The sequence below is a fragment of the Oryzias latipes genome, chromosome 2 (assembly GCF_053564925.1).
Source record: "Oryzias latipes strain Hd-rR chromosome 2, Olatipes_Hd-rR_3.1".
Classification (NCBI taxonomy): domain Eukaryota; kingdom Metazoa; phylum Chordata; class Actinopteri; order Beloniformes; family Adrianichthyidae; genus Oryzias; species Oryzias latipes.
The window spans coordinates 50,218,872-50,336,166 of NC_136238.1; the positions used below are offsets into that span (position 1 = coordinate 50,218,872).

The window sequence follows — 117,295 nt, forward strand, 5'->3', positions numbered from 1 at the left end:
TTAAATAATGACAGTGGGTCTAGTTATATGTGATAACAATGTATAGTGAGCAGTGAAATTACTATTGGTTTCCATTTGTGGCGACTGCTGACTGACATTAGGGATGAGATTAAATAGATCCTGGAATTTAGCCTGGTCTGGAGCAGGCTAGCTCCACAGAATAAATCTCCATGGTAACTTATACCATAACATATCCTCCTGCCCCATATCCAGCTTTAGTGCAACCGGATTGGGGATCAATTGAGCCAGGATCACCAAGATATCCTGGCTTAATCCCTTATCCTACTTTTGTGCAACAGGCCCCAGGTCCTTTCATCTGGCAGGTATGTTGTTTCACCCTTAGTTATTTCTTCCTGTTTACTTCTTTTTAGCACCATGAGTGTGGGAAGGGGAGATGATGATGACACCTGTGCGATGTACAATGTTTTACGTGTCAAAATAACAACTCAGAGTATGTTTAATCCTGTTTTTCTGCCTCTATAGAAGCGTTGTTACAGTATATGTCCGCCACACTGCCTGGACTACTGTATCTCTCTTCTATTTGGTCTCCCACAAAAAACCCTCCTTGAACTTCGACTGGTTCAGAAGTCAGCTGCTCGTATCATCACACACACTCCCTCCATCAACCACATCACACCTATCTTTCAACAGCTTCACTGGCTTCCCATGATGCATTCAATACAAAATCTTGCTCTACTTGTTAAAAATTACACTTTTCCTTCTATAAATCCAGAAACTAAGCAGTCTGAGCTTTCATTACATGAACACAGAACCACAGACTGTTGGCCTCCTTAATACATTCATGCAGTCATTCAATTAAAAGGAGACACAAGTCAGTATTGAACACATAACAATGAACAGTTTTCTAAAGACTGACATGAGCTGAAAACATCCAGTTTTTCATGGGATTAATATGATATTCTGATTTTTTTAAAACAGTCTTTTTATTTTATGTTCTTTAAGCAACAATTTTAAAACCAAAGAAAAAATAAACCAATATATTTAAATCTATGTGTAAAGATACTAGACAATATCAGTTTTACTGCTTGCATGGACAAAAATGTTTAAAAGTTTCACAAAATGAATTCTTTCAAATGTACATTTTAATAGAACTATGTCATTTTGTATTATTAGAGTTAAATCTTGAACAGATTCAATGTGGTTAGTTAATACTTAGATGATGAGTATGTTGTTTATGTGTGTTACCATGACAACACTAGAAAGATTTGTAAACATCTTGTATTCCAACACTTTTTTGTGATCAGTGACAATATGATTATTTTAAACAAAAAGTAGTAACTGCAGTTTATATTTTGTCAGACCAAATTTAGTGAAGAAAAGATTTACCTAAAAACGTATGAAGGAAGAGGCTAAAGGACAAAGAACCAGACTGGTGTTTGTGTCTGGTGTTCTTGTGATTCCTGTTTTCTAGTAGACATTAGAACTGTTCTGTTATGTTTGGTTCTCAGTGTTCTGTTCCAATCTTATCTATGTAGATTTGTCCATGGGTTTTATTGTCCAGCTGTTTATCTCTGTTGGACGTGAACATCAGTCAGATGTGTGGATTCTTTCCCACAGTGTGGGTTCCTGCTGTTTGTTGTACCCGGGTAAGTTTAAGTGTAAATTAGTTGATTTTTAGTGCCACATCTACACTCAAAGAAATGAAACATTAGATTTAAATAAAAAAGTATCGTCAACCGGTCCCACAAAACAATTTTGTTTAAATCTGAGACAGACTGAATGACTAAAATTCAACATACTATCTTGAATAAGCACTACATTACACAGTTATTGTAAGTTTACATAGTGCTATTATGTAAAATTTACTCAACATTGTTGCGTTGGATTTATTAATCATTATATTGAATTTACTCAACATTGTTGCGTTGAATTTAGCAATCATTAGATTGAATTTACTTATTATTAAGTAAAAGTTATTAATTTTTATATTGGATTTACTCAAAATTCTTCCATTCCATTTATTAACTGTTATGTTGACTTTAATAATTTGTTTTATTCATAATCAAGTGTTGATTTTTTAGTTATGTTAAATTTATGAATCATGTTGAGTTTTTTGTTCCATTTACTAAAATCCCTCACGTTAACAATACTAAATTTAATTGTAATCATGTAGGACTTCAATAAGCACAACTTTAATCATTTGACATTCACATTTTTTATTTATAACAAATTTAAGGGCAAACACAAGTCAACTGTCAAACGGACCTAACAAAGTGCCTTTTTGAGTTTGTGTCGTCTTAAGTGCGTGTCCGTCTTTGTTGCCTTTTCCCGTTATTTCCCTTTATGTGTAGACACATGTAAACAACAAAATAATACAAAATACCAAAGTGCATTGGTGAGGTGATAAAACGATTAACAATCAGAAACGGTAACACATTAACTGAACTCCAACTGTGAGAAATCCAAAGCATTATGCTTTAGGAACTTGCTGAACTTTCCTTTACTCGTATAGTTTACCTTTGAGGACCTGTAACTTGGGTGACAGTTTCTGTCCATCCATGTCCATCAATACTTTCGGAATGAATTCAAACGTGTATTTCAGCTTACTGGGGAACTCCAAATTAAGGCAGTAGATGAGCCCCAGGAGGAGAGCGCAACCATACGCCATGTCCTTTACATCCTGCAGCACTTCCAACCCCTCTATGAAAATGTTCACCTCCGCGGGGTCATCTGTGGGCTCAGCTCCTTCATGTTGAATGACGTGAATCACCATGTCGAGTTGCTCATTCGTTGCCTGCTCCGCTTCAAGATCAGCATCCTAAAGCAGGGAATTAAAATAAATTACTTATGAAGATGTGTTGTAGGTGTGTTTCAGATAGTCTTACTGTCACGTTATATATATAAAAAAAAAATTGATTAAAGTTCAAATTTTTTACGGCATTTACCAACAACCCAAATACAAAATCAACTACAATAATAAAAAACAACAACTAGAAAATACTTATATATAAAAAGCTTTACCTACATCATGACTTTTTTCAGCCTAGATAAAAACTCCTGATATTTACCCAAGATCTGGACTAAAAATCTGTAAGAAATATTGTAAATTGCTGGATGATTGACCACCAAACCTTGTAGGCACGCTTTAAATTCCGAGCTTTCTAGGAAAAATTGAGTTTTATTTGTTTATGGAGCTAAATACAAAACCTGTATGAAGATAGTCTTAACATTTCTAAGTGAAGAAATGTTACACCCAAGGATTCATGTCATACAAATTTGACACTTACCAGGGACTCCTTTATCAGGTCATCAGGACTTTTATTGAGGTAAAGACAAACCGCTTTCAGGATGCATTCTCTTCGTTTTTCAACAGATGTGTTCTGTGAAAACACACACAAAAAAGAAACTTTCACAAACTACCGCAATTTCTGGACTATAAGCCGCTACTTTTTTCCTGCGCTTGCAGCCCTGCGGCTTATTCAGTGACGCGGCTAATTTATGGATTTAATTGACGGCCGCCATGAACGTACTTGCGGACTCAGAGCATGGGTTGAATACTCTATCCAACTCCAAGCAATGAGCCATTTATTTTTCAACGCACCTCTAAGCAGCCAAACAGCATGGACTTGACTTCAGGTCTTAGACACTTCAGTCATGGTTCAACTCAAAGAAACACGCATGCCCGGCCGCATCCCAGAGTCCTTTGGTGCCATTAGACCCAACGTGCACGTGATCGCCACTACAATATGATGCAGCTTTCAAGTTCAAAGCAATCGTTAAAAGCAACGTGAAAAAATCCACCGTCACCAACGGGTTTGGAAAAGCCGCTCTGCTGCATGACGGAGAGAACAGCGCATGGAGTGAATTTACATCAGTCACAGTCAGTCACATCAGACACTAGTCCATCTATTAGCAGCTCCGTAATATACGAGATGATCTTTTAAACGTAGGTTTATTATTGCTATGTTATGGCTATTATGAAGCGCCTGTTCGCTCATTTTATTTTTAATCTGTGTTGTCAGTGCTTTTTTCTGCCGGAACGAAGCCGAAAGTATGGTTAGGTGAAGGCTAACATGCACTAACAACATTTAGCCTGGATGAACATGAATCGATGCGGGAAAAGCTGCAATCTGTAGCTTGGCTGAACATAAATATGTGTGATAACATCAGCCTTTATTTTGTCGGGACACGACTGGAAACACAAATTGACGTGATCGTTTGGACTGAGCGGAATTTTGCATTAAAAAGCTCACAGCCTCCGTGTGAGCTGGAGAAATGTTGTCCTGCTGCTCGTTTACATAGAGCTGTGGGGCCGATGGCAGTCTGAAGGCTCCCAACACGTAACAACGCATCCGCCCCTCATCCACAAAACGTACAGTATTAAGTCCGATTGCTCTGCACAGAAACGATTTGCTCCATCCACCGGCGCAATGGGGACGAAGCGCTTCTCCCTGGAGCCGCCCTGGCCAGGGGTGTCGGAGAAGATAGGAAGGGGAGACAAGGAGCCCACTTGGCGAGCGTGGAGCGCAGAGGGCGTCCGCGGAGCAACAGTGTTTGTTATGGAAGGAAACTTCTGACGCACGCTCTTTTCAGTCGCCGCTGCTTTATTTTACTGGTGTGTTTTTTTTAACCAGCCCCGTTACCACCATAACGCTGCCGCGACACAAGTGGAAGGAGAGATGCTCTCCCCCTCCATCCACTGCTGCTCATTCTTTAAACACTGACAACAGTGTGGCGAGCCGGGGGTTAGACCCGCCTTTAGCCCCTAAGACTCATGGGAAATGGGGAATCGCGGATGTAAATTTCCTCATTATAACTGAGGGATGTAATGTTGATTATATGGTTACTGTTTGTAATTTTATGTATGATACCTAGATTGTCAATTAAAATAAATAAAAAAATAAAAAACATAACTGAGGAATTTGTGAACAGAATAGAGGTCCATGCTGTTTGGCAGATGTGGGTGTATTCAAACACATGAGCCAGGGCTCCAGACTGCGACTAAATGGTCGCATTTTGCGACCAAAATTTGAGAGTGTGCGACTGAATTTTTTTTTTTTTTTTTTCTAACATGTCCTGTCCAACAGCTGGGCAGACAGACGAGAGCTGAGGGCCTCTTGTGTTGGACATATTTTGCTTTAACAAGAGGGGTTATTAATCTTCTGACAAACCAAAGGTATGTCTGAATAAACCCCTTTTGTAATTGAGGCCAAACTTTATTCATTTCAATCATGTCTGAAAATCTTTGGTGTTGGACCGGACGGAAAAGGAAAGAGGGGAAGAAGAGAGAGGGATGTTAGAGAGAGGGGGGGGTAGGGGGTGATAATAGGAGGGGAAGGGGGATAAGACCATGAAGCAGCATACAGCAACAAGTTTACTGGTTGTTAATCATTATGGTAAGGTTCAAATGCAGTACAAAAAGGGCGGGGCCCGTCCACACACACACTCAAATGTTATAAACACACCTGCTAGCTGCAAAAATGTCCACCTGTCGACATGTACACAAAACAGATAGTGTTCACACACGCATACTTATGCCTTAAAACCAACTAGTGTGAAATATTTCAGTCATTCAGTCATGCAAACTATTAGTACAAAGGTGAGCTAACACCAGTGCTCAGGTGAGGTTTTATGTTCTTCTAAAATGGATGGTGGAACGTGAAAAGAAGGAAGGAGAGTGCCCAGCCATCCCCACCCCAAGACCCCCACCGCAGCAGCAGCGGCAGCCGGAACCCCCCCAACGCCACACGGGAACCGGCAGGGAACAACCGCCGCCCGGGCGACCAAGCCCGCCACCCAGGCCAGGGCCAGCAGGGCCGCCGCAAGGCCCCCAGAGCCAGAGGCCAGGGAGGCACGGAGGGAAAGAGAGCGCCGCCCCAGCCCAACCAGGAGAGCAGCCCCCCCGCCGCGCCGGGAGAACCCAACGCAGAGCCCCACCGGAGAAGGACGCCCACAGCCCCAAACGAGCACCCCACCACCGCCCAGGAGTTCCGGGCATCCCCCCGCCCCAACCCCAGGTACGAGCCAGGACCCCCCAAGGGAGACCCGCTCCGCACTCCAGGCAGCCATCCGCCCGGCCCACGGTTGGTCCAGGGAGGAGCGAGGCAGGGGGCCCGCCGCCCCCGCCCAGGAGGGGGGAACCCCGGGGAAAAAAAGAGGGCCCACAAAGGGTGTTATAAATATGGCCCGACCAGGCTCGGCCACAGTTGGAAATTTGGCGGGGCCCAGCACTCAGGAGCAAGGACCAGAACCCACCCCCCAGGGACCAGACACCCTCGGCTCAGATGTAATGTGAACTCCCCCACCGCGCGGAGAGAGCACCGCCGGGCCCAGGAAGCCGGCACCCCGGGGACACGGCCGCCGTTGCAAAGGGGGGCCCGCACCCCCCACCAGGGAAGAGGCAGGGGACAGACGGACCCAGGTCCCACCTTCCTTGCAAAATGTGTGTTTGAGATGGTGTGTGTCTGCATGTGTGTGTGTTTATGTTGGGATGTATATATTGAGGGGGGAGGGGTGTGTGTACTAAGGGGGGTGCAGTTAAAATTGGCGGGTAGGGCACTAAGGGGACATCTCCTGATTACTCACAGTGACGTCCCCTCACCCTCCCCACCAAGGGGCCCTAAATGTCTAAGGTGCGGTTAAAATTGGCGGGTGGGGTGCTAGGAGGACATCCGCTGCTTGCTGGCAGTGATGTCCAAGCACCCCCCCTACCAAGGGCCCTACATGTCTAAGGTGCAAATAAAACCGAAAGAGGGGGGGCCCACTCCATACGGCAACCATAGGAGGGGGGACACTGCCTAGTAAACCCCCCCCCAAGGCTCATCGCAGGCTAAGCCCCCCACCCCCTCACCCTATTATGAGGTTATATGAGGAAGGGGGTAAGTTGGGGACAGCTGATAGACTGTCCCCCGGTGGTCAAACAGCTGTCCCCCGCCCCCCCCCCAGCAAGGGGGCCAGGCCCACCCAGCCCAGGGGCCCCACCCCCGAAGGCGCCGACACCCCAGGCCCAGCACCACCCCCCCCCCACACAGAGAGAGAGGAGCCAGAAAGCGCCGCCCCCCCCCGGAGCAAGCCCAGGCCCCCACCCCCAAACGCCGGCCCTAGAAGAGCTCTGGTCAGGCCTCGACGGGACCGAGGCAGCCAACCGGCCGGGGAAACCGCCGATGGCCTCAGCGGAGACCCCGACCCGTCAACCCCCCCTGCCCCGTACCAATAGTGGACCCCCCCCCCCCCCCTCCCCCAGAATGCCCCCCCACAGGCCAGGGCCGATAAGACCCCCCACCCCACCCCCCCCAGACCCCGCAGCCGAAGCGGAGGACACCCAGAGCGACCGGGGGCCCCAAGAGGGTTGTCCCGTCCCGCCCAAGAGCCAGGGAAGGGCCGATCCCAGCCCCAGGCGTAGATGGGAAGCCCATCCAGCGCCGCTGGCCCCCCCCCCCGAGCAGCGCCCCCCGCCAACCCCCCCCAGCACAGGCAAAGGGACCACCCCCCCAAGCCAGGCCAGACCACCACCCCAACCCCCCACCACGCACCCCCACACCCAAGCCCAAAGGACCACGCAGCGCCCCAGCCCGCCCCACCCAGGCGCCGGACCCGATCCCCCGACCAACGGAGCCCCCAACAACCCCCGCCAGGCACCGGAGGCCCCGACCCCCACCCCGGCCCACGGCAGAAGGGCAAGGAGCAGCGACGACCAGGCCCCCCCCCCACCCCCTAAGTCACGGAGTTAGCTATGGGAGACCAGAGAGACCGAATTCTTTCGAAGTTACTTGAACTTTGGGCTGACATTTTTTCCAAGCTGATATGATCAAGCAGCAGATTTCTGTGTTGACTTAAATTTATATTTTTTTTGCTTTTCCAATTTATTAAAATAGTTTTTTTAGCAATGCAAAGAGTTATGAAAATGATAGAGCCTAATCCTCCTTCTACATCGATGGCACTCATGTCACCAAGCACACAAAGTGACTGTGAAGCCGTGATTGAAACCTTTAGCCAGACTGATAGATCGGCACATACCTGCTGCCAGAGAGCCTGGACAGGCGTGCAGAACCATAGTGCATGCATGTAATTGTCGGGTAGATTACTGTCACAGTGCTGACAAATGTCTGAGTTACTGAGACCCATCTTGAACATCCTCTGTCCAGTGTAGTAAATTCTGTGAAGAGTTTTGAAATGAATTAGCTGCAGATTTGGACTTTTTGTCAGTTTAAAGGTGTTTAGACAAAGTTCTGACCAAAAACTTTCATCTGTGCTGATGCTCAAATCCGCATCCCATTTTGTTGTCGGAAGTGAAATATTGTTATCTAAATTGCATAAAAGTTTGTATATTTTGGAGAGAGTTTTATTCATTGAGAAATTGATCAGAGTGGTAACTACATCTGGTAGCTTTAAATCGTTGTCTCTGTATTTAAACTTTTTAGTAATAATTGATTTAAGTTGCTGATATTCCAAGAAGTTATATATTCCATGTTTGTCTTGAAGTTCCTGGGGAGTTATGAATCTTCTATCAATAATTATATGCTCTAGATGTTTTATGCCCCCTGCTTGCCAAGCTGGGAAGTGGATAATTTTTTTGTTTATGAGGATGTCTGGGTTGTTCCAGATGGGTGTCATTTTGCACGGTTGAATTGATGATTTTGATATTTTGAGAAATTCCCACCAGGCTGTTAAAGTGGCATTTATATTAATACTTTTGAAACAATCCTGTTTTTTAACTATTTGGCTAATAAATGGAAGATCTGACAGGTTGATCTTTCCACAAAACGCCTGTTCCAAGTCTAACCATGAGTTAGTTTCTGGATTATTTTTTAACCATTTTAAGATATATTGTAATCTATTTGCAAGAAAGTAATTGTGGAAGTTAGGTAATTCTAATCCTCCACCGCTTTTTGCAGATTTTAAAGTTTTTAGACTAATTCTTGCAGGTTTATTGTTCCATAGAAAGCTTGATATGGATGAGTCTAATGTTTTGAACCATTTTAATGGCGGTTGTGTGGGAATCATTGAGAAGAGATAATTAACTTTGGGTAAGATTTTCATTTTTACCGTGGCTACCTTGCCCATAAGGGACAAAGGCAGGTTGGTCCAGCGTGTTAGATCGTCCTGTATGTTTTTCAGTAATGGGGTGTAGTTTAGCTGCACCAGTTCTGAAATTTTGGGGGAAAAATAAATACCTAGATATTTTATATTGCCTGATTTGACTGGTATTGTGAGTCCTTGCTCTGCATTACTGTTCAGTGGTAATAAAACAGATTTATTCCAATTAATGGAATAGTCTGATATATAAGAGAATTCATTAATGATTGTTGCCGTTTCATTTACAGAATGTATATTACTTAAAAACAGTAATATGTCATCTGCATAAAGACTAATTTTATGATGGCTGTGTTTGGTTTTAATTCCTTTAATACTCTCATTCTGTCTTATTGCTGCAGCTAGAGGCTCGATAAATATTGAAAAAAGAGAGGGGGAGAGTGGGCAACCCTGTCTAGTTCCTCTTCCAAGAAAAAACCTGTTGGAAGTCTGTTTATTAGTTCTAACTGATGCATTGGGGTTGTGATATAATATTTTGATCCAATTGATGAATGATTCTCCAAACCCAAACTTATGGAGGGCAGCAATGAGGAACTTCCAGTTTACTCTATCATAGGCTTTTTCAGCATCCAGTGATAGTATAGTCATTTCCTGGTTTTTGATGGTGGCAAAGTCTATTATGTTAACGAGTCTGCGGACATTGTCATCCGAGTGTCTGCCTTTGATGAATCCAGTTTGATCAAAGTGAATTATGTGAGGAGTGACTTTTTCTATTCTCTGTGCTAGTGCTTTGCAGATCATTTTTACATCTGCATTAATTAAAGAAATGGGGCGATAGCTTGAAGGACTCGTGGGGTCTTTGTCTGGTTTTAGAAGAAGGATAATGTTGGCAGAGTTCATGTTAGGTGGTAGAGATTGGCTTTCGTTGATAAATTTTACCGTTTTATAAAACGTTGGTGCCAGTTGTTCCCAGAATTCCTTATAAAACTCTGCAGGAAAGCCGTCAGGCCCTGGTGCTTTACCATTAGGCATAAGTGACAGAGCTTCATGAAGCTCAGACAACGAGAGCGGAGAGTCTAAGTTTGTTATTTGATCTTCGTTTAACTTGGGCAGGTTTATATTGTTGAGAAATGAGTTGATGCCTTGTTCTGATGGATTGATCTGTGGAGTGTATAAGTTTTGATAAAAGTCTTTAAACGCATTATTAATTTTTACCGGGTCATGGGTGACATTCCCTGTTTGGTCCATAATAGAAGTGATTGTTGATTTTTCTTTATTAATTTTAAGCTGATTAGCTAGAAATTTGCCAGATTTATTTGAGTTTTCGTATCTTTCCAGTCGAAGCCTTTGTATCTGGAATTGTGTTTGTTTATTGATGATGTCATTTAACTGCAGCTTTAAATTTTTCAGGTCGCCCAGTATGTGTTCCTGTGCAGAAGCAGCATAAGCAGTCTCCAGAGTTTTTATTTTATTTTCTAATTCTAATAAATCTGCTTTCTCTTTGCGTTTTTTATGCGTTGAATAAGAGATGATTTTCCCTCTCATGACTGCTTTTGCTGCTTCCCAAAGAATACTTGGTGATATTTCAGAAGTATTGTTGAATTCTAAGAAGGTTGCCCACTCTTTTTTAAAGAATTCAATAAATTCCTGGTCTTTTAACAGAGACGTATTAAACCTCCAGGTTGAACCCGAGGGTCTGGGTACTTCCCTTGAAATAGTAACAGAAACTGGTGCATGGTCACTGATAATAATTGAATGAATGTTGGAACTTTTAATTTCTTTCAAAAGGGAGTTACTGACTAATAAATAATCTAAACGAGAGTGTGAATGATGAACTGGAGAGAAAAAGGTGAACCCCTTAGTGCTTGGATGACATGAGCGCCAAGCGTCGCAGAGACCCAGATCATTCATGTACTGCTTTAGAATACTTGCAGACTGCCATGTACGCTGGTTTGCTGCTGTGCTGAGTCTGTCAAGTTCAGGGTCCAAAACAAGGTTGAAGTCTCCTCCTATAATGATTGTGGAGTCAGAGTGAACTGAGAGTGAGGTGAAGAATCTGTGAAAGAAGGAAGAGTCGTCAAAATTAGGACCATAGATGCTGGCTATGCAAAAGTCCTTGTTCTGAATGGATATATTAATGATTACAAATCTGCCTTCTGGGTCAGTAACTGTATCCTTATGAGTAAATGTAACATTTTTATTAATCAAAACTGCAACCCCTCTTTGTTTGGAATTGAAACTGGCAGAATACATAGCTGGATACTGGGAACAGCACAGGAGATGACCAGCTGATAAAGATAAATGGGTCTCCTGCAGCAGAGCTATATCTGCTTTAAGATCATCCAGGTGATTTAACACTTTCAATCTCTTTGGCCCAGAACCAAGTCCACGCACATTCCAGCTAACGATGTTAAGACTGTTCATAGCTGTTCTAACCGGGAGAGTGCAAGGCTAAATAGTGCGTGTGCCCGTCCGTGTGCGCGTGCCCGCTGTGCGTTCCTGCTACACTGACAAGCGCTGTGCGTTGTGGGTGAACGTGTCTTGGCTATGAGCTGCATGTTACGTGCGTCCTGTGTGAGTCTAAGTGAGGTTTTTGCAGTTTATCAACGTGTGTGTGCGGGATCGCGTGTGCATGCTCTTATGCGCACTAGTATGCGCGCGCGCCCGTTCCGTGCATAAATAAATACTCACCGTGGTTGCGTTGACTTTACCTGATTCACATATGAGGAAATGGGAAGGGGGGGGGACAAGAGAAAAGAGAGAGGGAAAGAGAAAGAACAAAAAACAAAAACAACGAAACAACAACAGAAACATGAATGTGAGAGAAAGAAAAAACACTTTTCCTGAGAGGTGTAGATTATTGATGATCCGATTATTTCCTATTCAATTAAATAAGTTTGCGGGTTTCTTCTGGGCGGCGCAGATGTCAGTGCGCCTCTGAAAGCCTTCAGCACAGCCAGGGTGTTACCTCTGGGTCCCGGAACAGCTTGCCGTTCACAAAAAGTTTATCAACGGCAACCACCGCGCGGGCTCCAGCAGACAGGTGCTTCCTCCTCAGCGGGAAGAGGATTTTCCGCCGGCGGAGGATCTCGCCTGGAAACTGATCATTCACGCTGTAATGTGTGTCTTTCAGCTCTCGCCCTCTGCTTTTTACCTGCACCTTTTGTTTATAATGTTCAAATTTAGCAACAATAGGACGGGGACGCTGATTGTCCGGCCTCTTTCCTCCGAGCCGGTGAACCCTGTGGAAGGAGATCTTCTGGACTTCTTCCTTGGGGAGTTTCAGGTGGACCTCTATGAAGGACTTAACAATGTTCTCCGGGACTTCTCCTGCCTCTTCTGGAATCCCTGCGAACACTAGATTGTCCCTCATGCTCCTCGCCTGAAGATCCAGGAGGGTTTCCTTTATGGATCGGTTTTCCTCAGAGAGACGGGCGGTGTCGTGGCCCAGGGTCTTGACGGTCTCTCTGAGGGCCTGGTTCTCCGCTGCGAGCTCCTGCACCTGCTGTTGGCTGAACTCCAGAGACTCTCGCAGACCTTGGAATTCCTTATGGAGGATCTCCAGCAAATTTAAACGGCAATCAAGGCTGGAGAGCCTTTTATCAATTGAATCCAGGATGTCACTCATGTTGCTGCCTGGAGAGGAGACAGCCCCCGGGGAGTCTTCGGGACGGTTGCGTTTGGTGGAAGGAGTGGCGGTGTTGGATTTCCTCATGACGCAGGTATTGAAACACTCGTCGATGTAATTCTCCAGATCCTCCAGGTCCTCCAGGTCATCCAGGCTGGCAAATGCTTGACAAACTTTTTCAGATTTTTATTTTTTAACTTTCTGGATTATTTAAATATGGCGGTGTAATAAAATAAATCAAAAATGTTTGTTCACAACTTACGCGCCGCCAAGTAAACTCACCACACTCCTCTCGTCGGCTCTCGCGATACTACAGCATCACGTCTCCTTACAGCATCACGTCTCCACATGTGCGACTGAATTTTACATCCAGTCGCACATGTGCGAACAGTAAATTTGCCTCCCCCACCCTCCGTATTTTTTATACATTAAACATGGAAGGGGCACGTCAATGATCAATGAAATAATTAATGAGACGCGAGCACACACGCACGCAAACGAACACACACAAACTTGCACACATACTCATGAAACGCGGGCGCACACACACGCAAACACACACACTCGCATACATACTCATGAAACGCGAGCACACTCGCATGATGCCCGTCTGTGAGGCGGCCACTGCGTGTGAGAAGAATAGGGAAAGTCACTGTAAGTTAACTGGCTAAATGCGTGGAGGGGGAGGGGCCTAGAGATAATCGAGCGCGCGTAAACATCTGTGGAGAGGAAACGGAGACAAATATCATCACAACCTGATATGTGCGTCTGAGCTATGGGTAAGCGAACTATTGATTCATTCTTCCGACCTGCAGCTATTGCCAGAGTGTACAGCAGGGGTCTCAAACTCGCGAAGCAAACCACGGCTCTCATGCACGGCTGTAACGGCAGCACACCGCTCCCGCGAGTCGGGTCAGCTGAGGAGCATAAATGTCCCACACCTACATGCGTGACAGCTAACGGGGCTCTAACATTAAACACGTGCGAGCAACAACACGATTTCGTCTAAAGGCCCGTACACACCGGGACGAATATTCGCCAGGCGTTATTCGCCAGCGTTTTTCGCCACGTTTTTTGTGTTCACACCCAGGCGATTTTCGCTGACGATGAGTGGAGTGAACATGCAATTTCATTCCCTGACATTAGGTGGCGCTTAATGTAAAACAGAAATACTCCTGTACACAAGGTGGCGCTGCGCAACTTTACGCTTCTTAAAGTCGCTTTTCACTCAGAAGAAGAGAGCAAGTATTTACCCGCTTGTCAGAATCATACAAAGAAAACATGAATATTTCAAGCACCAGTAGCTCCAACTGGTGCTTGGTTCGGGGATATTTTAGAATGTCCGTCATTATTGCTTCGCGGCAGTGTAGACGCTACTTGGCGTCTATCTTCTTTGCTGGTATGTGTGCTCAGAAAGGCAGTTTTGTGTTTGAGCGCCCCCAAGTTGTGTTTTACTGTAACTTCAGAAGCTCCAGACACGTGAGCAAAAGCGCCATTCTCATTGGTCGAGTAGATTTCGACGCGACGCGTCGAAAAAAAAAAACGAACCCAAGGCGTTTTTTTTTTGACGCTTTAACGCCTGGCGTTTTTTCGCGTCGGTGTGCACACTCTCGTTGGTGCCCTTTGTTTAGTCACGAGGCGTTAAACGTCGGCGAAAATCGCCGGCGAAATTCGTCCCGGTGTGAACAGGCCTTTAGACACATTTAAAACACGGTCGGAAAATGCAACGATTAGATGAACCAGCGCCGCGCCTGGGACCAAGGGGGGGTGGGGGGGGTGGGGGGGTGAAGGCGAAGCTTCAGCGAGACTTAAGGAGAACAGGAAGTTGTTGTCCTTAACATTCAATTTACTTTTAATATGCCTCTTCCCCTTAGTATGATCTGTGATTTCTGATATAATATCTTTTATAATTATTTTAATTATGTTTTGTAATGTATGTAGCCTTTTTAAATCAGTTGGCATATTAAATTATTTTAATTGATCACTGAACTACAAAAACCATCAAGACACATGTCCCATAATGCATTGTTTTGTAGTCATCTGGGCAGCTTTCAGTCAGTTCAGTAATAAATTTCCAGCTGCGTTCGCTCAGGTTGGGGTCTTGCTCCCACCCCTTTCTCGTGATATTTTTGTTTTGATCGACAGGTGATGTTGGAGCAAAAAAAAAATATACGTCACACACCAGGTGATCTGCGCAGCGTTGCGTCCATCTGGGTGATCTCAAACACGCTTATTGTGCATCTTGGCTGCACCTATTTGGTGTCACAAACATGAATTTCCATCCCCTAATGTTTACATACATTTAAGTATTGTTTGAAACTGTGAAATGATCTAAAGGTTACTACGGTAATCACTTTGTTACTAAAAACCTTTTTTTATTCTAAATGTATGATATTTTGTTTACTATTTGTACCATCATGACAGCGATGGTGCTGTCAGTTTACCTTCTTGTTGCATCTTCAAAAGTGCAGAATAAAATGTGACACTGAATTTGAAAAAGCAGATTGTAATTTCTGCATCTATTATTAAAGTATTTATTAGTAATACAGTGGAAATTAGTAGATTTGGTTAGCATGTTGATTTACGGTATGCGCCCCTAAATTTTCTGGTTGTGCCCCTATAATTTTCAGATGGGGGCCACAGTGCTCCTAGTGAAAAAAACACTTAGGCTAGGGTAGAAATTGATTTTATAATGTAGATAAGTGTAAATGATTTCAGTAAGTACCAAACTTGCCCATGGCTGCCAGGATTCTTGTTATCTTTAGTCCTGATGTTCCCTCCGTCTTCTGGAAGGTCTTTAACAACAGATCTGAATAATGATCTAGCTGGAACATGAAGGTGGACACCAGGTGGCATTTACCTAAAACACGGAGTAATTCAATCTCAAACGGAATACCAGTATACAGATTATCATAGAAGTGTCACAGTGTGATGCTCATGTCCTTAAACAAAATATAGTAGCTCATACCTTTTATATACAATTGCAGAACACTCTTTGCATGTCCACATGATCTAGACAAGAAAAAGACGATAAAAGATTAGTATCTATCTATCTATCTATCTATCTATCTATCTATCTATCTATCTATCTATCTATCTATCTATCTATCTATCTATCTATCTATCTATCTATATCCTCAGTGATGATATATATATATAGCTATAGATATATATCAAGCGATAAAATTTTTAATACATTTTATCTTAGTTATTTTTTGCTGATATCCTGAACTCAAAATATAGGCCACCGCTATGTGCCTGCTTACCATGAGAGAACTAAGCAGGCTTGTTTGAGGAGGGTGAGGGAGGACGGTGGGAGCAGGTGTGGAGAGTTCTTTGAAGTGAGGCAGGAGCCGCCCACCTCCATTTTGCGTTCGGGTTGACGCTGAGCAGAGGAGGAGTTAACCCGCGCGCACAGAAACTGACGTGTTCGCGGTTTTCTTCCGTCAATACGGGGTCAACAAACACTCAGTTCTAACGCGCAATTAACCAGCGTTACAAATAATTTCTGCCGTTACAAACATTTGCGTTAACGCGGTAATGACGCGTAAAAGGCAAAACTCTTAAAACTTACGGTGAACTCAGCAGCACACGCCAAAAGAGCTACACTCACTTGCACTGCTACGGACCTCTGGCTGGGATGGCGGACTGAGCGGACGTCTCTTGTTAAGCTCTCGCCTTTTGCCCCGATTTGCACGGTAAATGCAATTTGAAAACTGAGAGAGAACGGTTTGACTGGAAAACAGTTGCACGTTGATTGCATCTTTGTTTTGGAAGAAAAATCTTTGAGTTTATTTTTTGCTCAAATGGCGTCAAAGAAAACAAGTCCGAAGCAAACTACAATGCAGCCGTCGGCCACGCGCGAGCATGACTATTCCCACATGGACGTTGCTTCTAACATGAAAAGAAAACCACCACCTACTCCCACAAAATCTACGGGACCACCTTTGAAGGTAAAAGCGGGACAGGAGTCAACTTCCAGATCTGAAGATGCTGTTTTGGCTGCAATTGAAAGGCTAACGTCCAAAATAGAAGACTTTGGAAGTCAGCTGCGTGAAAACACCGCAATGGTGGCAAACATCTCCCGGCTCGTTGAGATGAACGCGGCTGAAATAAAAGACTGTAAGACAAAGATTGCAACGATGCAAAGAGAAATCCCACTAATTATGAAGGAGAACCAAGACCTGAAAGAAAAAGTTGCTGATCTGGAAAGATACAAACGAAGATGTAACTTGAAAATTCATGGACTGAAAGAAAAAGATGAGGAGAACATCAGGGAACATGTGGTTGGAATCCTGTCCAAAATCGCACCACAGTGGATAGACGTGATGGACACGACGGTGGACACGGTTCATCGACTGGGGAGGAGGGAGGAAGGAAGACATCGCCAGGTGATCCTGCAGTTCGTCACGAGGCGCCATAGAGATGCTTTCTGGAAGATCACCAAGAACTGCCAGACCTGCAAAGACCTGGGGATCCGCTTCAAGGAGGACTTCAGCAAAGCAGACCGAGAAGCTCGAGCGGCCGTCTGGCCCAAGATGGAGCGGGCCCGAGCAGAAGGGAAGAACGTCTATTACAGGGGCCATGTGGGATACATCAACGGTACTAGAGTGAATATGGAGTGAAATGTTTACAAGGAGGTGACCTACCTATTTTGCGTTGTTGAGTTCATATTGCCTTATTTAAATTGTTTTTTACTGTAATTATTCTAAGTTTTAACATTTAAGTCATTCTGTTTACATAATAGAGCAAATCTAAGTTAAGTATTTCATCTTTTTTTTACATTTACCTTTTATTAACAAAAGTTTTTTTTGCTAAGATGCGAAAGGTTTCAATCAATATGGTTATATAATTTGTAATAACAATTTATTTTGTTTTCCAGTGAAACATTTTAGTGAAAATCATGATATAATAGTAAAATTCTCAGGTTCATATTTAGTAAATATAGGGGTGCAGCTAACTTCTAATTTAAGACACCAGCTTCTTTAATCCTAAATTTTCTCTTTTTTGTTTACATATTTTCCGTGTTTTATTTATGTCCTTAAGTTCTGTGTGGTTTTATTTCACAAAATACTAGGGGTATTAGGGATTCTGTTAAACGAAAACCACTTTCTGTATTACAAAAGCCAGAATGTTATTTAACACATTTCATAAAGAGATTAGTTTATATTCTAAATTTCTGAAATTAATTAATAATAAACAAAAATGTAATAAACCTGTCTATTTTCAATGAAGACTATATGCTAAATGTTGTATGACGTTCCCTAGTATTGTAAACTACAATTTTAATGCTGTTTGTTAATTTTCTGTGTGTTTTTTATTCGTTTTTTTATTTTTTGCTGTAGTTATGTGTATATGTTTGTTTGAAGCTCAATAAAAAAAAAAAAAAACTTCAAAAAAAAAAAAAAGCGTACCAGATGATGTGAATGAATACGATGGATGCTTTTGTGCTTTTTAAAATAAATAAATCTGTTCTCTAAAAAAAAAAAAAAAAAAAAAAAAAAAAAAAACTTGCACTGCTACGCTCTGACCTCCTCCCCTTCCTAAACTGGCGCGAGCGCAGACATGAGCGTATCGGCGGGAACTCGGACTTAACATTAGTTCCGCCTCGGCACAAAGTTTGTGCATTGGGGGACGAGGGGATAAACAAAATAACCTCCAAAACGAAGCAGTACAAAAGTGATCCAAACAGAATTTACCCTACCAAAACGGTTTGATCAACTACGTGTACCGTTAGTATTTAGCTAACGTTTCAAAATGTTCCCGCCCTCGTTTTTTTCCAGAAATCAACAGTGCTTGTCACTATCTTGATTATTAATCACCAATGTAAAAAAATTATACATAGTTTTCATTTGTATGTTTGTTACACTTAAAGTACTTACCAGAAACTCGATGAAAATTCTTGAGCAAACTACTAGATGAGGAGTCGTCGAGAAATGGCGGCCGCTGTCTTCTTGCTGAATTTTATTGCGTTAATGCGCATGCGTCAGATGAACGGAAAGCTTGTTGGGACAACTGTCCTCTTAAAAATTGACTGTGTTAAATAAATTTTATTAAACATTTTTAAATATTACCCAAATTGCTATTGTTATTTAAATGCAATGTAACACCCTTGTTTATATCACTGAAAGTGAATTGATTTAATATTTTCAACATAAATACTTTACATAAATAATACTACAGCACTTTTTCATTTCTCTGAGTGTACACTCTAAATACGACGGACTGCATTTACTATGAAACACGTATTTTTTCAAAGATGTGAGCCTAAAATGACCTTTAGGGAGAATAAATCTTTTAAATATTGAAACTGAAGCATTTTTTTCAACCCAGTCTCATCCCAAAACGTGCAGTAATCTTGTTTGTCCACGTAAAAAAATGTAGTATTTCAACAAAAACGGGGTCTTAAATTGTGAGATGGTTGTTTTTTATTTTCATATTCATTTTCTATGAGCTTTCTCAAGATCACGTGACTCTTGAGTTTTTGCCTGCAAAGAAAATTGAAAAAAACTAAAGATCTAACTAAAACTAAAGAACATTTTTCACCTACAATCTGCAAAGATTTTAATGCTGTTTCTGTGTCTTCTTCAAAGATTTTTTCAATAAAAACTTCGGTAGATTTAAAGAAATTCACAGATTTTTTCAGGTTAAGACAAAAAAAAAACTCTTAACACTATTATTTACAGTACAGACTAAAAGTTTGGACCCACCTTCTCATCTATCTATCTCTCATTTATCGGTAATCCAGTGAGAATGACATTATTCATCCTTACTTCCTGTTCCACATCGTCCAGTCGTTTCTCCAGAATGTCGACCCGGTATTCTCGTTGCTCGTTTTGAGCCCGAAATCTTCGGAACTCTTCCATCATTTCCCAAAGTGGCGTTAGCTTAGCCAACACCTGATCCATAAAAGAATTAAGCGTTTCTTGAATATCATCAAGGGTCTTTTTGAGGTCTTCATATTACTGGGTTTTCTTAGGGGCCATGGCCAGCTCTCTTTTTGGAGAAAATCAACTTATTACGTCATTTGAAGATAGTTGTATCCGCAGAGAGCCGCGACCATGTGTCTTGCCGTGACCCGGAACCAAAGATTTTTTCAAAGATTTTTTCAATAAAAACTGGGAAAGATTTAAATAAATTCACAGATTTTTTCAGGTTAAGACAAAGAAAAAAACACATTTTTATTTACAGTACAGACCAAAAGTTTGGACACACCTTCTCATTCAAAGAGTTTTCTTTATTTTCATGACTATGAAAATTGTAGATTCACACTGAAGGCATCAAAACTATGAATGAACACATGTGGAATTCTATCCATAACAAAAAAGTGTGAAACAACTGAGAATATGTCATATTGTAGGTTCTTCATAGTAGCCACCTTTAGCTTTGATTACTGCTTTGCAGACTTTTGGCATTCTCTGGATGAGCTTCAAAAATGTGGAGAAATGCAGAAATGTGTGCTGCAGATGCCATGTTTGCCACTAGAGGGCAGCACAGCAGCTTCAGTCTTTGTCATTGTTGCTGTGTGAGCCTGAAGGAGCTTCAAAGTGAACTAGCTGCAGCTTGGTTCAGACAAAGCTCCACATTCACACACAGATGTGATCCTGAAGAAGTCTGAACAGAACATTTCAGGAGAACTCTTCAGTCCAGAACATGAGCCTGCATTGTTCCTGAAACTGGGATCAGAGTTCTGCTCTCTGCTCCAACAGAACCACCTTCATGAGCTCCTGGTTTCTTCTGGATCCTCCAACATTCAGACGCTCTCTGACTGAGTTCATGTCTGCACAGAAACCTTCAGGATTCTCTTCTTCCACACGTCTTTCACTCTGAAACTCTCTTCTGAATGTGGATCATCTCAGTCAGACGTTCAGCAGCATCAGAGCCGTGCATGTGCTCCTCCTCATGAGTCCTGAAGCTGCACCGTCAGCTGCAGAGCTTCAGAGCTGCTTCCTTCTCAGACTTTCCACTTTCTTTGGCTCTCTGGCTCTGATGCTGCTGCTGCTGCTGCAGAAAAACCAGCAGCTGCAGAAAAACTCTGCAGAGACTCACAGAGAGAGGATGGAGGCAGCAGATGAAGCTGCTGCAGACTGACAGCTGATGGAACTGAAGCACTTTCTACATTCTAGTTCCAAATGTTCTACAGAATCCATCAGAGCTTGAAAGTCTTCCTCAGTACTCGAGTACTTTAGTTCAGCAGCTCCTCTTTTCCTCTAAGGTGAAGCTTCATGTGGACGACTTCTTCTTCTTCTTCTCTCCTCTTTTCTGGAGCTTGGGCTCCATGCAGTCTGATCAGCTCTGATTTGGGCTTCAGTTGATGTTTGTGATCAGGAACTCTGGATTCTTCTTAGAAGGAGACGTTCTGCCTCTTTAGCAGAGAGCAGAACGTTGATCTGATCTGTTGGAAGCCACTCCATCCTGAAGCTGCACTGCTGAGTTCCTGTCCACCAGGGGGCAGCACTCCTTCCATCCAGCTGCAGGAAACCTTGATGTTCTGCAGAATCTGCAGCTGTTCAGACACGCCCTGTTAATGAGGAACAAGGAAGTCCTTCAGGAATGTGGTTCTGCTGCAGAACATTCTTCCAGACTGAAGCACAGGTCATCTGGAAGATCCACATTCTTTCAGTCAGAGCTGCTCTCAGGCTCTTGTTTCAGTCTGAATGTTGATGTTCCTTTCAGCAGTAAAGAGGTCAGAGGTCAGGGCAGAACTTTGAGGCAACAATGTGAACAGAAAAGTCAGAAAATTCATGGACAATCTAAGAATGTTCCATAAAATCAGAACTTTGTTGATGTTTGCAGATCAATTCCTATTCTGCTTTGAACAGACGACCATGAAGGCATCACAGCTACAAACTTCAACATGTCGGCTGTGATGCAACAACCTGACAGTTGATCTGACAGCAGAGGAATGGATGAGGAAGACAGACGAGAAGGAACGTCTCTGCAGAGAGTTGAAAGACGACAGGAACAGAAAACAGACTCAGGTGGTTGGAGGAAGATCAGCAGGTATGAGGTGGAGAAGAGAAACACCTGAAGATCCTTTGAGGGAAAACAGAGAGTTTGATGTTTGGAAAGGTCAATGGGACTCTTTTTCTGGACTTTTTCTAAACTTTCTGCAGTGATCACAGTGTCAAACCAAAGTGTTTTTCTGCTCCTCACATCTTTCTCTCTGTTGTCAGAGTTTTTCCTGGAAGCTCTGACAGATCTGGAAGATCCACATTCTTTCAGTTTCCCATCAGCTTTGGGATCAAATCTTCCTCCAAATGCTGTTCTGACTTGTTCCCACTCTGACTTCAATCTGCTCCTTTCTCAGCTTCTGCTCCACTTTCAGGATCTTGTGGATTTGAAAGGTTGTGATTCTAACAGACATGGTGTGACGGTGTAGAACCGTCAGCTGCCGCTGCAGGCGCACGCACACCCACACACGTGCGCATTGACGCGCACGCACGGACCCGGTAACACGTCATCTACATCAACGTACCCTTTTCGTTCCGTCCCTATCCCCCTGCAGGTAGCCCTGAGTGCACACTAGGTTGCCGACTCATCATCCCCATGCATACATTAACACGAAGCACACACGACGCCAACATTAGCGTCTGTTTGTTTACCTGGAAGTAACCCGGAAGTGGTCATGGACACCCCGGGTCATGTGACTCATTCTTTGCGATTACTTTTGTCCATGTAAACGCACCAGTGAGGAACAAAGACATCCTTCGGGAATGTGGTTCTGCTGATCTAATCTCTGCTTGTTCTGACTTGTTCCCACTCTGACTTCAATCTGCTCCTTTCTCAGCTTCTGCTTCACTTTCAGGATCTTGTGGATTTGAAAGGTTGTGATTCTAACAGACATGGAAAGAAAAGCTTCTCAGCTTGACTGTCAGCCATTTTCCTGAGCTGCATGTGAACAAACTCTCTGCTCCTCTGAGTCTGACTGATGATCAGAAGGAGCTGTTTCCAGGAAATAGTCAGGCCCCTCCCTTCAGCTCCATCAGAGTTTCTGCTTCAGTGTCAGTAGATGACAGATGAGGGGGGGTCATGCACGTCTGGAAGCAGAAGGTCACATGACCTCACCTTTCTCAGTCACTGAGATCAACAACCTGTCAATCAGCTTGAAGCTCCGCCCCTCCTCTCAGCTGCTGTCAGGTGGTGTCAGGTTTCTTCTTGAACCTGTTTTCTGTCTTTAGTTCAGGAAACAAACATCCTGCAGCTCCTGTCAGTCATTTCACCTCCAACAAGAAGCCCCGCCCCCTTTTTCATGTCAGGACTAAACCTGATCAGATCCTGATCCTCTGACTGTGGGGCAGTGGCTGTTCAACAGGCAGGTTGAGGGTTTGATTCCAGGAAGGCTCACAGTCTGAATCTGACATTAAATTCCACTTCAGCTGCTCCACCTGCTGCCCCGCCCACCTGTGCTGCCCCGCCCCCCTGTGCTGCCCCGCCTCCATCCAGGTGGACTCTTCCTGGTTGTGAGTCAGTGATCAGTGCTGCAGCTGCGTTGACACGGTGAGGGAGACTCTTCCTCCTCTTCATCTCTTTGCAGAAACTGAAGTGAGTTTGTTTCTGGAACTTTGTCTTCACTAACTTGACTGTTTGTTTCTGAATGTTTGGAGAAGATCTTCTTCTTTCTCTGCAAACTCTCCTCCCTCTGCTGTTTCCAAAGCTTCATCATTGTTGGATCAACAACATGGAGGACTCTTCTTCATCACCTCAACAACAATCAGCTGATGCTTGTTGGCTTTTTTCATTTCTGACTCCAAACCTTCCTGTTCTCCTCCATCCAGTCTGTGTGAGAACTCCTTCCTAAAGTAATAGATTACAGTTCCAGGTAACTGAGCTGGAACTCAGTAGAGTCATATTTCCTCATTCCATGTTCAGGAACTCTCAGATTCCATCAGACAAACAACTTAGAATAGAAATGTTTGTAGCAGAGAGACCATGAGGCCTCAGTGGATGAAAACAAAGATTTTTCTGCTTTTCTTCTCCAAATATAAATTCTATTTTTCATTTCATCTTAAATGATTGTGTTCAATCTGTTTCATTGTGTTCAATGGTGTTTCATCTGTTTTTAGCACAGAGTTGTCTGTCTGGTTTTTCTAGTTCAGCAAGTTGAACTTTATGATAATAGAAAAATTAAATACATTTACCAGAATAAAGTAGTACAATTATGTGAAAAAAATGTAATTTTATGAGAATAAACTCATAGGTTTGTGGGTAAAAGAGTTGTTATTATACGATAATAAATGATGGTGACAGACGTAGAGAACATTGTCTTTCATTCAGAATTGGTTTCACTAATAAGGAAATACTTCATCTTTTAGTGAGTCGGCATAGTTTATTATAAGTTAAAGGAAATTCAAAAGAATTTCAGGACACTGGACGTCTTCAACAGAAGATTCTTGACCCACAGGAAGTGGATTTCTGTCAGCACCATTTACTGCAGAGTAGATGCAGAGGTCCAAATGCATTATGCTAACGTTACACAATCGACTTTTTTGAAAAAGCTTGGCTGTTTCCTAGTAAATTATGAGTTTTTCTCATAAATTTTGTTTTATTTTTAAGGAGAACCTGCTTTAATTAAATAGCTTAAATAGGCCTGTAGTTCTGTTTGCACTTTTCTAAGGGTGCATTCAGTCTGGAAAAGTCTGTTGTTGGCCGTATTTTGAGATGTGTTAAAATAAACCGTCTAACAAATAAACAGCTGGACCATCTTTTCTGTTTGAAAACACGACAATCGTTGCTTTACTTTAGTCTGGAGCTCATCGGTTCCTTCATTGCAAATCTGTTTACATCATGTGACCAAAGGACGGATTGCATTCAGACTAAGGAATCTCAGAGTGAACCGGACCTCAGTCCCATTGGAAATGAACTGAAACCACCTCCAGAGATGGTTCCTGGTGCCAGACCTGGATCCACTTGGGTTTATTCAGACTGAAAATGTGTTCAGGATTATCAGGGAAACAAATTCTGCTTCACTTTAAACCAAATGAGTCCAGTCTGAACACACCCTAGTTCTCTTTTATGGACTAAACTCACTGAAGCTGAATTTTGATCCTCCGATTGTGTTTCCATTGTTTTTACTTTACCAGAAATACATTTTATTATTAGAAATCTTTATGAAACCAAATCATCCTCCATAGAAATAAGAACAACTTTTATGGTAAATTTGTCTCTTCTGAGTTTTTCTTCTGCAGCTCTTCTAAAGAAACAAACTAGAAAGGAACTCAGCACTCATGTAACAGTTTTCAGAGATTAGTGTTGTAAGGTAATGGATTACTTTTGAGCAAGTAACCTGTAATGCTTCACAGTTTGGAGGTTCAACAGTGGAAATAAAATTCTCTGTTGGGGCTTTGTGGGGAAGAATTCCTGTTTCCTGAAGTGTAGAAACAGGAAGTTTGTTGTTTCTGTGTCAAAGTGACTGAATGGAAATGTTGCTGCTGCAGCTCCATGTCTCCACCTGGTGGAGGAAGAGCAGAAGTGCAGCAGCTGATGGCAGCTTCCTCTGCCTCCCACTGCTGTCTGACTGCATTCACCTGAACCTGAGAGGAAACACAAGAGAAGAGCCAATCAGTGGAGGAGCAGCTAATCTGTTGGTGAAGGAGGATCAGAGCTGATGATGAGGAGGGTTTCCTCTGCAGGTGAAGGAGGAAGGTGTGTGTGAGCTGATGTGGATGCAGTGAAGCCAGCAGCATGGATCAGTGGGAGGAGCCACAGGAGGGAGCCCCTCCCTCTAAAAGCAGAGATGGTAACCATGACAACCAGAGCAAAGCTCAGAGGTGAGATGAACATCTCCAACTGTCCACGATATTCTCCATGTCAGAGCTCAGGACTCAAACCAGCAACCTTCATTCTCCACAGGAACCAACCTGGATCTGGACCTGGACCAAGACCTAGACGTAGACCCATACCCAAACGTAGACCTGAACCTGAATCCAGCAGCATGGATCAGTGGGAGGACTTACAGGAGGGAGCCCCTCCCTCTAGAAGCAGAGATGGTAACCATGACAACCAGAGCAAAGCTCAGAGGTGAGATGAACATCTCCAACTGTCCATGATCTTCTCCATGTCAGAGCTCAGGACTCACACCAGCAACCTTCATTCTTCACAGGAACCAACCTGGACCTGGACCTGGACCTGGACCCGGATCTGGATCTGGATCCAGGTGGGGGTCCAACTGGAGTGACATATCAGATAATATCTAATATATATGCATCTAATATAATATATATCAGATGCATGTTATGAATTCAAATGAAAAACCTGCTTGCAGTGTCACACAGAAAGGGACGCTTTACCAGACTGTCTCACTACAGAAGAGTCTGTACTGTCCTCACAACATGTGACTTGCTGCTGCTAGGCAACCATTAACAAACAAAAGTATTTCCAAGTTGGTTTGAGTTGCTTTTTAATTTCTCTGCTTCTTGAACAATACTCATATTTATTTGTAACTGAAATAAAACAGAAAAAATGTGTTCACATACATTAGCTTTAGCTTTAAACACAGTTTAAATAGTAGAAATGCTTCTTTTGACAACGTAACTAAAGGTATTACACTGTTCATGATGTAAGTTCAATAGTTCAACATGGAAGACAATCTGATTAACCTCAAGAACAGAAGACATTAGTTTGGAATAAAACAAATATTTTTTTTCTCCATCAGGATTCAACAGAGACCTGGATCTGCATCCAGCTGTGGATCCTTCAAGAGTGACTTTTCAAAGGATTGGCCTCCTGATTTCAAGGACATCCATCCAGCAGTGGACCAGTGAGTGTTTGTCAGAGTTTTTGGAGGCTGGATTCTAGTTCAGATGATCAACAGTTTTCAGATGAAGGACTTGAGGTCTGGTTCAGTTCTGGATCTCTCTGATCAGACTCACTTGGAGCATCATGTGTGTGATGAGATCTTTTCAGTTGAGTCTTCTGAGAGTCTCTGAGAGACATCAGAGATGTTGGAGAAGAAAACATGTTGACTGCTGACTCTGACTGACAGCAGCTCCAGTCTAATGAGAAGAATCACTGCAGACTCCTAGGATTCAGATTTTCATGCTTTCCAAACATCACATTGTTCTAGTTGGACTTTCTGCTCTCAGAATTTCTCCATTTCTACATGGAGAATTGGAATCAGCTTTTCTAGAAAAAAGTCTGGATTGACTGACAGAAAATGCTGAAAGCTGGAAACTGTTGATCCAAACATGTCATGTTATTCCAGACTAAACAGCTCAGTCTGTGTTCATGTCAAAGTCCATCAGCTGTTCATGAAGAAGCAGATCCTCCAACACTCTGATGCTTTGGTGTTTGTAGAGGTCAACAGGTCACACAGAGAGTCCAGTCTGCAGCCTCCAGCTGTGGCTCCATGAAGAGTGACCGGTCCAGAGATCGTCCTCCAGACTTCAGAACTGAACCAGGACCTTCAGACTCACAGTAAGAAGCAGTTTCTAGTGAACAAAGCAGAGTTCAGCTCTCAGCAGGAACAACAATGTTCTCATCAAGAACATCAGCTGATCCATCCAGGAAGGTCAACCATCTGCTGTGAGCGCTTTAGGTCTGAGAGGAAAGAAAAGAGTTGGACAACTCTGGAGGACACAAAGCTCAGTCTGTGAGGATGAAGCAAACAGCTGAACTTTTCTCTGAGCTCAGTCCAGACATGAGCTCCAAACACAGCTAAGGCATCATTTAGACCTTCAGATGGACTAGATCTGCTCTGGTTTCACCTGGAAACACATTTGCTCACATTCAGCACAGTCTGGATCCCAATATCTGAGTCTGAAGATCAGAGAGGATCTGCTCCATGATCAGAGTCAGTCTGGAACTTCCCACTGACTGCTTTGATTGTTGTTCACTAACATTTCTCCTTAGTGTCCACAGAGAGAAGAAGAGGAGCGGACCCCAGTCTGCACAAAGAGCCAGAGCTGGTGAGTCAGAGCCTGATCATCTGCTGATGGATTCTTCTGGAAACATGTGGAACACTCATGAAGGAGCTTTCTTCTCTGCTCTGTCAGCAGATGTTGGTCTGCAGGAGATGTTTGGAGAACATCAGATCAGTCTGAGGAGCAGAAGTCAACATGTGGCTGAAGGAACTGAAGAAGCAGGAAGAGAAACGCTCCTCAACAGGGTCTACACTGAGCTCTACATCACAGAGGGACTGAGACCAGAGACTCACACCCAACATGAGGTGATGCAGCTGGAGACCACCACCAAGACCAACCAGCTCCATGACACTGCAATCAAGAACCCAGACATCTTCAAAGTCCTCCCTGACCAACACAGATCCATCAGAGTGGTTCTGACCAGCGGAGTTGCTGGAGCTGGAAAAAGCTTCTCAGTGCAGAAGTTCACTCTGGACTGGGCCGAGGGCTTGGAGAACCAAGACATCAGTGCTGTGGTTCCTCTGTCCTTCAGGGAGATGAACTTGATCAGAGATGAGCAGCACAGTCTTCTCACTCTGATCCAGCTGTTCCATCCAACACTCCAGAAGATCCCAGCAGAACAGCTGTCTGTCTGCAAACTTCTCTTCATCTTTGATGGTCTGGATGAAAGCAGACTTTCTCTGGACTTCAACAACAGTCCGCTGGTGTCTGATGTCACACACAAGTCCTCAGTCAACGTGCTGCTCACTAACCTCATCCAGGGACGTCTGCTGCCCTCAGCCCTGGTCTGGATCACTTCCAGACCTGCAGCAGCCAATCAGATCCCTCCTTCATGTGTGGACAGACTGACAGATGTCCGAGGCTTCAATGATGCTCAGAAGGAGGAGTACTTCAGGAGGAGGTTCCCAGATGGAGAGCTGTCCAGCAGAATCATCTCCCACATCAAGGGCTCCATGTCCCTCTACATCATGTGTGAAGTTCCAGTCTTCTGCTGGATCACTGCTGTGGTTCTGGAGAACCTGCTGACCACAGAGCAGAGAGGAGAGCTGCCCACCACCCTGACTGACATGTACTCCCACTTCCTGATGGTCCAGACAAAGAGGAAGAAGAACAAGTACCAGCAGGAACATCAGACAAGTCCACCAGAGCTGACAGAGACTGACAGGGAAGTTCTTCTGAAGCTGGGGAGGCTGGCATTTGAACATCTGGAGAAAGGAAACATCATGTTCTACCAAGAAGACCTGCAGCAGTGTGGTCTGGATGTCACAGAGGCCTCAGTGTACTCTGGAGTTTGTACTGAGATCTTCAGAAGAGAGTGTGAGATCTTCCAGAAAGCGGTCTACAGCTTTGTTCATCTGAGCGTTCAGGAGTTTCTGGCTGCAGTCTACGTGTTCCACTGTTACTCCAACAGGAAGGAAAAGGTCATTAAGGACTTCCTGTAGTACATGAACATGGAGAACCCATCCCTGGATGAGTTTCTGAGTAGAGTCATGGAGAAATCCCTGCAGAGTCAAACTGGACACCTGGACCTGCTGGTTCGCTTCCTTCATGGTCTCTCTGTGGAGTCCAACCAGAGACTCTTAGGAGGCCTGCTGGGTCAGACAGAGAAGAGTCCAGAAACCATCCAGAGAGCCATCAACAACCTGAAGAAGATCAACAGTGGAGGAGTCTCTCCTGACAGGAGCATCAACATCTATCACTGTCTGATGGAGATGAAGGACCTCTCAGTTCATCAGGAGATCCAAGAGTTCCTGAAGTCAAAGAACAAATCAGAGAAGGAACTCTCAGAGATCCACTGCTCAGCTCTGGCCTACACTCTGCAGATGTCAGAGGAGGTTCTGGATGAGCTGGACCTGGACCAGTACAAGACATCAGATGAGGGTAAACGGAGACTGATCCCAGCTGTGAGGAACTGCAGAAAGTTCAAGTGAGTCCAGAAGTGATTGTGATGATAAATCAGATCAGTGTTCAGATTGATTTACAAAGAATGAAAGGTTTGAAAATGATTAGAAATAAAAACATGAAAGAAGAAAATCAGTTTGTTTTTAACACTTAATCTTTTAGCTAAAGAGCAAAGAAGGATCATATTTGTCCAAATAAAATCCAATCCAGAACCTTCTGAAAGGTTTGAACACAAAGCAGACGGTCCAGAATGAAAAGATGTCTTCATTTCTACAATGTCAGTCATTCTAGAAGCACATTTCTACAATGTCAGTCATTCTAGAAGCACATTTCTACAATGTCAGTCATTCTAGAAGCACATTTCTACAATGTCAGTCATTCTAGAACACATTTCTACAATGTCAGTCATTCTAGAAGCACATTTCTACAATGTCAGTCATTCTAGAAGCACATTTCTACAATGTCAGTCATTCTAGAAGCACATTTCTACAATGTCAATCATTCTAGAAGCACATTTCTACAATGCTCTTTCTTCTGTTCATCATCTTCTTTCTAGATAAATCATTGATCTGTGAATGAAACAGTTTGACTAAAAGAAGAAACTGAAGCAGAAACTTGATTTCTTAGGTTCTTATAAAAAATTAACGCCCCTCTCACCCTCCGCGGGTGGTTTCTCCTCCAAGCTCAGGTCGTCTACCAGAGGCCTGGGAGCTTGAGGGTCCTGCAGTATCTTAGCTTTTCCTTGCACTGTGCTTTTCTGGACTGAGAGGTCTGAGGTCTTTCCAGGTATCTGTTGTAGCCACTCCTCCAGCTTGGGGGTTACTGCCCCGAGTGCTCCAAATACCACAGGCACCACTGTCACCTTCACTTTCCAGCTTTCTCCAGTTCTTCTCTGAGTCCCTGGTATTTCTCCAGTATCTCATGTTCCTTCTTCCTGATGTTCCCATCGCTTGGCACTGCCACATCCACCACAACGGCTTTCAATTCAATTCAATTCAATTCAATTTTATTTGTATAGCCCAAAATCACAACAACAGTCGTCTCGATGGGCTTCGAAGTAAAACATGAAATCAAAAGGATCATGAATACAAAGAGTTCAATAGGAAAATACTAAAATGAACTAACAAACTGACTTAGCTATACTGGCATCCCTGCCCTTAGACCCCCCTTCTCTGTGAGGAAAAACTCCCAAAAAAACCGGATTCCGGAAAAATGAAGAAACCTCAGGGGTGTCCACATGAAGGAGGGATCCTCCCCCAGGACGGACAGGTGATTTACCAGAACTCATAGAGAAGAATTAACTTATCTAAATCTACAACTACATATATAAAAGTCCAGCAGACGAGCTTCATCCAGCCGTGGTTGTGGGGACAGTCAAAGGCGCGAGTCGAGCCGGAGACAGGATCCACAGCCAGGTGTAGGAGCAGGAGCAGAGACGAGGTACTCGGTCAGGTACAGGAGCACGGATGAGCCAACTGGAGTCTGGAAGCACTCCCACTCCCCAGGAGGGGAGAGGAAAAGAGGGACAATACATGAATCGCACTGCACCAAACAGAGGCATGGAGAACTAAATGATAAATTATGATCAAGAATAGAGGAGAGGAAGGGTAGAAGTAGATGAGAAAAGAGGACAGAACCCCAGTGCACCATAGTTACCCCAGCTTCAACTTCTAGCAGCCTTTTAAAAGAAATAGTTATTAAGTTTAATTTAAACAAACTAACATTAAGTTAAATAATCTCTGAATACTAACTAGTCTGACAATAAGCCTGTCCAAAGAAGAATGTTTTCAGTCTAGCTTTGAATGTAGAAACTGAGTCGGCCTCTCTTTCATGAGCTGGGAGTTTATTCCATAAGACAGGGGCTTGGTGGCTAAACGCTCTACCTCCAACCGTACTTTGACTCATTCTAGGAACCACAAGCAGTCCTGCATTTTGCGAGCGAAGTGTTCTGATTGGTTGATAAGGGACTATGAGGTCCTCAATATAGGACGGGGCCATTCCATGTAAGGCCTTATAGGTTAACAGGAGGATCTTGAACTGGATTCTAGAATCAACTGGGATCCAGTGAAGTGAAACTAACACAGGAGTGATGTGATCTCTTCTGCTGGTTCCAGCTAACAATCGAGCTGCTGCGTTCTGAACAAGCTGGAGACTTCTTAAGGAACTCTTAGGACACGCTGCTAACAAGGAGTTACAGTAATCCAGCCTCGACGTAACAAATGCACGGATGAGTTTTTCAGCATCACTCTTAGAAAGTAGATTTCTGATCTTAGCAATATTCCGCAGGTGAAAAAAGGCAGTTCTACATGCCTGAGATATGTGAGCCTTAAATGATAAATCCTGGTCAAATAAAACCCCAAGGTTTCTAACTGTGGAATTGGGGGCTATACTTATACCATCCAGGGAGACTATCTGAGCAGACAGAGCATCTCTGATGTTTTTAGAACCAAGTATAATGACCTCAGTTTTTTCTGGGTTCAAGAGGAGGTAATTAATTGTCATCCAGGTCTTGATGTCACTGATGCAGGCGTTCAGTTTCTCTATCTGGTCATTCTGGTCAGGCTTCATGGATAAATACAACTGCGTATCGTCGGCATAACAATGAAAATTAATGCTGTGTTTCCTGATTATGTTTCCTAGGGGTAGCATATAAAGCGTAAACAGGATGGGTCCTAAGACTGAGCCCTGTGGGACTCCATAGTTGACTCGAGTGCACTGAGAGGATTGGCCATTTACATTAACGAACTGATACCTATCAGACAGATAGGATTTAAACCACTGGAGGGCAGATCCTCTGATCCCTATGTCCTGCTCTAGTCTATGGAGTAAAATACTGTGGTCGATAGTGTCAAAGGCTGCACTGAGGTCCAACAGGACCAGAATAGAAAGTAGTCCCTTTTCTGAGGCCAATAACAAGTCATTAGAGACTCTAACTAGTGCAGTTTCCGTACTGTGGTGAGGTCTACACCCCGACTGAAAGTCTTCAGAGTGGCTGTTGTCCTGTAGGTGGCAGTAAAGCTGCTTAACTACAACTCTTTCTAGGATTTTAGAAATAAAGGGCAGGTTTGATATCGGTCTATAGTTGGCCAAGATGCTAGGATCCAAACTGGGCTTTTTCAGAAGAGGTTTAACAACTGCATATTTAAAAGACTGTGGCACGTAACCCGTTACCAGAGAGGCATTTATCATTGTTAATATGGGATCATTAATTAGGGGAAAAGTTTCTTTAAAAAGTCTAGTGGGAATTGGGTCTAACAGACACGTTGAGGATTTGGAGGACGTAATAATTGATGTTATTTCCGCTTGATCCACAGCAGTGAAGCAGTCTAATGTTACAGAGGTTTCTATGGATGCCTCCACTTCTACCGCTTCAGCCTGTTCTGGGCTGATAGTAGGAATAACTTGATTTAACTTATGTCTAATATTTGAGATTTTACTGTCGAAAAATGTAAGAAAATCATCAGAGCTGAGAGAAACAGGAACATGTGGTTCTACTGAGCTCTGACTGCGAGTTAATTTAGCTATAGTGCTAAAAAGAAATCTTGGATTGTTTCCATTCTCTGATATTAAGGTTGAATAGTACTGGCTTCTAGCTCTACGCAGAGCTTTTTTATAATTTAATAGGCTATGTTTCCAGATATCCAGAGACTGCTCTGAACCGGAGCGACGCCATTCTCTTTCCAACTTACGGGTTTCTCGTTTAAGAGAACGAGTTTCAGCGTTAAACCACGGTGCTACTCGGTTTTGTCTGACGAACTTAGGTTTCAAGGGGGCAACAACATGGAGTGTACTCCTGAGGGCTTGTAAGGCATCATTAACAAAGTGGTCATTTATACTAGGACTGATACTATGGGAGCTGGACTCAGAGTATTTTCTCAGAATATCACTAAGTACTGGCTGAACTGTGTGTTTAAACTCAGACACAGAACGGTCAGTTAAGGTTCTTCTAAGCTGTTTCTTATTCACTGGGGCAGAAGGATGTTCCAGTGTAAACTGGAAGGTAATCATAAAGTGATTAGAGATGATGGGGTTAAGAGGAAGGACACTCAGCTGGCTGATCTCTATCCCATGGGTTAGAACAAGGTCCAGGGTGTGCTTATGACAGTGAGTGGGTTCATTCACACTTTGGGTGAAACCAACATCATCTAATAAAGCTGCAAAAGCCTTTCCTAGGCAGTCACTGGGGTCATCAACATGAATATTAAAATCCCCTAATATTATAATTTGATCAGAATCTAAGACAATAGTCGATAGGAAGTCGGAAAACTCAGTTAAAAATTCTGAATATGGGCCGGGGGGCGATAAATAATTATGAGTAAAACAGGTTTTGGAGTTTTCCTGTTTGGGTGACTTAAAGACAATATGATGCTTTCAAATGAATTATAAGCATTTTTAACTTTAGGTCTGAGAATTAAGCTAGACTGTGATATTACTGCCAAACCACCTCCTTTCCCTGAAATCCTGGATTTCTGATAGTTAGCATAAGTGGGGGGGGTTGCTTCATTCAATCTAACATAGTCATCCTGATGGAGCCAAGTTTCTGTTAAGGCTAAAAGACTGAGGTTGTTATCAATGATTAACTCATTGACTAAGAGGGACTTGGAGGAAATGGATCGAATGTTTAATAAACCGCATTTAATGACATCATAATTCTGCTTGTGAGAACTGCTGTCTGTCACTTTAAGGTTTCTAAGACGCGCTCCTTTCATTTGTCTTTCAGCACATAAGCTAAAGCTAGGACCTGCTTGACTTTCCCTGCATGGGTTTTGCACCGGCACTAACCCTAAGGGAGGCTCAGAGGAGCGTTTTCCACTGCTGCTCTGCGCCCGGGTCTCGTCTCTGGATTGTCAGGTTAACAGACTAAGGCTAGCAGAAATGTTTCTAGAAAGAAGAGCGGCACCGTCCCGGGTGGGATGGATGCCGTCTCTCCGCATGAGACCGGGCTTCCCCCAAAACACGCTCCAGTTATCCACAAAACCAACGCCGTTTTCTGGGCACCATCTAGAAAGCCAGCGGTTAAATGATGAAAAGCGGCTGTACATTTCATCACTGACTTAGTTCTAAAGAACTTTCCTCTGTTCTTTATCCACCACTACAATGTCTGGTTGGTTCGCCATTACCATCCTATCAGTCTGGATCTGGAAGTCCCACAGGATCTCTGCCCTCTCATTCTCTACCACCTTCGGAGGTGTTTCCCATTTTGACCTTAGGGTTTCCAGTTCATATTCTGCACACATGTTCCTGTATATTATTCCAGCCACTTGATTGTGGCGCTCCATGTATGCTTTCCCTGCCAGCATCTTACAACCTGCAGTTATGTGCTGGATTGTTTCAGGCGCCTCTTTGCACAGCCTACACCTTGGGTCTTGTCTGGTGTGGTAGATCTGAGCCTCTATGGCTCTGGTGCTCAGGGCTTGTTCCTGGGCTGCCAGGATGAGTGCTTCTGTGCTGTCCTGTAGGCCAGCCCTTTCTAGCCATTGGTAGGACTTCTTGATATCAGCCACTTCAGTTATGGTCCGGTGGTACATCCCATGCAGGGGTTTGTCCTCCCATGAGGATCTGTCCTCCAGCACTGTATCCTCTGCTCTCCATTGCCTGAGACATTCACTGAGCACACTGTCAGTTGGGGCCTTGAGCTTGATGTACTCATGGATCTTGGATGTTTCATCCTGGATAGTGGCTTCTACGCTCACTAGTCCTCGGCCTCCTTCCTTGCGGCTAGCATACAGTCTCAGGGTGCTGGATTTGGGATGGAACCCTCCATGCACGGTGAGAATCTTTTGTGTTTTAACATCCATGGTCTGTATCTCTTACTTTGGCCATCTTATTATTCCTGCAGGGTATCTGATAACTATATCATTTTATCACTTTATCATATAGCTTGATGTCATCCATGTAGAGGAGGTGACTGATGTTGGCCCCATTTCTGAGTCGGTATCCATAGCCAGTCTTGGTGATTATTTGACTGAGGGGGTTGAGACCTATGCAGAACAGCAGTGGGGACAGAGCATCACCTTGGTATATCCCACATTTGATGGACACTTGTGCAAGTGGCTTCCCATTGGCTTCAAGGGTGGTTTTCCACAGCTTCATTGAGTTTCCTATGAAGGCTCTTAGAGTCCTGTTGATGTTGTACAGCTCCAAGCATTCAGTGATCCATGTGTGTGGCATCGAGTCATAGGCCTTCTTGTAATCAATCCAGGCTGTGCACAGGTTGGTGTGTCGTGACTTGCAGTCTTGAGCGACTGTTCTGTCAACCAGGAGTTGGTGTTTGGCTCCTCTGGAGTCTCTACCAATGCCCTTCTGTGTGTTACTCATGAATTGATCCATGTGCCTATTTATCTTGGTTGCAATGATGCCTGACATGAGCTTCCATGTTGTGGAGAGACAGGTTATTGGCCAGTAGTTGGATGGGACTGCACCCTTTGAGGGATCCTTCTGGATCAGGATCGTTCGCCCTTCCGTTAGCCATTCGGGGTGAGTCCCATCTCTTAGCAGCTGGTTAATCTGTGCTGCCAGGTGCTTGTGGAGTGCGGTAAGCTTTTTTAGCCAGTAGGCATGCATCAAAGGTGATCAAAGGAGGGGGGAAATCATGAAGCGTCACAGAGCAACAAGCTACAGGGTGTTTATCATTACAGTCAGGTTCAGATGTAATACAAATCTCAAAGGAGCGGGGCCTGTCCACACACACACTCAAATGTTATAAACACACCTGCTAGCTGCAAAAATGTCCACATGTCAACATATACACAAAACAGATAGTGTTCACACGCATACTTATGCCTTCAAACCAACTAGTGTGAAATATTTCATTCATTCAATCATGCAAACTATTAATGCAAAGGTGAGCTAACACCTGTGCTCAGGTGAGTGTTTATGTACTTCTGAAAGGATGGTGGAATGTGAATAGAAGGAGGGGGAGTGACCAGCCATCCCCACACCAAGACCCCCGCCGCAGTAGCCAGAAGCCCCCAACGCAATACAGCAGCAGGTAGAGAACAACCACCCACCGGCTCAGGTGTGATGTGATCCCCGGCTTCTGACCTTGCCAGAAAAGCTCAGGGATCCCTCTTCCTGAGTGGAGAGAGGACTGCCGGGCCCAGAAAACCGGCACCCAGGGGACATGGCCGCCATTGCCAAGGACCCCGTAGCCCCTCCCAGGGATGGGGTGGGGGACAGATAGTCCAAGGTCCCACCTTCCTTGGGAAATGAGTGTGCGTGTGTTTGTGAGGGTGTGTGTGTGCATGTGTTGGAATGTATATTTTGAGGGGGGAAGGGTGTGTGTACTAAGGGGGTGCAGTTAAAATTGGCGGGTAGGGCGCTAAGAGGACATCTGCTGCTTCCTGGCAGTGATGTCCAAGCACCCCTGCTACCAAGGGGCCCTACATGTCTAAGGTGCAAATAAAACCGAGAGAGGGGGGATACATTCCATACGGCAACAATGGGAGGGGGACCACTGCCAAGTAGCCCCCCCTCAAGTTGCATCACAGGCTAAAGCCCCCACCCTAATATGAGATTATATGAGGAAGGGAGAACACAACATACCGGTTTAAAACAGTTAAACATGACGTTTCTGACCGCAGGGGAGATCCTCTCCAGGGCTGAAGGCAGATCTTTCTTCAGGGTTCACTTCCCCGTCCAGGCCCTCAGAGCCTATAGAGTAGGTTAATAATAGAACCAGACTCAGTTTGTTTGGAGGAAAAACAAAATAAAATGGATTATTATTATAGTTGAGGAGGACTCTGAGTCTGCACAATGAAGCTTAGCATCACAGCTAACTTGTGAACCTACACAGGTTTTGGTTCCTCCATATAAAAAGTCACTTTAGTCTCTTTCTACCAAGAAGAGCTTCTGGAAAGTTCTGCCTGAAGGTTGGTGCTGCTGTGGTTCTGTTCATGACGGGAGACGTGGACCTGAGGGGGAAACTGGATCAAAGTTCTGCAACAGAACAGGAAGATGAACTGTTGTTGTTTACAGCTTCAGAGCTGAAAACATGAAAATATCATTTTGGAAATGGAAACAGAAAACTCTCAGAAAACTGGATCAGAACCAACATTTAAAAACTGTCAGCATTCAACCATCATCATCATCATGGTCAGAGTGACAGCTGTCAGTCTCTGTGATCCAGATGTTCTACTGGTAACTTTGGGGTTCAGACCTCAGATCACTGACAGACTGAGGGCAGCATGAAGCTCCATGGAGCTCCACCTTCTCTCCTCCAGCTGCAGATGAAAGAAAGATCTGAGAGAGACTGATGAGGAGGACTGGTTCATGATGAAGACGAAGCTCTGATGAAGAGACAAATGTCCAACTGGAACTTCATCACAGCCTGAACTCATCATAGATCACCTGTTTCTGTCTTTCTTTCTCTTCACAGAATTCCAGCACATTGTGGACTCTCAGAGACTCACTGTGAAATTGTGGCCTCAGCTCTGAAGTCCAACCCGTCCCACCTGACAGAACTGGACCTGAGCTACAGCGTCCTGGAGGGTTCATCCATGGAGGTTCTGTGTTCTGGACTGGAGAGTCCAAACTGCAGACTGCAGACTCTGAGGTCAGAACATTGAAGCTGCTGGTTGATTCATTTCTACATTTGTAGTTCTTCACTGAAGCTGAAAGGTTTGGATTCAAAGATTTTCTGGATTTTCCACAAATTGAACATCTTTGATTCTTTGAAGAGTCTGCAGTGGAAGAAAACAGCTGCTTAGATTTTCTGTAGAACAGAGATGTTTCCATGGCAACAGAAGGTTCAGCTGTTGAAACATTTGACAGATTTCTGAGTTTAAAGAGTCAGAAAACAAACAAGAACTGAAACAAAGATCAAACCTACCTGAAAGCTGACCGAGGTCAAGGTTCAAATCAGACACAACAGAGCATGTGAGCGTGCACGTGCACACACACAAGTGTGAGTCAGACTAGAGAGGAAAATCAGAGAAAGGAGAGTTTTGGTGCAGAAATGAAAGAATTGAGTAAACCTGCAGAGGCAGATCTGTAGCTGCACATCAGTTTCTGGCAAATACATAGGTTATACAGGATAACCCCTCTCCTATCAAAAAATGTCTAGAGATGGTGATTCACACTTTTATTTTTTCCCGTCTGGTCTATTGTAACGCAATCTACACATGCCTTTCACATTTCAGTGTGTATCAACTCCAGTTAGTCCAAAATGTTGCCGCCAGACTCTCAACCAAAACCAGAATGAGAGACCACATCACTCTAGTTTTAGCGTATTTGCACTGGCTCCCACTCCGTTTTAGAATAGATTTAATGTCACTTAAATCACATTTGCTTAATTAAATACAGTGATCATTAACTGAAGTATAAGTAGAGTTTGATTTATTGCTTGAAAAGGAGCGGGAAGAAGCAAACATATATAATCCCACCCCTACTGAGTTCATTCTTCTTTCTCTTTCGGCTTTTCCCATCAGGGGTCGCCACAGCGAATCATCCTTTTCCACCTCACTCTATCATGGACATCTTCTACCCTAACATTAGCCAACTTCATGTCCTCTGTTAAGACATCCATGTATCTCCTCTTTGGCCGTCCTCTTGCCCTCCTGCCAGGCAGCTCCATCTCCAACATCCTTCTACCAATATATCCACTATCCCTCCTCTGAACATGTCCAAACCATCTCAGTCTGGCTTCTCTGACTTTGTCGCTAACACAGGCAACATGAGCCGTCCCTCTGATGTACTCGTTCCTTATCCTGTCTAACCTGGTCACTCCTAAGGAGAACCTCAACATCTTCATCTCCGCTACCTCCATCTCAGCCTCTTGTCTCTGTCTCACTGCTACCGTCTCTAACCCATAGAGCAGAGCTGGTCTCACCACTGTCTTGTACACCTTTCCTTTGAGTCTTGCTGACACTCTTCTGTCACACAACACTCCTGACACTTTCCTCCACCCGCTCCAACCTGCCTGCACTCGCCTCTTCACCTCTTTTCCACACTCCCCATCACACTGAACTGTTGACCCCAAGTACTTAAACTCCTGCACCTTCTTCACCTCAGCCCCCTGTAACCTAACGCTTCTACCTTGATCCCTCTCGTTCAGACACATGTATTCTGTCTTACTACGACTGACCTTCATGCCTCTTCTTTCCAGAGCTAACCTCCACCTCTCTAGCTGTTCCTCCACCTGCTCTCTACTCTCACTGCAAATTACAATGTCATCCGCAAACATCATTGTCCAGGGAGATTCCTGTCTTACCTCGTCTGTCAGCCTGTCCATCAGCATAGCAAACAAAAAAGGACTCAAAGCTGATCCTTGGTGTAGTCCCACCTCCACCTTGAACTCCTCTGTCTGACCTACAGCACATCTCACCACCGTCATACTTCTCTCATACATGTCCTGAACTACTCTGACATACTTCTCTGCCACTCCAGACGACCTCATACAGTACCACAGCTCCTCCCTCGGCACCCTGTCATACGCCTTCTCTAAATCTACGAACACACAATGCAGCTCCTTCTGACCTTCTCTGTACTTTTCCATCAACATTCTCAAAGCAAAAATGGCATCAGTGGTGCTCTTACGGGGCATGAAACCATACTGCTGCTCACAAATCTCCACCTCTTTCCTAAGCCTGGCTTCCACTACTCTTTCCCACAGCTTCATTGTGTGACTCATCAACTTTATTCCTCTATAGTTGCTGCAGTTCTGCGTGTCACCCTTGTTCTTAAAGATCGGAACCAGAACGCTTCTCCTCCATTCCTCAGGCATCTTCTCACTCTCTAAAATCCTATTGAACAACCTTGTTAGAAATTCCACTGCTGACTCTCCTAAGCACTTCCATACCTCCACAGGTACGTCATCAGGACCAACGGCCTTTCCGCTCTTCATCCTTTTCAGAGCCTTCCTAACCTCATCCTTTCCAATCTCTGCTACTTCCTGCTCCACAACAACCACATCTTCCTCCCTTCTTTCCCTGTCATTTTCCACGTTCATCAGCTCCTCAAAATACTCCTTCCATCTTTTCTGTACACTCTCTTGGGTTGTTAGCACCTTTCCATCTCTGTCCTTAATCACCCTTATCTGTTGCACGTCCTTCCCATCTCTGTCTCTCTGTCTGGCTAGCCTGTACAAGTCCTTCTCTCCTTCCTTTGTGTCTAACCTGTCATATAGCTCATCGTAAGCTTTCTGTTTGGCCTTTGCCACCTCTCTCTTCACTCTACGCTGCGCTTCCTTGTACTCCTGTCTACCTTCCTCAGTCCTTTCTACATCCCACTTCCTTTTAGCCAACCTCTTCCTCTGGACGCATTCCTGTACTTCCTCATTCCACCACCAAGTCTCTTTACCGTCTTTCCTCTTTCCAGATGACACACCTAGCACTTTCCTACCTGTTTCCCTGATAATCTCTGCTGTAGTTTCCCAGTCCTCTGGAAGCTCATCCTGACCACCCAGGACCTGTCTCAACTTCTGCCTAAATTCCTCACAAGTTTCTTCATTCTGTAGCTTCCACCACTTGGTCTTCTTTTCTGTTTTCCCTCTCTTCTTCTTCCTGACCTCCAGAGTCATCTTACACACCACCATGCGGTGCTGTTTGGCTACACTCTCTCCTACCACCACTTTGCAGTCATTAACCTCTCTCAAATGACCTCGTCTACATAGGATGTAGTCCACCTGAGTACTCCTACCTCCACTTCTGTATGTCACTCTATGTTCCTCTCTCTTCTGGAAGTAAGTGTTGACTACAGCCATTTCCATCCTCTTCGCAAAGTCCACCACCATCTGTCCCTCCAGATTCCTTTCCTTCACACCAAACCTGCCCATCACCTCCTCATCACCTCTGTTGCCCTCACCAACATGCCCATTAAAGTCTGCTCCAATAACAACTCTCTCTCCTCTGGGAAAACTCTCTATGACCTCATCCAACTCACTCCAGAATCTCTCCTTCACTTCTAACTCACAGCCAACCTGTGGCGCATACCCACTGACTACATTCACCATCACCCCTTCAATTTCTAACTTTAGGCTCATCATCCTGTCTGAGACTCTTTTCACCTCTAGAACACTGTTTACAAACTCCCCCTTCAGAATCACACCTACCCCGTTTCTCTTCCTATCAACACCATGATAGAACAGTTTGTATCCTCCTCCAATACTACGTGCCTTGCTGCCCTTCCACCTTGTCTCCTGCACACACAGTACATCTACCTTCCTTCTCTCCATCATGTCTGCCAGCTCTCTGCCTTTCCCTGTCATTGTGCCAACGTTAAGAGTCCCTATTCTCAAACCTATGTTCCTGCCTTTTCCCTTCTCTCTCTGGCCACGGACCCTTCTGCCTCCCCTCTTTCTTCGACCAACAGTAGTCAAATTTCCACCGACACCCTGTAGGTTAACAGCATCGGTGGCGGTCGTTGTTAACCCGGGCCTCGACCGATCCGGTATGTCAAAAGTGTTGTGGATGATTCGCATGGTTATTTTGGCAATTTTTACGCCGGATGCCCTTCCTGACGCAACCCTCTCTATTTATCCGGGCTTGGGACCGGCACAGAGGCAACTGGCTTGCAACCCCTGTGGCTAGATTCTACTAGCCACAGGGGCTACTGAGTTCATTCATTTGATAGTTTTACAGAGTTTTAAATCCGGTTCTGATCAGATAGATTCTCTTCAAGTAACAAAATCCAGTGCCTAGAAATGATTGATGATCTTCAGAAAACATTCATTCATGATTTCAGTAAACAGTAACGGTACCGATATGTAATAATAATTGATTATCATGAGAACACATGACATTAAACCAGAAATTATTGCTACACATTGCAGATCAAGTAAATAAAATCAATAGCTTATTGATTGTAATTTAAACATTTCAGTAATCATTATTGCACATTACAATGTAACACTTATTGGTTGTAATTAAAACAGCTTTGATTATTTCACCACAGTCAAGTTCACACATGTATTTGGAATTATTCAAGCACCTGTTGATCCTTAAATCCTCTTATCTTCGTATCCTGAAATAAGAGTTTCTTTATATATTTTCTTGAATATTTGAATATTTGAACATTGTTTGAGCTCATTACTTAAACTGTTCCAAAGTTTAGTGCCACACACCGACACACAGAAACTTTTCTTTGTGGTTCTTATCAGTTTGATCTTGAAGTTCCTACATCCCCTCAGTCTGTAGCCTCCTTCATTTTCTAAGAACTGTTTTTGGATTTTGGATGGTAACGATTTCCCACTGACTCTGTATAAAAGTTGTGCAGTGTAAAAATCCACAAGGTCATGCAGTTTTAAAAGTCTTGATTGATAAAATAGATTGTTTGTATGATCAAGATATCCGGCTTTATGTACAACTCTGACGGCTCGTTTTTGAAGTAAACAGAGAGGATGTAGTGAGCTCTTAGAATTATTCCCCCAAATTTCTATACAGTAGGTGAAATATGGTAATATTAAAGAGCAGTACAATAAATATCTACTGTTGTATCCTAATATATGTTTAGATTTATTTATGATTGAAATACTTTTTGAGACTTTAGTTTGTATGTGTCTGATGTGTGGCTTCCAACTTAGTTTGTCATCGATAAAAATCCCTAAGAATTTGATTTCTGTAACACTTTCAATTAAGACATTATTTATTACAATTGAGGGCTCTTTATTTGCATTGAGGTTTCCAAAAAACATCACTTTGGTTTTATTTAGGTTCAAAGATAATTTGTTGTAATCCATCCATAGTTTTATATTATTTAACTCTGTGTTCACCACCTTGATAAGTTCTCTATGATTGTCTGTAGAATAGAATATGTTTTTGTCATCAGCAAATAATATGAGTTTCATAAGCTTTGAAACATTGAATATATCATTTATGTAAATATTGAATAGCAGCGGGCCTAGAATTGATCCTTGTGGGACACCACAACTTATCTCTTTGGTTTCTGATGTATATTCATCAATCTTGACAAATTGTTTTCTTCCCGTTAAATAGCTTTTGATCCAAGTTAACGCTAGTCCTCTTATCCCAGACACTTCCAGTTTGTCAAGTAGGATGTCATGATTGAGTGTCAAATGCTTTTTTTAAGTCAATGAAAACTCCAGCTGCATATTTCTTTTAGTCCAGAGCATTTGTGATTTCCTCCACAGCATCAATGATAGCCAAGGATGTTGATCTATCTTCTCTAAAACCATATTGGTTTTCATTTATAATGTTGTGTTTTTCAATAAATAAAGCTAATTTATCATTTTTTCTAAAAATTTTGAGAATTGTGGAAGAAGAGAAACAGGTCTATAGTTTGTAAATTGGTGTTTGTCTCCACTCTTATAGATAGGAATCACTTTGGCTATTTTCATTTGGTTTGGGAATCTCCCAGTTTGTAATGATAAGTTACATATGTATGTCAGAGGCTTAGATACACTATAAATGACTCTTTTCACCACCTTCATATCTATATCCTCACAATCTTTAGAGTTTTTACTCTTGAAATTATTCACGATTGATATCAGTTCATTTTCGTTCACATCAGAGAGAAAGATTGAGTGTGGGATCCTTTCGATGGGTGGATTATTGTCTTTGCTAGTTTTGCATTTTGGAATTTCCGCTGCCAACTCTGGACCCACGTTTACAAAGTAGTTATTGAGACCGTTTGCTGCTACATTGATGTCATAGCTTTGACCCTTCTCATCTGTAAAGTAATCTGGATAAGTTAGCTTTATTGTCCCTTTTTTTTTTTCCAAATTTTTTTTTTTATTGAAAAAGAACATGATAAATTGTACATTGTTTTGTCGGGTTACAATGTTCATGCTTTCTCAGTTTTTTAATAGAAAAATAAAAAAACAAAATAATAATCAATAAAAAAGGAACATGTGAGGAAGCAGGGACCTTCGAAACATAAATGACATGATTTCAGATAAAGTCTGATCTTACAGGCTTAACATATTCTGTCCATAGAGACCAAGTAGCGTAAAAAACATCCAGCCTTATTTGTAATGAGTGTGAGATTCTTTCCATGATATAAATTCCTTGTACCACATCAATCCAGTCCTCTGTCGTAGGTTGTTCAGGTTTGAGCCATTTTCTGGTTATTGCTCTCTTACTGGCTGCCAGCAGAATGTAAAGCAGTTTCTTATTTTTGTTGTCTAGGCCATCAATTGTACTCAAAAACAGACTTTCACAGGACAATGGGAAAACAATAGAAAATACATTTTGCAGATGTTCATGAATGTCAGACCAATACTTCTTGATAATCATACAGTCCCAAAATATATGGAAGTGATTGGCTCCATTATTACCACACCTCCAACATTTACTACTTCCTAGGTATTTTTTCTGAGAGGGTGTAGTAAAAAACTTCATGTTCTTCCAGCAGAATTCACGCCAAATGTTTGACCCTGTTGTGACCCATTGTTTGACATACTTGCTCCCAATCCTCCACTGTAATAGTGAGCCGTCCTTCTCGCTCCCATCTTTCCTTTACATAGTACGTGTTCTCCCCCTTGTGCGACAAGATACTATTGTATAATTTTGAAATTATTTTCGTAGGGCATATTGCTTTTATTAATATTTTAAATGTTTTAAGAAACCTTGGGTCATCTGTAGGTATTTTAATTTTTTGATTGAAATAGTGCTGAACCTGTAAATATCTGAAGAAATCTTCAGAAATGAACCCGTGTTTGTCTTTTAGGGTATCAAATGTTTGAAATGCTCCCTTATGAACAAATGAGTTGTAATCTGTTAGCCCTTTTGCAATCCATAACTTAAATCTACCATCATATTTGTTGGGGGTGAACTCAGAGTCGTACGCACACATCTGAGAATTTTTGAGTCTTCCATCAAGTTGCATTTCTTAACTGTGTCATTCCAAGTTTTAATCATCATATCCAGTAAGGGGTCATCCTGTAAAGGAAGTTCCCCCTGTAACTTGATATCTGCTAATAAAGCTTTTAATGGTATTTTATCAAAGGTTTTCAGCTCTAGATCTTTCCATCCTGCCGTGTAAACTGCTAGCAAAATGCAGATGAGAGGCCTCAGCTGGGCAGCACAGGTTTAGTCTTGTAGACAAGGAAGATTTTTGTCCCATTTTTAATGATGTTATTTAATATTTCCCAAACTCGCTTTACGTTGTATTTATTTTCATTCAGTAGATTATTGAAGTACACTTTTTTACTGTAACGTGTTATTTCAGTTAGTTTATTTTTATATGACTTATATCTTTGTTCAGTTTCTCTTGTCCTCTGTTTTAAGAATTCTTTATACAGGTTATTTTTCTTTTTACAAGCATTTTGTAGACCGATGGTTAACCGAGGGCATTTGGCAAATTTGTTCTTGAATTTATAAATTGGACAGTTCTTATTGTAAAGTGACCTAAATATTTCTAAAAAACATTTATAAGCAATATCGACATCTTTCTCTCTGTACACAGAGTTCCAGTTTTGTCTGGATAAGTCATTATTCAGAGCATTCATGGTTTTTTCATTTCTTAACCTTTTGTAAACGGGTTCTTTTATCATTTTCTTTGTCTTCACCTTGATGTCAAATAGTGCAAAAACTGGTAAATGATCAGTTATGTCACATATCATGAGTCCACTCATATGAGTGTATTCTATATTATTTGTAAAAATATTATCAATAAGAGTAGCACTTTGAGTAGTGATTCTGCTGGGTCTTGTTATGGTTGGATAGAAACTCATTCCATACATTCTGCTGATAAAGTCGTCGGTGGCTTTATGTTTGCTGGGGTTTATCAGATCCATATTGAAGTCTCCACAGATGTATAATATTTTGTTATTTAGAGAGGTGAACATCTTTTCCATCCAGTCACTGAACACTTCTAAGCTTGACCCTGGTGACCTATAAACACAGCTTATAATGACATTTTTCCCTAAATTGTTACATATTTCAATTGTAAGACATTCCGGTATTCCCTCCACTGCGACAGACAATTTATCAATTACCGTAAACTTCATATTTTTTTCCACATATATTGCGACTCCTCCACCTTTTTTGTTTACTCTGTTCACATAGTTAAGTTCATAGTTTTCCAATTCAAAGTCAGCGTCCTTGTCGCGGCTGAACCAAGTCTCAGATATGGTTATGATATCAAAGGAATGCCCGATGTTCTGTAAATAGTCCTTGATGTCTTCAAAGTTGGTATACATGCTTCTGCTGTTAAAGTGAATGATTGACGGTTTTTCTTCTGGGTTAACAGGGTTTTTAAAGTCATCTAAGCTTTAATATTTGCAGTCCATATTAACAGTGGAAAAGAATTGATCAGGGTCCATGTCTTCACTGAATATTTTAAGGTCGGTTTGCTCACCATTCAGATCTCTCTGAGAGTTGTGGTTGCAGGTGATTGTTGAAGAAAGAGTGTTGTTTTTTTCAGAAGCCATGGATAGTAGAGTTTGTCTCCTCATCTCGTAAGACCAGCATCTTCACGTATCTCTTGTTTAGACTGTAGTGGGTAAATATTTTTCCAGATCTTGCAGGCTCCTGATAAGAACAACCTTGGACTGCTCAGGGGAGCCACAGAGTTTGGCATAAATTTTACAGTCTTTTACCCAGGTATCTGCTTTTTCAAGTAACGTGCTCTTCTGGTGATGTCGGCATTCCTTATCGTGAGGTTTTCATTCATGAAGACATTGGTCCCCCGCAGATTTCTTCCTTGCTTCAATAAAGCTGCTTTGTGTTTCCGATTGACAAACTTTTTAAGATTTTAATGATTACATTTAAAGCCCTCTGTGGTCTGGTCCCTAAATACATAGCTGATCTTCTTGTCCCTTATGTACCTGGTCTCAATCTTAGATCTTCGGCAAAAGGCCTTTTAACAATCCCACAATCTAGATGGGATTATTAAAAGACCTGCTGAGAATACAAAGACAGATTCACCAGAGGGGGAGGGGGGGGGGGCAGACTGACAGAAAAACACTTTTTTCCTGATTCTGCCTCCAGGTGATTAGTTTTCATATGAAATCAGAACAAAAGCAGTTTAAAACATAATGGCTTGGTTTCTTGTCATTATGTCATTGACAGTGAAGATGCAGCACTTTCATGAGGGTGGGGGGGGGTGATTTTTTTCAGCTAAACACCATTGTAGGTACCACAACCATTCTGCCTGCAACAACCTTTCGTGGTCCTTCAACTGGTGCTGATGTTACCTTTATGTGAATGGCTGTCCATTTGTCCGATGACATTTCAGATAGTTATTGGTCTGGACAGATTACGATACCACCATAGAATAAGATACTATGAAGTCTGTTGTAAGCAAACAGAACTCCGACATGGAGCGAGATTATCTTTTAAATGTTCTTTTACTATTGTTATTATTAAGTGCATTACAGCTGATCGCACTGCAGTTTGAACCCTTCTCCAACTGCACACTATAACAAAGCACCTTCCCTGCCTGCGAACACTAAGTTACGAGACTCCAGCTGCTCTGATCAGAGACACGGTTCTCTTGTGTGGAGCAGCAGGTTCATTCTAACAGCCACAGATCTTTTTACAAAGTGGGTTGTGGCAAAATCTTTCCATAAACATTGCAAAGAATAGTGTCTGACACAACTTATGCCAGAAAAGAACTTTGAGGTTACAAAAGGAAACATGAAATGAAAATATGAAGAGCCAGAGCAGATCTGGAAGCTATGTAGTTTGTCCAAGAGGGCCTACCCTAGTGTGACGTCATCCTCAGTTGAAAGGACCTCGAACGGTTATTGCTGACCGAATAGTTATGGTACCTAGACCGGCTCTGTAAAGTTACACAGACGCTGCTAATAAAGTTAGATGCAAAATGGATCTGTTATTATATTTAGAAAATACTTTTCTCTCATAAATGTCCCATAAATAAATGTTGTTGAATTCATCCAACACGTCTTAAAGTCCATTCCATGAAAATATTGTCTGACAGTAACCCTTGTGCTATCCTTGGCACTTTAACATTGGGAGTTGGGTCATAAACTATTAAACTATTAAGTTCAAATAAATTCACTTCTTAGTTGGCAGGAGCCAAGTCAGTACTTGTCTACTTGCTGCAGTTGCAAACAGGTTGTCTTGTTCTAATTTTCATAAACACGTCATCAATTAATTGTTCCCATGAAAAATATCCATCATAAAACTTTAAATTCAAAAATCATTGAAGAATTTTTGTTATTTTACTGATGTTAAAAGTAATTACTGCTACACACAACTAAATTAAACTTGCAATAAACACGAGTACAATACTTGCTGTTGTGTTGTAGGAAGAGGAGTGTTTTATGGAAAACAATAAAGCTTTAATTGCGTGTTTGTGTGTGTAGTGTACGTATTGGTAGGTTAGTGTGTGGTGTGGCTCTTTGACTCTCACTCGTCTCTTGGTGTCAAACCTGTTCGCCACCCCTGGTCTAGACGCAGGCCAAGGCGCTCTTCTCGGTCACGCTAAAACAAAACCAAGGAGCTAGCAAAATGAGTAAAAAACAACCCTCTGTGGAAAGTTTCTTTGCCAAGGGGAAAACGCCCAGCCAGGAGACAGAAGAGGAGCCTTTGACTTCAAAAAAGAGAAAGCTACATTTAATAGACAGCACTTCTTTTTTGCACCATGAGTGTGGGAACGGGAGAGGATGATGAGACCTAGGGGTTTTTCCTAAAAGCAGATCATGCTAGCCCCCACGGTAAGTTTAAGGCTAAAGAAGTTGATAACCTCAGCTTTCGGTTCCAGAAATTGAGGTATGTTTCAGGGTAGGTGTTAGAATGTGATCCCAATTACAGTTTTATTTTCTATACCTGTTTTTCTGATGTATTTTATTTTGAAACAAGCCATCATCATTTATTTGATTCTGGTGTGTTACATGTGGGTTTGTCTAAATAAATATGGCAATCACTCTCAGCTGTGACCGCCAGTTGAGAGTGGAGTCTGAGAGTGAAACGAATTGTTTGCTCGTGTGATTTATCAAGTGGTGAGAGTCCAGGTACCACGCAAAGACGCTGTAGCATTGCGAACCTGTCAAGAACAGGTTATGGGCCCAGGTGAAACCTGAGAGTTTTCCACTGAGGTGAAGAAGTTGGCACCATGCGCAGACGAACAGCTGATACGAGCCGCTGGTCATGGCTTTTGTTTGATGCAGATGAGAAAAACTATGAACTCTGCTCTGGGAAACGAAATTTTTGGGTCACCTTCGATTACAAGGATTAAAAGACACTATTTTGAATCCAGCCGATGCTGATGACGAGGACTCGAGTAAAAATGCAGAGGCATATGCTGAGCTGATCCAGTTTCTAAATAGGAGCCTGTCGCTGGTAATGCGGGAGGCAGCTGATGACGGGCGCAAAGCATTACGGATCCTGAGAGACTATTACCAGAACAAAGGGAAACCTCGGATCATCAGTCTTTACACCGAACTGACTTCACTCAACAAGGCGGAGAACGAAAGTGTGACTGAGTATATGATTCGCGCTGAGACCGCAATCACGGCCTTGAGAAATGCCAGGGAAACCCTGAGCGATGGCCTGCTGGTCGCTATGGTCTTGAAGGGGCTACCTGAATCATTCCAACCATTTGCCATCCATGTCACACAGCGAGATGAGACCATGTCTTTTGCTGAGTTCAAAACAAAGTTGCGCAGCTATGAGGACACTGAAAAAATGTGCGCTACCGCAGCAGGTGACAATGTGATGAAGGCAGAGGTACACCAGAGGGGGAGACCTGCCAGCCCAGGTGCGCGAGGAGCAGAGAAGGACCTGACGTGCTACAGATGCGGTGTGGGTACCGGATGTTCTCGGGTTGCCGGATGTTCTCGGGGTCCTTCGGGGTGCTTCCAATGAGTTATATCACTAGAGGAGACATCACGAGGTTCCTCATGGGAGGAGAGCACCGCCATCTTGGTGAGGTCAAGTTTTGAAGACCAAACCACTTTTTATAACATTTCATGAAGAGCTCTGTTTTTACTTTCAATCACTTCATTATATGAAAAAGAAGAATGGCTTGAAATTGCTAAGTTTTGTTCAGAAATACAAACTTCACGAGTACCCCTAACTTAACTAGTATTAGACTACTTAGATTTTTTCTATGTTCCTTTATTTTATTTTACTTATGTTTTTATTTATTTGTGTGTTATGTTCATTGTTTCTTTTTTTCCCCTCTTTTGTTTATTTTCTATGTCAATATGTTATGTTTGGCAATGGTGACTGATCTTCGAAGCAATATTCATTACATTGTTATGGTTTGTTGTTAACGTTTATGTCATTGTTAATGTATGATACCGCAATTGTCAATAAAGTTTTTTTTTAAAACTTAGCGACGTTAACTCATTGGTCGTGGCAACTTACAGCCAATCAAATAGTGTGACGTCATCATTGGTCGAAGGACCCCGAAGGACCCAGAGAACATCCGGCAACCTGAGAACATCCGGTACCCACAGGGGCATGAAAGGACATCTGGCCAGAACCTGCCGGCGCAAGCTGTGGTGCAGCTTGTGCAGGAGCAGCACACACCGGGACAACACCTGCAGACGCAGACAGCGCAGAGAACGGGACGACGCACGCAAAGCCTCCGGTGAGGTGGAGAGCCAGGATAAGAGTTTGCCTTCCGAGTGAGTGAAAGAGCGGGCATCAACCGGAAAGGTTTGATGGTCGACTGCGGGGCGATTTCACACATCATTACCGATCTCCCGAAGTTCAGACGCTTTAATGAGAACTTTCAGGCCGGGTCACGCTGCGTGTAGCTGGCTGATGGGACAAAGTGCAAAGGAGTGGCGGAGCGCCGCGGTGAAGCGGAGGTCTGTTTGATGACAGCAGAGGGAAACGTGTGACGGCTGTATTGAAGGACGCTCTGTACATCCCATCCTACCCACAAGACATCTTCTCGGTGGGAGCAGCAACAGCCAGGGGAGCCACTGTCTTCTTTCTCTTTCGGCTTTTCCCATCAGGGGTCGCCACAGCGAATCATCGTTTTCCACCTTACTCTATCATGGACATCTTCTACCCTAACATTAGCCAACTTCATGTCCTCTGTTAAGACATCCATGTATCTCCTCTTTGGCCGTCCTCTTGCCCTCCTGCCAGGCAGCTCCATCTCCAACATCCTTCTACCAATATATCCACTATCCCTCCTCTGAACATGTCCAAACCATCTCAGTCTGGCTTCTCTGACTTTGTCGCCAACACAGGCAACATGAGCCGTCCCTCTGATGTACTCGTTCCTTATCCTGTCTAACCTGGTCACTCCTAAGGAGAACCTCAACATCTTCATCTCTGCTACCTCCATCTCAGCCTCTTGTCTCTGTCTCACTGCTACCGTCTCTAACCCATAGAGCAGAGCTGGTCTCACCACTGTCTTGTACACCTTTCCTTTGAGTCTTGCTGGCACTTTTCTGTCACACAACACTCCTGACACTTTCCTCCAACCGCTCCAACCTGCCTGCACTCGCCTCTTCACCTCTTTTCCACAATCCCCATCACACTGAACTGTTGACCCCAAGTACTTAAACTCCTGCACCTTCTTCACCTCAGTCCCCTGTAACCTAACGCTTCTACCTTGATCCCTCTCGTTCAGACACATGTATTCTGTCTTACTACGACTGACCTTCATGCCTCTTCTTTCCAGAGCAAACCTCCACCTCTCTAGCTGTTCCTCCACCTGCTCTCTACTCTCACTGCAAATTACAATGTCATCTGCAAACATCATTGTCCAGGGAGATTCCTGTCTTACCTCGTCTGTCAGCCTGTCCATCAGCATAGCAAACAAAAAAGGACTCAAAGCTGATCCTTGGTGTAGTCCCACCTCCACCTTGAACTCCTCTGTCTGACCTACAGCACATCTCACCACCGTCATACTTCTCTCATACATGTCCTGAACTACTCTGACATACTTCTCTGCCACTCCAGACGACCTCATACAGTACCACAGCTCCTCCCTCGGCACCCTGTCATACGCCTTCTCTAAATCTACGAACACACAATGCAGCTCCTTCTGACCTTCTCTGTACTTTTCCATCAACATTCTCAAAGCAAAAATGGCATCAGTGGTGCTCTTACGGGGCATGAAACCATACTGCTGCTCACAGATCTCCACCTTCTTCCTAAGCCTGGCTTCCACTACTCTTTCCCACAGCTTCATTGTGTGGCTCATCAACTTTATTCCTCTATAGTTGCTGCAGTTCTGCGTGTCACCCTTGTTCTTAAAGATCGGAACCAGAACGCTTCTCCTCCATTCCTCAGGCATCTTCTCACTCTCTAAAATCCTATTGAACAACCTCGTTAGAAATTCCACTGCTGTCTCTCCTAGGCACTTCCATACCTCCACAGGTACGTCATCAGGACCAACGGCCTTTCCGCTCTTCATCCTTTTCAGAGCCTTCCTAACCTCCTCCTTTCCAATCTCTGCTACTTCCTGCTCCACAACAACCACATCTTCCTCCCTTCTTTCCCTGTCATTTTCCTCGTTCATCAGCTCCTCAAAATACTCCTTCCATCTTTTCTGTACACTCTCTTGGGTTGTTATCACCTTTCCATCTCTGTCCTTAATCACCCTTATCTGTTGCACGTCCTTCCCATCTCTGTCTCTCTGTCTGGCTAGCCTGTACAAGTCCTTCTCTCCTTCCTTTGTGTCTAACCTGTCATATAGCTCATCGTAAGCTTTCTGTTTGGCCTTTGCCACCTCTCTCTTCACTCTACGCTGCGCTTCCTTGTACTCCTGTCTACCTTCCTCAGTCCTTTCTACATCCCACTTCCTTTTAGCCAACCTCTTCCTCTGGACGCAGTCCTGTACTTCCTCATTCCACCACCAAGTGTCTTTTTTTTTTTTTTATAACTTTATTTTTATTAGTTTTTGTTACATGAACACAAATCTCAAACTACATCACAAAAAAACAAGAGAGAAAAGAAAAAGGTCAAGTCTAGGTGTTCCCCATGTCTATCTGTTGTACAGTGTCCATTTTTTCCACTTTCGGTGTAATTGTGCCTCTTGCAGCTTCAGCCTGTATGTTATTAATTCCATTGAATATATGTTGTTGATTGTTGAAGTCCATTGCTCCTTTGAAGGGATCTCCGTAGTGCCCCAGTTTCTGGTTATTGTTTTTTTGGCGGCTAGTGACATGACTTTAAATAAATATTTGTCACTTTGGTGGATTAGGTTTCCTGAAAACATGTACAGATAAAACAGTTCTGGCAACAAAGGAATTTTGTATCCCAGCACTTTGCATGTGAGATCGCCCACCATATTCCAAAAACCTGTTACATTCTGACATTTCCAAAATACATGAGAGTGGTCAACATTTATTTCTCCACATCCGCGCCAACAGCTCTGATTTGTTTTCAAATGTTTGTTCTTCAGTTTAGGTGTTATGAGAAATCTAATAAGGTTTTTCCAGGCAAACTCTCTCCACGTTCGAGATCCAGTGGTGGTATGGTGGTGTCTCCACATATCTAACCAGTCCTGTTCAGTTATCCTTATGTTTAATTCTCTTTCCCAGTTATCTTTTACTTTCAAAGTTGTGTTTTCGTCATATTCCATCAATGATTTATATAGCATACTAATCCATTTAGTATTGTTGTCTTTATATGTCTTTGTTATTGTGTGAACTATCCCGCCTTCATCCCCAGAGGAGTCTCTCTGTATTGCTTTCTTATGGTAGTTTCTCATTTGTAAGTATCTGAAAAAATCCTGTTTTTCAAGGTGAAATTGTTTAGTTAAGTTCTCAAAACTCTCCAGCTGTCCGTCCTTTTCTAGCAAGCACCATGCTGTTATTCCTTTTGTAGTCCAATATTTAAAGGTCTGATCATATTCTGCTGGTTTAAATTGCCTGTCATATGCTACCCATTTTAATTTTTTTGCACTATTTAAGATTTTGTATTTTTGGAGTAGTTTGAACCATATAGTTAGTGTATGATTTGTTATGGGATCTAAATGCCTTTTCTTTGTTTCATATAACTCTTTATCACCAATAATGTTTTGAATAGGTTCTTGTAAAGTTTCACATTCAATATTTTTCCATTTTCCAGTATAATGGGGGTTACACCAACAGCATAAGTACCGTAATTGTGAGGCGATGTAGTACTCTTTTAGCTTTGGTAATGCCATACCTCCTTTGTTCTTTGGAAGCTGGAGGGTGCCATATTTTATTCTGGATCTTTTATTGTCCCATATGAATCTGGATATTGTTTTATCCCACGTTGCAAATTGAGTGTTGGAGACCTGTGCTGGTAGAGCTTGAAATAAAAATAAAAACCGCGGCAATATATTCATTTTCACTATTTCGATTCTAGAGCTGAAATCTAGTGGGAGTGTTGACCATCTTTCTATGTCTTTTTTTATCTTGTCTTGTACTTCTGAATAATTTTTAATGTTTATATGTTGAAAGTCTTGTGTTATTTCTACTCCTAGGTATTTAATACTTTTCATATTCCAATTGAATTTAAAGTTGTTTCTAATGTATTCAGAGGGAACATAGTTGAATGTTAGAGTCTGAGTTTTTGAAATATTAATTTTATATCCCGATAAATTTTCAAATGTTCCCAACAGTTTCATAAACTGTGGAATTGATGATTCTGGTTGTTCGAGGTACGCTATTAGGTCATCAGCAAACAATCCTATTTTATGTTCAACGCCATTCAGTGAAACTCCTTTAATTTCAGGTTTTTCTCGGATTGCCTGCGCCAGAGGCTCAATAAAAAGAGCAAACAGAGTTGGGGAGAGTCGGCAACCCTGCCTAGTGGATCTTTCCAATTTAAATGTTCCTGTTAAATTCCCGTTTATTTTAATTTTTGCCGTTGGTTGTGAATATATTGTTTTTATAATTTCAACCGATTTGTTATTAAATCCCATTTTTTCTAAGACTAAGAATAAAAATTCCCAATTAACGCAGTCAAAAGCTTTTTCCGCATCAATACTTAAGAGAACTGTACTTATATGTTCTCTTTGGGCTCTTTCAGTTAAGTGTAAGGTTCTTCTAATGTTGTCGTGTGTCTGGCGACTTTTTATGAATCCCGTCTGGTCCTCATCAATAATGTCAGGTAAAAAAGTGTTTATCCTGTTACAGATTATAGACGTGTAGATTTTGTAATCTATATTTAGTACTGAAATAGGCCTATAATTGGCGCACGACTGTTTGTTTTTCCCTGGTTTCAACAGAACTGAAATAATTGCTTCGGACCAGGAAATAGGCATTTTATTATTTTGTAGGGTCCAATTCAAAGATTTGTGTAATATTGGAGTCAGCTCATCTTTAAATATTTTATACCATTCAGCTGGAAACCCGTCGCTGCCTGGTGATTTATTGTTTTTCAAAGAGCTTATGGTTTTTAATATTTCCTCTGTAGTAATTTCAGCTGTAAGTAGTTTATTTTGATTTAATCCGATAAATGGCAGATCTATATTTTCCAGAAAGCTTCTTTTATCTTGTTCACAGGCTGAAGGAGGTTGTGAATATAGCTTTTTATAGTAATTAGTGAATATTCTCTCAATTTCCTCTGGATTATTTGTTACTTTATTGGTTTCGGGATCAAGGATTTCATAGATTGTATTCAGAGTTTGTTGTTTTTTAATTCTTTTGGCTAGTAATTTTGTTGATTTAGGCCCTACTTCCTGATAGCTTTGTTTGAAATAAATCATCTTTTTTTCTATTTCGTCCTCTAATATGTGGTTGATTTGTTTTTTAATATTTTGTATTTGTTGGTATATTTCTGTTGTATTTTTATTTATGAGCTGCTGTTCAAGTTCTTTTAATTTTACCGAATATTCTTCATATTTTTGAATTCTCTTTTTCCGCAACCATGCTGTCTTCGCTATTAGTTTTCCTCTAATTACAGCTTTAAGAGCATCCCATAACACTGTAGGGTCTACCGCACCATTGTCATTGTCATCCATATATTGTTTTATGTCGGCTTTTATGTCCTTTATAATTGTTTCATTATTCAAAATCCCAACGTTCAGTCTCCATGTTGTTTGTTTCTTCCTATTTGATATATTTACTTTCATGTGCTGGGTATTATGGTCAGACACGTCTGCACCCTCAATTTTACATTCTTCCACTCTATTAATATCTGATTTAAAAACAAAGAAATAGTCTATTCGTGAATGTACTTTGTGACTTGCGGAGTAATGTGTGTAAGCTTTCTTACGGGGGTTTAAGCTTCTCCACACATCCAGCAATCCCAGTTCTTCCATGGATAATTTAACAAATTTGGCAATAGCCTTTTTATGTTTATGTTTACTAGTTGTGTCTAATTTAAAGTTTAAGGCTACATTGAAGTCTCCTCCACAGATTAATATACCCTCTGCCTCTTCAGCAATAACGTTAAACAGGGATTTAAAAAACTGTTTATCACTTTCAGGTGGGGCGTATACATTTACTATTGTCAAAACTGCATCTCCCATTTGTCCTTTAACAATGATGTACTGCCCGTCCTTCCCCTTTATGACTTTGTCAGTCTCAAATTGAGTTCTGTTTGATATCAGAATAGCGACTCCTCGTTTGCGGCTTTGTTTGTATGAACTGTAATATGTATTTCTGAATCCTAGTTTTTTAAGTTTCTCGTGTTCTTGATCATTTAAATGGGTTTCTTGTAATAGAGCTAATTGTATATTTTCTTTTTTTAATTTTTGCAGAATTATCCCCCTCTTTTTGGGTGTGGTTAACCCATTCACATTTAACGAGGCGATGCTCAAACTACACATTTTGTCTTATAACAATCATATTTATGCACCTAGACCGTGACCATGTAAACAAAAATTGTAAAAAACTGTAAAACCTGAACACAAACGTAAATTGTGACTTCCACATGGAGAAAAGATGATCCATCTCTCCTCTCTCGTCCCCGTTGGTGGGTGGGCAGGATGTCCTCATTCCAGATGGGGGCCTGCCTCTAGGCATAAGTCTAGCTTTGTCCAACGTTCCTTCCTCCTCAGTCTGTGAGCTCCGTCTCGGCCTTTTTTGTTTAATTCGACTCCATTTACGGATTTCCTGTGGTTATTTCCTCTGGTATTCCTGGAGCCTCTCTTGTGCACGCCGCGCTGTCCCTCCGACGCGCTGCCATCCCTCTGCTGCTGGGGTCCGGTCCGGTCCCCTGCTGCTTTCGCTGCTTGGAGTGTTGACATCGATCCCTCTCTTCTTAATGTCTTCTGCCGCTTCCATCGCGCTGTTGTAGCTTTGTACGCCTTCCTTCCAATGAATCCTCAGCTTTGTGTATGGGGTTTGAAAACGGATTCCCCGCTCCTTCAGAACTTTTTTAATGTCCGAGTATGAGCGCCTTTTTTGAACAATTTCTGCTGGATAGTCGTGGTCAAACTGGATGAGCTGATCTTTCACTTTTATTTTCTTTTGCCATGCTTTCTTCAGGATCGTGTCTTTCGTTGCAAAACTTAAGAAATTGACCACGACATGCCTCGGGCGCTGGCCTGCTTTGGGTTTCATCGGGGGGGTTCTGTGTGCGCGCTGCATCTGAAGATCAAAGTCCGTCGGAATGAGAAGCTCTTTTTTAAACAAATCGTTTAGATAAGTTATAACTGAGCCCCCTTCAACTTCTTCTGGTAGCCCGAAGATTCTGATGTTATTTCTCCGGGCTCTGGCTTCAGATTCCGTGACTTTGTCCCGCAGAAGTTGCATCTGTTTTTGCATTGTTTTCAGCTCACCGTTCGCCTCCATGTTGCTCTCCTCCAAAGTTGCGATGCGAGTCTGGGCTTCGGCTAGGTCTGCTTTTTGAATTTCCAGCGAGTTGTGGTGCTCCTTGAACTGTCGGTCCATATCTTGCCTGAGGGAAGATATTTCCTGTTTCAGTTCGTTCTTTGCCCCTCGCAGCTCTGTGTCCAAGTCATGGATCTGAGCGCTAATTTTTGCTAGCCCGTCTAGCATTAGCTTTGTGTCGCTGGGGCTTCGCTGGTTTTCGTTGTCCGAGTTAGCTTCGCTGGCCGCTTCTTCCATCTCGTGCTCGATAGTTTCTGGTTCGGTCAGCTCGTTCACTTCTTTTTTTTTTCTTTGGCTTTTCCGCGGCGTGTTTCCTCCACTCATATCTTCTTTTCTGTTGTTTTTTTTCGAGTTTGTGGAGTTTTTAGTGAACCGAGTGTGGGAGCCTCAGACTGAGCGTGTCTCCTCTATGCCGGCATTCCGGAAGTCCTCCACCAAGTGTCTTTACCGTCTTTCCTCTTTCCAGATGACACACCTAGCACCTTCCTACCTGTTTCCCTGATAATCTCTGCTGTAGTTTCCCAGTCCTCTGGAAGCTCATCCTGACCACCCAGAACCTGCCTCAACTTCTGCCTAAATTCCTCACAAGTTTCTTCATTCTGTAGCTTCCACCACTTGTTCTTCTTTTCTGTTTTCCCTCTCTTCTTCTTCCTGACCTCCAGAGTCATCTTACACACCACCATGCGGTGCTGTCTGGCTACACTCTCTCCTACCACCACTTTGCAGTCATTAACCTCTCTCAAATGACCTCGTCTACATAGGATGTAGTCCACCTGAGTACTCCTACCTCCACTTCTGTATGTCACTCTATGTTCCTCTCTCTTCTGGAAGTAAGTGTTGACTACAGCCATTTCCATCCTCTTCGCAAAGTCCACCACCATCTGTCCCTCCAGATTCCTTTCCTTCACACCAAACCTGCCCATCACCTCCTCATCACCTCTGTTGCCCTCACCAACATGCCCATTAAAGTCTGCTCCAATAACAACTCTCTCTCCTCTGGGAAAACTCTCTATGACCTCATCCAACTCACTCCAGAATCTCTCCTTCACTTCTAACTCACAGCCAACCTGTGGCGCATACCCACTGACTACATTCACCATCACCCCTTCAATTTCTAACTTTAGGCTCATCATCCTGTCTGAGACTCTTTTCACCTCTAGAACACTGTTTACAAACTCCCCCTTCAGAATCACTCCTACCCCGTTTCTCTTCCTATCAACACCATGATAGAACAGTTTGTATCCTCCTCCAATACTACGTGCCTTGCTGCCCTTCCACCTTGTCTCCTGCACACACAGTACATCTACCTTCCTTCTCTCCATCATGTCTGCCAGCTCTCTGCCTTTCCCTGTCATTGTGCCAACGTTAAGAGTCCCTATTCTCAAACCTATGTTCCTGCCTTTTCCCTTCTCTCTCTGGCCACGTGCCCTTCTGCCTCCCCTCTTTCTTCCACCAACAGTAGTCAAATTTCCACCGACACCCTGTAGGTTAACAGCATCGGTGGCGGTCGTTGTTAACCCGGGCCTCGACCGATCCGGTATGTCTAAAGTGTTGTGGATGATTCGCATGGTTGTTTTGGCAATTTTTACGCCGGATGCCCTTCCTGACGCAACCCTCTCTATTTATCCGGGCTTGGGACCGGCACAGAAGTTACTGGCTTGCAACCCCTGTGGCTAGATTAGCCAGGGGAGCCACTGTAATCTTCAAGAAAAGGAAGGACATAATGATTCACAGAGACGGTACGAAATTTTACATTTATGTGCCTGATGGACCGTATTTTTTTGCGTACGAGTAAAAATGAAACCTCTGATGACCAATGCAAAGGGTGTTTTGACATGCAAACATGGCATGAAATTCTGGGACATTGCAACTGTGCAGATATTCAAAAGTTGCAGAAGGTCGTTAATGGTATGAAATTCAAGGGTTCAACTAGTGCATTGAGGGTAAAATGTACCAAACTAGGAATAGAGATCCTCACGTGAGAGCTAAGAGACCTTTAGAGCTTGTTCATACCGACTTGGCTGGACCAATATATTCAGAGTCCAGAGATGGTCACAGATATGTTGTTTCATTCACTGACGATTTTTCTTGTGCAGTTATGGTGTATTTTATAAAGAATAAGAGCGACACTGTTTTGGCTACAGAAAGGTTTGTAGCTGACGTTGCTCCATATGGGAATGTGAAATGCTTTAGGTCTGACAATGGCACTGAATTTACTGGAAAGGCTTTCCAGGACCTTCTTTCTTAAACATCGTATTAGACACGAGACGTCAGCTCCTTACTCGCCACACCAGAACCGAACTGCCGAGCGAAAATGGCGCACTCTTTTTGATATTGCTCGATGTATGCTTATTGAAAGCAATCTACCCAAAGAGCTGTGGACGTATGCAGTCCAGACTGCTGCTGTAGTAAGAAACAGGTGTTTTAACAAACGTATAAAGCAGACACCAGTTGAAGCATTGACGGGTAGACGGCCTAATCTGTCTAGGATGCAGAAGTTTGGCACAGAGTGTTTTGTCTACAAGCAAGATAAAAGTAAACTAGACCCAAGAAGTGCAAAGGGTGTTTTCCTTGGTTATTATAAAAACAGTCCTCCATACATTGTTTATTTACCAGACACTAAGAAAGTGCAGAAGCACAGGCTGGTGAAATTTTTGTCTAAGACATGTGCTGAGCAACAAACCCAGACCCTCCTGACACCTGATGACGACTTCACAGAATATAGGACAAAAAGTCCAGATCTCCATGTTAAAATGGAAGAACAACCTGGTGTGAGAGGTGAAGAAGTTACTCTTTTCCCAGCACAGCCAGAGGACGTTGAACATGAACCACAGTCTAGACGTTACCCTTCTAGAGAGAGGAGGAAGCCAGACAGGTACACCGACTGTACAATGACTAAAACCCTGATTGAAGACGAAAAGGACCATCTGCGGAGTAATATTGATTATTGTCACAAAATCACATGCAACATACCAGTTTCATTCAGAGAAGCTGTTACCTCTAAAAAAATCTAGAGAATGGGCGAAAGCAATGGATGAGGAAATGGCCTCATTAAGGGAAAACCATACGTTTACGTTGGTAAAGTTGCCTGAAGGCAGAAGTGCAGTGGGGGGCCGATGGGTGTATGCCATTAAAAACAACGTCGATGGAATGGAGACGTATAAGGCTCGATACATTGCCAAAGGACACAGCCAGAAGATGGGAGTGGACTATGAGGAGACATTTTCTCCTACAGCCAACTTAACCAGTGTTAGAGTGCTGATGCAAAAAGCTGTTCAGGAGAACCTGATCCTGCATCAAATGGATGTGAAAAAAGCGTACCTGAATGCACCATTAGACTGTGAAATTTACATGGAACAACCAGAAGGGTACGAAGTGAGGTTACACACAAATGAAAAGTTGGTTTGTAAGTTGGAAAAATCCCTGTATGGTTTAAAGCAATCTGGCAAAAACTGGAACAAAGTGCTTCTTTATTATTTAGTCCAAAATGAGTTTGTACAAAACCAAGCTGACCACTGTGTTTACTCAAGGGAAACTGTTCATGACACGGTTATTTTGATAATTTGGGTGGATGATTTAAAGCTTTGTGGTCAGTTAGTGTTGTTGTTCAAATGTCAGCACAAACATTTTCTTTGTCTACATCCTTTGAAAGAAGAATCTAGCCGCAGGGGTTGCAAGCCAGTTGCCTCTGTGCCGGTCCCAAGCCCGGATAAATAGAGAGGGTTGCGTCAGGAAGGGCATCCGGCGTAAAAATTGCCAAAATAACCATGCGAATCATCCACAACACTTTACACATACCGGATCGGTCGAGGCCCGGGTTAACAACGACCGCCACCGATGCTGTTAACCTACAGGGTGTCGGTGGAAATTTGACTACTGTTGGTGGAAGAAAGAGGGGAGGCAGAAGGGCACGTGGCCAGAGAGAGAAGGGAAAAGGCAGGAACATAGGTTTGAGAATAGGGACTCTTAACGTTGGCACAATGACAGGGAAAGGCAGAGAGCTGGCAGACATGATGGAGAGAAGGAAGGTAGATGTACTGTGTGTGCAGGAGACAAGGTGGAAGGGCAGCAAGGCACGTAGTATTGGAGGAGGATACAAACTGTTCTATCATGGTGTTGATAGGAAGAGAAACGGGGTAGGTGTGATTCTGAAGGGGGAGTTTGTAAACAGTGTTCTAGAGGTGAAAAGAGTCTCAGACAGGATGATGAGCCTAAAGTTAGAAGTTGAAGGGGTGATGGTGAATGTAGTCAGTGGGTATGCGCCACAGGTTGGCTGTGAGTTAGAAGTGAAGGAGAGATTCTGGAGTGAGTTGGATGAGGTCATAGAGAGTTTTCCCAGAGGAGAGAGAGTTGTTATTGGAGCAGACTTTAATGGGCATGTTGGTGAGTTGAGACAGGTCCTGGGTGGTCAGGATGAGCTTCCAGATGACTGGGAAACTACAGCAGAAATTATCAGGGAAACAGGTAGGAAGGTGCTAGGTGTGTCATCTGGAAAGAGGAAAGACGGTAAAGAGACTTGGTGGTGGAATGAGGAAGTACAGGAATGCGTCCAGAGGAAGAGGTTGGCTAAAAGGAAGTGGGATGTAGAAAGGACTGAGGAAGGTAGACAGGAGTACAAGGAAGCGCAGCGTAGAGTGAAGAGAGAGGTGGCAAAGGCCAAACAGAAAGCTTACGATGAGCTATATGACAGGTTAGAGACAAAGGAAGGAGAGAAGGACTTGTACAGGCTAGCCAGACAGAGAGACAGAGATGGGAAGGACGTGCAACAGATAAGGGTGATTAAGGACAGAGATGGAAAAGTGCTAACAACTCAGGAGAGTGTACAAAAAAGATGGAAGGAGTATTTTGAGGAGCTGATGAACGAGGAAAATGACAGGGAAAGAAGGGAGGAAGATGTGGTTGTTGTGGAGCAGGAAGTAGCAGAGATTGGAAAGGATGAGGTTAGGAAGGCTCTGAAAAGGATGAAGAGCGGAAAGGCCGTTGGTCCTGATGACGTACCTGTGGAGGTATGGAAGTGCTTAGGAGAGACAGCAGTGGAATTTCTAACGAGGTTGTTCAATAGGATTTTAGAGAGTGAGAAGATGCCTGAGGAATGGAGGAGAAGCGTTCTGGTCCCAATCTTTAAGAACAAGGGTGACACGCAGAACTGCAGCAACTATAGAGGAATAAAGTTGATGAGCCACACAATGAAGCTGTGGGAAAGAGTAGTGGAAGCCAGGCTTAGGAAAGAGGTGGAGATTTGTGAGCAGCAGTATGGTTTCATGCCCCGTAAGAGCACCACTGATGCCATTTTTGCTTTGAGAATGTTGATGGAAAAGTACAGAGAAGGTCAGAAGGAGCTGCATTGTGTGTTCGTAGATTTAGAGAAGGCGTATGACAGGGTGCCGAGGGAGGAGCTGTGGTACTGTATGAGGTCGTCTGGAGTGGCAGAAAAGTATGTCAGAGTAGTTCAGGACATGTATGAGAGAAGTATGACGGTGGTGAGATGTGCTGTAGGTCAGACAGAGGAGTTCAAGGTGGAGGTGGGACTACACCAAGGATCAGCTTTGAGTCCTTTTTTGTTTGCTATGCTGATGGACAGGCTGACAGACGAGGTAAGACAGGAATCTCCCTGGACAATGATGTTTGCGGATGACATTGTAATTTGCAGTGAGAGTAGAGAGCAGGTGGAGGAACAGCTAGAGAGGTGGAGGTTTGCTCTGGAAAGAAGAGGCATGAAGGTCAGTCGTAGTAAGACAGAATACATGTGTCTGAACGAGAGGGATCAAGGTAGAAGCGTTAGGTTACAGGGGACTGAGGTGAAGAAGGTGCAGGAGTTTAAGTACTTGGGGTCAACAGTTCAGTGTGATGGGGAGTGTGGAAAAGAGGTGAAGAGGCGAGTGCAGGCAGGTTGGAGCGGGTGGAGGAAAGTGTCAGGAGTGTTGTGTGACAGAAGAGTGTCAGCAAGACTCAAAGGAAAGGTGTACAAGACAGTGGTGAGACCAGCTCTGCTCTATGGGTTAGAGACGGTAGCAGTGAGACAGAGACAAGAGGCTGAGATGGAGGTAGCGGAGATGAAGATGTTGAGGTTCTCCTTAGGAGTGACCAGGTTAGACAGGATAAGGAACGAGTACATCAGAGGGACGGCTCATGTTGCCTGTGTTAGGGACAAAGTCAGAGAAGCCAGACTGAGATGGTTTGGACATGTTCAGAGGAGGGATAGTGGATATATTGGTAGAAGGATGTTGGAGATGGAGCTGCCTGGCAGGAGGGCGAGAGGACGGCCAAAGAGGAGATACATGGATGTCTTAACAGAGGACATGAAGTTGGCTAATGTTAGGGTAGAAGATGTCCATGATAGAATGAGGTGGAAAAGGATGATTCGCTGTGGCGACCCCTGATGGGAAAAGCCGAAAGAGAAAGGACATCCTTTGAAAGAAGACAAAAGTTTAAATGGGATTGCCTTGATCTGCTTTCATTACTCCATGTAAACCCCTTTTATCAGGAAATGTTGTCCTCCAGATTTCAGATCTGAGGTCATCACAGACATTTGCCAGAACGCATACACCAGAACACACAAAGATGAAAAAGGGAGGATGTTAAAGGAATGTTTGCGAGACAATAGTCTTGGTTGTGCTCTGTGTGGAGTGTAATATAATTTTGAGATGATAATACATAGTAAATCGAGGTTAAGCTATTAGTGTAATAAAAGGTAAAAGTTAGTTAAACAAAATGCAAAAGGGAGTTTCTAACTATTCTGTTTCTAATCATTCCTAACAAGATCAATCCAACTTTTCAACAACTTTGGTCAATTACCTCATTAAAGTGTGAAGGAAATTGTTTTATTATTATCATTGATTAAATGTATTGGTTTAAATGCATTTGTTTAAATGTTAACTCAGATTGAACTTTTTACCTTTTTTTAGACAGCTTTGTGTGTTTGTTCATCTGCTTCTCATTCCAGCAAGGATGAGGGGGTTTTACGACACTGTCCTGAGTTGATAAGGAATACTGTTTGAAGTTAGAATCCACCAAAAGGGGTCCTTATACGACAGCCTCTAATGAACTTTTCTCTTTGTCTGAAATTAGTATCCTCCCACTTGTGTTCTTAATAAAAACAGCACGAGGAGAAGCAGAACCGTTGAGAAGAGCGGTGTGGTGGTTGTTTTCTATTACACTGGTTTCTTCTGTTTGTGTTTTTCTTTAATGTCTAGATGCATTTATCTGACATAAAGTCACCTCCAGTTAGCACATTGGAAATAACGGCTATGAGAATCCCACAAAATAATCTTCTACTTAGAAAAATTGTTACAGATGTTATACTAATAATGCTGTGCCATTGATTCTAATAATGCTGTGTTTTGGATGCTATGCTAAGGTCAGTATGCTAAGAATGCCAAGCTAATGATGTTACTAATGCTATGGTAATGATGCAATGCTAATGATGCAAATTATTTAATGCTAAAGATGCTAATGATCTTAAGCTAATGATGTTATACCAATGGCGCTATGCTAATGTTGCCAATGATGCTTTCCTAATAAGCTGTTTTATGTGTCGTTGGTATGCGACCTGTAATCCATGGACAACAGTGAGGTTCACAAATCATTAAAGAGAAAAGGTTCAGCGCACTGTCTAGTGGGTCTAGATCAGTGGTCCCCAACCTTTTTAACGCCACGGAATGACATCACACAAAGTTTTCACGGACTGGTCTTTCAAATGTAGGCTGATGAGTAATATAGCATCACTACAAAGAAGGGGGTACAGAGACGTGACAAGACAAACCCTGAGCTTTTATTTTGACACGCATGACATTGCACATCGCACAGGGGGGTATTCCAGGATCCGCCTGAACTTGCTTACTCTGGGTATGTCGGTTCCAATAGACCTGATATGAGTTGGCGTAATTACGCCCGACTTGGTAACCCTGGGTTAATGCACGTGCACGTCAAGTACACAAAAAAATTCTCAATGGATCGCCGATTTCTGGAGTCACCATGGAAACGCGTGGAGAAACAAAGAGAGCACTGTACTTCAGTCAGACGGAGTCGGACATTAATGACTGCGTATGAAGATTATACGACCATCAAAAAAGGAACACGGCTGCATCTTTAAAAGAAAGAGTTTCTGCTTGTAGTAGGACAGACAAAGTAAACACACGAGTTTCTGATCTTATTTCCATTTTCCTTGTGATGCATATATATAAAACTTATCCAATTTTGCCAACTTAAATGAATTACTTCTATTGGTAACAAGTAATTGAGTTAAATTTATTCAACCTAATATCTTAGGTCTATAAAACTCAGTAATGGTTTATACAACTCAAATTTACATGTTTATTCAAATAAATGTCATATTACTCCAATTCAATTAATATTTTTTTCACCTTAATGAATGATAATTCTTGAACTCTCATATGTATAAGTTTGAGCGGGCACTCTCATATGTATAAGTTTGAGCGGGCAGATATACTCAGTTTTAATAACAAGAAAAATAATGAAATTATATGCAAAGAGTATATACATTCTTTCAGGAATTTTCCAACGTTAACATTAAAGTTTAAGATTGTAGGGTAGCTTTATAAACTCATCATCCTCTCCCTCCCTCTCACTCATGGTTCAGAGACTTAAGCAGAGTAGGACAAAATAACAGGGCAAAACACAGTAAAACAGCTAAACAACTAAACACATTTGGTCAAAAACCCACACTTAAACGCAAATCCGTCCAGACAGGTAAAGGGAATGGTATCCCACAATCCCTTGCAGTGCCGATCTAACAGCAGCACCAAAGTTACACCTACTTAATTGAATTAATTTGAATGAAAGTAAAATAACTGTCTGAAAACTTTATTTTTTGACTGACTTAACAAAAAAATTTTTTTAATGATCTTGGCTGAAGCAAATTATTAAGTTAGATCAAAGTATAAAGTTTATCTTTCCAACATCCATATGTGGTCTTATCACCATCTCATGGTGGAAAAAGTATTATCTGAGCTTCTTCATCCACTAAATCATCTTCAAATGGACACGCCATGCTGCTTCACCTCTCTGAAAACAAGCTAACCTTCAACTAAACCTGCTCCAGACCAGGTTATGTTCACAGCATGAGTTGCCATGACCTAATGTTGACAGGTTTGCAATGCTACAGCGTCTTTGCGTGGTACCTGGACTTCCCTACTCGATAAATCAGCACGAGCAAACAATTCGTTTCACTCTCAGACTCCACTCTCAACTGGCGGTCACAGCTGAGAGTGATTGCAATATTTCTTTAGACACACCCACATGTAACACACCAGAATCAAATAAACAGGAAATGATGATGGCTTGTTTCAAAATAAAATACATTAGAAAAACAGGTATAGAAAATAAAACTGTAATTGGGATCACATTCTAACACCCCCACTTGATCCCATATTACTGTATTCTTGACATACATTCAAACATATCCAAACACAAATTTGTTTAATTTTTCTAACACAAATTTTGTTGCCGGTTTGGTGAACAAATCTGCCACCATCTCTTCTGTTAGACGGTACTCCAAAACTATTTTACCACTGGTTACCAATGATCTGATGAAGTGGTACTTTATGTCTATATGTTTGCATCTCTGTCTGGTAACTGGATTTTTGGCTAGGGCTATAATACCTTGGTTATCTTCGTACACCTTTGGAAGTGGATATTGATATTTATCTATTCCTTCCAACAGTTGAGTCAGATACAAACCCTCCTGGATGGTCGCCGCCAGAGCGACATACTCTGCCTCACAGGTGGATAGTGCCACAGTGGGCTGCTTCTTTGTTTTCCAGGAAACTAACGTTCCCTCTTCACTTAGGCTAATACAATAACCTGTTGTACTACGTCTGTTTTGTACATCAGAAGCCCAATCAGCATCACTATAAGCTCGGATACCGAGATCTTCACTTTTTCTGAAACACAAAGACTTATCACTTGTACCTCTCAAATATCGCAAAACATGTTTAACTATCTTCCATTGCTGTACCGTGGGCCTACTAAAATATTTTGATAATTTGCTGACGACAAAACTTAAATCAGGTCTGGTACACACAGTTAGATATATGAGGCTGCCTACCGCCTCCCTGTACTTAGTAACATCACCCAGTGCTTCATTGTCTGTATAATCTAATTTATGTTCACACGGTGTGGACCTTGGCTTACAGTCAACCATGTTAAACCTCTCCAGGATTTTTTCAATGTATCTTTTCTGTGACATGGTTACACAGTCACCTTTCTGGTTAAAATCAATACCAAGAAAATGTCTTAGTTTTCCCAAGTCTTTCATTTTGAACCTTGCTGTAAGCATGTTCTTTACAACATTCAATACATGTTCATCACTCGCTGCAATGATTAACTATCCAAATAAGATTTTTTCCTGGTGAAAATGAAATATCTGTTTACTGGAAACTGAACAGCACATTATTAAAACATAAATGTGTTCAATCAGTGATTCGGAGATTCATTCAACTGGATCAACTTTACTGGATAAAGATCAACAGGAAAAGGCTGACAGATCCAACTGGGAACTCTGAAAATGGGAGGTTTCTACATATGTGTAGGACACCCGAGGCCTGGATTTGGGGACCCCTGAGTTAGGGAGTAGAACGAGAATTTGGACACAGCCTGCGTCTCTTTTTATTTATTTATTTGATATTGACATTTTTGAAATGGAAGCTTTATATCTATTTGATTGTAAATCTGTAGTCATGAATAATTCCTTATGATCAATGACATTTCAATTCCTCTTCTGTTTTAACTTCATTTCTAGTCATTTCTAATCAATGTCATTTTCATTCCTGATCATGTTTTTGGGTCCAAATCCAAAAGAAATGAGCAAACAGTGAAAATGTCATCTGTCAGTCTGTCATCAGGGCGGGTCCCACCTGACTGAATGGACCAAGTTCCTGGACCTCCAGCTGCATCACTGCTCCTGAACACACTTTTCTGTCTGGTTGCAGGTTGAAGAAATGCAGTTTGTCAGAGATCAGCTGTGAAGTTCTGGTCTCAGCTCTGAAGAAAAAACCGTCTAATCTGAGAGAACTGAACCTGAGCCAGAACAAGAACCTGCAGGATTCAGGAGTTGTTCATCTGTGTGGTTTTCTGGAGAGTCCAGACTGCAGACTGCAGACTCTGAGGTAAGTAAAAAACTCCTTGAAGGATGGAAGATAGGTTTTCTGAAAACTGGAAGCTGAAACTAATTTGGACGCCAACTTGAACTTTCTACAGGCCGATCTGTGAACATTTTTTCTGACATGAAATGGATCCGTGTTCTAAAACAGGTTGGAGATCCTGATTTACAAGATCCTGATTGAAACAGATCAGTTTCTATCAATCATCAGAACAATCAATTCAATGGATGAAGAGAATCTGAACCAATCATCAGTTTGTTTCAAACACGGCTGTAGACAGAAAATCTTCCAGTGAAACATCAGAAAGTTCTTCACCTGATCATCAGCTAGTTTAGATTGACGCGGTAAGAGTTCATGTTGGATTTCTGTGTCAAATGTTCTCCAGTTCATTTGATCTGTCATAGAGAAATATGGTTTTGATTTTCACCACTAAGAGGCGCTAGTCGTACAGCAGAGATGCAGATGTCACTGAGCACGTCCAAAAAAATAGATTTTCCTTTTTCCCTCCATCTTTGTGTTCTGAGTGGTTCTGCAGACTTCTGAATGGAGTGTTCAGTGAAATTAATATTCCAGATGATCATCACCTCCGTCACATTTTCCTCTGAGTTCCAGGGAAGCTGCACAGCTCAACAGTTCAGCAAGGCAGCTGAAGCACTGCATCATGGGATTTGTAGTTACTAGTGTTACCAGCGGTCATTTTGCCACTCTGTTAATAACAAAAATATAAAACTATGTCACAGACCAGATTGGGTAGAATGATATGACCAAAACATAAATCAGAATGAACAAAAACAGCCTAAAAACATGATAATGGTTTGGATTCTATTCATGATATCATTGACAGTAAAGATGCAGCACTCTCGTGGGGGGTGGGGTCTGGGATGAGAAAAATTAACTTTGGGAGCAGCAGAACCAACTGGAACCCTCAGACCAGGGGTCAGCAACCTTTTCTACACTGAGAGCTACTTCATGGGTACTGAGTTATACATAGTTATTCATTAATAATGATTGATTCAGACATGTTTGAAATTAATAAAGTTTGGCCTCAATTACAAAAGGGGTTTATTCAGACATACCTTTGGTTTGTCTGAAGATTAATAACCCCTCTTGTTAAAGTAAAATATGTCCAACCCAAGAGGCCCTCAGCTCTCATCTGTCTGCCTAGCTGTTGGACAGGACAAGTTAAAAAAAAAAAAAAAAAAAAAAAAAAAATATAATGATTGATTATACTCATAAATGTGAAAAGATTGATCACTATAATTATTTCTCACAATAATTATCAACAATAACATCAAGGTGGTGAACGGAAATCAATATTCATCCCTTTATTAATCTCAGTAATGGTTACATTTTCAGATGATCCTTACATCTCTACATTTCATAGAAAAATGTCTCATTTTCATGTTCCACCATGTTTATCAATATCAACCCTCCAGTGTTAAGCCACGAGTTTATCATCCAGAACAATGCAGATATTGTTTCTTTCTCTTTCTTTCTTCAATTGGAGGGTTAAAGAAAAATCAACGTACATATTTTTTAATCTTGTCACATTTTGAACTAAAGACCAAATCTGCAGTGTTTTTAATAAATTTCTAACTGCTACATGTATGACTGAACACAGTTCTTCCATATTTTAATTCCTATTTTCCATGACTCTGCCATGTTTCACTGACAGCGTCTGGGATCTTTTTTTTTTAGTCCCAGTCTGTTTGTGACGTCACTTTTCTTCCACTTTGGCTGCATTTCCACTACATGGTTCAAGTGACCCAATTCCGATTTCTTCCTCTCATGCGGCATAGATCGGATTTGACCGGTGAACGTGTAAGCAGGACAAAAGCGCATGGATTCCAATTTTCTCAGATCGGATGCAGGCCTCTCTCATATGTGGAAATAAATAGGATACGAATCGGATACGTGCATTTGCGTGTGCCAGGTAAGCAGACACATCAGATGTTCCCCAGTAAATGCGAGTCGTACGTCAGTGATGTCAATTCATGACACCACCAACTGAGACCCCATACTTATTAAGGTGCTTTTGTGTGCTGATTTTGCTGTCAGCGTGTTACCTTTCAGCCTCAGGCTTCAAACCGTAGTAAGAAACCGCTGTTATTTCCGGTCCGGACGCAAACGGTAACTAATAATGCGGGACACCGTTGCTATGGACCAGGCTAGAAGCCGGTTATATCTTTGCTTGTGTTGTTGCGGAGTGGGGGCGTGTATGATGGGGACCATGCGTGCTGTGTGCGTGTGTGTGTGTGTAAGGAGAGGAGAAGAGAGGGGGTGTGAGCGTGGAGCGGGGGACTGTCAGAGAACCGTAAATCAAAAATAAGGCGTCTCCCCCTAAAGTTTTGGAGTCTTTCTTAACCCACTCTGGAGGCTGAGGGTTCAGAATGGAAAAGAGAACCCCGAGGAAATCTCCCGTGTGTTTCTGACTACGGTCGGAAAAGAGAAGTCATCGTGCAGGAAAGGTTCAACACTTGGATCAAACTGTTAGTACAGCACAACGTCTGCAAACACTTCCTCATTCAAAACTCAGAGAGAGCTGGGCAGCCCTCCTTTTTACTCCCCCATGCATCCCCTCAGGAGCGCCCAGGGCAACGCCTCCGTCCGTCCCTGCGTTGCCTCCATGACAACCACAGTCACAAAAGTCAGAAGGAGGTCCGCGGAATGCGGAAATGCTGCTACGTAGTCGTCAGAATGTCTATGTTTGATAGTTTCAGCATTGTATAGTGTAAATGCAAAAATCAGATATGGGTCACGTTTAAAAGATGATGTAAGCGGGTCGTCAAAAAAATCGGATATAGTCATAAAAATCGGATATGAGGATCAAGACCTGCAGTGGAAATGTAGTCTTTTGTCTCAGTCTCAGATGCAGAAACAATGTCTGTCAGCAGCGACTCTCAGAGGGAAAGTCTCTGTAGATCCAGAGAAAATGTTGCTGATGGTTCCACAGTGGGAGTCATCACGTGCTCAAAGCCATCACTTTAGCACAGAACGCTGGGATGAATGATGCAGTGGTAATGCAGACATTATGGGATGTCTCAGTCAGCTTTAGTGATGGTTGAATGTTCACACGGCTGAAGAATGTCTGTCATTGATCCTTCCTCATCAAAAAACCTCCTGGAACATTTCTGATGCTTTGAGAAACATTTGTTAAAATGTAAAGAGCATTTTATTGATCAACATAAAGAGTTTTATTAATTTATTCAGAGCAACTGACTGAACCGTAGCAGGAGTGTCTCTCTGTCTTAAACTAGGAGTCCATGTTTCCTCCATCAGTTAAGAACCAGAGATGCTGCAGCGTGATTTAAGCGTTGAGCACGGTGTCTCAGTCCAGCAGCAGCGAGCTTTAGCGTAGCTTCTTCCAGGAGAGGCCGGTTTCATTCATTCATCCAGATTATAATTATTCTCATATTATACCATGGGCCGGGTGAATACTCGATTCTGATTGGCTGCTGGGTGTATATTAAAAAGTGATATACCACAGGATAACCGCATGGTGAAAAAAGAAGTTCTGGTTACGTAGCTTAATTGTTTTGTATCACTGCGCCAGCTTCTTTAAAACAACCGTTTGCTTCATCATTTGGACAAAAACAAGTGGTAAGAGGTGAACTTTCTCTCTGAACTGATGCGCCATTCAACCTATCGGAAAGGTCGCCGAATCTTGACTGCAGCGGTGGCTTGACTCGGACTATTTGTTACGTGGTGCGGCCGCTTTCCACATTGGAATTAAAAACAAGAATTAAGGAATAAAAACTTGTTACTCTTTAATATCTTTTGTAAGTGACTATGATATAACTGGGTTAACGGCCTTTGAACTCTGCATTATCACTTTTTAACTCTGCTTCGCGTCAGACGGTTCAGGCTTCCACAGCGTGCATTAAAAAGTGATAATGCATACTTTAAAGGCCAGTAACCCTTACTTATCTTTTTCAGCATTTCAGGAGTCAGCTGATGCCATTTCTTTAAGCAGGGACACAAACTTTGGTCATGGGATTCAGGAACCGCTGGAAGCAGCTGTTTGAAGCACACAGACCGACGTGTTTTTCATCTCCAACCTCCTTCCCCAGAAATTCATGCAGCATCTCAGTATATGTGAAACCAGGAATATTACTGCATAAATGTAAACTCATATAATATGTACACTGTATAATGACCATATTTTTTATGATAAATCTATATAAATGAAAGTATGATTTAAACAAAATAGCAACACAATAAAATATAAACTTCAGACTCAGCTCAATGGCGAGTTGTGCTATTTTTAGAACAGGCCTGCAGGCGACTTATGTGGCCCATGCGGGGCGACCTGGTGCCCACAGATACCGTGTTGGTGAACCCTAGTTTAGACTAACAGCAGAACTAGCTGAAACCCTTAGACCAGTGTTTTTCAACCAGTGTGCCGCGGCACAAAAAAGGTTGAAAAACACTGCCTTAGACTACCAGCAGAACCGGCTGAAACCCTTAGACTAAAAGCAGAACCAGCTGAAACCCTTAGACCAGGGGTGTCCAAAGTTTTTTTGGTGAGGGCCAAATACAGAAAAATGAGCAAAGGTCCGGGCCGCACACAAGAGGTGACATATTGTCACATGATTACTGTGTTTCTAACTCCCCTATAATGTGAAGAACATTGCTCTCAGTGGGAGCAGTGGTGCTGATCTGTGCCACACGTCAAAATGAAACATTCACTCAGACAATGAAACCTCATTCCAACCAGGCAGTTCAGAACGGCTTTATTGAGCAGCTGAAGCCAGCAGATCTTTACGTATGTAGACGTTAGCGAGGTTGACTGGCAGAGTGCATGATTTTGTAGATTAAAGAGTCGACTGTTTTCTCAGAAAAGTAGACCAAAAAAAGAGCTTATGGGTGACCAGCGAGGACAACTTTAACATTAAACACACACAATTTAAAAAGCTTCATTTTACAATTACACTCTGTGACAAAATAAGCAGCTATGAACAAAAAAAATCCAAAAACAAAAGTTTTTTTTTGCATAAAGGGAATACTTTTTCACAGTTCAGAATGCATTTTCTTCACCTTTTAGGTTCACTCTATCTCTGTGAAGCATACAAACAAACATGGCCTTGTGAACAGCATCCTTGTAGTTGTCAGACGGAGACAGCTTATAGGAGCTTCCTTTACTTCCTAAGCCTGTTGCTCTTATGAGGCCTGTGGGGAGACGTGAAGGCCATTATTAGGAGAGACAGGCAGGCGGCAACCCCTTGTGTAACGCTGCTAATAACACAAGGAAAATAGTGAAGGAGGCCTGGATGGACGGCGTGTGTTGACCCACAGCGATGGGAAAAGAAACTGTTGTTGATCTTGCAGGCTAGCTGGCATTTGCTTGAATTTCTGTGCTCGTTCAGCACCTGTGTACGAAGCGTAGCTGCTCTGATGCTAGGTCTCATAGTGCCAGTGGACATTATATTCTTTCATCACGGCAACATCTTCAGTGCAAATCAATCAGACACACTTTCCGTTGATTTCCTTAAAGAAATATTAATTTTCCTATTGTGTTTCCTGTTTGAAATCTTCTACACACACTTGCTATCTTGGGTTTCTTCGGTGTTGCCATTTCTGGTGACTCGTGGTAAACATTCTTCTTTGCTTAATTTTGTTTAGTGGAGAAACACCTTTCTGTGACCGACTCCATCTAGTGTTGAAACTGAGAAGTGCAACAGAGTTGAGCTCAAGTGTGGGCCACATTCAATTATATGTTCAAAATTTGCTGCAGGCCAATAAAAACAAACCCGCGGGCCACAGTTTACCTGCGGGCCGTAGTTTGGACACCCCTGCTTTAGACTACCAGCAGAACCATCAGCGGCTCCTCTTCAGGGCCACATTCAGACATTTTGGGCCCCGTGGTTCCTCATGTTTTTCAAGGCCCCTCTACAGTTTAGAGATGTCAGGAAATGCTTTTAGAGGAGAACTAAAGACTTTTTATGCTGTTTATCTGCAACGTGATCATTTGAAAATGTATTTTACAATTTAGGATTCAAGATGAAGAAATACAATTTAATCAGACATTTTTGAAATGGAAGCTTTAAATCTCATCTGTCAGTCTGTCATCAGGGCGGGTCCCACCTGAATGAATGGACCAAGTTCCTGGACCTCCAGCTGCATCACTGCTCCTGAACACACTTTTCTGTCTGGTTGCAGGTTGAAGAAATGCAGTTTGTCAGAGATCAGCTGTGAAGCTCTGGTCTCAGCTCTGAAGAAAAACCCGTCTAATCTGAAAAAACTGGACCTGAGCGGGAACAAGAACCTGCAGGATTCAGGAGTTCTTCATCTGTGTGGTTTTCTGGAGAGTCCAGACTGCAGACTGCAGACTCTGTGGTCAGACTCGATGTTTCAGTTGTGTTCAGATCAATATGATGACAAAGTTGTGTTGACCCACAGTGAGCAGAAATGTCCAGATTCTGATCTGCAGCAGCATCTTCCTGCAGCTGCTTGTTCTCTTTAAAGATCTGCAGAAGAACTTCTTCTTTTCTTCCTGCAGCTGCTTGTTTCAAAGCTGTCTGCTGACATTTGTGCTCCACAAAGTTCTGCTTGCAGCCATCAGCTCTTCTTGGTGTCTTTGCTCCAACAGACTCCTTTAAAGCGCGTGCAGAAGAAGCAGCCGTGCACGCTCACATGCACTCTGAGTCCTGCTGCTGTGTTTCAGCTGAGAGTCCAGCGGCTGATGTTTGTGAGCAGACAGTGACAGAGACATGCTGCAGCTGGATGCTGCTCTGAAAGACACATCCTCCACAAACATCCTCACCTTTTCATCCACAAACATCATCACATCATCCATCAAAGCTCCCAGCAGCTTCTGACTCTTCATTCAGAGCTGAAGTCATGCTTGATCAGGGATCAATGTCCAACATTTGCTGCTGACTCTTCCTCATCACTTCCTTCTTCTCTCTGCTTTGATCTGTTGGAGCTGAAAGTCTCTGCTTGAAGGGCTGCAGCAGAGAAGGACTGGAAGATCATCTCCTGAAAACTGGGAGGAAGACTTTCCAGCATCCTGCTGCTGAAATTCTCCCATGATTCAGTGCTGTTTGGAGAAGAGCTGAGCAGAAAGAGGAAGTGGACTTTTTCTGCTGTTGCTCCAGAAACATCAGTTGGTTTGGATGCAGCCACAGGCTGATGTTTGACTTTCACACATCTGGACTTCTTTCCTGAAGCAGCTGCATGTTGTCCTGAATGTTCCTGAATGTTCTTCTTCTCTGCTTCTGCTGGACTCTTCTGATCTGCTGCTGTTGCTTCACATCTTTGGACTTTTTCTAAACTTTCTGATCTTCTTCAGCTCTGAACTCTTTAGAAGAAGTGAAGAATGAAAAACAGGAACTTTGTCTTTAAACTCAACTCTTTCTTCTGGATTCAGGTTGATGGACTGCAGTTTGTCAAAGACCAGCTGTGCTGCTCTGGTCTCAGCTCTGAAGTCCAACCCGTCCCACCTGACAGAACTGGACCTGAGCTTCAACAACCTTCAGTCTTCAGATGTTCAGCAGCTCCAGGATCTGGTGGAGAGTCCAAACTCCAAACTGCAGACTCTGAGGTCAGTAGAGGGTTGGAGTCAGTCCAGCTGCTTCCAGATGTTTGGTCCTAAAGTTAGTCTGAGAGCAAAGATGCAGAGTTTCCTGTGAAGCTGCAGCTTCTCAGTGAAGCTCTGAGGAGAAAGATGACAGGCTTCAGGACAACAGTCAGCCAATCAGAGCAGCAGAAGCTCCAACAGGTGAAGATGACAGGAAGCTGCTGCTCTGAACAGGACTGAAGCTCCTGCTGCTCTTTCTGCTGCTGTGCTGCATCACTGACTGACAGACCAGGATCAGGAGACACTCCTTCATCTCTGGCTCTACACTTTCTCTCTGCAGGTGGGGGTGGGGGGACTGATGTTCCTCCTGGAGGAGCAGAGAGGAGCAGCAGCAGCAGCTGGTCTGCAGAGATGTTGTGACTGGACGGTGTTCCTGGGAGGTGGAGAGCAGAGTGATGGAGGAATCAGAGGAAGTGGAGATGAGTGTCAGAGCTGCAGCAGGAACTGATCTGAGATCAGCTCCACTGTCTCTCTCAGCATCAAGTCGACAGTTATTGTGCTGCAGCTCCCCCGGTGGACTGATGGAGAACTGCACTTCCTCTTCTCATTCTAACTTGGAGTGTTGATCTGAAACATGGGTTGGATTCAGATGTTCAGCAGAAAAACAGACCTGCAGACAAACAGATTCTTTTCTAGATCATCACTTTCGTCTTTGATCTACATTTGATGGACAGATGTGAGTTTGGGATGGACCAATCAAGGATTGAGGGAATCATTGATCAGACAGAACATTTCTGGATGACATAGATCTATGCGTGGGTCTGGCGTTGGATCCTGGTTCTGTCTCTGGAACAGGGACAGAACCAGAACTCTGGATCACTAGATTCTGGTTCCAGATGTTTCACACTTGATTTCTGTTCTCCAGAAACTCTCATTGACAAACAAACACAGAGTTTCATTCAGAAACCTCCAACATGGTCATGTGACCAGAATGTTCATAGTGGAGACACGGACAAACGCTGTGGTCACATGACTCACTGGTTTGGATTCAAGTCCTTTGAAGTCAGTTTTGGAGCAGAAATCCCGTCTGATCTCAGTTAGTGAACAAAAGTCTCTCAGTTGAATCATTTTTCTATCATTTCTGTTCTGTTGATGATCAAATATTGACTCATGCAGTTTGAAAGACTCAGAGTTTTGCTTTGATTGATGTTTTCCACAGTTTTCTGACTGAACTTCCTTTTTATTTGGTGTTTTGTGGGTAAAACTCTGTTCTTTTTCATGCTAACAGCATTTCTAGCTGCAGTTTTAAAGAAGTTTCATCTAAATCCAGTAGAATCTCCTCATTTTCTAGAATGTCTAAACTAGTAGAAACTTTCTGAGCATAAAGCCTGTTTTCTCCAGAGGACATGAATGAACAGAGTGGATCTTAGTGAGGAATGACAGCCTCTGGATGCAGAGAATCACTTTGATGCAGCTGCTGCAACAACACCAACTGCATTGAAGCAGGAGGGAGAAGGGAGACACCTGCTGGCTGTTTGCAGAACTGCATCTTCAAACTGAAAGCTGTCTGTAAAATTCCTGCAGCCTGTTTGGATCTAATAAATGCTCTTTTGAATCAACTCTGTGTTTTCTATTGAATTCTGTCTTCATTCTATCTTTGACTCACAAACAGACTTGAATCTTTAGCCTTCCCCCTCATCCTGTTCCAGCTGTTCTAATCTTCATGTGTTTGGTTCCTTCTCAATAGAAATGGGTTGGAAAAGAGCTTTGGAATGTTCAGGTGGTGCTGATGTCTTTCTAGATGGGGGTGGGCAGAACAGATGAGAGCCCCTCCCTCCTGATTCAGAGGGGAACAGTGGGCAGCAGCTGAAAGGAGGGAGTGGAAATGGGAAAAGTTCTCTGCAGGTTTCTCCTTTCCAAGAACAGAGGGACACGACTCCATGAACAGCAGAAGCTAAAGAGTTGGAAAACATGCCCAAAGCTGCAGCACCACCTGCAGAAAGATGCTTCCTCTTCAGGCTCCGCCCCTCCACATCAAGAAAGATCAGAGTTTCTGCTGAGCTGCTATTGGAGCTTTAGGGGGTCAGATCTGTAGGAACATTTGCTGTCAATCAAACCAGGAAGTAAAGTGTTTTGAAAGTAAACTGCTGCTAACTAAGCTGCTGACTGGAACGCTGAAGCTCAGAGCATCCGGCGCTTTGATCTTCTGCACATTCAAGTGTGGAACAGATGCAGCTCTCCCTGCACTCCTTCCTGCTGATCACCTGGACCAGGTGTGTTCATCCAGTCACAATCTGGAGACATCTGATGGAGCCAATCAGCAGCTAGCAGGGCTTGGAGATCTGGAAAACAGGCAGGTTGGTAGATCTCTAGGACCAGGATGGAGCAGCCCTGTCTTCCAGCTTTCCTTCCCAGAATGCAACAGTGTGACTGAGAATGAATGTTCTCCTGCTGTTGCTGTGAGGATTCTGCAGGTCCGTTCTTCAGTGGTTCTGGTGGTGTTCTGTCTGTCAGTCCCTCCTGGTTCCTGTCAATCATCCACATGTCTTCATGTCTGTTGTCTTCAGTCAGTAGAAGTCTCTGTTTTCAGCTCTACATTGTCAGATCATCAGTTTTTGGTTTCTCCATGGATTTTCTCCTGTTTCTGTTTCTGGATCAAATCTTGACGTTTCTGCCTCTGAGCCCAGTTTCTGCACTTTGGCTCCTCCCCTTCCTGACAGCTGGATCCAGTGTGACTCCGGTTCTATGTTGGATTCTCTTCTGCATCTGATCCTCTAAACACAGGAAGTTGTTGTGACTGGAAGGATTTGGATCCAGAAAGATGGAGAACCTGAAGGATCCAGAGTGGAAAGAAGGCTAAACCAATCAGAAAACATTCTGTTCAACAGAAACATTTAGTGTCAGACCCGGAATGAGGAAGCTGTGACCTCACCACAAATACTCTTCCTTTATTTTGAAAATCCCCTGCTGTTTGATTTTGGACTTAGCAGCAGCTTCCTATGTTAAGTTCCAATGTTCCAATTTATTTATTTATTTTTTTTCTCTTTTTTTTTTTCCGCTTCCGGGGTTAAGGCAGGACGCGTGGTCGCGGCTCTCTGCGGATACTATCTTCAAATTACTTAAGAAGTTGATTTTCTCCAAAAAGAGAGCTGACCATGCCCCCGAAGAAACCCCAGGAATATGAAGAGCTCAAAAAATCTCTTGACATTATTCAAGAAACGCTGAAAAGTTTTATGGATCAAGTGTCGGCTAAGCTAACGCCACTCTGGGATATGATGGAAGAGTTCCGAAGATTTCGGGCTCAAAACGAGCAGGGAGAAAACCGGGTCGAGATTCTGGAGAAAAGACTGGACGATGTGGATCAGCAAGTAAGGATGAATAATGTCATTCTCACTGGAGTACCAATAAAGCCTCGAGCGAAGCTGAATGCAGCTGGAGCTAGCACTGCTAATGCTAGCGCTAGCGTAGCTAGCAGTGCTAATACGGAGATCGATGCGTCGCTGGAGCAGCAAATACATTCATTTCTCACATCTAAAGGGATTTCCCTGGATCTCAATACCATGGAGACCTGCCACCTGCTCCCCAGGAGAAAGGAGACGGATAAACCAGCGATCCTCATCAGGTTTGTGAATCACAAACACAAGCTAGCTCTGATGACCCAAAGGAAACACCTGAAAGGTTCGGCTGCTTATCTGAACGACCATCTGACCAGAAGGAATGCTGAAATCTCAAAACATGCACGGCTTCTCAGGAAGCGTAAGCAGATTGAGAACACTTGGGTTAAAGGCTGCAGGATTTACGTCAAACCACTCGGTCCACCGGACCGCACCAAGGTTCTGGTCGTGAACACCATGAAGGACTTTGAGAAGTGTTTGATCACGGTCGTCTGAATCAACGTGGAGTAATAAATCAAAGAGCCAAATAATTTCAAGAAATATGACACCTAGAATCATCACTTTCTCTGTATGTCTGACGTCACCTGAATAACAGCAGAGTTCTGACCTGCAGACAATTTGACCTCAACTTTCACCGCAGCTGATATCAGCTGAAGAAGGATATGGACCTGAATCTAATGTCTGCAGACATAACATGGAAGAGAACTATTAACTGTTTTAAACCAAGAAGATCGGCTGTTATCAGTAAAAGAAGAAATACCAACCTTGGACAATCGAAAGATTGTGGACCCTTTTTATTTTTTTCCCCTTACAGCATTACCTTATTAGAAAAAAAAAAAATATTTAAAAAAGTAAAACAAATGATTAATCACTTATTGAAAATTGTTAAATTGATTGACTTTTGATGATATTACTTCACTAGCTCCTAAAATTGATAAAATGATTCAAAAATCTTTCCTAATGTAGCATAACTTTGCACATGTTTTTAACTTTTGATACTTGATGAAATTTTGCTATAATTCCTGAAACAGTGTTGCGTCTATTTTACTGATATAGTATTATGTTTTAAAGCATATGAATGACTTTTAAAAGTAACATAATTTGCATATATTTCAGATGCTGCATTTGCCATGTTGATTTCTAAAGTTATTTTTGACGTAGTACTTAAGTAATTTCATCTTTGGCACGTGCTTTATTGATACCTTATGATCTTTAATTCTGTCTGATAAAACCTAGGAACCGGATATTAATAAATCATGAAATAAAATGGTTATAGTATAACGGGGTGGGATTATATAAGTTCGCTTCTTTCCACTCCCTTTCAAGCAATTTTTATTAATTATGTCTAATTATCCTAAGTTTGATTAGTTACTGTATGAATGTATAACTGATGATTATATTGCTTTTGTGTGTATTACTCCTATTTGATTGCTTGAAATAAACCATTTCAAAATCAAAATCAAAAAAATGTTAAGTCAATGGTACAGACGCCATCTGAGGTCCTGCATCGCCATTTGAATGGTGGGCGTGGCCACTTTCAATGTTAAGTCAATGGTACAGACGCCATCTGAGGTCCTGTGGCGCCATTTGAGCGGTGGGCGTGGCCACTTTCAATGTTAAGTCAATGTTCCAGACGCCATCTGAGGTCCTGCATCGCCATTTGAATGGTGGGCGTGGCCACTTTCAATGTTAAGTCAATGGTACAGACGCCATCTGAGGTCCTGTGGCGCCATTTGAGCGGTGGGCGTGGCCACTTTCAATGTTAAGTCAATGGTACAGACGCCATCTGAGGTCCTGTGGCGCCATTTGAGCGGTGGGCGTGGCCACTTTCAATGTTAAGTCAATGTTCCAGACGCCATCTGAGGTCCTGCATCGCCATTTGAATGGTGGGCGTGGCCACTTTCAATGTTAAGTCAATGGTACAGACGCCATCTGAGGTCCTGTGGCGCCATTTGAGCGGTGGGCGTGGCCACTTTCAATGTTAAGTCAATGGTACAGACGCCATCTGAGGTCCTGCATCGCCATTTGAATGGTGGGCGTGGCCACTTTCAATGTTAAGTCAATGGTACAGACGCCATCTGAGGTCCTGTGGCGCCATTTGAGCGGTGGGCGTGGCCACTTTCAATGTTAAGTCAATGTTCCAGACGCCATCTGAGGTCCTGCATCGCCATTTGAATGGTGGGCGTGGCCACTTTCAATGTTAAGTCAATGGTACAGACGCCATCTGAGGTCCTGTGGCGCCATTTGAGCGGTGGGCGTGGCCACTTTCAATGTTAAGTCAATGGTACAGACGCCATCTGAGGTCCTGCATCGCCATTTGAATGGTGGGCGTGGCCACTTTCAATGTTAAGTCAATGGTACAGACGCCATCTGAGGTCCTGTGGCGCCATTTGAGCGGTGGGCGTGGCCACTTTCAATGTTAAGTCAATGTTCCAGACGCCATCTGAGGTCCTGCATCGCCATTTGAATGGTGGGCGTGGCCACTTTCAATGTTAAGTCAATGGTACAGACGCCATCTGAGGTCCTGTGGCGCCATTTGAGCGGTGGGCGTGGCCACTTTCAATGTTAAGTCAATGGTACAGACGCCATCTGAGGTCCTGCATCGCCATTTGAATGGTGGGCGTGGCCACTTTCAATGTTAAGTCAATGGTACAGACGCCATCTGAGGTCCTGTGGCGCCATTTGAGCGGTGGGCGTGGCCACTTTCAATGTTAAGTCAATGTTCCAGACGCCATCTGAGCTCCTGCTGCGCCATTTGAGTTGTGGGCGTGGCCACTTTCGATGTTAGGTCAATGGTACAGACGCCATCTGAGGTCCTGTGGCGCAATATGAGCGGTGGGCGGCGTGAAGGTCTGGCAGCAGCGTGACGGTTTGAGTGACAGCGGGTAGAAAACACATCCATCTAGTGAATGGATCCATGGTTCTCCTGAACTTCCATTCATTCTCTTCACCTGCTGGTTCCCTTTGGGGGCAGCGGGGTTTCAGGAAGCGTCCTGCCTGCTGGTGGCCAAAGGCGGCTTCACCCTTCAGTCTGCTGCAGGGCCCATGGAGCTGGAGCATTGATCTGGCTATGCGGCTCCAGGAGGAGAGCTGGCGGCCAGACAGAGAGCTGCTGCTGATGGAAAGACAGCCAGATCATCTCCTGAACTTTAGCTTGCTGGTTTCCATGGAGACCATCAGAAAAAGGTCCTTGATTTGATTCTGGTTTGTAGTTTTCCTCTGGGGTTAACATGGGACAGCAAGCCTTCAAAGTCGCTCAGAGAGACGGAGAGACGGCGGAAGCGTCCGTCTTTCAGACTCATCAGGAGAGAAGATGACTGAACGGAGAGAATCTGAAGGATCCAGACATGGAGACGTGATTCCCCATGATTCTGGAGAACTCTTCATCATCCAGAAACCTGACCTCTCAGCATCATCCGTGTCTTCATGCAGTGGAAATGACAGAAACACAGACACCGCTCCATGTCGCCATCAGGCTGAAAACATTAGCTGGAAGCTCCGCCCACAGGCGGCGTCCAGCTCAGGAACACATTTGTGGACAGACGGCGAGCAGAGAATTATCCGCGCGGTGAAAGAGAGGCGGTCAGTGTGGACGCAGCTGAACAGAAATGTATTCATGTTCATTCAAAACAAAGAGGACACTTTTGAATAGGAGGCAGAAAGGGCAGGTGTTCAAACCCCCCTAGGGTCCTGTGTGTGCACGTCTGACCAGCATCAACCTGTTATTTCTGTTGGTTCTGATCCAGAAAGGTTTTTAATGACCATTTATTTGTCATTAGTGTTCAGAGTTCATATAGTTTTGCATTTTTCAAGAGGTTTTCTGAACTTTTGGAGCTTTTCCAGTCTGGTTCTACTGGTTTTATTGGAGTTTCTACTGTTTTTATTGTTGCTCCACGTGACCCAAAGGTCTCTGCTCGTCCCTGCTGTGCAGCTCTGTCCTTCCCCTCTGTCATGTGTTCATCCGTCCACATGAGGGCGCCGTCTAGGTCATGCCTGGTGAGCTGGAAGCCAAGAAAAGGAGGGAATAATGGAGAAAATGAAAGACCTGAGGAAAGCTGCAGTTCAGCCTTCAGGAAGAAAAGTTTAGACCAATAATTACAGAAATAAAAGATAAAAATGTTTTTATAAATCTGAAAGTCACCAAAGTGTTTAACAAACTTTTTATAAAGTGAAAAGGTCAAATGTTTGTGTGTTGGAAGTCCCAACCTGACAGATGAGCAGAATAATAAGGCAGGCAAAGCCGTAACACTGCCCCCTGGTGGACAGGAACTCAGCAGTGCAGCTTCAGGATGGAGTGGCTTCCAACAGATCAGATCAACGTTCTGCTCTCTGCTAAAGAGGCAGAACGTCTCCTTCTAAGAAGAATCCAGAGTTCCTGATCACAAACATCAACTGAAGCCCAAATCAGAGCTGATCAGACTGCATGGAGCCCAAGCTCCAGAAAAGAGGAGAAAAGAAGAAGAAGTCGTCCACATGAAGCTTCACCTTAGAGGAAAAGAGGAGCTGCTGAACTAAAGTACTCGAGTACTGAGGAAGACTTTCAAGCTCTGATGGATTCTGTAGAACATCTGGAACTAGAATGTAGAAAGTGCTTCAGTTCCATCAGCTGTCAGTCTGCAGCAGCTTCATCTGCTGCCTCCATCCTCTCTCTGTGAGTCTCTGCAGAGTTTTTCTGCAGCTGCAATGACAAAGACTGAAGCTGCTGTGCTGCCCTCTAGTGGCAAACATGGCATCTGCAGCACACATTTCTACTTGGTTGTTTTCTGCTTTCATGAAAAGAAACAAATAATATTTAATCTTAATACAAACCAACATTCCACTCAGACAATGTTTCCTCCTTCAGTGTCACATCCAGAAACACTGAACAGTCTTCATCAGTGAAGAAGACTCTCATCCTCTCACCAGCTTCCTGCTCTGAAGGAAACATCTTCATCATCATCATCATCATCATCATCATCATCATCATCATCATCATCATGGACAGCCAGACCAACCTCTGTAGAAACACAATCCTCTAGTTCCAGACTAAAGAAATGATCCCTGAAAGTAGAGTCTCAGTGAGTTCTGGATGTTGTTTGTCCTCTTCTGTCTGCAGACAGGAACTCCTGCTCCTGGTCTCCTCCTGCAGATCACAGACTCACACCTCCTCCAATCAGAATGCAGCTTGTTTCTGAATACAAAAAAGCATTTTAGTTCTTTTCAATCATTAAAGTAATCTATCGATGAAATGTTGAAATAGCTTCAACTCCACCAAGTATTCCCCAACCTCTGTGTCTAGTTGTGTCAAACTATCTTCTTCTCTGTTGGGTTCAGCTCTCAGAGATTATTGGTCATCCTAAAGCCTTCATCTATCTGATCACAGATGGATTGGTCCTTCTGGAACCTTATCAGAAATATCAGGAACCTTCACTAAGCCACATCCTATGTTCATCTTTACTCTCCATGAAGTGACTGCAGCAGGAATTGAGAGACCAAACTGATAACTTAGCAGTCTGTGATCTGCAGGAAAGGGGTTTATTCAGACATACCTCTGGTTTGTCTGAAGATTAATAACCCCTCTTGTTAAAGTAAAATATGTCCAACACAAGAGGCCCTCAGCTCTCATCTGCCTACCCAGCTGTTGGACAGGACAAGTTAAAAAAAGAAGAAAAAAGGAAATGAGGATCTATTGGTGAGTCCCAGTCCTGGAAACATGAGTTGTGCTCTGATGAAGACGCCTGATCCAAATGTGGAGTTTTGAAATGTTCTTCATGAGATTCAAACTGATTGAACACAGAAAGGCCCAGAGTGACCCCCATTTCTCCAGTGGCTGACTCCGCCCCTTAGGACGTCCCCCTGTGTGGATCAGTGGAACCTGCTGCAAATGCAGGCTCTGGTTCTAACTGCTGGATCAGAAGTGGAATGGGAGCTGTAGTGGTGTGTCTGCAGCTGGATGTGGAAGACATGAGGGAGGGGTCAAAGGTCAATGTTGTCAGTCTATTCTCCAACAATGCTCCAACATCTTCAAAGGTTTTTGGTCCCAAATCCAGAGTGGAGCTGGTAGGACGTGATCATTTCAGCCTCAGATTTGGGATCTGTCATCTCTCTGCCACCGTGACACCGAGTGATGAGTTCAGGCTCCAAAGCGGCCCCATCGCTGGCTTTAGGGACTATTCCAAAAGCTTTCAATGATGGCGGGGAATGAACATTAGGAACAGATGACGGCTTGAAATGTCTGCTGTTGGTTTCTGATCCAGACAGAAATTCAATCAAATGTCTGTGAATCCAGGATTTCCTTAGAATCTTTGACTCTAGATTCAGATCCATCTGCTTCAAAGGATGAAACTGCAGCTAAAAGTCTTTCAAAAGTCCAAATCCTCAAAGATGAAACAGAAAGTTCCTAGAAAGTCAAATGACAAACAATCAGATTGTCTTAGATAAACCCGTTTGGAAGTTAAAGCATAGAAACAAAGAAAGTTCCAGAAGCTAAAAGCCTGAAATCAAGAAAAGTCCAAAGAAAAACAGAAATCCACATTTGGATCAGTAAAGACATGAATTCTCCAGAAAGATCCAGAAACAGCTCTGAGCAGCAGCCATGAAGGGACTGAGAACAGACGGACATCAAAGCAGAATCCAAGCAGCACCTTCATCCTGATGAAGCTCCGCCCTCTGACCTTCAGCAGTCATCTCCAGGCTCCGCCCCCAGTCTGTGACGGCTGGATGATGCTGTCCTCCACCTGCAGCTGGACCTGGATGTTCTCTCAGACCATGTGGCCTCATGGATCAGAAGGTTGAGGGTTCAAGTCCCTTCATGGTTGAAGTCAGACAGAAAGTGAAGAAGAGGGAACATTCAGAGCAGTTTCTGTGCTGTTTGCTTCCTCATGAGTCCCGTCTAGATCAGGTCTGGATCCCAGTCAGAAAGGGATCAGGAAATCTGCAGATCAAACCTTCATTTACTGAAATGGAAAACATCAACTGACTTTCTACACATTCTACTTCCATTCATCAAACTCCAACAGGAAGAAGATTTACAATCAATCAAATCTGTTGATTTCCTGACAAACCTTGTTTTCTCTTCCTGTTTGAATGTTTGATTGTTTTCAAACATGAAGAGAGTTTTTTTTCCTGTTTTTAGCTTGAATTTCTGTTGAAATGTAAAGGTTCATTCAGAATTCCCCAGTGGCCTCATGTTGGAGGAGGGGCTTCTGCTGGGGGCGGAGCTTGAACACACACCGCTTCCTGGAAGCCAAACTCAGGCTAAGTGGAGGAAAAGTTGGGATTTGTGGTGTTTGTAAAGATCTGGAATGGTTTCCTCCCACAAAAAGGCCTTTTTCTAGTTTCCTGCAGATGAATTCTTTTCCTGCTGGGAGTTCTCATCTGGGTTTGCAGATTCTTAGTTGGAGGAAAACTTGGAGCAAATTCTTCCCAGAAAAAGGATTTTCTCTGGAGTGAATTGACATGAACAGAGTGAGTTTGGACTGAAAGCAGCAACAGGGAGGAGATGTTAGAGCTTCATCAGAAAACAGCTTTCTGGAGGAGTTGGAAGACGTCAACAGTCACAGTGATGGTGAGGAGGAGGAGCTAAGACTTCCAAAGTCAGAGCTGAAGATGGAGGAGCAGCAGGAGGAGGTTCTTTTTTTATAGAACTTTAAAGGATTACACATTTATATTCACATTGCTTTAACATAAATACACAACAAAATAAAAAAATAAGATACAAAGAAGAAAGAAAATAAATAAATAAACAATGAAAATAGAAAAATAAAAAATAACATTAACATTGTAGGTCACAATATTAGGGATTGTTGTATAACGTGATCTCAAAGGGAAATTGACATTTTTATTGCAGTTTTGTTTTTCATGAGTTTCTGCAGCAGAAGGAGGTTCTTCGCGGAAGGAGAGCAGAAGTCCAGTTAGTCAGTGGTTTAGGTGATTGGGTTTATTCATCTTAAATGACTTTATCTTAACAAAGAGGCAAAATTTGAATTTGAATAAAAAAAATTTGAACAAAGAGGCAAACATAGTAAGTAATGAATCTTGTGAAACATTTGATTATATTTACCAGAAAAAAAAGTGGGAACATTATGACTGACGTGTGTAGATTTACTCCACACCAGCTGGTGGCGCTAAAGCACAATGACGATGTTAGCCAAACAAAGAAGAAGAACAGCACGAGGCGCTAGCAGCGTTAGCTTGGTAGCAGGCTAGCAGCGTTAGCTTGTGTTGAGAGGTCGGTGGTGTTTTGTTGGGACGTTTGTGAGGTTTTTGGACAGAAAGGACGATACGTGGTTCGTGTGGGAACTCTCAGCATTTTCCAAAGTGTCGTAAATGAGTGAAGAAGTGTTGAACGGAAAGACAACGTGGATTGCTGTGATTGAGACTAGCAGATGATCGATCGGAGCTGCAGTGAAGAGGACGGCGGTGTTTGTGGGAGTTGGAGCTGAAGATCGGAGCAGGAACCACGTCTTCAGAACCTCAGGAAGGTTCTGTCAGAGAACAACGTTCTGCTGCTGAAGGAACCATCGTCCAGAACCAGGAGGAGCTCTGTCGTCAGCGCAGACTGCTGGATAGCAGCTGGAACCCGCAGCTGCAGCTACACGTAGTCGGTATGTGACTAAACATTTTAAATGTAACGACGCTGAATTTGGATTCCGATTCGCGAGCGCACTAAAGGAACATTCACTGCATTTGTTAGTCTCTGTGGCTGTCCTCTCTCTGTCCTCAAGGCTAAAAGGCTGTTTTATTATTCAGTAAGCGAAGATATAAACATACTAGATACGTCATTAGAATGGTGTGTTTCTGTCTAGTCTGCATTTCAGGGGCCTGTTTCACGAAGGAGGTTAAGTGTAAACTCTGAGTTCATAAACCCGGAAATCAGGGAAACCCTGGGTTTTCCGTTTCAGAATGGGAGGTTTGTCAAACCAGAGAAAGCAGAGTAAGTCAAACCCGTTTCTGAAAGAGAGGTAACTTCTACTCGGAGTCAGTGTCCATGGTTACTTATGCTGTGAACCTAACCTGGTCGGGAGCAGGTTTTATTCTCTAAACTCAAGGTTTCTGCCGGTCCCCTCCCCTTTTTAAAGACGAAGCGGTATTTTTCGCTTTAACCTTCATTGCCCACATTTCCGTCATACAGAGACGGTCGAAGTGACAAGAATGGCTTGTCCTTTTTTGGAGGACCCAATAGACGAGGAGGCTGCATTAATTCATAGAGAATTATATTTACGTCGTGCGAGGATTTTGAGACCTCGACTCGATGTTTTGTCATTTCCCCATACGTTTTTGTTTGAGCGTTACCGTTTTTCGTTGCAGTCAATCACATATATAAAATGAAAACAACATTAGGTCTTGCTATGTAGATGTTTCATATGTCAAATATTGTCAACAAAGCCTACATCCATGACATGCTCACATTTGACCTGATTGAATTATGTTTTTATACTTCATTTTTAGCTGCTGCCATGTTCTTTTAATTCCTGCAGGATTGCATCTAAATGAAAATGAAATCAGGGACATTGAATTAGATTAATGTAACAATTACTTTTTGGAAACACAATTTTCTAGCACTGCTTACTTTCTTAATCCCATATAGACCTATACCACTTGATCAATACAGGGGTAGTGTTGCAGTGTGTGTGTGCTGAGCGGGGTGCGATCCACGAGAGACAAGGGGAGGGGCGAGTGCAGGTGTAGATGGGGGGGGGGGGGGGGTGAGCACGGATGAGGAGGACGGAGAAGGTGTCATTCCCAGAATAACTGTTTTGGAGTCATTCTTAATCCGCTCTGGAGGTTGAGGGTTTCCAACGGGAAGTGAACCCCGAAGGAGAATTCCCTTCGGCCCTGAAGGAAATCTCCCCTGCGCTTCTGACCACGGTCGGAAAGACGAGAGAAAAGAAAGGAGAAGTCTTCGCGCAGCGAAAGGTTCAACAGTAGACAAAAGTTCACTTTTAAAAACACAATTGCATGTATTAATATTAAACTGACCAACGTTTGCTAGAGGGGAAGGTTAACAAAAAAGTCCTCTAAACATTACTGACGTTAAATGCATTTTTCCCCCAGATTGGTTCTGTACACTATGCAGCATTTCATGCATTTACACCAGGAAAAACACTTCAAAAGTACTCCTAAATATCGCCATTTTTTATTTCACTCCTTACGCTATTTAAAAAGTTATTACAGTCAATATTTTATAACAATGACTTAAATGCAAACTTAGGCATTAACTTGAGCAGCTATGTTTTCCACGCTAACTGTCTCTGTTTTGCAGATGCAGCGGTGTTGCTTTTCTTCTGGAATATCTGCTCATATTCACTGTAACTCTGCAGCAGCACGTCAAGTTCAGCTGGAGAAAAATATGCAGACCTCTTTTTTTCACGGTTGCCATGGTGACTCGTGATATCTGCGCTCCATTGATAATGGCTTCTTATAGACGCGGTGCGCACGCTCACCTCCGAATCAGTCCACTCAGAGTTGATTGATCTAACTCGGATCAGCTTCTCTGAAACAGAAAACTCAGAGTTGTTAATCTCTCGATTGACCAACTCAGAGTTCAGGTTTGACCTCAGAGTTGGTCGAACCTCCTTTGTGAAACAGGCCCCTGGTGTTGTGGCTCCATAAACACTCCAGAAAGAAAACAGAGACCACAAGTTAGAAACCCGGGACAGAAAAATAAACTTCCTGGTTGAATGAACGTCAAAAAGAAAAGGAAAAAAAAACAGCTGCTACCCTTTTCTTTAGAAGACACACTTGTGTCTTCCGCACCCCCTGCCGGTTCATCACCGCGGTATTTAAAAATCCCACACTGTCACAGTTCTAGCCATAAAGTGAAAGAGCGTAAAGACAACTAAGCTGGCGTATTCAGGACCTGAGTGAGGAACCTTACAACCGCCCGGACGCATTTCTAACCGAGCGACCGCATTTTACAACTACCTGCAATCCAAACTGAGCGGTGATCCCGCCTGGTTCCTCTTTGCACACTCACCTGGGTTTGCTCAGGGGTGTCTTTGTCACTCTTTACAAGACTCGTCAGCATATTCGTGTTATAATGAATATTCTGTAGGAAAGACCGTCTTTATTTTAATTTGTTGTTTCAAATTTTAATAGAAATATGAATCATGACTAAAGTGGTCAATAGTCATGAAGATACTGAAGCTACTGTCACCTAACCTTCTGTACAAACTAATCATTACCTTATTGTCTGACTAAAATAAGGAATATGTCAATATTTCACTTGTTTATATCTAGGAATTTTTCATATTAAAAAATGGATCAGATTTGATCAAAAATCCTCAATAGCTCTGAAGATGCTAGAATTTTTTTGACATAATCTTTGTTGTATTAGGAAGATACGGTGATGATTAGTCAGTACAGGAAGTTCTGTGTCAGTAACTACAACATCTTTAGAGCTTTTGAAGATTTCTGACCAAATCTGATCCATTTGTTAATATGAAAAATTCCTAATGATAAACATAGTGAATTTATGATATAATCTTGATTTTAGGACAATAAGGTCATGATTAGTCAGTACAAAATGTTTGGGGACTTTAGTATCTTAGAGCTATTGTGCACACATGTTATGATTCATATCTCTATTAAATTTTTAAAACGATATGCAATTAAATAGAGATTGACCTTCTCACTAAATATGTAATCTAGCATGAATATTCTGACAAGTCTTTATTACCCGTTCATATAGATATAGACATGTATTTCCTTTTTAAAGGTTTATTGACTTTTACAGAATGGTGTTTCACAGATGATGCACTTTGTTGACGGTCCCTTGGCAGCCAGCGCTGCATGTCTACATTCACAGCTTGAGGAAAATTCTGATTAAAAGCCAAAAAAACAATCTTTTTTTCTTTTGAAATGCATTTGTAGTTCACTCTGTGTGTTAATACGAAATAATAGGTGTGTACGAAAAAATCAGTTCTACAAAATATCGCGATAATTCATTCGGTGATACTTATATCAATCAAAATGCTGTCAGGACGATATTAACTTAATCATTTCTGAGCGTTGTTCAGTGTCTGACTTGTTTTCCACTTCACCCTCCGACCTCTAGTTGGCAGCAGATCACACAGAGCCTCTTTAAGCTGCACCACACTACACAAGACAACAGGAAGACTGCAGCCAGAGGCAGCTTGTTCTGTTGTTAAGAGACATGAACTACTTCGTTTATACTTGGGATGGGAACCAAACAGAAACTCTGTTTCATTTTGCCGCCAGCAACATGTAAAAACGTGGATTGCTGTACTTTTTAGCTGCTCAGATAAATGGCGTATACTTATAAAGCGCTTTCTACCTTCTTTTGAAGGCCCAAAGCAATTTACAGTCACAGTCCCATTCACCCATTCACACACACATTCACACACTGATGGCGGCTCCGCTGCCGAATATGGCGCCAACCTCCCACCAGAGGCAAGGTGGGGTTCAGTGTCTTGCCCAAGGACACTTCCACACATGGGTGTGCAAGGCGGGAATCGAACCTGCAGTCTAGCGATCATGGGTCGACCGCCCTACCGCTGCACCACGGCTGCCCAAAACGAATGAAGCAGCGCAGCGGCTAATTAGGGTTGTGCTGATGGACGATGGGTGACTGACCTGACAATGGAGAGACACCATCGTGATCCCCGCCACGCTGCGAGTCGACACCATAAGCTGCAGTTACATGTACAAAATATCTGAATCGGATCAATGGTCGGATTAGAATTCAACAGTGTTCATGGGTGCAGAAAAATGTTTTCAGATTATAACAAACGTTCACATGGGGTCACACTTTCGGTCGGAATAAATCGTTCATTCATGCTCAGTGGTGTTTGTAATACAGGAAGAGGAAATGAGTTCCGCCGAGCGGCTGCATAGATAGATATGTCAGCTCCGCATTATATGAGATGATCTTCTAAACGTGCTTTTATTAATGTTCGCTCGTCATTTTGATTTTAATCCGTGTGGCCAGTGCTTTGTCTGTTGAAGAAGGGAGCTGGAAAGAAGCCAGAGCTAGCAGTATGCTAACACGGGCTAACAACAGTAGCTTTAATCCATGCGGGACATACTGCAATCTGCATCCTGGCTGTGGGATGTGGATGTGAATGACATCAGCCTTCAGGGCTCCAGACTAACTTTTTTCACTAGGAGCACTGTGGCCCCCAACTGAAAATTTTAGGGCCACAACCAGAAAATTTAGGGGCGCATACCGTTAATCAACATGCTAACCAAATCTACTAATTTCCACTGTATTGCGAATAAATACTTTAATAATAGATGCAGAAATTACAATGTGCTGTTTCAAATTCAGTGTCACATTTTATTTTGCACTTTTGAAGATGCAACAAGAATGTAAACTGACAGCAGGATCGCTGTCATGACAGTACAAATAGTAAAGAAAATACCATAATTTTAGAATAAAAAAAGTAATTACTGTAGTAACCTTTCGGTCATTTCACAGTTTCAAACAATACTTAAATGTATGTAAACGTTAGGGGATGGAAATTCATGTTGGCGACACTAAATAGGTGCAGCCTAGATGCACAATAATTTTAGATTACCCAGATGGACGCAACGCTGTTCAGATCACCTGGTGTGAGACGTATATTTTTGTTTTTGCTCCAACATCACCTGTCAATCAACACAAAAATATCACGAGAAAGGGGTGGGAGCAAGGCCCCAACCTGAGCGAACGCAGCTGGAAATTTAGTACTGCACTGACTGAAAGCTGCCCTACAGACTACAAAACAATGCATTATGGGACATGTGTCCTGATGGTTTTTGTAGTTCAGTGATGATCAAAATAATTTAAAATACCAAATGATTAAAAAAGGCTACATACATTACAAAACATTAAAATAATTATAAAAGATATAATAGCACAGATCATACTGAAGGGGAGAGGCATATTAAAACGAAATTGAATGTTAAGGACTTCCTGTTCTCCTTCAGTCTCGCTTTAGTTTCGCCTTCATACCCCCCCCGGCCTGGTCCCCCCAACGATCCAGGCGCGGCGCTGGTTCACCTCAGACACGTCTATCGTTGCATTTTCCCCACGTGTTTTAAGTGTGTCTAAGACTGAATCGTGTTGTTGCTCACATATGTTTAAAGTTCAAGCCCCCGCATGGAGGTGTGGGACATTTATGCTCCTCAGCTGACCATCTCCCGCGGGAGCAGTGTGCTGCTGTAACAGCCGTGCATGAGAACCGTGGTTTGCTCCGCGAGTTTGAGACCCCTGCTGTACACTCTGGCACTGGTACACTAGCCGCAGGTCGGAAGAACGAATCAATAGTTCGCTTGCTCATAGCTCAGATGCACGCACAGGTTGTGATGATATTTGTCTCCGTTTCATTTCCACAGATTTTTACGCGAGCTCGATTATCTCTAGGCCCCGCCCCCTCCACGCATTTAGCCACTTAAAGAGGATTTCCCTATTCTCCTCACACGCATTGGCCGCCTCACAGACAGACATCACTCAATGAAACGCGAGAGTGTGTTTGCGTCTCATGAGTATGTGTGCGAGTGTGTGTGTTTGCGTGCATGTGCGCTCCTGTCTCATTGATTATTTCATTGATCATTGACGAGCCCCTTCCACGTTTAATGTATAAAAAATACAGAGGGTGGGGGAGGCTTCTGTATTTTTAGCTACCAAAATTAAAGCACTATTAATTTGTTTGGGTAAAAGCAGCTGATATAGGAGATACAGTTGCAGTGCTTAGCATTAAGATCATTAAATAAACTGAATTTGACCATTTTATTACAATGAAAGGCATGTTGATATTCAAGTCGTTTTTTCAAAGTCATATTTAAAAGAAAAGAAAAAAGAAAGAAAATATGTTTAGGTAAAATATTGGGATACGTATTGTGTCGCCAGACTCTTGCCAATACACCCCCCTACAAAATAATTAGATACTTGCTGTCACTTTTGAAGGTTTATCAGAAGAGTTATTGAGGCCAGAAGTCAGAATCTGTGAAGATCTTTCAAACCTAACCAAACTGCAGCTGCTCTATTCCCGTGTTCCTCCACGTAGCTGATAGCTGCAGTTTAAACTCTGCTTCATAATCGTGTCTCTATGCATTTCCAGGGTTTTCAAGACAGTTGTTCTGCATTATGCGCATATCTACACCTTGTAATATGGTGGGGGGTTCTCCTTTCATGTTCTTACCTCTCTCAGTACCGTTCTCATGCTGTTCTCTCCTAGGTCCTCTTTACTGAAGTCGCACAACAACACATTAGGGCCGCTCCGTACATTTAGGAGAATGTAAGACTTTCATGTTCACCTCATGGTTGTGATAGTACTCTACATAGAAAATATGATAAAAGGCAAAGAGCCGCATGCAGCTCAAAAGCCTCCTGTTAGCCTGAAAGCTCCGCCTGCCTCGCCGGATTTGACCAGCAAATATCGGCCGATAAGATCAATCAGAAAAAGCAATGCTCCCAAGTGACAAACACACTCCTGAATTCTGCCCCCCCAAGGGACAGAAAACCCCCCATTAACACATAAACCCAAGCAGGCCCGCAAAGGGGAAGTGAGGCGCAGGATCACCGCTCAGTGAGGATTGCAGGCGTGCAGTAGTATAATGTGGGGTCACTCAGTTAGGATTGCAGGCGTGCAGTAGTATAATGTGGGGTCGCTCAGTTAGGATTGCAGGCGTGCAGTAGTATAATGTGGGGTCGCTCAGTTAGGATTGCAGGCGTGCAGTAGTATAATGTGGGGTCGCTCAGTTAGGATTGCAGGCGTGCAGTAGTATAATGTGGGGTCGCTCAGTGAGGATTGCAGGCGTGCAGTAGTATAATGTGGGGTCACTCAGTGAGGATTGCAGGCGTGCAGTAGTATAATGTGGGGTCACTCAGTTAGGATTGCAGGCGTGCAGTAGTATAATGTGGGGTCGCTCAGTTAGGATTGCAGGCGTGCAGTAGTATAATGTGGGGTCGCTCAGTTAGGATTGCAGGCGTGCAGTAGTATAATGTGGGGTCGCTCAGTGAGGATTGCAGGCGTGCAGTAGTATAATGTGGGGTCACTCAGTGAGGATTGCAGGCGTGCAGTAGTATAATGTGGGGTCACTCAGTTAGGATTGCAGGCGTGCAGTAGTATAATGTGGGGTCGCTCAGTGAGGATTGCAGGCGTGCAGTAGTATAATGTGGGGTCGCTCAGTTAGGATTGCAGGCGTGCAGTAGTATAATGTGGGGTCGCTCAGTTAGGATTGCAGGCGTGCAGTAGTATAATGTGGGGTCGCTCAGTGAGGATTGCAGGCGTGCAGTAGTATAATGTGGGGTCACTCAGTTAGGATTGCAGGCGTGCAGTAGTATAATGTGGGGTCGCTCAGTTAGGATTGCAGGCGTGCAGTAGTATAATGTGGGGTCGCTCAGTGAGGATTGCAGGCGTGCAGTAGTATAATGTGGGGTCGCTCAGTGAGGATTGCAGGCGTGCAGTAGTATAATGTGGGGTCACTCAGTGAGGATTGCAGGCGTGCAGTAGTATAATGTGGGGTCGCTCAGTTAGGATTGCAGGCGTGCAGTAGTATAATGTGGGGTCGCTCAGTGAGGATTGCAGGCGTGCAGTAGTATAATGTGGGGTCGCTCAGTGAGGATTGCAGGCGTGCAGTAGTATAATGTGGGGTCACTCAGTGAGGATTGCAGGCGTGCAGTAGTATAATGTGGGGTCACTCAGTTAGGATTGCAGGCGTGCAGTAGTATAATGTGGGGTCGCTCAGTTAGGATTGCAGGCGTGCAGTAGTATAATGTGGGGTCGCTCAGTTAGGATTGCAGGCGTGCAGTAGTATAATGTGGGGTCGCTCAGTGAGGATTGCAGGCGTGCAGTAGTATAATGTGGGGTCGCTCAGTGAGGATTGCAGGCGTGCAGTAGTATAATGTGGGGTCGCTCAGTTAGGATTGCAGGCGTGCAGTAGTATAATGTGGGGTCGCTCAGTGAGGATTGCAGGCGTGCAGTAGTATAATGTGGGGTCGCTCAGTTAGGATTGCAGGCGTGCAGTAGTATAATGTGGGGTCACTCAGTTAGGATTGCAGGCGTGCAGTAGTATAATGTGGGGTCGCTCAGTTAGAATTGCTCCCGGGTGGTTGTAAGGTTCACTCACTCAGTTCCTGAATACACCTGCTCAGTCGTCTTTGTGCTCATTCAATTAATGGCAGCGATGAAATGCCATATGATGTCATTTTACATGATCACTAATTTTAATCTTGAATAAAAAGCAATACAATACAATGTTTTTGACCCAAATTAAAGATGAGAGTTTTATAGTATCAGAACTTTCTCATTACTGTCCAATCCGAGAAAGGGATGCATCATAGCAGAGGTAGTCAAATCGCGATCACGATGGTGTCTCTCCATCGGGATGTCAGTCACCCATCACGATGGACGATGGTATCGTCCATCGGCACAACCCTACAAGACACTTCATCCTCCTTGCCTCCAGTGTGGCCTCTATCTCTAGCTATCTGGGTGGTGGACGTGATTGTCCTCTATCTGTACTATACTGTGTACGGCAGGGGTGGGCAAACTACGGCCCGTGGGCTGGATCCGGCCCACCTCCATCTTTGGTCCGGCCCGCTGAACAATATCAGAGACCCATGTGTTTTTTTTTTTTTATCTGGTCACACGATCAAGACGTGACATTTTATTCCACCTTCTGCAGTCTGTGTTCTACCTGGAAACCTCTAAGAAATCTCTGTCAAATAGACCAGAAGACGGTCTTCCCTTTCTACGTCGCAGTTCATCTTTCCCGGTTTTGCTCATTATTTCTGAGCGATCATGCTGCCTTTTTTAAACAGCGCACCCTGTTCTGTGTCCTGATTGGCTGGAGACCTTGTCAATCAATCTCCCCAGTCCGTGCCGCGACTCCTGTACAGAAACGCACAGCTCTTCAGATCTACAGAAATCTTTGATCCCGGTCATACCTTTGTTTTCAATCTAAGATCCTGGACCTCATTTCTATGAAGGTTTAAGAATTTAAACAAGAGAAAAGGTGAAAATGTTCATGTCTGTCAGAGAAAAGTGTATTGATGCAGTGAGGAGTTTTAGTGCCATAAATTTAAAACATCTGGAATCATTCTCTGTGGATTTCACCGATCACGGTTATTTTTAGAACGTAACTCCTGCAATAAACGAGGAACTCTGTTCTGGTGAAAAGGTAACGCAGATACATGTGTAGCTGCAGCAAGAGAGAGACATACATTTGCTTTTTCAGTATTACTGGATGAAAAACAGACGTTCAGCTGCGCAAACTGTGAGACGTATGATGAGCTCAAAGTCTCTGCGGAATTATGACGGGAGAGGATCCATTATTTATTATTTTTTTTAAAGGGATCAGTATATTTTTCCTGAATTTTTGTCATTGAAAATCATAGAGAATGATGTTTGGTCATTGTTTTATTTCATAAATAACGTTATTTATTTTCTTAAAAGGATCATAAATGAAACTTTATTCATACAACCTTTTACAAAAGGGCTTCACAATAAAAGAGATCTAAAATGGGAACAAAAGTTTTAAACTAAAAACTCGAATATTCTGTTTTAGAATATAATTTTCAATCCAAATGTTTTCATCTACAGTCCATGTTCTATCATTTTCACTCCACGCATCTGCTCCTGGTCCAGCCCTTCTATCCAATTTTAGAACCCAATGTGGCCCCCGAGTTAAAATAATTGCCCCCCCCTGGTGCAGGGGGTCTACCACTGCTGCTTGGGTGGGGCTCTTGGTGTAGGAATGACCGGGCTCTCTCTCCTTTATTTTTTACACTCCATCATCAACAGAACAGAATAAGGCAGAAAAAGAACAGAAACACCCACTGGAGCTCAGGTGTAAGATCACATTTGCACAAATAGTGTGCGTGACTGAAATGCTTTGTGTGTATTTGTATGCATAAGTATGTGGTTATTAAAAATATAATCAATCTAACTTAAGTCTAGCCTAAATTAATAAAGTGCTTCATTCAAATATACTCCTTGTGTGTCAGGAGATTCATAACCACATGTTGTAACAGTAAAATATGTCCAACACAAGAGGTCTTCAGCTCTCATCTGTTTGGTCAGACATGGTGAGTGAAAGAAGGCGTCTTTGTTAAGAAAGATAAACCTTTTCTTAATAAGAGGTGGTCTCAGGTATAAATCAGTCCCAGACAAACAAACCGAACCAGTTTCACTTCCAGGTCTTTAGGAGTCCTTTGTTCTCAGCTAGAGTTGGAGAGACAGGGGCTACACTCCCCAACCTGGCCATCTCTTTCAGCTGTTAATGTCATTTAGTTTAGGTAAAAGGCTATCAAGTTTTTCCAGTTTGAAGTTTGACTCCTCCCCCAAGAGCACTAATAAACCTGCTTTTTCACCAGCTAATCCACAATTGACAATTTGGATCAAAGGTGAAATATTTTCAATTTTAAAAATGATAATGTCCTGATGGCATTTTTTAAACCTACTACTGTGATGGAAACAAACTGTATGAATCTTCACAGACAATTGGTGTTTTAAGATAAGCAGTTAATAGTGTTTATTAACAACACACAAAGTCCTCAAAACATAAAAAGTGTCTCTGTTTGTTTTTCTGCAGTCCTCCCCCAGGATTGGGTGACTGAAGATCTCTGCAACCGACAAAGGAACTTCAGAGTTGAACTGGAGAAACCGGACCCTCCGCATTATAAAGAGGAACCGGAGGATCCAGAACCATCACAGATGAAAGAGGAACCAGGGGAACTCTGCATCAATCAGGATGAAGATCACCTTGATCTGAAGCAGGAGACTGATACCATGATGGAGATTCCTACTTATGAGGAAGATGAGAACAGTGAAGCAGATCTAAAGAATCAGCAGAGCTTTAATGTAACTGATAGTTACATAGCACAATCGATCATTTTGGTTTCACTTATTTTTATATTTTGGTTAATGTTTGGTTTGTAATATTTAAAACTCTTGGGATCAAACCCTAATGTGCTCATATACTCCAAAACAGCCCGAGCTTTCATTACATGAACACAGAACCACAGACTGTTGGCCTACATAACACATTGATGCAGTCATTCAATAAGGAGACACAAGTTAGTGTTGAACATAACAATGAACCGTTTTCTAAAGACTGTGTGCTGTTTCATGCATGTCCAATGCAGGAGCTTTTGAACACTCATATCATATCACGACTCTGGAGACCGTTGAACGTTGTCATCAGGTTTAATGATTCTTAAAAGGGTAAAACAGAAAGCAAATGATCAGTACAATTAACGTGTATATATATATGCATAGCACTGCATCACAACTTCACAAACTCCAAAAATAATAGACTGATAAACATGTTTCTTATATCGAAATTCAAAAGTCTCAAGATTAAATTTTCTCCACATACCGGCAATGCAACCTCTTAATTGAGACGTATGCAACAAATTCTTTCCACTGACAAACCAAGTGCGTGCATGCTAGCGAATCCTTTCTGTTTCTACATGTGCACTTTTCAATAAAGATTATTCAAATAAATGTGTTGAACAACAGTACCTGGCGCGACCGCTAGAGGTCTCCAAAAACACGTTCAAAATAATCAGCCCATAGGCTCCATGCACATAACTAGTTCTACTTCCGCCGCCTTGAGTGTGAGGCCGACCATTTCCTGGTTGCGACTTCTATAGCAGCGACACGGCAGATTTTGATTGCGAAAGATGGTATATTTCACCCGTTGTCTACAAGGTCTCCCGAAAATCGACGTGAACAGCATCTACAGGATTATCGACCAGTGCGTGGTTCCATGGGCAAAATATTGTGTCGAAAATACCAAAAGGTAAATGTGTCCCGTTGTAAACAAACCTTTGCTGTCACATTTATGCAGCAGCTCGGTAATATACGAGGCGATCTTCCAAACGAGCTTTTATTAATGTTATGAATGTTATGAAGTGCCTGTTCGCTCATCATTTTATATTTAATCCGTGTGGACAGGGCTTTTTTGTGGAAGAAGAACAGAACTGAAGAAGAACCCAGTGTTAGGATAGGCTAGCAACATTAGCCTTTTGATGGACACAAAATCCAGGACAAACCATGTGGGAAACGCTGCAATCTGCATCCTGGTTGCACGTAAATGTCTGGGAATAACAGCAGTCTTTATTTTGTCGGGGCACAACTAGAAACACAATTCGATGTGATTTTTTGAACAGTTTCTAAGGACTGAGCGGCATTTCTGCTCTGAAAAGCTCACACACACTGTGTGCTCTGCTCTGTCCTCGCGAGTCCGGCAGCCGCTAACCCAGAGCGGCGGTTCGGCTCGCAGTCTGAATTCTCGCACATAACAAAACAACAAAACACACACGTCACAAAGCACCCTCCCCTCAAACACATTAATAAATGCGGCTGCTCTGCTCAGAGAAGTTCACTCGGTCCACTGGCTCCGGAGCCCGAACGCAGAGCTCGGATGCCGGGTCCAGACCTCAGTGGACACGCATCTCCCCCGTGAGGGTCTAAGAGAGCCAGCGGGGCGAGAGCGGAGCGGCGCTTTACGCGGGGCGTCCGCAGAGCAGCTGGTCGGTCCCATATGCGCTCCAAAGCTTTCTCTCAGCGAAACACCGTCTATGCGTGACGTAACCCAGATCAGTAGTGACACACGATTAGAATGACCGTTTACATGAACAACGATCGGTATAACCCAGCTATGTGGATCGGAAAGAAATTTTGATCCGAACGAGTCTGAGCGGGGCAGAGTATTCCGAACGGCGTGTTTACATGACGCATTTTCATTCCGATTGCTGCAAATACTAAACACGACTCGTCTTGCTTGGGGTGAAGTCCTCCCGCCGTGTTCACCATCCATTCGGCTCTCACTGACACATCTACTAGAAAGCTATGAAAGCTTATATTAGTTCTGTTGTACTTTGACAAATTCGCACACGGGTACACAACAATGTTGTGATGTCTTTGTCACGCGTTGAAACACCAAACGCCTTTCATTTACCCGAAATCCGCTCCTATTTACTCAAAACTAGCAACTCAACAAAACTCCCCACAACAATAACACGACCAACAGGAAGTTGTCGGCCTCACACTCAACACACGGAAGTTAACCGGAAGTTCTATCGTGCACGTACGCTATTAACAGAAAAACACATTCATATAACACTATAACTGTCACTCAGAACAGAACAGACTGACATGAGCTGAAAACATCCTTTTTTCATGAGATTGATATGATACTCTAAATTTTTTACAACAGTCTTTGTATTTTATATTCTTTAAGCAACAATTATCAAACCAATAAAATAAAAGAACCAATATGTTTAAATCTGTGTAAAGATACTTGACAATAAGAGCTTTGCTGCTTTCATTGACAAAAATAAAAAAAAAAATTCCACACTAGGAATTCTTTCAGATGTATCCACTAATAGAAATGTGTTGTTTTGTATTATTAGAGTTAAATCTTGAAAGGATTCAATGTGGTTGTAGTTTAAGCTGAGATGATGAGTATGTTGTTCATGTGTGTTACCATGACAACACTAGAAAGATTTTGTAGATGTCTTTAATTCTGACACTTTTTATGTGATCAGTGAAAACCGCATTTAGAAAAAGATTTTCCTAAAAAATGTCAGAAGGAAGTTTTCAGGCAGATAAAGAACCAGACTGGTGTTGTGTGTTTCATGTGATTCGTGTTTTCTAGTAGACATTAGAACTGTTCCTCTGTTCTTTTTGGTTCTCAGTGTTCTGTTCCAATCTTATCTGTGAATAATAAAGTGGACATGAACATCAGTCAAAAGTGTGGAGTCTTTCCCACAGTGTGGGTTTGTGCTGTTTGTTGTTTCTCTGCTGGTTCCAAAGCCGGACTCTGTTCCAAAGAGCAGAGCATGTGATGTTACCAGAACCGGGTTGCGAGGTCAGCAGAGATGCCCAGACTTCCCTTGCACTTCCTCCAGTTCCTCTGGGGGGAACCCTAGGCGTTCCCAGGCCAGCAGAGAGTCATAGTCTCGTAGTATCTTGCGTGTCCTGGGCCTGCCCCGGGGCCTCCGCTCAGTTGGACATGCCTTAGGTGAGTATTGGAACGAAGATGGACTGGTAAATGGAGAGCTTTGCTTTTTGGCTCAGCTCTTAACGGGCCGTTAAAGCGACTGCACAACTTCGAATGTTCCACAAACTCCGCTCTGGCCTTTCCTCACTCCTGAACAAGACCCCAAGATATTTAAACTCCTCCACCCAGGGCAGGAACCCTCCACCCACCCAGAAATGGCAAACTACCTTTCTCCGGTCAAGAACACTGGCCTCAGATTAAGCTGTACTGACCCTCATCCTAGCCGCTTTACACTCTGTAGCAAACCAACCCAATGCACTCTGGAGGTCCAGGCTTGATGAAGCCAACAGGACAACATCATCTGCAAAGAGCAGAAAGGAAACCCTATGGTCCCCAAACCAACCCCCTCCTGCCCCTGGTGAGCATAAAATGACTTGAATCTTGCTTATATTTTGGCATTAGATGGAGACTGAAGAATTACCAGGTTCAATGGTATGAATAGAAAAACTAGAATATGACCAGTGTGTTTGTGACTGAAAGATAGAATGAAGTAGACATAAATCTGATGGAGAAATCAATAGAATCTGCAGTTTGGATCAGTTTCTATTGAAAAAGGCTGCATAAATATGACAGACAGCTTTCAGGTTCAGATTCTGAAAAACAGCAGAAACATGATCTGATGGAGGCTCTCATTTCTCCTCATTATTCTTCCAAACAGCCCAATCAAGTTGGCCCAAAGGCACATTGGCAGAGCAACATGTTGTCTATGAAGAACCTACTCAGCTGTGCTACAAATAACAACAAACATCCAAACCACAACGCTAAACAATCAAGACCAACACAACTGTCAACATCCAGAATCCAGCAAATATCCCAAACACAACATTATTACCCACAATGCACCTGCACAGGTCCTGCAGCAGACAGGGTCTTTCCAATAACTTTATTAGTCTCATCTTTTTAAAACTGGAAATATTTTTCTTCAACGTTTAAAACATAAAACAGGAAATGAAAATATTTGACAATCCAGTTGATGAGAAGCTGCAGAAAGACTGAAATCCATCAGATTGTAAAAAGGTAGAGGTGATGATGATGATGATGTGATGAAGATCAGACGCTGATGTCACTGATGTTCTGGCTGTTGATGGGCTGGATGTGGGTCCTGGTGGTGCTGAAGAATGAAAGATCCTTCTACCTGCAGTCATTCCTGAAGGAAGCTGATTGCAGCTGTTCTCTCCTGACAGATGGAATGATGGGAAATGAAGTTCATGTTGAAGTGTGCTCCAAGCAGAACAGAAAGGTGGATTCCTGAATATCTGAAGGATCAAAGACAAAGATGTTGTGAAGAGAAGATGTGAGAAGAAAGTCCAGAATGAATCCACTCTGACTTGTCCTCATGTCTCTGAAGCTTGTGTCTTCATGTCTTCACCTCAGAGTTTCTTCTGGATTCCATGTGGATCAATAATATTGATCATGTTCTGTTGTCATCAGAACTTCAGGCTTTTCTCTGCTGATGATCTCTGAGCTGAACTTCTTGGAGGAATTCCTGAATCTGGGATTTGGAGCAAACAGTCAGAACAAAGGAGGTTTCCATTTCTTCTAAGCTCTGCCAGAAGAAAAGAGCTGAAGCTTGAAGCTGAAGCAGCATTTGCTCCCAGAATCTGTCCTCCAGACCAACAAGTCCCACCACAGCCTTGAAGACGTTTCCAGAAGCAGCAGCAGACTGTGTTCCCATGACGACGCTGAAGTCAGCTGCTGCTCTGCAGGAGAAAGTCTGCAGCTCCTCAGTCAGGAAGCTCTTTCAAGCTCGTGCACATCTGTCAGTGCAGCAGCAGAAAGCCTGTTTCCCTGCAGGAAGTCTGAGACTTTTCAAAGTAAGAGCCTCATGTTGGCAGAGATGGGTTGGATTCTTTGATGCTCCAGTGTCTTTTGGATTCAGGATGAGTTCATGCAGATCTAGAAATCCCACCATGATGATCATCCTTGAGGAATTTCAAAATAAAAGACTTACAATCACTGCTGGATGAGAAATACATTTACTCTTTATTTTCTGTCAATAAATCATATTTATCAATAAATCCTTGATTGTAAATGATGGATCTAAAGTTGAAAAGAAGTCAAAGTGCTGACTCAGCACAGATCAAAGGAGACACAGATGATTTCCTGGAATGAAGAAAACATCAAACATCATGATGTGATCTGGAACTGAGCTGTTCTTCAGAAGATCCTCCCAAACATGGAAACTGTTGCTGCAACACGTGAAGCTTTGCTTCTGTTGCTAGGTAGATCTGATGGATCAGAAGCAGACTTCTGTCAGCTGGAACTGGGGCTTCTTCCAGACCATGTGACCTCATGGACAAAGTTCCAACATGGTTTCAGTGAAATGTGGAGGTTTTCCAGGAAACGTTGCTGCAGTTCCTCTGTCTCATCAAATGAGAGATTTCTCTGCACTAAAGAAGAAAATCTTCCAGAACAGCTTCAAGCTGCAGAAAAACTGTTTCCATCATTCTGAGGACATTTCTTTAGGCTTCATGTGAAGAAAACAAACTGTTGGAAAAGATGAAACCAGAAACAAAGAGGTTTCTAGAAGCTGCAGTTACAATGAACAGCCAGCAGGTGTCTCACTCTGGGAGTCTCCAAAGCTTCACCAACTGCAGATTAAGAAACAAAGTTCTGCCTCCAACCATGAAGGGATTTGAACCCTCAACCTTCTGATCCATTAGGCCACATGGTCTGTGAGGACAACCAGGTCCAGCTGCAGGTGGAGGACACCATCCTCCAGCTGGAGTGGATGAAGGAGCTGCTTGGATTCTGCTTTGATGTCCGTCCGTCCTCAGTCCCTTCATGGCTGCTGCTTCTCTTTCTCTGATGTTTCTGCAGGATGAAGCTCTGACAAACTGTTGAAGTTACTGGAAAACGCTGAGTCTCTTCTTTCTGCAACTTTGGATAACAAAAACATAAAAAATAGAACATAAAAATCATAAAAAACAGATTTAGAAACAAGTTTTATTGGGAATATAGTTTGTTTGGTCTTGTATGTTGTAAAAGTTTGATTTTGCCCCACAACCTAACCTGTATGTTTTTTTGTTCATTCTGGGATTTGATTTGCTGTGTAATCTGTCTGTATAATCTTCTTTCTCTTTCGGCTTTTCCCATCAGGGGTCGCCACAGCGAATCATCCTTTTCCACCTCACTCTATCATGAACATCTTCTACCCTAACATTAGCCAACTTCATGTCCTCTGTTAAGACATCCATGTATCTCCTCTTTGGCCGTCCTCTTGCCCTCCGGCCAGGCAGCTCCATCTCCAACATCCTTCTACCAATATATCCACTATCCCTCCTCTGAACATGTCCAAACCATCTCAGTCTGGCTTCTCTGACTTTGTCGCTAACACAGGCAACATGAGCCGTCCCTCTGATGTACTCGTTCCTTATCCTGTCTAACCTGGTCACTCCTAAGGAGAACCTCAACATCTTCATCTCTGCTACCTCCATCTCAGCCTCTTGTCTCTGTCTCACTGCTACCGTCTCTAACCCATAGAGCAGAGCTGGTCTCACCACTGTCTTGTACACCTTTCCTTTGAGTCTTGCTGGCACTCTTCTGTCACACAACACTCCTGACACTTTCCTCCACCCGCTCCAACCTGCCTGCACTCGCCTCTTTACCTCTTTTCCACACTCCCCATCACACTGAACTGTTGACCCCAAGTACTTAAACTCCTGCACCTTCTTCACCTCAGCCCCCTGTAACCTAACGCTTCTACCTTGATCCCTCTCGTTCAGACACATGTATTCTGTCTTACTACGACTGACCTTCATGCCTCTTCTTTCCAGAGCAAACCTCCACCTCTCTAGCTGTTCCTCCACCTGCTCTCTACTCTCACTGCAAATTACAATGTCATCCGCAAACATCATTGTCCAGGGAGATTCCTGTCTTACCTCGTCTGTCAGCCTGTCCATCAGCATAGCAAACAAAAAAGGACTCAAAGCTGATCCTTGGTGTAGTCCCACCTCCACCTTGAACTCCTCTGTCTGACCTACAGCACATCTCACCACCGTCATACTTCTCTCATACATGTCCTGAACTACTCTGACATACTTCTCTGCCACTCCAGACAATCTCATACAGTACCACAGCTCCTCCCTCGGCACCCTGTCATACGCCTTCTCTAAATCTACGAACACACAATGCAGCTCCTTCTGACCATCTCTGTACTTTTCCATCAACATTCTCAAAGCAAAAATGGCATCAGTGGTGCTCTTACGGGGCATGAAACCATACTGCTGCTCACAGATCTCCACCTTCTTCCTAAGCCTGGCTTCCACTACTCTTTCCCACAGCTTCATTGTGTGGCTCATCAACTTTATTCCTCTATAGTTTCTGCAGTTCTGCATGTCACCCCTTGTTCTTAAAGATCGGAACCAGAACGCTTCTCCTCCATTCCTCAGGCATCTTCTCACTCTCTAAAATCCTATTGAACAACCTCGTTAGAAATTCCACTGCTGTCTCTCCTAGGCACTTCCATACCTCCACAGGTACGTCATCAGGACCAACGGCCTTTCCGCTCTTCATCCTTTTCAGAGCCTTCCTAACCTCATCCTTTCCAATCTCTGCTACTTCCTGCTCCACAACAACCACATCTTCCTCCCTTCTTTCCCTGTCATTTTCCTCGTTCATCAGCTCCTCAAAATACTCCTTCCATCTTTTCTGTACACTCTCCTGGGTTGTTAGCACCTTTCCATCTCTGTCCTTAATCACCCTTATCTGTTGCACGTCCTTCCCATCTCTGTCTCTCTGTCTGGCTAGCCTGTACAAGTCCTTCTCTCCTTCCTTTGTGTCTAACCTGTCATAAAGCTCATCGTAAGCTTTCTGTTTGGCCTTTGCCACCTCTCTTTTCACTCTACGCTGCGCTTCCTTGTACTCCTGTCTACCTTCCTCAGTCCTTTTTATACAGACAGTGTAATCTGTCTGTATAATGATCCATCCAATCAGAGATGAGTGGGCGTGTCCTCAGAGGAACCATGGAATCATCGTTTCACTGACGTCAGAGAGAGTCAGACGTTGGTGAGGAGCGGAGCTGACGCTGAATGCTCGGAGCTACGATGTTTTTCATCAACTTTCTGTTTAAAATTGTAGAAACTGATGTCATGTAAGTTATGGTTTTTTGTAGATGTGTTTAAACTGATCGTTTTTTTATTACAATAAGCAGGAAAATGCTAATTGCGACTCGCTTTAGCCTGTAACGTGTTGGGTTAGTCTGTCACTATGTTTGGTAAAAACGACCTTAAACAAATGTTCAAAGTTCTAAAGGGGACTTTTATGCATTTGACCATAGACTAGTCTGTTTTCACACACCGACCGACACCGAGCTGCTCGTCTGAGCCGACCACAACCCCCCCCCCCAGACCTCAGAGGTTCCCGCCTCCTCTTCCTCCTCTTCCTCTGCTGTACAGTCAGAAACCGCAGAGTTTGTCTGCAGAACATTTTCTTTCTCCCGCCAACAGTTGCCCTGACCATCAGCTAGCTGAGCACGTGCACGTTTTATTTCCTGCTTGCTTAAAGTGAAAGGAGCTCTTCAGCTTTTGGCCTCAGTGTAGCAGAGCAGCGACCAGAAAAAAACAGAACATTCTAGAGTTTTTAGTTTAAAACTTTTGTTCCCATTTTAGATCATTTCTTTATTGTGAAGCTCTTTGGTTCCTTCAAGGACTTTTAAAGTGCTAAATGAATAAAGTTTCATTCATTCATGATCCTTTAATAAAATAAATCACATTATTTATGAAATAAAACACTAAACAGTGGATCCTCTCCCGTCTTTTAGGGCTGCAGCTCATCACGTCTCATGTTTAGTGTAGCTGCTGTGGTCTGAACGTCTGTTTCTCATCCAGTAATGATGAATGAAGCACATGTCTGTGTCTTCTGCTGCAGTTCATCATATTTCTGTGTTACCTTTATACAGAGTTTATTGCAGGAGTTATGTTCTAAAAATAACCGTAGTCGGTGAAATCCACGGATTCTGATTCCAGACGTTTATGGCAGGAAAACTCCTCTTTTCTCACACAGACATGAACATTTCCAACATTTTCCTCTCAGAATGAAAACAAAGATCTGATGATCGATCACAGATTTCTGATCTGAAGAGCTCAGTGTTTCTGAACAGGAGACACGGACTGAGGAGATTGATTGACAGGGTCTCCAGCCAATCAGGACACAGAACAGGGTGCCGTTTAAAAAAGGCAGCAGAATTGATCTGAAAGAACGAGCTAAACCGGGAAAGATGAACTGAGACACAGAAAGAGAAGACTGTCCTCTGTTCTGTTTGACAGATTTGAGAGGCTTTCAGATCGGGACACCGACTACAGAAGGAGGGAAGAAATGTCACGTCTGGATGGTGGGTCTCTGATATTGTTCAGCGGGCCGGACCAGACATGGAGACGGGCCGGATCCAGCCCACGGGCCGCAGTTTGCCCCCCCCTGGGTTAGATGAACATAGGACACCGACCTTAGTACTACCAATCCATGAGCACCATTTAGTAAACTGTGTGTACAGAATACTAAACCGTGAGCACAGTTTACTAAACGGTGGATTCATCAGTTGTGCTCGTACTGTTGCACAATCACACACAGTTGTTGCATGTGCGTGTCTCTGAGCAGAGCAGACAGACTCTTAGCTTCGTGTTAGCAGGGATGTGAGGGGGCTGTGGTACAGTGTGCGCAACAGAGGAGACTTCGGACCGCAGTCCGTTTCCCTGTTCTGCCGCCCGGACTCCAGAACCGTGTCTCCAGGGAGATTAGTGTCTCCAGACCGAGGACGGGCGGAGGAAGCTTTTGGGGGACCAGTCCTGACAAACCGTGCACACAATCCTGTGAATTTGTGTTCCCATTCAGGTCCAGACAAACAAAGGCTGATGGTTGTTCCAGTTAAATCTGTTATTAGCACGGCTATTGTTGTTAGCACGCATGTTGTATTAAACTATTAACTTAATCCTAACCCTTCTTCTGTGTCAGTTCAGCAAAATAAAAGCCCTGGGTGCACAGATTTAAAAAACTCTAAGCAAACACACACTTAGTAAAAATCCCAACAATCATAAACGCCCGTTTAGAAGATCACCTCCCTGTGTGGATCAGAGCTTAGCATTGTTTACTTCATGTCAGCTTCATCCTTTTTCTCCTCTTCATCACAGATTGCCAAGAATTCCTGGGGAAACGCCTGAGTTTGCCCCCCCACTGGAGGAGGAGGGGGGGGGGGGGGTCAACAGTCATTGTTTCAAGAACCCGCAGAACCTCAGCTGCCACGTTCTGTGGCGTCTGAGGTTCTGGCGAGGGGGCGTGTCTGCAGGTGGTCTTCCAGATCCGGCCTCTCTCCTGGACTCAGTGGGTGGTGGTCCTGAAGCTGTCACTTCCTGTCATCTTGATGGACGAGGCACTAAAATTCTTGGCGAGGAACTACATTGAACCAGGAAGCCAGATGCAGGTGGGAGGAGCTTCCAGCGTCTTCAGGTTGTTCCGCGTTCCTCTGGTCTGATGTTCTGGTGTTTCCTTCTGTCCCTCAAACCCAAAGGAACACGATGAGGAAGAGGAGCTGCAGAGGTGTCGGGGTCGTGATGCTGAAGCTGCGGCCGTCGCTGAGGGGCGTGTCCTGGTCATTTGTGCTGATCTTGGTGCCGCTGGTGTTTTGGACTCTGACATCACCAACATCTTCTGGGAGTAAAAACCCCTTTTCCTGTTGATGTGGGACAGAGGGGGGGTGATCTGATCTTTATTTCCATGTTAGTGTGAGGTCACCGCTGCTGCTCAAAGGTTGGAGCATCGCCTTCTTTGGGAGCCCGATTTCTTTTCTGCAGAACTGAAACAGAACGTCCCATCAGAACCAGCTGGTGCTACCGGTTGGTGTGACGTTTGGCTCCTCGGATGATGAGCTGGTAACCTCTGAGGTCCAGGAGTCTGGTCCTGTTCCTGCTGCTGGGACGTTAAAGTTCCCCAGCATCAGAGGATCGTTCCACCAGGGCAGTGAGCTCATTTCTGACCCTTTCTTAGGAAATCCTGCAGAAAGTAACTCCCTGAACCTCTGCAAAGAGAGCCTCTTCCATGACACTTCAGTAGATGTCACTGTAGAAGCTAAAAAGACAGCAACAAAACGAAAAATTGAATTAAAAAGTGATAATGCAGACCCTTCAGGTGAAAGCCTGAAGAAAGTCAAATTAGATGATGTTGCTGTGGAGGATCAGGAAGTCATTTTTAGTGAGCCTGACCAGGAAATTTTCTATTTTAACCCTTTAAATCTGGATGTCTGCCAGGCTCTGTGCTCAATGTTAAATATTGAGTTCCTAAATTTTAATCCCCCACCTGCTCCTCCCATTGGTTTGTTAGGGCCCCCCTGCACCAACGAAAGAATCATTGGAGATGGAAATTGTTACTTTAGGGCCATCTCTCAGGCTGTGAGCGGATCCCAAAACAGCCACAATTGGAAGCAAACCCACATCTGTACAGCTGGGTAATTGGGCGGGAGTTCTCCTCTGTGGCTGAGTACATAACCAAATCTAGGATGTGTTTCGTTATAATGCGTTTACAGACGTAGAAATTCAAGCCACAGCTGATCTATTAGGAGTAAATGTTTTTGCCTTGAACCATGTCATGAGGAATGTTAAAGTCAAAAGAAAAACAAAATATAGAGACGATTCCGCTCACAGGACCATGATGAAAACTCTTAGCATACAAAAAAACATCTGTAACTCTTTTGGTTTAGTGACATAAGTTAACCCTCGAATTTCTATTTTTTTAATTTCTTTGTTTAATTTTTTATTTCTGTGTTTGCTTAGTTTGGTTTTTACTTCTATTTCTGTTAATAGTTAAAATTTCAGAAGGTCAAAATAAATTTATTTTGTATTCAGACTTGTGTTGTATTGTTATAAATGTTGTATTTTTGTATTGTATTCTGCAAATGTTCAATAAAAATCAGACTATGACACTGAATGTAATGACATTTCCAAATGTGTGTAGATTTCTGTTCCAGTAGCATCAGCTGAGTCAGATCTGCTATGGAGGAAGAAATGAAGTCACTGATAGACAACAAGACTTTCAGCCTCACTAAGGTACCTGTGGGGGGGGGGGGGGGGGGGGGGGGTCTATGCTGTTAAAACTGACGCTGATGGAGGTGATAAATATAAAGTAAGGTGTGTGGCTAAAGGCTATAACCAGAAAGAAGGGACAGATTTCAGTGAGACTTTTTCATCCACTGCAGACATGACAAGTGTGATGCAGGAAGCAGCACAGGAAGGTTCAATCCTACACCAAATGGATGTACAGACAGTCTATTTGGACGCTCCAAGAGACTGAAATATTTGTGGAACAACCAGAAGGTTTTGAGAAGAAAATGAAGTAAAATAAGTCACTTTATGGGCTAAAGCAACCAGGTTGACACTGGAACTCATTTGATTGAAAACGGTTTTGAACAGAATCCTGCAGATTACTGTCTCTAATCAAATCTTTTCGTTTCTGCCTCTAAGCCCAGTTATCTAACTAAATGTCATATTACTCCAATTCAATTCATATTTTTTCCATCTTAATTATAATACTTGAATTCTCAAATCTTTAAGTTTGAGCCGGTAGATATACTCATTTAGAAAGAACAAAACAATATGCAGAGTGCATAAATGCATTGAGTTTATATAGGGCTGCTATATAAACTCATCCTTTCACTCATGGTGCAGATGCTTTATTATAGTAGGACAAAGTAACTCAGCAAAACACAGTAAAACAGCTAAATAACTAAACACATTTGGTCAAAAACCTACACTTAAACCCAAATCCGTCCAGACAGGCAAAGGGAATGGTATCCCAGACAAAGACAGCGTTACCTAGCAACCATAGCAAGACCATAGCAGCTATAGAGGGAAACCCAACAAACCATCAACGGCGGTTAAAGCAGTCAGACGTTTGTTCTGCAGCTCAGCAAAAATCTCTGCTTTAGGTTTTGGGGAGAAAAACAAAGGAAAACACACGGAGAAGGATTCTGCAAAGGAAATCCCAAGTTCTATTGGTAAGTCAGCGTCCTGGAAACATGCTTTGTTGGTTCTGAAGTGGCATGAATGCAGACTTAGATTGGTTTGTTTCCTTGGATTCTTCAGATGGATTCAAGCTGGAAATGTTGTCAGCATAAAGCAAGTTTGGACTAAACTAAAGCAGAAAGTGGCTTTGAAGATGGTCAGGAGAACTGAGGGCTTTTCTCAGGAATTCTGGGAAGAGGAGGACTTCTCCAAACAACCACAACCTTAGAGGAAGTTTTCTGAGCATTCATAGAATGCTTTTCCAATGACTCATCATTTTCCACAAGAAGCTAAGGAGTTTTTCCAAATGCATGCTGGGTATTCTTAGTTCTAGCTTGGAAAGCACTTTGTGGGATTTCCCTGGAAAACCTGCTTTATCAATCATTTTGGTCTCTTTTTCTTCTTCTAAGTTCCAGCTTGGTGAGTGTGCAGGTCGCCATGGCAACCACTGTCCAGGTCAAAGGGAGGACCACGGCCATCCAGTCTCCAGGCTTTTGGATTGATTTGGATTTGATAAACATTAGTTTCCCACATTTTAATAGTAGAATTCAACACGGGACATATAGTGGATTGTAAGAATAGGAACAAAAACAGCAACAACCAAATAATCCTCCTCCCCTTAAAACATGCATTTGACTCTGAACAAGTCTAAACCAAATCCAAGCAAAGACCAGCGCTGGGGCTCCTGCTAGTTTCTTTTAGAAGAGCCTGCCTCTTCTATACTATAGTTTTCATTAAACATGTTTCCTTAAAATAAACCCAGCTTGTCTGAATAAGATGAGTTGGCATTTTCATAAAAATTTGTAAATTTATAAAAAAGAAAAAAACAAATAAGCAAACAAAAATCCTATATTGAACTGAACTGTTTCTTTAATGTAGTGAAACATTAATTTGTCGCTTTTGTTTATTTCAGTCCAATTTTTTGTAATGGCAATTATTAATAGTTACTTTATCTCTGCTCTAAATTACATTTGGCATTTTTCATTAAATATAGAAATGAATTAAGAGAGTAAAAACAAACAAACAAACAAAAAACAATTGTAATTTTAAAAACAGTTTTTTATTGTAGTGAAATTTTAATTTGTCACTTTTGATTAATTTAATGCAATGTTTTTTTACATATGGGATCTATTAGTCGTTACCTTAACTCAAGAATTACAATGCAACATTCTCTCCAGAAAATGGGGTTAGTGTTTAATTTTAAATTTTAGGCGCCTCACCTCCCCCTATCGCTGTGCAGCTTAGTTTGCTTCTGCTTGCCGATTGGACCAACAAGAGCGCACAGTCTGCCCTCCTGCTGGAACCTTCCATACATGACCGACAGCCACAACAGATGAGACCTGCGGCTGGTAAGCTTTTCTGTTCCTTCCAAACTCTATAAAACGCTAATATTTTGCTGAGGTTAACCTCATGTGTTTGTATTTCTAATGCCGTGGACTCATATGGTGTCAATATAGTGCCTAAAGAATTGGGCATCAAAACAGTAAAACAGCGCATCAAAACCTCAAATCTGAGAATCAAAATGCATAAATTGAGAACCAAAACCTAAAATTTGCAACCAAAAGCTATAACCCAAAGCACAATCATATTTCTGAGTTCTCGATTCGTTTTCTCGCCATTCTGAAATCCTGTTTTTGAGTTGCAGTTTATTTTGAAATCGTATGTTTGAGTTGCGCTTTTATTTTTTGCGGTTTTGATACTAAAACCTGTCGAAACGTAAAAACAGTGACATGTCAGTCAAGGGGAGGGGAGGCGGGACATCCCCACATCCTCATTGGCTATAGCAGAAACCCACACTGTGGGAAAGACTCCACACTTCTGACTGATGTTCATGTCTACTTTATTATTCACAGTAAAGACTGGGACAGAACACTGAGAACCAAAAAGAACAGAGGAACAGTTCTAATGTCTACTAGAAAACATGAATCACAAGAACACCAGACACAAACACCAGTCTGGTTCTTTATCTGAATTTTTTTCTTTACAAAATAGTCATTTGCTCACATCTCAACTATGTATGAACTGCAGTCAGTCTTAGTTTAAAACAATAAAATCAAATGTTCGCTGTGTGTTAGAAATGTATACATATTTGACGTGTTGTCATGGTAACACACAGACTTAAAGCAACTTACACATTGGCTCATTATAAACTACGACCACAATGGTTAACTAAGCAACTTTAAACCAAATTATTATATCACAAGAAAACTACCAATAAAAAAAAAAAAAATACTGAATATTGTTTTCTGATTGGGGTTTAGCAAAATGTCTTTAAAAATCAAATCAACAAACAATGCCAGTAGAAATGTTAACTTTAATATGTTGAAAGCCACTCAAGAGATGAAGATTTAACTCTTATGCTACGTACACACCAATGCATGGCACGTTTTTAGAATGCGCTTAATGGGCATTCTTGAACATATTATTCTTTGGTTGCTTGAAATAAATCATTTCAAATCAAATTGTTAAAAAATGCGATTTGATACTTGCGCATGTACCCGCAGTTGGAAGACGCTTGGTGAAAACATCAAAACAAAAATCTTGTTCCAGACTTTTTCTTTTCAGCTCTATTTTGATTTATGACTTGGTGTCAATGTAGTCGTATGAAATTCCACTTTCAATAAAAAGTCTAAATAAAAGCTTGTAAAACCCCATGTTGCTACGCAGGTTTTTAAGTCAGTTTTGAGGCTCTACGTACAGATCAGACACACTGGCCAGTTGCCAAGGCCAGTGTATAGGGCGCACTTGATTATAGGGTGCAGTTTCCGTCATGGGTGCTTTTTCTGTTTTTAACACATACAAAAGGCGCAACGGATTTTAAGATGCTGATATGTTAGCATATACCGGTAAACCATGCATGCTAGTGTGTTTTTAAAAAAGGCAGTGGGAACATAACTGAGTTGGTTGTGATTTATTTTTCAGTCATAAAACAGATTCCAAACCGAATTTTCATGTCCTGTTGTGTGTATTGCTCTTGTTGGTCCTGGTCCCCTTCTTTTTGACAGTGTGACTCACCGAGATGTCAAAAGTAAGTGGCAGCTCGTCTATGTTGGTGATGTGGCACAGCTGAATGAGTTTGTCGGCAACCTTTTTACTCAAGTATGAGTGGAAGATGGACAGCTTTTCCTTGTAATCTGCTGGAAGTTGAATGCCTTCAATTGAATCGTGACTGTAGAGATTTTCTCTGATCGTTAATCCATCGCTCGAGTTGGTTTACCAACTTGGGCCACTTCGCCATATTTTCTGCAGAAATTCTTGACTTGTCAGAGTTCATTTTCCAGCTTCCTCCACCTGCGAACCATACAACTGATGTTGAATTCTCTCACAGCTGCTCGATTCACATGTTCCTCCGCATGGCTGACGGCTTGGAGTTTAAACTGGGCTTTATAAGCATGTATTTTTTCAGTTGCCATTTTTAGGGTTGAAAAAAATGATGTTCTGCTGAATGGACATACCTGCCCTTTTGGGGTGTGTCTTCTTTCACATCCACATTTCTCTCCCCCCTTTTCATGCTGTTTTCTTTTATGTCCTCTGACGAAGTCCCACAATAACACATTAGGTGCACCACCTCATTGGGCGTCCCCAACATCTTTGGGAAAATCTAAGACTTTTGTGCCCCTTGTGGTCGTGAAAATATGGTACATGTAGTTATGATTCAAAACAATCTTTCCCTATATACAGGTACATCTAAAAGAATGAATTTCATGAACGTTGGGTTGTTTTTTTCAAGATACAATAAAATGATCCAATTAAAGCAAATCTTCACTTTATCTGTTCAAGTTCTGTATTAAATTTCAGCTTATTTTTGATTATAGAAAAGAGCTACTTTTTAAATCATATTTTCCACTTTTTATGTCAAGAACTCTGTAGAGTTTTCCTGACTTACCAAAGAAAAGATTAAACAAAACCCCTTGCACAGAATGAGTGCTTATGTGTTTTTAAATTAGATACAGCGGGGAAAATAAGTATTGAACACATCAACATTTCTCTCAAAAAACATATTTCTAATCGAGCTATTGACACGAAATTTTCACCAGAGGTCGGCATCAACCCAAGTAATGCACACATAGAAAGAAATCCAAACATTTATGTCCATAAATGAAGTTATGTGTAATAAAGTGAAATGGCACAGGGAATAAGTATTGAACACATGAAGAAAAGGAGGGGTAAAAAGGTCTGGCAAGCCAAGAAAGCAGCTGGAGTTTGTCAGTATTCAGAAGGTTAACCTGCCCCCTATCAGTGCAAAGTAATATCAGCTGGTATAGTCCTGATTGATGCCTTTTAAAAAGGTTTCTCACCAGCAAGGT

At 42.9% G+C, this 117,295-nt stretch overlaps 2 long non-coding RNA genes and 2 pseudogenes across 3 annotated transcripts; 2 read left to right on the forward strand and 2 right to left on the reverse strand.

Moving 5' to 3' along the window:
- Nucleotides 1-2,457: 2,457 nt before the first annotated feature.
- Nucleotides 2,458-16,242, reverse strand: LOC144989409 (uncharacterized). The gene is made up of 3 exons (XR_013653554.1): nt 16,197-16,242; nt 3,249-3,341; nt 2,458-2,779 (listed from the first exon to the last, which is right to left on the reverse strand). It is a non-coding gene; the product is annotated as an uncharacterized LOC144989409 (long non-coding RNA).
- Nucleotides 16,243-23,089: 6,847 nt separating this feature from the next.
- On the forward strand, nt 23,090-78,228 carry LOC144989022 (NACHT, LRR and PYD domains-containing protein 12-like; annotated as a pseudogene). The gene is made up of 13 exons (XR_013653163.1): nt 23,090-23,167; nt 25,060-25,392; nt 25,475-25,642; nt 25,725-25,778; nt 26,277-26,381; nt 26,918-27,037; nt 27,473-27,528; nt 27,616-29,410; nt 37,763-37,939; nt 68,920-69,096; nt 75,250-75,426; nt 76,460-76,633; nt 76,950-78,228. The product of XR_013653163.1 is annotated as an NACHT, LRR and PYD domains-containing protein 12-like (transcript).
- Nucleotides 78,229-84,822: 6,594 nt separating this feature from the next.
- LOC144990757 (small nucleolar RNA U3) lies at nt 84,823-85,060 on the reverse strand (annotated as a pseudogene).
- A 2,147-nt stretch (nt 85,061-87,207) lies between these two features.
- LOC144989428 (uncharacterized) lies at nt 87,208-117,008 on the forward strand. Its single transcript, XR_013653588.1, has 5 exons — nt 87,208-88,589; nt 99,526-102,963; nt 107,481-110,416; nt 110,504-112,034; nt 112,913-117,008. It is a non-coding gene; the product is annotated as an uncharacterized LOC144989428 (long non-coding RNA).
- The last annotated feature ends 287 nt before the right edge of the window (nt 117,009-117,295 follow it).